This window comes from Orcinus orca, chromosome X (assembly GCF_937001465.1).
Source record: "Orcinus orca chromosome X, mOrcOrc1.1, whole genome shotgun sequence".
NCBI classification, from domain to species: Eukaryota; Metazoa; Chordata; class Mammalia; order Artiodactyla; family Delphinidae; genus Orcinus; species Orcinus orca.
In genome coordinates, this window is record NC_064580.1 from 87,410,387 (window position 1) to 87,554,565 (window position 144,179).

General features: G+C 36.9%; 1 protein-coding gene across 1 annotated transcript; it reads left to right on the forward strand.

Annotated features, from left to right (window-relative positions):
* Nucleotides 1–124,984: 124,984 nt before the first annotated feature.
* On the forward strand, nucleotides 124,985–125,400 carry LOC101290008 (baculoviral IAP repeat-containing protein 5-like). The gene is given in 2 exon segments (XM_049705159.1): nucleotides 124,985–125,124; nucleotides 125,126–125,400. Coding segments are annotated over 2 exon segments (360 nt in total). The 3' UTR covers nucleotides 125,346–125,400.
* Nucleotides 125,401–144,179: the final 18,779 nt, after the last annotated feature.

Sequence of the window (144,179 nt, forward strand, 5' to 3'; positions counted from 1 at the left end):
TTTAGTTTTTGACAGTTTGATTAATATGTGTCTTGGCGTATTTCTCCTTGGATTTATCCTGAATGGGACTCTCTGTGCTTCCTGGGCTTGATTAACTATTTCCTTTCCCATATTAGGCAAGTTTTCAACTATAATCTCTTCAAATATTTTCTCAGTCCCTTTCTTTTTCTCTTCTTCTTCTGGAACCCCTATAATTCGAATGTTAGTGCGTTTAATGTTGTCCCAGAGGTCTCTGAGACTGTCTTCAGTTCTTTTCATTCTTTTTTCTTTATTCTGCTCTGCAGTAGTTATTTCCACTATTTTATCTTCCAGGTCACTTATCCGTTCTTCTGCCTCAGTTATTCTGCTATTGATCCCATCTAGAGTACTTTTAATTTCATTTATTGTGTTGTTCATCGTTGCTTGTTTCATCTTTAGTTCTTTTAGGTCCTTGTTAACTGATTCTTGCAATTTGTCCATTCTATTGTCCATTCTATCTCCAAGATTTCGGATCAACCTTACTATCATTATTCTGAATTCTTTTTCAGGTAGACTGCCTATTTCCTCTTCATTTGTTAGGTCTGGTGGGTTTTTATCTTGCTCCTTCATCTGCTGTGTGTTTTTCTGTCTTTTCATTTTGCTTATCTTACTGTGTTTGGGGTCTCCTTTTTTGCATGCTGAAGGTTCGTAGTTCCTGTTGTTTTTTGTGTCTGTCCCCAGTGGCTAAGGTTGGTTCAGTGGGTTGTGTAGGCTTCCTGGTGGAGGGTACTAGTGCCTGTGTTCTGGTGGATGAGGCTGGATCTTGTCTTTCTGGTGGGCAGGTCCACGTCTGGTGGTGTGTTTTGGGGTGTCTGTAGACTTATTATGATTTTGGGCAGCCTCTCTGCTAATGGGTGGGGTTGTGTTCCTGTCTTGCTAGTTGTTTGGCATAGGATGTCCAGCACTGTAGCTTGCTGGTCATTGAGTGAAGCTGGGTGCTGGCGTTGAGATGGAGATCTCTCGGAGATTTTTGCTGTTTGATATTATGTGCAGCTGGGAGGCCTCTTGTGGACCAGTGTCCTGAAGTTGGCTCTCCCACCTCAGAGGCACAGCACTGACTCCTGGCTGCAGCACCAAGAGCTTTTCATCCACAGGGCTCCTTAATTTGGAATGATTCGTTGTCTATTCAGGTATTCCACAGATGCAGGGTATATCAAGTTGATTGTGGAGCTTTAATCCGCTGCTTCTGAGGCTGCTGGGAGAGATTTCCCTTTCTCTTCTTTGTTCTGACAGTTCCCAGGGGCTCAGCTTTGGATTTGGCCCCACCTGTGCGTGTAGGTCGCCGGAGGGCGTCTTTTCTTTGCTCAGACAGGACGGGGTTAAAGGAGCCGCTGATTCGGAGGCTCTGGCTCACCCAGGCCGGGGGGTAGGGAGGGTCACGGAGTGCGGGGCGGGCCTGCAGCGGCAGAGGCCGGCGAGACGTTGCAGCCTGAGGCGCGTCGTGCGTTCTCCAGGGGGAGCCGTCCCTGGATCCCGGGACCCTGGCAGTGGCGGGCTGCACAGGCTCCCCGGAAGGGCGTGTGGCTAGTGACCTGTGTTCGCACACAGGCCTCCTGGCGGCGGCAGCAGCGGCCTTAGCGTCCCATGTGTCCCATGTCCGTCTCTGGGCTCCGCACTCTTAGCCCTGGCTCGCGCCCGTCCCTGGAGCTCTCTCAAGCAGCGTTCTTAATCCCCTCTCCTCGTGCACCAGGAAACAAAGAGGGACGTAAAAGTCTCTTGCCTCTTCGGCAGGTCCAGACCCCTCCCCGGACTCTCTCCCGGCCAGCCGCGGCGCACCAACGCCCTGCAGGCTGTGTTTACGCCGCCAACCTCAGTCCTTTCCCGGCGCTCCGACAAAAGCCGGAGCCTCAGCTCCCAGCCCCGCCCGCCCCAGCGGGCGAGCAGACAAGCCTCTCGGCTGGTGAGTGCCGGTCGGCCCGATCCTCTGCGCTGGAATCTGTCCGCTTTGCCCTCCGCACCCCTGTTGCTGTGCTCTCCTCCGCAGCTCCCAAGCTCCCCCACTCCGCCTCCCGAAGTCTCCACCCGCGAAGGGGCTTCCTAGTGTGTGGACACTTTTCCTCCTTCACAGCTCTCTCCCGCTGGTGCAGGACCCGTCCCTATCCTTTTGTCTCTGTTTAGTTTTTTCTTTTGCCCTAACCAGGTACGTGGGGGGTTCCTTGCCTTTTGGGAGGTCTGAGGTCTTCTGCCAGCGTTCAGTAGGTGCTCCGTAGGAGTTGTTCCACGCGTAGATGTATTTCTGGTGTATCTGTGGAGAGGAAGGTGATCTCCGCGTCTTACTCTTCCACCATCTTCCAAAACCAGTACTATTATTTTTAATATATTTTGATTTGTTCTGTTGTTGGTTCTGTTTTTTTTTTTCCTTTCTTTTTATTACTGTTGTTTTTTAAAATTATTTTTCTTTGTTCTTTTGGGATATTTTAACATATTTTTTATCTTTTTATATTTCTATTTTTACTTTGCTTTCTGTTGTTCCATGGTTTTCTTCCCCATTTTTAAAAATATCAGTTTTGTCTGTTTGTTTTGTTTTCTTTGCTTTATTCTTCATTGGCACTCTGCTTTGGTTTTGTTATATGTTTTGTGTTTTTATTCACTTTATTTTTAATTGCTTGATTTCGTTTTGGGGTTATTTTGTTTGTCTGGTTGTTTTCTCGTTTTTTGTTTTCTTTGGTGCGTTTTTTATTTGTTTTGTGTGTGGGGGGAGTGTTTCTTTGTTTTTGTTCTTGTTTGTTTGATTTTGCTTTTACCATTTGTCTGGAGTTCTGTTTGCCTTTTTTTTCCCCTTTAATCCCTTTTATTGCCTTGACAAGTGGCTAGCAGGGCCTTGACTCCCTGACCAGAAGTTGGGATTGAGCCTCTGAGGTGGGAACACTGAGTCCAGGACACTCGACCTCCAGATAATTCCTGGACCCGGGGAATATTAAATCATGATGGCACTCATGGAGGCCTCCATCTGAATCCAAGACTAAGCTCCACCCAACTGCCTGCAGGCCCCAGCGCTAGATGTCTCACATCAAACAACAATCAAGACAGGAGCACAAACACACACATCAGCAGACAGGCTGCCTAAAGTTTTAATAAGCTCACAGATACCCCCAAACACACCAAATGATGTGGCCTTGCCCATCAAAGGTAAAAGACTCAGATCCACACTCCAGAATGTAGGCACCAGTCCCTCCCACCAGGAAACCTACACAAGGCATGGGACCAACCTCACTCACTGGGGTCAGACACCAGAAGCCTGAGGAATGATGACATTGCAGCCTGGGAAAAGGAGACCTCAAACACAGTAAGTTAGACAAAATGAGAAGACAGATAAATATCTTGCAGATAAAAGAGCAAGGTAAAAACCTAAAACACAAATACCTGAAGAGGAAATAGACAATCTACTTGAAAAAGAATTCAGAGTAATGATAATAAAGATGATCCAAAATCTCAGAATTAGAATGGAGGCATAGATTGAGAAGATACAAGAAATGTTTAACAAGGACCTAGAAGAACTAAAGAACAAACAAACCATGATGAACAGCACAATAACTGAAATTCAAAAGGAATCAATAGCAGAATAATTGAGGCAGAAGAATGGATAAGTGAGCTGGAAGATAGAATGGTGGAAATAACTGCCACAGAGCAGAATAAAGAATGAAAGGAAATGAGGACAGTCTCAGAGACTTCTGAGACAACATTAAGCACACCAACATTCAAATTATAGGGGTCCCAGAAGAATAAGAGAAAGGGAAAGGGTCTGCGGAAATATTTGAAGATATTATAGTCAAAAAATTCTATAACATGTGAAACGAAATAGTAAATCAAGGCCAGGAAGGGCAGAGAGTTTCATACAGGATAAACCCAAGGAGAAAAAAGCCAAACACATATTAATCAAACTAACAAAAATTAAACACAAAGAAAAAATATTAAAAGCAGGAAGGGAAAAGCAACAAATGACATACAAGGGCACCCCCATAAGGTTAACAGCAGATCTTTCAGCAGAAACTCTGCAGGCCAGAATGTAGTGGCAGGATATATTTAAAGGGATGAAAGGGAAAAGGCTACAACCAATATTACTCTACCAAGCAAGGATCACCTTCAGATACAAAGGAGAAATCCAAAGTTTTACAGCCAAGCAAAGGTTAAGAGAATTCAGCACCACAAAACATGCTTTACAGAAAATGCTAAAAGAGCTTTTCTAGGCGAAACACAAGAGATGGAAAAGACCTACAAAAAAAAATCCAAACAATTAAGAATATGGTAATAGTAACATACATAGTGATAATTACCTTAAATGTAAATGGACTAAATGCTCCAACCAAAAACCACAGAATGTCTGAAAGAATACAAAAACAAGACCTGTATATATGCTGTCTACAAGAGACCCATTTCAGACTTAGGGACACATATACACTGAAAGTGAGGGGATGGAAAAAGATATTCCATGCAAATGGAAATCAAAAGAAAGCTAGAGTAGCAATACTCACATCAGACAAAATAGACTTTAAAATAAAGACTGTTATAAGAGACAAAGAAAGACACTACATAATAAATAAGGATCAATCCAAGAAGAAGATATAACAATTGTAAATATTTATGCACCCAACATTGGAGCACCTCAATACACAAGGCAAATGCTAACAACAATAAAAGGGGAAATTGACAGTAACACAATAATAGAGGGGACTTTAACATCCCACTTACACCAATGGAAAGATCATCCAGACAGAAATTAATAAGGAAACACAAGCCTTAAATGACACATTAAACCGGATGGACTTAATTGATATCTTCTGAACATTCCATCAAAAATCAGCAGAATACACTTTCTTCTCAAGTGCACATGGAACATTCTCCAGGATAGATCACATCTTGGGTCACAAATAAGGCTTCGGTAAATTTAAGAAAATTGAAAAGTTATCAAGCACTTTTTCTGATGACAACACTATGAGATTAGATATCAATTACAGGGGAAAAAAACTGAAAAACACAAACACATGGAGGCTAAACAATATGCTACTAAATAACCAAAAGAACACTGAAGAAATCAAAGAGGAAACTTAAAAAATACCTAGAAATAAATGACAATGAAAACATGATGACCCAAAACCTATGGGATGCAACAAAGGCAGTTGTAAGAAGGAAGATCATAGCAATAAAATACTACCTCAAGAAACAAGAAGGGATTTCCCTGGTGGTGCAGTGGTTAAGAATCCACCTGCCAATGCAGAGGACACAGGTTCAAACCCTGGTCCAGGAAGATACCACATGCCACAGAGCAACTAAACCTGTGTGTCACAAATACTGAACCTGTGCTATAGATCCTGCAAGCCAAAACTACTGAGCCCACACACCACAACTACTGAAGCCCATGTGCCTAAAGCCTGTGCTCCACAACAAAGAAGCTACCACAATGAGAAGCCCGCACACCACAATGAAGAGTAGTCCCTGCTCACCACAACTAGAGAAAGCCCACATGCAGCAACGAAGAACCAGCTCAGCCAAAATAATAATAATAATAATAGTTTTTAAAAAACAAACAGGGAAAACCACAAATAAACAACCTAAACTTACACCTAAAGCAACTAGAGAAAGAAGAACCAAAAAAACCAAATTTAGCAGAAGGAAAGAAATCATAAAGGTCAGATCAGAAATAAATGAAAAAGAAATGAAGAAAACAATAACAAAGATCAATAAAACTGAAAGTTGGTTCTTTGAGAAAATAAACAAAACTGATAAACCATTAGCCAGACTCATCAAGAAAAACAGGGAGAAGACTAAAATCAACAGAATTAGAAATGAAAAAAAGAGAAGTAACTGACACTGCAGAAATACAAAGGATTGTGAGAGATTACCACAAGCAACTATATGCCAATAAAATGTACAACCTGGAAGAAATGGACAACTTCTTAGAAAAGTACAGCCTTCTGAGACTGAACCAGGAAGAAATATAAAAAATGAACAGACCAACCACAAGCACTGAAATTGAAACTGTGATTTAAAATCTTCCAACAAACAAAAACCCAGGGCCAGATGGCTTAACAGGCGAATTCTATCAAACATTTAGAGAAGAGATAATACCCATCCTTCTGAAATCCTTCAAAAAATTTCAGAGAGAAGAACACCCCCAAACTTATTCTATAAGGGCACAATCACTCTGATACCAAAGTCAGGCAAAGATATCAAAAAAAGAGAAAATTACAGGCCAATAATACTGAATAACATAGATGCAAAAATCCTCAACAAAATAGTAGCAAACACACATTAAAAGGATCATACACCATGATAATGTGGGATTTACCCCAGGGATGCATGGATTCTTCCATATCCACAACTCAATCAGTGTGATACACCACATTAACAAACTGAAGAATAAAAACCATATGATCACCTCAGTAGATGCAGAAAATCTTTGAGAAAATTCAACACCCCTTTATGATAAAAATTCCCCAGAAAGTGGGCATAGAGGGAACCTACCTCAACATAATAAAGATCATATATGACAAACCCATAGCAAACATTATTCTCAATAGTGAATAACTGAATGCATTTCCTCTAAGATCAGGAACATGACAAGGGTGCACATTCTCGCCATTATTATTCAACATAGTTTTGGAAGTTTTAGCCATGGCAATCATAGAAGAAAATGAAATAAAAGGAATCCAAATTGGCAAAAAAGAATTAAAACTATTACTGTTTGCAGACGATATGATACTATACATAGAAAACCCTAAAGATACCACCAGCAAACTACTAGAGCTCATCAATGAATTTGGTAAAGTTGAAGTATACAAAATTAATACACAGAAATCTCTGCATTCCTATACACTAACAACAAAAAATCAGAAAGTAAAGAAACAATACCATTTACCACTGCATAAAAAGAATAAAATACCTAGGAATAAACCTACCTAAGGAGGCAAAATACCTGCATGCAGAAAACTATAAGACACTGATGAAGGAAATCAAACATAATGCAAACAGATGGCGACATATACCATGTTCATGGATTGGAAGAATCAACATTGTGAAAATAACTATACTACCCAAAGCAATCTACAGATTAAATGCAATCCCTATCAAATTACCAATAGCAATTTTCACAGAACTAGAAGTAAAAATTTCACAATTTGTATGGAAGCAAGAAAGACCCTGGGGCTTCCCTGGTGGCGCAGTTGTTGAGAGTCCGCCTGCCAATGCAGGGGACACGGGTTCGTGCCCCAGTTTGGGAAGATCCCACATGCCATGGAGCGGCTGGGCCCATGAGTCATGGCCGCTGAGCCTGCGCATCTGGAGCCTGTGCTCCACAACAGTGAGAGGCCTGTGTACAGCAAAAAAAAAAAAAAAAAAAAAAAAAGACCCTGAATAGCCAAAGCAATCTTGAGAAAGAAAAACGGAGCTGGAGAAATTAGGCTCCAAAGCTATAGTACTGGCACAAAAACAGAAATACAGATCAGTGGAACAGGATAGAAAGCCCAGAGATAAACCCATGCACGTATGGTCACCTTATCTTTGAAAAAGGAGGCAAGAATATACAATGGAGAAAAGACAGCCTCTTCAATAAGTGGTGCTGGGAACACTGGACAGCTATATGTAAAAGAGTGAAATTAGAACACTTCCTAACACCATACACAAAAATAAACTCAAAATGTATTAAAGACCTAAATGTAAGGCCAGACAATATAAAACTCTTAGAAGAAAACATAGGCAGGACACTCTTTGTTATAAATTGCGGTAAGATATTTTTCTGATCCACCTTCTAGAGTAATGAAAACACAAACAAAAATAAACAAATGGGACCTAATTAAACTTAAAAGCTTTTGCACAGCAAAGGAAACCATAAACAAGACAAAAAGAAAACCCTTGGAAGGGGAGAAAATATTTGCAAACAAAGCAATGGACAGCGGATTAATCTCCAAAATATACAAACAGCTCATGCAGCTCAATATTTAAAAAAACCAAACAACCCAATCAAAAAATGGGTGGAAGACCTAAATAGACGTTTCTCCAAAGACATACAGATGGCCAACAAACACATGAAAAGTTACTCCACATCACTAATTATTAGATAAATGCAAGTCAAAACCACAATGAGGGGAATTTCCCTGGTGGCACAGTGGTTAAGAAACTGCCTGCTAATGCAGTGAACTCAGGTTCAAGCCCTGGTCCAGGAACATCCCACATGTCACTGAGCAACTAACCCATGCCCCACAACTATTGAGCCTGCACTCTAGAGCCCATGAACCACAGCTACTGACCTTGTGCACCACAACTACTTTAGCCTGTACACCTAGAGCCCATGCTCTACAACAAGAGAATCCCCACAATGAGAAGCCTGGCACTGCAACAAAGAGTAGCCCCTGCTCACCTCATCTAGAGAAACCCCACACACAGAACTGAAGATCCAACACAGTCAAACTTAAATAAACAAATAAATAAATTTATTTAAAAACACTATGAGGTATCAACTCTCACCAGTCATAATGGCCATGATCAAAAATTCTACAAACAATAAATGCTGGAGGGGATGTGGAGAAAAGGGAACCCTCTTGCACTATTGGTGGGAATGTAAATTGATACAGCCACTGTGGAGAACAGTATAGAGGTTCCATAAGTTACTAAAAATAGAGCTACCATATGACCCAGATATTTGCACAGCAATCCCACTACTGGGCTTATACCCTTAGAAAACCATAATTCAAAAAGACACATGTACCACAATGTTCATTGCAGCACTATTTACAACAGCCAGGACATGGAAACAACATAAATGTCCATTGACAGATGAGTGGATAAAGAAGATGTGGTACATATATACAATGGAATACTACTCAACCATAAAAAAAATCAAAATTGAGTCATTTGTAATGATGTGGATGAACCTAGAGTCTGTCACACAGAGTGAAGTCAGAAGGAGAAAAACAATATCGTATATTAATGCATATATATGGAATCTAGAAAAATGGTACTGATTAACCTATTTGCAGAGTGGGAAAAGAGACTCAGATGTTGAGAACAGACTTGTGGACACAGTAGGGGAAGGAGAGGGTGGGACGAATTGAGAGATTAGCATTAACATAAATACACTACCATGTGTAAAATTGATACCTAGTGGGAAGATTCTGTAAAGCATAGGGAGCTCAGCTTAATGCTCTGTGATGACATAGGGGGTGGGACGTTTAGTGGTGGGAGGGAGACTCAGGTTGGAGGGGATATATGTATACATATAGCTGATTCATTTTGTTGTACAGCAGAAACTAACACATTGTAAAGCAATTATACTCCAATTAAAAATGAATAATAAAATATGATAGACAATTTAGACTATGTTACTGAACTCACCAATTCACAATTATTCTCCACCATTGCTTAATTTCTGAAAAATATCACAACAAATGTGTGGACTTGGAATTAGTTCTACTCTGGAGTTAACCATAGTTCTGGTACCACTAGTCAATGTAATATCAAAAGTTAGTTCTGGTACCATTAGTCAATGTAACATCAAAAGTTGAAGCCGATTGCTCTCATCTTACTTCAGATGAAATATCATTGTTTTAGCACACATTGTTCTGCTATTTTGGGTACAAATTTTTAGTGCTATTAGAAAAATTTGTGTTCTTAAGGCTATTTTTTTCTGACAAAATTAATACAACTGTTATCCCCACATTCTGCTGCTATTTCCCATACCTGAAAGCTGGCTATAAGGCATGATCATTGTTCTTTTGAATCGTGCTAAAACATGTAATAGTGTCCATGATTTTCATAAATCCAACTCCCAGGGAAGTAGTCTGGCCTCACCTGACCTCTTTTCTCTTTTACTTTTACTCCTTAATTCAAATGATCTGCCAATATCTTTCAGTACAATCTTAATCAGAAGTGTTCCTAATGTCACTACTACACTGTTAAATAAAGCCAGTAGATCTATTCAGAGACATTACCAAAATGATGTTTCAACAATTTTGATTCACCCTCTTAAATCATTATAGATCAAAATTTGCCTCAATCTTCTCCAGACCTGGTATCCAGATGGTATACATACACCTTGGGATCATTCCCAAGATGAAAATCATTTCAACTCTTGGTAAATAAGGAATCATTTGCTTAAATATCTGGTGTAGCAGACAGTCTTTGCCTGATTGGCTTTTCACTGTACCTTAATTAATCATGTCCACCCACCCCTCCCCTCCTCGATTTGAAATACATATACCATCCCCTCTTCCCTTTCTCCTTTCTTCAGTCTGGAAAGAAATTAAAGTATCATCAGTTTTCCCTTTCACCCATATCCCACCTGCATATGTACCATTTAAAATTGTGTTCTTTTTCTCCAATCTCTTCCCTGCAGCAATGTACTCCAACTCTAGCTTCTTCTGTCTCCTATTTAAGTACAAACATAGCACAATGCCAAGATTATTCCTGGAGGAAGGAGACTACTCCCATCCTCTCCATTCTCCCCATTCTCATTCCCAATCTCTCTCTCTCTCTCTCTCTCTCTCTCTCTCTCACTTCCTCATTTTTTTTTTTTTTTTTTTTTTTTTTTTTTTTTTTTTTTTTGCGGTACACGGACCTCTCACTGTTGTGGCCTCTCCCGTTGTGGAACACAGGCTCCGGACGCGCAGGCTCAGCAGCCATGGCTCACGGGCCCAGCCGCTCCACGGCATGTGGGATCTTCTCGGACAGAGGCACGAACACATGTCCCCTGTATCGGCAGGCAGACTCTCAACCACTGCGCCACCAGGGGAGCCCTCTTTATCTCTAACAGATCCAACGCTTGAATTTGAGTCTACAAATAGTCATCTATTTTATCCAGGGTCTCAATCCATTTGAGATTCTCTTTTATTTTTTCTAGGAATTTTCTTTATATTTCCACTCAACTTTTAGTTATTTTTTTTTCTTATTAGTCATCCATTTTATACACATCACTGTATACATGTTAATCCCAATCTCCCAATTCATCACACCACAAACCCCAGCCCCCGCCACTTTCCCCCCTTGGTGTCCATACGTTTTTTCTCTACTTCTGTGTCTCAATTTCTGCTCTGAAAACAGGTTCATCTGTACCATTTTCTAGGTTCCACTTATATGCGTTAATATATGATATTTGTTTTTCTCTTTGACTTACTTCACTCTGTATGACAGTCTCTAGATGCATCCACGTCTCTACAAATAACCAAATTTCTTTCCTTTTTAGGGCTAATATTCCATTATATATATATGTACCATATCTTCTTTAACCATTCATCTGTCGATGGGCATTTAGGTTACTTCCATGACCCGGCTATTTTAAATAGTGCTGCAATGAATATTGGGGTGCATGTGTCTTTTTGAATTATGGTTTTCTCTGGGTATATGCCCAGTAGTGGGATTGCTGGGTCATATGGTAATTCTATTTTTAGTTATTTAAGGAACATCCATACTATTCTCCATAGTGGCTGTATCAATTTACATTCCCACCAACAGTGCAAAATGGTTCCCTTTCCTCCACACCCTATCCAGCATTTCTCTGTAGAATTTCTGATGATGCCCATTCTAACTGTTGTGAGGTGATACCTCATTGTACTTTTGATATGCATTTCTCTAATAATTAGTGATGTTGAGCAGCTTATCATATACTTCTTTTCCATCTGTATATCTTCTTTGGAGAAATGTCCATTTAGGTCTTCTGCCCATTTTTGGATTGGGTTGTTTGTTTTTTTTTAATATTGAGCTGCATGAGCTGTTTATATATTTTGGAGATTAATCCTTTGTCTGATGATACATTTGCAAATATTTTCTCCCACTCTGAGAGTTGTCTTTTTGTCTTGTTTATGGTTTCCTTTGCTGTGCAAAAGCTTTGAAGTTTCATTAGGTCTCATTTGTTTATTTTTGTTTTTATTTCCATTACTCTAGGAGGTGGATCAAAAAAGATCTTGCTGTGATTTATGTCAAAGAGTGTTCTTCCCATGTTTTCCTCTAAGAATTTTATAGTGTCCAGTCTTACATTTAGGTCTTTAATCCATTTTGAGTTTATTTTTGTGTATGGTGTTAGGGAGTGTTCTAATTGCATTCTTTACATGTAGCTGTCCAATTATCCAGCACCACTTATTGAAGAGAATTTCTTTTCTCCATTGTATATCATTGCCTCCTTTGTCATAGATTAGTTGATCATAGGTGCGTGGGTTTATCTCTGGGCTTTCTATCCTGTTCCATTGAACTATATTTCTGTTTTTGTGCCAGTACCATATTGTATTGATTACTGTAGCTTTGTATTATAGTCTGAAATCAGGGAGCCTGATTCCTCCAGCTCCGTTTTTCTTTCTCAAAATTGCTTTGGTTATTTGGGGTCTTTTGTGTCTCCATACAAATTTTAGGAATTTTTGTTCTAGTTCTGTAAAAAATGCCGTTTGTAATTTGGTAGGTATTCCAATAAATCTGTAGATTGCTTTGGGTAGTATAGTCATTTTCACAATGTTGATTCTTCCAATACAAGAACATGGTATACCTCTCTATCTGTTGGCATCATCTTTAATTTCTTTCAACAGTGTCTTATAGTTTTCTGCAAACAGGTCTTGTGTCTCCCTAGGTAGGTTTATTCCTAGATATTTTATTCTTTTTGTTGCAATGGTAAATGGGAGTGTTTCCTTAATTTCTCTTTCAGACTTTTCATCATTAGTGTATAGGAATGCAAGAGGTTTCTGTGCATTAATTTTGTATCTTGCAACTTTACCAAATTCATTGACTAGCTCTAGTAATTTTCTGGTGGCATCTTTAGGATTCTCTGTGTATAGTATCATGACATCCGCAAATAGTGACAGTTTTACTTCTTCTTTTCCAATTTGTATTCCTTTGTTTCTTTTTCTTCTCTGATTGACGTGGCTAGGACTTCCAAAGTATGTTGAATAATACTGGAGGGAGTGGACATCCTTGTCTTGTTCCTGATCTTAGAGCAAATGCCTTCAGTTTTTCACCATTGAGAATGATGTTTGCTGTGGGTTTGTCATATATGGCCTTTATTATGTTGACGTAGTTTCCCTCTATGCCCACTTTCTGGAGAGTTTTTATCATAACTTGGTGTTGAATTTTGTCAAAATCTTTTTCTGCATCTATTGAAATGATCATATGGTTTTTCTTCTTCAATTTGTTAATATGGTGTATCACATTGATTGATTTACATATATTGAAGACTGCTTGCAGCCCTGGGTTAAATCCCACTTCATCATGGTGTATGATGCTTTTAATGTATTGTTGGATTCTGTTTGCTAGTATTTTGTTGAGGATTTTTGCATCTATATTCATCAGTGATATTGGTCTGTAATTTTCGTTTTTTGTAGTATTTTTGTTTGTTTTGGGTATCAAGGTGATTGTGGCCTCATAGCATGAGTTTGGGAGTTTTCCTTCCTCTGAAAATTTTTGGAAGAGTTTGAGAAGGATGGGTGTTAGCTCTTCTCTAAATGTTTGATAGAATTCACCTGTGAAGCCATCTGGTCCTGGACTTTTGTTTGTTGGAAGAATTTAAATCACAGTTTCAATTTCATTACTTGTGATTGGTCTGTTAATATTTGCTCTTTCTTCCTGGTTCAGTCTTGGAAGCTTATACCTTTCTAAGAACTTGTCCATTTCTTCCAGGTTGTACATTTTATTTGCATAGATTTGCTTGTAGTAATCTCTTAGGATGCTTTGTATTTCTGTGGTGTCTGTTGTAACTTGTCCTTTTCATTTCTAATTTTATTGATTTTAGTCCTCTCCCTTTTTTCTTGTTGAGTCGGGTTAATTGTTTATCAATTTTGTTTATCTTATCAAAGAACAAGCTTTTAGTTTTATTGAGCTTTGCTATTGTTTTCTTTGTTTCTATTTCATTTATTTCTGCTCTTATCATTATGATTTCTTTCCTTCTGCTAACTTTTTTTTTTGTTCTACTTTATCTAGTTCCTTTAGGTGTAAAGTTAGATTGTTTATTTGAGATTTTCATTTTTTCTTGAGGTAGGCTTGTATAGCTGTGAACTTCCCTCTTAGAACTGTTTTTGCTGCATCCCATAGGTTTTGGATCGTTGTGTTTTCATTGTCATTTTCCTCTAGGTATTTTCTGATTTCCTCTTTGATTTCTTCAGTAATTTCCTGGTTATCTAGTAGCGTATTGTTTAGCCTTCATGTGTTTGTGTTTTTTATGTTTTTTTCCTGTGTAATTGATTTCTAATCTCATAGTGTTGTGGTCAGAAAAGATGCTTGATATGATTTCAATTTTCTTAAATTTACTGAGGCTTGATTTGTGACCCAAGATGTGATCTATCCTGGAGAATGTTCTGTGCACACTTGAGAAGAAAGTGTAATCTGCTGTTTTTGGATGGAATATCCTATAATTATCAGTTAAATCTATCTGGTGTATTGTGTCATTTAAAGTTTGTGTATCCTTCTTAATTTTCTGTTTGGATGATCTGTCCATTGGTGTACGTGAGCTGTTAAAATCTCCCGCTATTATTGTGTTACACTTGATTTCCACTTCTACAGCTATTAGCAGTTGCCTTATGTATTGAGGTGCTCCTATGTTGGGTGCGTATATATTTATAATTGTTATATATTCTTCTTGGATTGATCCCTTGATCATTATGTAGTGTCCTTCCTTGTCTCTTGTGACATTCTTTCTTTTAAAGTCTATTTTATCTGATATGAGTATTGCTACTCCATCTTTCTTTTGATTTCCAATTACATGGAATATCTTTTTCCATCCTTTCACTTTCAGTCTGTATGTGTCCCTAGGTCTGAAGTGGGTCACTTGTAGACAGCATATAGATTAGTCTTGTTTTTGTATCCATTCAGCAAGCCTGTGTCTTTTGCTTGGAGCATTTAATCCATTCACGTTTAAGGTAATTATCGATATGTATGTTCCTATTACCATTTTCTTAATTGTTTTGGGTTTGTTTTAGTCGGTCCTTTTCTTCTCTTGTGTTTCCCACTTAGAGAAGTTCCTTTAGCATTCGTTGTAGAGCTGGTTTCGTGGTGCTGAATTCTCTTAGCTATTGCTTGTCTGTAAAGCTTTTGATTTCTCCATCGAATCTGAATGAGATCCTTGCTGGGTAGAGTAATCTTGGTTGTAGTTTTTTCCCTTTCATCACTTCAAGTATATCATGCCACTCCCTTCTGGCTTGTAGAGTTTCTGTTGATAAATCAGCTGTTAACCTTATGGAAGTTCCCTTGTATGTTATTTTTCCCTTGCTGCTTTCAATAAGTTTTCTTTGTCTTTAATTTTTGCCAATTTGATTACTATGTGTTTCAGTGTGTTTTTCTTTGGATTTACCCTGTATGGGACTCTCTGCACTTCCTGGACTTGGATGGCTATTTCTTTTCCCATGTTAGGGAAGTTTTCGACTATAATCTCTTCAAATATTTTCTCGGGTCCTTTCTCTCTCTCTTCTCCTTCTGGGACCCCTATAATGCGAATGTTGTTGCATTTAATGTTGTCCCAGAGGTCTCTTAGGCAGTCTTCATTTCTTTTCATTCTTTTTTCTTTATTCTGTTCCACAGCAGTGATTTCCACCATTCTGTCTTCCAGGTCACTTATCCGTTCTTCTGCCTCAGATATTCTGCTATTGATTCCTTCTAGTGTAGTTTTCATTTCAGTTATTGTATTGTTCATTTCTGTTTGTTTGTTCTTTAATTCTTCTAGATCTTTGTTAAAAATTTCTTGCATCTTCTCGATCTTTTCCTCCATTCTTTTTCCGATGCCCTGGATCATCTTCATATCATTATTCTGAATTATTTTTCTGGAAAATTGCCTATCTCCATTTCATTTAGTTGTTTTTCTGGGGTTTTATCTTGTTCTTTCATCTGGTACATACCCCTCTGCCTTTTCACCTTGTCTATCTTTCTGTGAGTGTGGTTTTTGTTCCACAGGCTGCAGGATTGTAGTTCTTCTTGCTTCTGCTCTCTGCCCTCTGGTGGATGCGGCTATCTAAGAGGCTTGTGTAAGTTTCATGATGGGAGGGACTGGTGGTGGGTAGAGCTGGCTGTTGCTCTGGTGGGCAGAGCTCAGTAAAACTTTAATGCACTTTGCTGATGGGTCCGGCTGCGTTCCGTCTCTCTTGGTTGTTTGGCCTGAGGCGATCCAACACTGGAGCCTACCCAGGCTCTTTGGTGGGGCTAATGGTGAACTCTAGTAGGGCTCACACCAAGGAGTATTTCCCAGAACTTCTGCTGCCTGTGTCCTTGTTCCTTCATGAGCCACAGCTGCCCCCTGCCTCTGCAGGAGACCCTCCAACACTAGTAGGTAGTTCTGGTTCAGTGTCCTATGGGGTTACTGTTCCTTCCCCTGTGTCCCAGTGCACACATTACATTTTTGTGTCCCGTCCAAGAGTGGAGTCTCTGTTTCCCCCAGTCCTGCCAAAGGCCTGCAATCAAATCCTGCTAGCCTTCAAAGTCTGATTCTCTAGGAATTCCTCCTCCCATTGCTGGACCCCCAGGTTGGGAAGACTGATGGTTGGCTCAGGTCCTTCACTCCAGTGTGTGGACTTCTGTGGTATAAGTGATCTCCAGTTTCTGAGTCACCCACCCGTTAGTTATGGGATTTGATTTTATTGTGATAGTGTCCCACCTACCATCTCATTATGGCTTCTTTGCATATGCAGTATCTTTTTTGGTGAGTTCCAGTGTCTTCCTGTTGGTGATTGTTCAACAGTTAGTTGTGATTCCAGTGTTCTCAGAAGAGGGAGTGAGAGCATGTCCTTCTAGTCTGCCAACTTGAACCAATCCCTAGACTCTCTTTTCTCCTCTAACAAACACACTACAAGTATTAGAAATATGCACCACCATCTCAACAACATCCATTAACTAAGAATTTCATCATCTTCCCTAGGTATTTGCCTGAGAATACTTACCATAATCAAGCTTCTATTACATATAAACAAACTGAGATACAGCTCAAAGTGACAATTATGATATGTACAAAATTTATATCTATGATCTATTCTTTTGGAAGTCTTCCTTACCATTTACTTTTTTAAACAAATGTTTTTGGGGGAATAATTTTAGATTTACAGAAATGTGGCAAAGATATTACAGAGGATTCCCATTTATTCTTCACCCATTTTCTCCTGTTGTTGGCATCGTATATAATGATGCTCCTTTTGTCACAACTAAGGAAATAACTTTGGTACATTACCACTAACCAAGTTTGAGACTTTATTCAGATTTCAGTTGTTTTTCCTTAAAGTCTTTTTTCCATTTGAGGATCCCATATGACATTTAATAATCATGTCTCTTTAGTTTTCATTGGTCAGTGACAGTTTCTCCATCTTTGCTTGCATTTCTTTATTACCTTGACAATTTTGAGGAGTACTTGTCTGTTGTTTTGTAGTATGTCCAACTGTTTGTGTTTTTCTAATATTTTTCTCATGGTAAGACTGAGGTTATGTGTTTGGGGGGAAGACTACAGAGGAGAAGTCCCATTGTCATCCCATCACATAAAGGATACATATTATCACCATGTCTTATCACTGATTATGTTAGTCTTTTTTTTTAACATCTTTACTGGAGTGTAATTGCTTTACAATAGTGTGTTAGTTTCTGCTTTATAACAAAGTGAACCAGCTATACATATACATATATCCCCACATCTCCTCCCTCTTGCGCCTCCCTCCCATCTTCCCTATCCAAACCCTCTAGATGGTCACAAAGCATGGAGCTGATCTCCCTGTGCTATGCAACTTCTTCCCACTAGCTATCTGTTTTACATTTGGTAGTATATATATGTCTATGCCACTCTCTCACTTTGTCCCAGCTTACCCTTACCCTCACCATGTCCTCAAGTCCATTCTCTGCATCTGCACCTTTATTCCTGTCCTGCCCATAGGTTCTTCCAAATTTTTTTTTTTTAGATTCCATATATATGTGTTAGCATATGGTATTTGTTTTTCTCTTTCTGACTTACTTCACTCTGTATGACAGACTCTAAGTCCATCCACCTCACTACAAATAACTCAATTTCGTTTCTTTTTATGGCTGAGTAATATTCCATTGTATATATGTGCCACATCTTCTTTATCCATTCATCTGTCAGTGGACACTTAAGTTGCTTCCATGTCCTGGCTATTATAAATAGAGCTGCAATGAACACTGTGGTACATGACTGCTTTTGAATTATGATTTTCTCAGGGTATGTGCCCAATAATGGGATTTCTGGGTGATATGGTAGTTCTATTTTTAGTTTTTTAAGGAACCTCCATACTGTTCTCCATAGTGGCTGTATCAACTTACATTCCCACTATAGCGCAAGAGAGTTCCCTTTTCTCCATACCCTCTCCAGCATTTATTGTTTATAGATTGTTTGATGATGGCCATTCTGGCTGGTGTGAGATGATACCCCATGGTGGTTTTGATTTGCATTTCTCTAATGATTAGTGATGTTGAGCATGATGATGTTAATCTTGATCACCTGACTTAGGTAGTGTGTGTCAGATTTCTCTGTATAAAATTACTCCCCTCAGCCATTTTCTATACACTATTCTTTGGAAGTGAGTCACTAAGTCAAGCCTGCATTCAGAGTGGGAGAATTAAGCTCCACCTTCTGGAAGTCAAGTTATCTACGTAAATTATTCATGAGAGATTTGTCTGTTCTCATTTATTTATTTATTTAATAATTTATTTAATCAGTTTGGACTCATGTATATTTATTTTATACTTAGCATTATAATCCAATATTATGTTGTTTACTTCTTTGAACAAATTATTTCAGCTTTGGCCATTAAGAGATCTTTCAAGTTTGTGCCTGTGCATTTTGGTTTTTTGAGCACTTCCTTTATTTATGGCACTATAAGGTGTACCAGGCTCATCTTACATATCTTACGCCCTCCCCCATAGGATTAGCTATTTCTTCAAAGAGCGCTGTCTACTTTTACTAGAGAATAGTATTGAAAACCAAGATCCTGCCTACCATTACTTTGCCTCTTTCTTCAGATAACCCCTATCCTACTAGGCTTATCCAACTCCTCATAAACCCAGTACTTTCATTTTGCTTCAACATTAGCCTCATCTCTCTCAACTCGGTTCAAAAAAATGTACCATTTCCACTCTTAGCTTTAATATTCTCATAATTAATTGGAACACTGCTTTGCCTAAAATGAGTAATGAAAGGCCTTGAAAGGAAAGCAAGAAAGACTAGAAATAAAAAGCAACATGCTCTTGGTTTAAAGCACAATTTATAACCAAAGAAAAGGATCTGAGGTAAATTAAACAAAAATCCTTTATGGAAGAATTTTGATTACTTCATAACACATCACCTCTCACAAGGTATATGCAACAGAAACAAGTTAAGCCTGAGGACTCAAATAACACAGACTCATATGAGCCAAAGTATTCAAATGATATAGATATGAAAACTGATAGCAGAAAATTTTTAGAGAAATATTTTCAAAAGAGAAAAATTTTCAAAAGAGAAATATTTTCAAAATATCCTTGTCAAACCTTTTTTTACCTCCTAAAAATATGGATATTTTTAAAGACCATATGGTCAGTAATTTGTTAGTTAAAATAAGGCATAACTGAGGTGTCACTGTCACAGATACTGAGCATGAATTAATGGTTATCCTGAACTCCTTCAAGAGGTGGTGTCTAATGAACAAGACTATAAAATTATGATCACTATAGATTTAATAGAAGAGAATCAAAAACTCATCAGAATACTTCCTTAAAAATAACTTTCTTAAGAAAGACTATTTGACTGTGAATGTTATATCCCTTTATGGAAAATTCAAGCTTTCTCTGTGCAATTCAACATCCTAGGTTTTGAAACAAAGGAAGAACTTTTAGGGGAAGAAATGTTCTCTTCTTTGAAAATATTTTTCTTAGACAATTGCTGTATGGGTGTTAACAAATATTTACTAACTTCCACATTGTATAAAAGCCAAAATGAGTTTTTATTTGTGCCAAGTATCTTGATAAATCCCATGAATTTAACTTTACTTGTTTTAACCATAAAAAGGAAAAATGAAAAGGAAGACAGATATGTTCTTAGCTCAGCTCCAGATTGGCACAATCAGTACTTTTTGGTTAAAGAAGCCATGAAGGCACAGTTTAAAGTTATTTAACAACAAAATAGAATTTTTTTCCCTTTAGTCTTCCTGTAGATGAAGCAAACTTGAACCAAAATGTGTTTTTGTTTGAAACCTTGTGTTTCAGGCTAAGAAATAAAGCTGACAATGTATCCCCCTGCTAGGAACCAGAGAAGAAATTAGACACTTTTTTTTTTTTTTTTTTTTTTTGCAGTACGCGGGCCTCTCACTGTTGTGGCCTCTCCCGTTATGGAGCACAGGCTCCAGACGCGCAGGCTCAGCAGCCATGGCTCACGGGCCAAGCCACTCCGTGGCATGTGGGATCCTCCTGGACCAGTGCACAAACCCGTGTCCCCTGCATCGGCAGGCAGTCTCTCAACCACTGCACCGCCAGGGAAGCCTGAGAAATTAGACACTTTTAGAAAGATAAATGGAAAGGAACTTTTAAAAACTCTTATCTGTCTTTGTTATATCCTTTCCTTGAACTAAATAAAGTTAGATTTAACATGGGTTCCTCATTTCTTCTTTGAAACTACGTGATGAATAAGAGATACATAAAACACAGCATGTGTTTCAAATGGCATGCTGTAAACTAATTCAAGCCAAAAAGATTGAGACAAAAGAATAATCATACTTTCATTGAAGCCTTCTCTCTGGAAGACTGACCAAAATTATGAATAGTGTATTCTTTGCGGGGGGGAATCACTTTCATGCTTTGGTACTAATAGTGACTAACTAAAATTGCATAGGAGGATATAACATGAAGAAAACAGCCATGTAGGAGAAGGAAGAAGAATTGAACTTAGTGAGGCAGGAAAGCAAGCAAAGAGGGAAAAACAAACTGAGTCTCAGAAACAATATTTTCTGCCACAGGATGAAGAATGGACCCAAAGAAATGATGACTTCATGAATCGGGGAAATGACAGTGAGAGGCAATCCCATTTGCAACTGGGTACATACTGACAGATAAACTGGAAAGAGGATCCAAGAGATAACAATATGGTTTATCCTTAATTTTGGTAGCTTGAAAATGAGGTGAACATCTTTGTTGAGGTTATAAAAAATGAAGAGAAAAACATCTGACAGCTTCAAGTATGAAATCTCTCTACATAACTGCTCATATTATACATGTCCAGATAAATACCCAATAATATGTTGCATATAATAAATTCTACCAGTATTGATATTCCAATTTTATACTTTTTTTTTAAATTTTTTGGTGTCTTTTAGAGTTCTTAATATAACACTTCCCTAGAAATAACACACACACTGTTCAGATATTATAAGGCCTTCTAATAGGAATAGAAAAGCTATCAGTTAAATAAGACACTATACTAAGGAAATGTCAGACTGGGCAATGTTTATTCATTTCAGGAACACCTACATACATGCTTGCGTTTTCTTCTATTGCTTTTCTCAATCTCCTCCCTTACACATACCACAAGTGTCTGGGAATTCATTTTCTTCCACCTTGAATCCAAAGGTACTTTCTCTAAATGCTGATTTTGAATAGACAACTAATACATATTATATCCAAATGCAAAGATGTATTCATTGGTAGACACATCACCCATCTGAAAATAACTTGAACGAATCCAAACTAACTCCTTATAATTCTGTAGAATTACTTGTCTATATGAGGTAAGGTTAAGTTTTTTAAAGTCTTTATTTTGACAAAAATTTTAAAAGTGTTTACTTTAAATTGGGGGACACGTGTATAATCAGAGCTTCTCAAATGCTCCATAATGTTTATAAACTTATCTATGTAATGATTATATGTAAACATGAACAGATATTACAGCCAATGTTCAATGATTGATTAATGGCTAATGTTAGTTAAAGAGACTGGATAATATGCAATGTAATATGAAACTCATAAAATAAATCTTTACCTTTGATGTAAAAATCAGTCCAGTTGGACCAATTATGAAAAGTATAACCATAAAAATACACCAGAGAAGTTTATTCTGTTGGTTCAGTTTCAGTTAATGTAAGAGAACCATTCAACTATTTTTATTAATAGAATCTAACCTTGACTGAATATTACCTATGATGTTTTCTGTATAAAATAGTGTATTTGTAATATATATCTACCTCACTTGCTACACACACACACACACACACACACACACACACACACACACACACATACAGAAAGTGGGGTGTTATAATAAAAAATATACTCAAAAGGAAAAATACTTATTTTTCATTTCCTAGTCCCTTGAGGTGTAAGATTAGGATGTTTATTTGAGATCTTTCTTTTTTTATTAATATAACTCTTTATTGCTATAAAATTCCCTCTTAGAAAGGCTTTTGATGACTCATACACATTGGTATGCTATGTTTCCATTTGCATTTGTCTGAAGATGCTGTTGATTTCCCTTTTGACTTTTTTTGAGCTGTTGGTTGTTCAGGAGAGTGTTATTTAATTTCCACACATTTGTGAATTTTCCAATTTTTCTCCTGTTATAGATTTCTAGTTTCATTCCATTGTGGTTGGCAAAGATATTTGATTTGATTTTAATCTTGTTTAGTGGCTAACATGTGATCTATCCTGGAGACTATTCCTTATGCACTTGAGACGAATGTGCATTCTGCTGCTATTGGGTAGAATGTTCTGTATATGTTTGTTATGTTTATTCGGTCTACAGTGCTGTTCAAATCTTTTGTTTCCTTATTACTCTTCTGTCTGGATGATTGATAAATGTGGTTTATTGAAGTCCCCAACTATTATTGCATTGCTATTTTTCCCTTCAGTTCTGTTAATAATTGCTTTATATATTTAGGTTTTATGACACTGGGTGCATATATTATATATTTATGTGTTATATCCTCTTGACAAATTGACCTCTTTACCATTGTATATGACCTTCTTTGTCTGTTGTGATGACTTTTGATGCAATGCCTATTTTGTCTGATATAAGTATAGCTACCCCTGTTCTATTCTGATTATTATTGCATGGACTGTCTTTTGTCACTATTCATTTTCAGCTTGTGTGCATCTTTAATGCTAATGTGAGTCTCTTGTAGGCATCATTTAGTTGGCTCTTGTATTTTATCCATCCAGCCACTCTGTCTTTTGATTGGAGAATTTAACCCATTTACACTTAAAGTAATTACTGATAGGTAAGGATTTTACCATTGCCATTTTGGCAATTGCTTTCTGGCTGTTTTATAGTTCCTTTTTCTTTTCTTCCTCTCTTGCTGTCTTAATATCTGATTTAATGATTTTTTTATCAATGGGCTTTGATTTCTTCCTCTTTTAGCTTTTCTACTACAGGTTTCTTTCTTTGCAATTACCATGAAGCTTACATAAAACTTCTTATAGTTATAACTCTTACTTGTAAAATGGGAGTCTGGACTAGTTGATTTGACTAATATTTTTAATATTTCTGTTTTTTTCCTAATGCATATGTGATTATTAATAGTTAATTTTCAGTTCATTAGATGAGTTGTTGAATAGAGGACTCCAGTTAACAAACCAATACAGGAAGTTTTGGGATGGTGAGGGAAAAGTTACCTAAGTCTCAGAGGTACCTTAATGCAACATACCTAAAATGGAACTCACTATCTTCTCCCTGCCCATGATTACCTCTTTCCAGTTTATTCCTCCACATAATTTTTGGAGTATCTTTGTACAAAGAAAAAATAATCATGTCACTCCCCTTGAATGTTTAAATGTAAATGGTTCACCATATCTGTCAGGACAAATTCCAAACAAGTTAGCATAGACTATGAAGTCTTACATTTTCAAGTTCCTAACTACCTCTCCAGCCAGAACATAACTCCCATCATTTTCTTACAGCCTCTATCAAAATCTTTTTTAATTAACCTTATAAACATACTCCTCTCTCTCTTTCTCACTCTCATTCTCACTCTCTGCCTCTTCCATGCTTTTGTGTAACTTGTAGCAGATCTAAAGTGAATTAAGCCTAATTAAGACAGAATCCTATAAGGGAAGCTGCTTATCTGATTTTGTCCAATCCAAGCAACCAAGTCCTCAATAAGTAGGGTCTACCCAGTGTAGGCATATTGATTTGAAAGTATCTATAAAGGTATTTCAACATAGAACTTTAACATTTTTAATATGTTTGGGTAATAAAAATACTTACTGAAAATATTAATTCACTATCTATAATAAAAAATAAAAACAATTTACTCTGAATGGACAAATACCAATATCCATAAAGGGTTTGGACATCACCTTCAGTTTTCCTCACCAAGGAAGAGCTAATAATCCTTATAATGGCTTAAAGTGGTTATTGGACTACTTTAGTCTAGTCTGGTTTCTATTTTGTGCGTGTGTCTAACATTAATCTCATCCCATGTAATTTGTTTTCTGTTATACCTCCTTCTTGCTGCAATTTCTAATTACAAAATCAGAAATTTCTTGTCATTTCCTTAAGGTCTATGAATACTAAATATTTATCCATTAATTTCACCCAAAGTCTTTGACTCCTTCCAGTATGACCTGCAACTTTGCAGTTGATTTCAGCAACTCTCTGGCTCTTTGATCTAAAGGCTGTGTGTCTGCCTTCTCATGAGCATCTAGAGTCTGTCGGACATGTTGACATCTCACATGTATGGTGACAGGAAGGACATTCTAAACTTCCTTTGCAATCTGAATTGAGCCTTGAAGAATAGGTAAGACTAAAAGGGATGAGGAAGATGAAAAAGGACATTCTAAGAAGGGGAAGTAGTAAAAGAATTCACGGAGGCAGGGATGTCCCTGACAGATTAATAAGGCAATAAGGAGGCAGATCTGAATGAATAGAGGGTGCATATTCAGGAAATGTGGCATGAAAGCTCCCCATGCCACGAAGATTCTATCCTTGCCTTTTTATCAAACTCTTACTAGCTGATACTTTTTGTTAGAATCATTTTCTCATCCAGCAAATTGAGTTAGGTATTTTCTAATGCACTGTCTTTACATCTTTTACTTCCCTAACAAATAATCTATCATATCTGATAACATTTTTTAACTATTCATTGCATGTATCAGAATCACCTAGAGCTGGGTCAACAAATGACTGTTCAAAGACCAAACCCAACCCTACTCCCTGTTTTATAAATAAAGTTTTATTGGAGCACAGCCACAGTCATCTTTTTGTATATTGTCTATGGCTACTTTAGTGCTCTAACAGCAGAGCTGAGTTGTTGCAACAGGGACCTGTGGTCCACCTGTGGCCTAAAATATGTACAATATGGCCTTTAACAGAAAAAGTTCACAGATCACTGAACTAGAGGGCTTGTTAAAACTCAGATAGCTGGACCTCACTCCTAGAGTTTTTGATTTAGTAAGATAAGAGTGGAGCCCAATGATATGCACTTCTAATAAGTTCCCAGGTGATACTGGTGTCTATGCTGTTGGTTTGGGACCATAGCCTGAGAACTGCTGCTCTAGACCAATGGATCTCATCCTTGGCTAAATATTAGAATCATCTGCAGAGCTCTTAAAAATTGATAGGTCAGCCCACCTAGATCAATTAAATCAGAATCGCTAGGGTGAAACTCAGATTTAAGTACATTTTTAACTCCCCAGGTGATTCCAATATGTGGCTTAGACTGAGAACTCTTTTCCTGTAAGCTCTGGGAAGGTATGTTCTCTGCCTTAGAGTTAGGCAAGTGCCTGGCATGCTGTAAGTGCTAAAGTAAGTGATTCATAGATGAACTAACATTTTTTCAGTTAAATAAAATTAAGGATAGAACTGAAGATTGGATGGGGCAATCCACAATTCCATTGAATTGGGTAACTCAGTGCTTTGTAACTTCAAGAATCTCTAAACATCATGAATCAACTTCCTGTACTTTCATTCTCCTCAGGAATGAAGCCACATTTAAAGAGAAATATGACAGGCAGACCACCAGGCTGCCACACAGCTCAGCAGATTTAAGAAGAGGTGAGGAAGGACACAAATGACGCAGTCATTTTTAAGCAGCAAACTGGAATTTGGCCAGTTCCCCAAGATACTAATTCCAACAAAAGAGTACGTTTTTCATTCATGATGGGTATACCATTTCTCTCAAAGCCAAAAATGAGAAGACTATTGTGAATGTGGATCCTTTTACGTGAAGAGAATAGCAGGGGATAGAAAGAGGAGGTCAGATGATAATAAAAAGCAACTGCTCATGGGGAAGGGGAGCATGAGTTCTCCTAATTGGTCTAACTGTTTACATGGTAAGAAGGAAAAAAAAGTTAATAATCTCTTTTAAATTGCTCTCAGAAGAAAAATACATCGGCTAAATTTTCCCCAGTATAGAAAAGCTAATAGCAAATGGGACATTCCCTTCAAAACTGAAGTTAGAAAGCACTTAGCTGATCTCCCTGTGCTATGTGGCTGCTTCCCACTAGCTATCTGTTTTACGTTTGGTAGTGTATATATGTCCATGCCACTCTCTCACTTTGTCACAGCTTACCCTTCCCCCTCCCCATATCCTCAATTCCATTCTCTAGTAGGTCTGTGTCTTTATTCCTGTCTTACCCCTAGGTTCTTCATGACAATTTTTTTTCTTAAATTCCATATATATGTGTTAGCATGTGGTATTTGTCTTTCTTTTTGTGACCACCTAGAGGGGTGGGATAGGGAGGGTGGGAGGGAGGGAGATGCAAGAGGGAAGAGATATGGGAACATATGTATATGTATAACTGATTCACTTTGTTATAAAACAGAAACTAACATACCATTGTAAAGCAATTATACTCCAATAAAGATGTAAAATAAAAATGAAGTTAGAAAAATGATACCATTTCACTTCCCTTCTCGCAATTCACTATCTCTGTGCATTAAATGGCTCTGCCTTTGAAAACACTATTGCAGTAACAAGTTCAGCTGAGCAGCCAGCAGAGTAAGAAGGCAGAGGGAAAGGGGTAGAGGGTAGAAGCCAAGACACATGCAGCCCATTCTCTGAAGTTTGTGAGAGAAGATGGGAGAAAGGCCAAGAAACTCAAAGGAAAATAATTAAATAAATATCAGACAAAGAGACACACAAGGTTGAAAATGAAAGAAATTGATCAGATGGGGAGGAAAAAGATATCAGTAAGTGAGACAGAATAGAGGAGTGTAAGACCAAGGTAAGAAAACAGGAAGGGAATAACAAAAGCAAAAGAATGCTGGAGAGAGAGAGAAAGAATATGATCGATAAATACACACACACACACACACACACACACACACACACACACATATATATACATATATACAGATAGGGATATTTATATAGATAAACATTTGTATCCTTTATTTTCCTCAGAGTAATAACAACAACAAAAAGCAGGCTTCTTTCAATGAGACAATGTCCCAAACCCCGAGAAATATTTGCCCCATGCTCTGAATCAGAGATTTAGGAGCCAGATAAATAAGCTAGCCAGCCCTGAGCCTCAAATCACTGATTGCTATAGATACCTCAGGTTTCAACACCTGAGTGAAATGACTCACTATTGAGATAACCCCCAAACCCAAAGTAAATGAGAGCATCCTTTCGTGTATCTTGCAACATTTTCTGATGAGTCTCTATAATCATATTATGTTAGACAATGGGGTAAATTTGGAGATGCTATGCCTGATCACCTTGCATGAAATACTGACTTGATATTTACAGTGAGTTTGCTTACTTAGGCTTAAAAACACACATCTAGGAACTCTATGTTGTGCTCTTATCTCAACATACTAAATTTCCACTGCAAAAAGAAATCTTCCAGAGGCTGAAATCACACTAGCTAGTGGCAAAATTTAGTAGTTAGGGTCTCATACAGGAACCAGAATGTGGCTTTACATGTAGCTATATGCTATTTTGTAAGAGAACTTATAAACATGTAACCAACATAGCAAGATAAAGTGGAAATAAAACCGTGATGAGGACAAAGGAAAATAATTGCAGGAAAAGTAAGATGAAATGAGGGGTGAAACAAAATGCATATTGTGAAGCAGGGTATACTTGCTGGAAGGAAACAATAAATTTGGCTCCTAATGAATTAGCAGCCAACATTAAAGGGAAACATGGCCATCTACACAATTTGCATTGTCCTTGAGATTATTTTAAGCTATTCAGAAAAATCACCACGTTTTATGTTATCAAGAGAAGAATTTATCTATTGATTCTCATAAGGAGGATGCTCTGAAATGCGGTAAACAGAAACCTACATAGCAACCTTACATGAAATACAACAGCCAGTTTCAAAGGTTAGTTTCTTATAAGATTCCTTATGCAAATTTTTCAAGTCTTTATACTTTCTGATGATTAGCAGGAATGAAACTATGGAGCAATTTTATTCTGCTGTTTTAAGTGAAGAGGTGCATGCTAAGACACTTACACAGGCACCCACCTTAATAGAAGAAGGCAACCCTAACTTTGTCAGGAAGCATGCCAAGAGGGTACAAAGGGCAAGTCAAATGTTCTGCTCCATAAAAGTTTTGGTGTTGCCCTAAGAGACAAATGGAAAACTAAAACTATAATAATTTTAGCTTGGAAAAAATTTAAGTATGTGTAACAAAATACCCACCTCAACTCTAAAACATATCTTATTATGGCACCTGCAGCACATATGTTTACCAAATCTCATTCCTAGGGCATGTGATCCTCTTTCTGGGGTATGCAAAAACCTCTTCCTAGCTGCCTAGAAGTTTGGCAGGACTATATGATTGGCACTCATCAATGAAATGTGATTGTGTCACTTATGTGTTGAAGGAGTAAAAAGTCCCAGGACAATTCCACACTCTCTTTCTTCTATTAGGATGCTAGGGAGAAGACCTTATATTGGGATCATGGAATCACAAAATCGCTAGACTGTTGAGCCACTGCATGAAAGAGAGCCACCCTTGAAAAATTACCCAGACCGCCAGCAGATTTCAACCAAGTGAAAAATAAACTTTTGTTGTGTTAACTTCCTGGGATTTGTTACTGCAGCATAAGCTTAATCTATCATAACTAATACAGCATCCATATAAATTGTATTTCCCATATGAACTCCCAGATAAACTGGTTACAAAACATACTTCTAATTCACTGAAGAAGTTGACCTACTCTTTAGGATCCTTAACGATGTCAGTAAATGTTGGGTAAAACCTACCATAAAAAATCATAGTTTTGCTTTTGGAGTATTCTGTGAATTCCTTCTTTCTATCAGTAAATAGGACAGCATCCAGTAAAGCCACTGTATCAGTCAGGGTCCTGGCAAGAAATAGCATATAATCAAATGGGATAGTTGAGGATAACTTAATAAAGGAACTTGTTTAAAGTGTTAACAGGGTTAAAGTAAAATAATAGGGTAAAGAAAACCTACATATTCTCATTAGTATTCCAGGCTAGCAAGAATGCAGATACATCACCACTGCTAGATTTAAAGGGGTAAAGGGGATAATATGGTTCCCAGAATTCAGATAGATCAGGAGCTTGAGCCTTTGGGAAAGAAATGAAACCACAACCAACTTATAGCCTGATCTCTCTTTTCTCCAACCTTCTGATCTTATATAAATGAATCTCATTGGCTATATCCCATAAGAAACCAGAGCAGAAGTGAGACTGTTAGTACAGTCCACTGAGGCCTATTATCCAGTGTGCAAAGAGGGTGGAGATTGGAGGAGGGTGGATCTGCAGGGAAAAATGGAGTATATCCAGGATAGCTACTCAAAGCTATGCCATCTTCACATTGGATAATTTTTATCTTTCTGTTCTCTATAGGGGAAGAATAGTAAGTGATATTAAACCATCTTGCACAGTCTTATTTTATCCCTACTGGATATTATCTTAATGATCATAATGCCATTCCTATCAAATTCCAAGATAGTACTAAGGTAAGGTTCTGTGCAAATACCAATATTTAAGAGTTTATATTGAGCTCATGCTTTTAACCCACAGCCTATTCCTCTGTGCAAAGTCAATTTTATGTAATACTTAATGTGATTCTACTAAAAGTGATAATTAGAAGAAAATTGCAGTGTGGAAAAAAACAGTTAGGAGTCTATCACAATATGTCAAACAAAATATTCTGAGGTCCTGAGGAAAGCTGAAGAGGAATTGGAAAAGAGAGACAAATAAGAGAAGCAATCTGAAGGTTGAATGTATAGACTTACAGGAATTGATTGTGGAGAATTAAGACATTTTTTAAAAATAAAGAAAATGAAATGCTTCTAATTTAGGAGAATGAGCCGAAAAAGCTGTGCTAGTTCTGGTCAGGCATTTTGTAGACAATTTGAATGGACCCAATGTTTGAAGACCCAGTTTATCCACAATGGTAAACTGAGACCAGCCAACTTCTAGAGCATCACTGCTATGAGGTTAGGAAATAAGACCAATCCCTCCTTCACTACTCCTCAATGTTTCCTTGACAGGAAATTTACCCTCGAACCAGAGATGTGTAAGATCTTCATCAAACCATATCTATACCTCTGCTTCTAACTTAGATTCATGTCATATCTGCTGCCAAGTTCTATAGCAGAAAATAATAATTCAGGGTGCATTCTCTAACAGAGTCTTAGCTGCTTTCTGCTGCAATTACAAATCATTTGACATGACATTATTGTTGCAAAGCATTTGGCAAACATTATTTAAATCTCATAATGCTCTTGTAGGTAGCCTTCTAGTAAAAAAGAAACATTCATAGAGGCCTGGCCCCAGGCAAAACTAAGAATTGGACAAAAATTATGTCCCTTCTCTGCCAGGCACTGAGCGCCTACAAACAACTCCCACACAGAGCATGTTTTCCTACCACAGAGGCCCTTCCTGGACCTAGAAGGTGACCATCCTATGCTCTCAAATTCCTTTTACTGACATCTAAAAGTCTAACTCCTGAGGGTGGTAGTGTAGTATTCATTTGTATTCATTTACAAAAATAAACAAACTCTAACTTGTTACCAAAGAATATAATAACTTAAGCCTAAAGTGTTACAGTAAATGGCAGAGGATTTCATGCACTGTGATAGAACAGTGGACAAGATCTTTTTTTTGGTAAAGAAGTTTGTTTTGTTTTATTTTTCCCCAAGTCCACACTATCAAAGATTAGTTTGGGGTACACGTGCTTCAAATATATAGCATTATTATAACAGTCAAGAATACAAATGCAAGGCTCTGAACAATATGGATAATGCCATCCAGATTGAGTACTTTGGTCAAAACTTCCTAACTGGAAAAGAAATGGAGAACTGACCTATGTGTGCCAATCCACTGTGGCCATCCTGAATGATTCATCCTTTGAACAAGAAGGGACATGCTAATGTCTTATTGTCTCACACACCCTTAACCTGCTCCTCTTATAATATGCATCACTTGACAACACTACCATTCATATAGACCCCTAAACCAGAAACCTGGGGCTTGTTCTAGGCACTTCCTTCTTTCTCATACTTCATATACAAAAGAGTCACCAATCAAGTCTTGTTAAATCTATCTACAAAATTTAGAATGAAAATTTTCAACTCTCCTTTGTTTTCCTTGTATTCTCTTAGTTCATGATATTGTCACCTATCCTCTGAAGCACTGAAATAGTCTCTAGTCTTTGCCTCTTCCAGTTGTTCCTCTGTTGCCAGAGTAGGTTTTTAAATATGAATCTGCTAGTTACTAATAATTTTATAATAATTCAGACTTCAATTTCCTTATGAAGTTTACCCCAATTCTTCAGGCAAAGTTAACCTTCTCCTTTCTCTGTGTCCATCTGTCTATTGTAGCCATTAATATATCACGCTGTTATGCATCTAATTCCATATATATTTCTCCATTAAACTTGAAGTGTAGGGATCATGTCTTCTTCATCTCTTTACATCCGTAGTTGTAACAAGACAGAGAATTTGTTTGCTACACATTTGCTGAAACATTTATTATTTATAATCATTCCTTAAGGTTAAGGCCTGGAAGGTCTCAGCTGAAAATGAAACATTACTTTTGAAGACAAATTACCCATTCGGCTATTAATTGTTTAAAACATCTCAGTAGCCCCATCACAGAACAAGATTCCAAAATGTTGGATCCAAGGGCATGTAGGTAATGAAAAGTAATCTGGAAACATCTAGAGCATTGAACTGATGTGTGCTAAAGAAGGTCAGCACACATAGCTTTCAGGGAACCAGAAGCCTTTTCAAGACCAGGTACACAAGAACTTGGGAAAATATGGAAATAGTGCAGAAAATCGTCAAAGGGGAACTCAAGTCAAACTGCACCAACTTCCCTATTGTGCTCAGGGCTTGTCTTGAATATGGCTAGGTGCTACTTTTCTTTCCTCAAAAAGGATCTAATTACCTTTATTCTTCATCCCCGTTAATGTTAAATGACCCTACATTCTGTGCTATTTTATCACACTGGCACTGGATAAAAGGTTTATTATCATCATAATTCATTAATTGATTTATTTATTCATTTATTATTTCACCTATAATGTCATTTATTTCTAGAAAAAAAGGCTAAGTTAACTCCGTCTCACCACTTAAGCAACTGGAACTAGGCTGTTGTATTGGAGAAATAAGAGAAATTCTCTTATTAGAGAAATAAGACCTTCTTGCTTGCAGTAGCTTAGAGCTGTCCCCTAATCTGTTCTCATATTGCTCCAAGCTATGGTTTGACTGACAAAACACCAAGGGCACGATGCTGGATGGTTGCATATGCCCCAGCATATGAAATTCATAACTTTATGAGGGAAAATAAGATATATCATATATATGACATATTTATGATATATATTACATTATATAATGTAATATTATATACATATGTATATATACATATGTACATATATTACATACATACATATGTAATATATAATGTATAATTACACCATAAATTACATTATATATCATATATAATGTAATTAAGATATATGTATATCATATATATATTTCATTTTTATATACAGATATCATATGAGAGTCACAAACCCATTAGGCATGACAGTGCAATGTGGTAAGACTTTATCACAGTTTTTCAATAAATGAGCCTTGGGATTTTTAACATCTTGAGGATATACATGAATGATTACTGGGACAGCATCAAATGTTGGTAGCTGGAATCCACTCCAAAAGTGAAGACTGCATCAAGGAGTTAATGACGTGGCTAACAGTTATTCTTAGAGCATGTATTCCTTCTAAAGTACAGAGGACAAACTTACTTCTTTGGTGGTGCTGATTCCTCATTGATGTGTTTTTGGCTATGACTCTGAAAAAAATGGGTACATGGACTCATTTCTGATTTCTCTGCACAAAACCTTAAGAGTCCCCCAGACGTAAGAAGGTAAGAATCCCCTAGATTCCTGGGGAATGATGCCCAAACCTGAACCTCAGCTGTATACACAAGATTAGCACTAAAAGAGCCATGAGCCACACAGTTCTTTCTGCTGTGTTGGAACTCACAAAGCAAATGATGTTGAAAGAAGATGGAGGAGGTTGAGAAGGAAGTAGAGAAACAGAGGCGGCAGTGGTGCAGATAAAAATTTCTGCCCAGAGGCAATGGCCTTACATTTACAATACTTAACAAATCTTCAGTCATGTAAACTTTCAGACAAAAATGTAAACAGGCAAACAAACAAAATTACCAAAACATTAGTTCCTAACTATCCTGTTTAGCTGTTAAAGTATAGAAAATCATCCCGTTGGCATTTGGTTTGTTTCCAGCTCTTGGTATGAATAAACAAAACTGTATTCCCTTAATGTTTGTCAATTATGTGCCAAGTAAAATGATGTATTGAGTTACATTTCAGTGTTAATGTACTAGAATTTTTCATATTTTGGATATCTAATTATATTTGCTCCTGATGGTGATGTAAAGTTTAAGTACTAAGGATTGAAAAGGCGGCTCTAATGTTTATATATTTACTTTATTAAAAAGCAATATATTACACAGACGGTCTTCAGCTGTGGGCTTACCTTGTAAATGTGGTTTCCAAACAAATTCATTATATTTTGCCTCCTATACTAGATTTTTGAAAGTACGATTTATTGACACTTTTTAAAGTGAACATGAAGGTTATATTAACAAGAATGACAGAGCCCAACTTAAAAAAAAATGGATCCTCAATATTTATTAAATTAAGTGTCTGGTCATCTCTGTGACCTACAAAGTATATTGGGCATGGCACATCAAGAAGTTTTTTATTGAGCCCCACATTCAGGCACTGTGTACAGAAGGAAGTTGGGTGGGAATTAGACAAGGTTCCTTCTTTCAAGAAGTTTACATTACAATATAGGAGTTACATACAAATATTTATTATCCATTGCTGTAATGAAAGTATGTAAATGGCACAGTGATGCCATAAAAAGAGTACAATTAATTCTGCTGGAGTGATGGAGAAGGCTTCATCAAAAGGAAAACTTTAACTGGATCTTAAAGCATGAGCATTTTACTAAGTGGTAGACAAAGGAAGGGTGATTACTCCAGGGAATAATATATGCAAAATCTCAGAAACAAGAACCAGCATAGCACCTTAGGGACACTGCGAGTACTATTTTAAAGCTGTGTCATACAATGAAAAGTGTTGATGGGAGGCTGAGAAAAGCAATGAAAAATGAGGTTAGAGAAGGATTTAAGGATTAGACCATGATGAGGTTTGTTTGGACTTCATGCTCTAGTAAGTGAAATAAGTGATGGTGAACCTTTGAATGACTTTAATCACAAGAAGACTATCATTATACCTTATTTATAAAAACTCACCCTAATAGCAGTGTGGCTAATGGAATAAAGGGGAATTGAAGGCAAAAAGATACATTGTGAGACAAACACAAGAGTTTGCACAGGAGGTGATGACAGCCTGAACTAAAACTGTAGCACTGAGGATGGAGAAAAGGAAATCAAACATAGCAGAAGAAAGTCAGGGGAGATAATGTCCAGCATCTTCCATCCTAGGGAGAAAATGAAGAGATAAAATCAACAGAACTAATTTCTCAGTAACTACTTTAGAGAAACTAAGTATTGAGATTGACAGGTATGATGTGTTGGACTTAAGAGTCAGAATGCCTGGCTTTTAGTCCCAGCTCTGCTATTAACCAGTTATGTTACCTTGCAGGAGTCATTTCTCTCTCTCTCTCTCTCTGTATCCCAATTGCTCATCCTTGAAATGTAAGGAGTTGCTTTATGCCCTGTGATATCCTTTCCATCTCTGTCATTCTAGGGCTCTGTGGATGATTTTGAGACAAGGAGGCAGGCAGTTTCTACCTTAGGTAACTCCCTAATTACTTAGGTAAATCCCTTTCTAAGGAGGACAGTAAATCAAATCCCTGGGGTAGAAGGTGGGATGGAAGATCCTTGTATCACTTAAGAAGAATCTTACATAAACATGAGTGTAGTCATCTCTCATTATCTAGGCACTTATTATTCATTTTCCATGTTATCCGTGACCTCCACTTCTCCTCCTTCTGACTGCCTGGCTTTTAGGCATGTCTTTGTTCATTAACATTGCCAATATAGGCTGAGAAGGGAAGGAGGGAAGCAGAAGTACAGCATTTTGCTACTTATTAGCAACTCTGTCTTTTTCATTTCAAGTGGATTTAAGAGAAAGAAGATTGAAGATATAAGCTAAAAACAAATTGTTATGGTTATCAGTGTATTTCAGTTATACAGTTTAGCCCTATTCCTGCAGATAACTGACAGTTTAATATCATAAGTTACTTGCAAAAAATGAAAACAAATGGTGTGAAAGTAAACTTTAAAATTATAGCAGATAGAAAGCAAAATACAAGCTCATTTAAAGAGCAATTTTACTTCTTGGTGTGAAAGCAGTATTATAGCATTGTTCCCTCCAGGACATTCTCCAGAGTCTGGTCCTAGTTACATTAAAATTATTTGGACAATAAATGTCTTCCCCATTTCTTTTAGAATACTGTCCAATAGTGCCCAGAAGGAAATGCTGACTTCTCTTGCAGAAGGACAGGTAGGTGGGAGAAATGGGAGTTTCTGTTCTCCTCAGGACATGAACAAATTTCCCCTTGGAAAGCCCGAATGGACTTACTATATAAAGCAAAAGAATGTCTATATGTTATTTACCCAGATACTATATTCTATAGATATAAATTAAAATCAGGCAGACTGAGGAGCAGCTGATTAAATCTCCACAATCAACTTGATGTACCCTGCATCGGTGGAATACTTGAATAGACAATGAATCATCCCAAATTGAGGAGGTGGACTTTGAGAGCAAGATATATTATTTTTTCCCCTTTTCCCCTTTTTGTGAGTGTGTATGTGAATGCTTCTGTGTGAGATTTTGTCTGTATAGCTTTGCTTTCAGCATTTGTCCTAGGGTTCTGTCCGTCCGTTTTTTTCTTTGTTTGTTTGTTTTGTTTTTTGGGGGTTTTTTAATTAATTTTTTTTTCTGGGGACGAGGGGAAGATGGTGGAAGAATAAGACGTGGAGATAACCTTCCTCCCCACAGATACACCAGAAATACATCTACAGGTGGAACAACTCCTACAGAAAACCTACTGAACGCTGGCAGAAGACCTCAGACCTCCCAAAAGGCAAGAAACTCCCCACGTACATGGGTAGGGCAAAAGAAAAAAGAATAAACAGAGACAAAAGAAGAGGGATGGGACCTGCACCAGTGGGAGGGAGCTGTGAAGGAGAAAAGGTTTCCACACACTAGGAAGCCCCTTCACGGGCAGAGACTGTGGGTGGCGGAGGGGGAAAGCTTCGAAGCCGCGGAGGAGAGCACAGCAACAGCGGCATGGAGGGCAAAGCAGAGAGATTCCCGCACAGAGGATCGGTGCCAACCCGCACTCACCAGCCTGAGAGGCTTGTCTGCTCACCCGCCGGGATGGGCGGGGCTGGGAGTTGAGGCTCGGGCTTCGGTCAGAGCACCAGGAGAGGACTGGGGTTGGCGGCGTGAACACAGCCTGCAGGGTGTTAGCGCACCACGGTTAGCCAGAAGGGAGTTCGGGGAAACGTCTGGACTGGCCGAAGAGGCAAGAGACTTTTTCTTCCCTCTTTGTATCCTGGTGCGCAAGGAGAGGGGATTAAGAGCACTGCGTAAAGGAGCTCCAGAGACAGGCATGAGCCGTGGCTAAAAGCACGGGCATGAGACACTAAGGCTGCTGCTGCCACCACCAAGAAGCCTGTGTGCGAGCACAGGTCACTATCCACACCCCCTTTCTGGGGAGACTGTGCAGCCAGCCACTGCCAGGGTCCCAGGACCCAGGGACAACTTCCCTGGGAGAACGCACGGCGCGCCTCCTGGTGCAACGTCACACCGGCCTCTGCCGCTGCAGGCTCACCCCACACTCTGTACCCCTCCCTCCCCCCGGGCTGAGTGAGCCAGAGTCCCCGAAGCAGCTGCTCCTTTAACCCCGGCCTGTCTGAACGAAGAACAGAGGCCCTCTGACGACCTACATGCAGAGGCGGGGCCAAATCCAAAGCTGAGCCCTGGGAGCTGTGAGAACAAAGAAGAGAAAGGAAAATCTCTCCCAGCAGCCTCAGAAGCAGCAGATTAAAGCTCCACAATCAACTTGATGTACCCTGCATCTGTGGAATACATGAATAGACAACGAATCATCACAAATTGAGGAGGTAGACTTTGAGAGCAAGATTTATGATTTTTTCCCCTTTTCCTATTTTTGTGAGTGTGTATGTGTATGCTTCTGTGTGAGATTTTGTCTGTATAGCTATGCTTCCACCATTAGTCCTAGGGTTCGATCTGTCCATTTTGTTTTTTTTTTCTTTTTCTTAAAAAAATTTTTTTTCTTAATAATTATTTTTTATTTTAATACCTATATAATTTTATCTTCTTTCTTTCTTTATTTCTTTCTTTCCTTCCTTCCTTACTTCCTTCTTTCCTTCTTTCCTCCTTCCCTCCTTCCCTCCCTCCTTTCATTCTTTCTTTCTCTCTCTCTCTCTTTCTTTCTCTCTTTCTCTTTCTTTCTTTCTTTCTTTCTTTCTTTCTTTCTTTCTTTCTTTCTTTCTTTCTTTCTACATTTTCTCCCTTTTATTCTGAGCCATGTGGATGACAGGCTCTTGGTGCTCCAGACAGGAGTCAGTGCTGTGCCTCTGAGGTGGGACAGCCAATTTCAGGACACTGGTCCACAAGAGACCTCCCAGCTCCACATAATATCAAATGATGAAAACCTCCCAGAGATCTCCATCTCAACACCAGCACCCAGCTTCACTCAACGACCAGCAAGCTACAGTGCTGGACACCCTATGCCAAACAACTAGCAAGACAGGAACACAAAGCCACCCATTATCAGAGAGGCTTCCTAAAATCATAATAAGCCCACAGACACCCCAAAACACACCAGCAGATGTGGACATGCCCACCAAAAAGCCAGGATACAGCCTCAGCCATGAGAACACAGGTACTAGTCCCCTCCACCAGGAAACAACACAAGCCGCTGAACCAACTTTAGCCACTGGGGAAAGACACCAAAAACAATGGGAATTACGAACGTGCAGCCTGCAAAAAGGAGACCCAAACACAGTAAGATAAGCAAAATGAGAAGACAGAAAAACACACAGCAGATGAAGGAGCAAGATAAAAACTGACCAGACGTAACAAATCAAGAGGAAATAGGCAGTCTACCTGGAAAAGAATTCAGAATAATGATAGTAAAGATTATCACAAATCTTATAAATAGAATGGACAAAATGCAAGAAACATTTAACAAGGACCTAGAAGAACTAAAGATGAAACAAGCAATGATGAACAATACAATAAATGAAATTAAAAATACTCTAGATGGGATCAATAGCAGAATAACTGAGGCAGAAGAACGGAGAAGTGACCTAGAAGATAAAAGATTGGGAATAACTACTGCAGACCAGAATAAAGAAAAAAGAATGAAAGAACTGAGGACAGTCTCAGAGACCTCTGGGACAACATTAAACGCACCAACATTCGAATTATAGGGGTTCCAGAAGAAGAAGAGAAAAAGAAAGGGACTGAGAAAATATTTGAAGAGATTACAGTAGAAAAATTCCCTAATATGGGAAAGGAAATAGTTAATCAAGTCCAGGAAGCACAGAGAGTCCCATACAGGATAAATCCAAGGAGAAATATGCCAAGACACATATTAATCAAACTGTCAAAAATTAAATACAAAGAAAACATATTAAAAGCAGCAAGAGAAAAACAACAAATAACACACAAGGGAATCGCCATAAGGTTAACAGCTGATCTCTGAGCAGAAACTCTCCAAGCCAGAAGTGACTGGCAAGACATATTTAAAGTGATGAAGGAGAAAAACCTGCAACCAAGATTATTCTACACAGCAAGGATCTCATTTAGATTTGATGGAGAAATTAAAACCTTTACAGACAAGCAAAAGCTGAGAGAGTTCAGTACCACCAAACCAGCTTTACCACAAATGCTAAAGGAACTTCTCTAGGCAAGAAACACAAGAAAAGGAAAAGACATACAATAACGAACCCAAAACAATTAAGAAAATGGGAATAGGAGCATACATATCAATAATTACCTTAAATGTAAATGGAATAAATGCTCCCACCAAGAGACACAGATTGGCTGAATGGATACAAAAACAAGATCCATATATATGCTGTCTACAAGAGATCCACTTCAGACCTAGAGACACATATAGACTGAAAGTAAGGGGAAGGAAAAAGATATTCCATGCAAATGGAAACCAAAAGAAAGCTGGAGTAGCAATTCTCGTATCAGACAAAATAGACTTTAAAATAAAGACTATTACAAGAGACAAAGAAGGACACTACATAATGATCAAGGGATCGATCCAAGAAGAAGATATAACAATTGTAAATATTTATGCACCCAACATAGGAGCACCTCAATACATAAGGAAAATATTAACAACCATAAAAGGGGAAATCGACAGTAAAACATTCATAGCAGGGGACTTTAACATCCCACTTTCACCAATGGACAGATCACCCAAAATGAAAATAAAAAAGGAAACACAAGCTTTAAATGATACATTAATCAAGATGGACTAATTGATATTTATAGGACATTCCATCCAAAAACAACAGAATACACATTTTTCTCAAGTGCTCATGGAACATTCTCCAGGAGAGATCATACCTTGGGTCACAAATTAAGCCTTGGTAAATTTAAGAAAATTGAAATTGTATCAAGTATCTTCTCCAGCCACAACACTATGAGACCAGATATCAATTACAGGAAAAGATCTGTAAAAAATACAAATACATGGAAGCTAAACAATACACTACTGAATAACGAAGTGATCACTGAAGAAATCGAAGAGGAAATTAAAAAATACCTAGAAACAAATAACAATGGAGACATGACGACCCAAACCTATGGGATGCAGCAAAAGCAGTTCTAAGAGGGAAGTTTAAAGCAATACAATCCTACCTTAAGAAACAGGAAACATCTCGAATAAACAACCTAACCTTGCACCTAAAGTAATTAGAGAAAGAAAAACAAAAAAATCCCAAAATTAACAGAAGGAAAGAAATCATAAAAATCAGATCAGAAATAAATGAAAACGAAATGAAGAAACGATAGCAATGATCAATAAAACTAAAAGCTGGTTCTTTGAGAAGATAAACAAAATTGATAAGTCATTAGCCAGACTTACCAAGAAAAAAGGGAGAAGACTGAAATCAATAGAATTAGAAATAAAAAAGGAGAAGTAACAACTGACACTGCAGGAATACAAAAGATCATGAAAGATTACTACAAGCAACTCTATGCCAATATAATGGACAACCTGGAAGAAATGGACAAATTCTTAGAAATGCACAACCTGCAAAGAATGTATCAGGAAGAAATAGAAAATATGAACAGACCAGTCACAAGCACTGAAATTGAAACTGTGATTAAAAATCTTGCAAAAAACAAAAGCCCAGGACCAGATGGCTTCACAGGCAAATTCTATCAAACATTCAGAGAAGAGCTGACACATATCCTCCTCAAACTCTTCAAAATATAGCAGAGGGAAGAGCACTCCCAAACTCATTATATGAGGCCACCATCACTTTGATACCAAAACCAGACAACGATGTCACAAAGATAGAACACTACAGGTCAATATCACTGATGAACATAGATGCAAAAACCCTCAAAAAATACTAGCAAAGAGAATCCAATAGCACTTTAAAAGGATCATACACCATGATCAAGTGGGGTTTATTCCAGGAATGCAAGGATTCTTCAATATACGAAAATCAATCAATGTGATACACCATATTAACAAATTGAAAGAGAAAAAACATACAATCATCTCAATACATGCAGAGAAAGCTTTTGACAAAATTCAACACCCATTTATGATAAAAAACCTTGCAGAAATTAGGCATAGAGGGAACTTTCCTCAACATAATAAAGGACATATATGACAAACCCACAGCTAACATTGTCCTCAATTGTGAAAAACTGAAAGAATTTCCACTAAGGTCAGGAACAAGACAAGTTTGCCCATTCTCACTATTCTTATTCAACATAGTTTTGGAAGTTTTAGCCACAGAAATCAGAGAAGAAAAGGAAATAAAAGGAATCCAAATCAGAAGAGAAGAAGTAAAGCTGTCACTGTTTGCAGATGACATGATATTATACACAGAGAATCCTAAAGATGCTACCAGAAAACTACTAGAGCTACTCAATGAATTTGGTAAAGTAGCAGGATACAAAATTAATGCACAGAAATCTCTGGCATTCCTATACACTAATGATGAAAAATCTGAAAGTGAAATCAAGAAAACACTCCTTTTTACCATTGCAACAGAAAGAATAAAATATCTAGGAATAAACCTACCTAAGGAGACAAAAGACCTGTATGCAGAAAATTATAAGACACTGATGAAAGAAATTAAAGATGATACAAATAGATGGAGAGATATACCATGTTCTTGGATAGGAAGAATCAATATTGTGAAAATGACTCTACTACGCAAAGCAATCTACAGATTCAATGCAATCCCTATCAAACTACCACTGGCATTTTTCACAGAACTAGAACAAAAAATTTCAAATTTGTATGGAAACACAAAAGACCCCGAATAGCCAAAGCAATCTTGAGAATGAAAAACGCAGCTGGAGGAATCAGGCTCCCTGACTTCAGACTATACTACAAAGCTACAGTAAACAAGACAGTATTGTACTGGCACAAAAACAGAAAGATAGATCAATGGAACAGGATAGAAAGCCCAGAGACCAACCCACGCACTTATGATCACCTTATCTTTGATAAAGGAGGCAGGAATATACAATGGAGAACGGACAGCCTCTTCAACAAGTGGTGCTGAGAAAACTGGACAGGTACATGTAAAAGTGTGAGATTGGATCACTCCCTAACACCATACACAAAAATAAGCTCAAAATGGATTAAAGACCTAAATGTAAGGCCAGAAATTTTCAAACTCTTAGAGGAAAACATAGGCAGGACACTCTATGACATAAATCACAGTAAGATCCTTTTTGACGCACCTCCTAGAGAAATGGAAATAAAAACAAAAATAAACAAATGGGACCTAATGAAACTTCAAAGCTTTTGCACAGCAAAGGAAACCATAAATAAGACCAAAGGACAACCCACAGAATGGGAGAAAATATTTGGAAATGAAGCAACTAACCAAGGATTAATCTCCAAAATTTATAAGCAGCTCATGCAGCTCAATAACAAAAAGCAAACAACCCAATCCAAAAATGGGCAGAAGACCTAAACAGACATTTCTCCAAAGAAGATATACAGATTGCCAACAAACACATGAAAGAATGTTCAACATCATTAATCATTAGAGAAATGCAAATCAAAACTACAATGAGATACCAGTCAGAATGGCCATCATCAAAAAATCTAGAAACAATAAATGCTGGAGAGAGTGTGGAGAAAAGGGAACACTCTTGCACTGCTGGTAGGAATGTGATTTGGTACAGCCACATGGAGAACAGTATGGATGTTCCTTAAAAACTACAAATAGAACTACCATATGACCCAGCAGTCCCACTACTGGGCATATACCCTGAGAATACCATAATTCAAAAATAGTTGTGTACCAAAATGTTCATTGCAGCTCTATTTACTATAGCCCAGAGATGGAAACAACCTAAGTGTCCATCATCGGATGAATGGATAAAGAAGATGTGACACATATATACAATGGAATTTTACTCAGCCATGAAAAAAAGAAAATTGAGCTCTTTTTAATGAGGTGGATGGACCTAGAGTCTGTCATACAGAGTGAATTAAGTCAGAAAGAGAAAGACAAATACCGTATGATAACACATATATATGGAATTTAAGAAGAAAAAAGAAAAAATGTCATGAAGAACCTGGGGATAGGACGGGAATGGAGATGTCGACCTGCTGGGGAATGGACCTGGGGATATGGGGAGGGGGAGGGGTAAGCTGTGACACGGTGGGAGGGTGGCATGGACATATATACACTACCAAGCATGGAATAGATTGCTAGTGGGAAGCAGCCGCATAGCACAGGGAGATCATCTCGGTGCTCTGTGACCACCTAGAGGGGTGGGATGGGGGGGAGGGAGATGCAAGAGGGAAGAGATGTGGGAACATATGTATATGTATAACTGATTCACTTTGTTGTGAATCAGAAACTGGCACACCATTGTAAAGCAATTATACTCCAATAAAGATGTAGAAAAAGAAAAAGAAATAAAAAGCAGGCATGCTGACCTAGCACTCCAAAGTAAGCAGAAAAATAAATAAAAATCTATGTGGGGAATCTGAATTTGGGAAACTCAACCATCATATCTCATATATGGAGATCTAGCCAAGAGGGCAGTTTTATGAGGTATGAGGCTTTGCCACGTATAAATACATTATCTGTTATACATTTTGTTAATCAGTACCAAATGCCAAAGTATTCTTGTATCTTTATTTACCCCTTATCTTTATCAATCTAGGAACATTGGTACCAATACTTTCAGTAGAAGGGGAACTCTCTCACATGCTTTAAAAAATAAGGGTTAAGCCCCAAAGTGATTTGGACACTCCAGAGAATATAAGATCAACACAAAATTCTCCAGTCTTTAAAATGCCATTTGTGTGAAGAACAAAATTTATATCTGACGTTTTACAGTCTCCAGACCATTTTCTTATACATTATTTCCTTTAACATTTCAGCAGCCTTGTACCTTGAGGTATCCTATTTTATAGATGTGAAAAATGAGGGTTGGGGAAATTCATTAACTAAGTCACACAGTTGATTAATAGCAAAATTTGGATTTGAACTTGGATCCTAGGATGCCAGGTCCAGTTCCTACATCTCAGTTACCATGTTGATTATAAATTTGTTCAGTAAGAGTAAGTCTTCATCTAAACTAGTTATGGAGCAGCAAGATGGGTAATTTGACAAGTGAGTATTCTAGATTCAAGGAAGCTTAACTAAAATGCTCAGAAAATGGGGTCTTCTGGTTATTGAAATCCTTTTTTATTTCAACATTTTTTGTTTACAATCTTTATAGTGTGTATTCATCCATTTTTATGACATAGTAAATAAGGAATATGGAAAATAATTGAATCTTACTGCCTTACATAGTAATCTAAAAAATATCTGTTGATTGACAACCTGCAGAGTCTCAAAACCAGAATTCTAGTCATTAACTGTGATTTTTCATGAGTGTAAGTAAAAATATAGGGTTCTAAACTAAATTTATACTGACTTCAAGACACACCAAAGAAGTTATTAGAATAAATCACTGATGAGAGCTTATTGTCTTGTTGCTGCTTTTTCCCTAAAGTCAAATTCAAGAAGAAAAAATTCTGTTAGATATCTTGATGGATTGAATGTTTACTTCAATACATAAATATCTTTCAGTGTAAGTTGTTCTCCCTTTCGACACATCTAGAACAAAGCTAAGAGTCACCAGACTAAACAAAATGTAAATGAATTGGGAATCATGGGTCAAGTGAAAATCACTCCCCTTTCTTGGAATCCTCTATGAGGATCCTGGAGGAAGTGGGTGAAGGTTTTATTTATTCTGTAGAAGAAAATCACAGAAGTGTGTAACTTCTGTGTGCAACATCAAAATGGTCATCAAATCTACATTATGGATAGAAAGGAGTTAGAAGGGATACTGTTGTGAGAGGGCAACACTACAGCCATCCTTGTGCTCTAATGCAGAAATCAATTGACTGCTTTATGAAGTGGAATCAAGGTTCCTGGGGAACTCAAGATGGACTACATTAAATATATTACAGTGCACCCAAAATGACAAATTCAACAAGAAATATAGGGATCTGTACTGATAAAGAAGTTTATTTGAATATATATTTTTTCTTCCAGTGAAGGAGATTTAGAATACTGGAACATAATTTTGATTAACATCTTTCTAAGGTCTTTTTAGCACTCTCTTCTCTCAAAGGGTATGAAGAACAAATCTTCAAAGCTCTCCCTGATGGGATTTTGCTTAGAACCAAACACATCTCAATTATTTTCTCATTAACACAAGGGAGAAGCAAGACTGTCACCACCTCTTCTTTGCCTGTGGTCCCTAATAACCTTAAATAATATTTCAGAACCAATCTATTTCATTATTTTATTATTTTTCAGTGAAATTCTTTTCTCTAACAGAGCTCAAATGTGTCTTTAATAATATATTATTTAATATAATAGCTAAATTTTGACATCTCATCTATGTGTTTTATATATGATAGTGATTTGAATGTAATATAATAAAGCTTAGAATTAATCTAAGTGCATGTCAATACTCAATAAAAGAAGTTAACAAAAGTTTTCTTAATTAGCATAGGCATTAATCTTTATTTTTATCTAGTATGTTAAATCAACTGAAGAATAATTACTCTGAAGTCTAGACCAAATGATTCCCATTTAGTTTCCCAGCTTCTTCATATAATATGAATTGATGAACTTTTGGACAGCGTCATGCTATAGCTAAACTCAATGATTCATTCTTAATTTCTTTCAATTATCTCTATAAAAACAATTTGTATTTCAGAAGATATCCCTAACACAAGCAATCTGCAATGAATGATAGTTATTTTAAAATATTTATTTTCATGGGAACTAGAAAATATCCCAAATTGATTTCTTTGAATTCTTCAATGATCAGATTAAAACTGAAGAGTTAAATTTCATCCAGTTTTATTTTGCATTTTATTGTACATGTATGAGAGGGTTTAATTCAATTGAGATAACAGTCACATCCCAGAGAATGCTGTTGTCCCCATGGTGTGGGAGTAAAATTTCCAAAAATAAATCTTGAGTGGCTGGGAAACAGATGCTCTCTATGGGTAATCTAATTCAGCCATAGAAGTAAGACTGGAACTGGGTGTGCCAGGGCCCAAAAGAAGTTCAAATAAAAATTCAAGTTAAAAAACAATTTAATATGTTCCATCTTATCTGATAGCCCCTTATTAAGGATCTATGGACTTTTGAGTTGAGCTAGCTGCTCTGTAGGAAAAAGGAAAGAAGACAGGGCTTTTGGTAAAGTTTATAAGACTAAGAAAGTAAGAATGTGTTAATGTCTACATGATGTTAAAACTGGCAGGGCTATGGCACAGAAATAACATAAAAAGTGAATGTGGATACACTGGTCCTATGAAGCAGGAATAATGTCAACAGGAGAAAGCATAAACTATTAGGAACATCCAACACTATGTTTAATAATAATGGTGAGAGTGGGCACCCTTGTCTTGTTCCTGATCTTAGAGGAAAAGGTTTCAGTTTTTCACCATTGAAAACAATGTTGGCTGTGAGTTTGTCATATATGGCCTTTATTATGTTGAGGTATTTTCCCTCTATACCCCCTTTCTGGAGAGTATTTATCAAAAATCGGTGTTCAATTTTGTCAAAATATTTTTCTACATCTACTGACATAATCATATGATTTTTATCCTTCATTTTCTTAATATAGTGTACCACACTGATTGATTAGCATATATTGAAGAATGCTTCCATTCCTGGGACAAACCCCAACTTATCATGGTGTATGATCCTTTTAATGTGTTGTTGGATTATGTTTGCTAGCATTTTGTTAAGGATTTTGGCATCCATAATCATCAGTGATACTGGCCTGTTGTATTCTTTTTTTTGTGACATCTTTTCGGAAGTTTTAGCCATGGCAATCAGAGAAGAAAAAGAAATGAAAGGAATACAAATCAGAAAAGAAGAAGTAAAACTGTCACTGTTTGCAATGACATACTATACACAGAGAATCCTAAAGATGTTACTAGAAAACTACAAGGGCTAATCAATGAATTTGGTAAAGTTGCAGGATACAAAATTAGTGCACAGAAATCTCTTGCATTCCTATACACTAACAATGAAAAATCTGAAAGTGAAATCAAGAAAACACTCACATTGACCATTGCAACAAAAAGAATAAAATACCTAGGAATAAACCTACCTAAGGAGACAAAAGACCTGTAAGCAGAAAACTATAAGACACTGATGAAAGAAGTTAAAGACGATAAAAACAGATGGAGACATATGCCATGTTCTTGAATTGGAAGAATCAGCATTGTGAAAATGATTACACTACCCAAAGCAATCTACAGGTTCAATGCAATCCCTATAAACAACCAACAGCATTTTTCACAGAACTAGAGCAAAAAAATTCACAATTTGTATGGAAACACAAAAGACCCCAAACAGCCAAAGCAAACTTGAGAATAAAATATGGAGCTGGAGGAATCAGGCTCTCTGACTTCAGACTATAAAACAAAGCTACAGTTATCAGGAGAGTATGGTACTGGCACCAAAACAGAAATATAGATCAATGGAACAGGATAGAAAGCCCAGAGATAAACTCACACAAATATGGTCACCTTATCTTTGACAAAGGAGGCAAGAATATACAGTGGAGAAAAGACAGCCTCTTCAACAAGTGCTACTGGGAAAACTGGACAGCTACATGTAAAAGAATGAAATTATAACACTACTTAACACCATACAGAAAAATAAATTCAAAATGGATTAAAGGCCAAAATGTAAGGTCAGACACCATAAATCTCTTAGAGGAAAACATAAGCAGAACGCTCTATGACACAAAGGATCACAGCAAGATTCTTTTTGACCCACCTCCAAGAGAAATTGACATAAAAACAAAGATAAACAAGTTGAAACAAATGAAACTTAAAAGTTTTGCACAGCAAAGGAAACCATAAACAAGACGAAAAACCAACCCTCAAAATAGGAGAAAGTATTTGCAAATGAAGCAAGTGACAAAGGATTAATCTCCAAAATATACAAGCAGCTCATGCAGCTCAATATCAAAAAAACAAACAACCCAATCCAAAAATGGGCAGAAGACCTAAATTGACATTTCTCCAAAGAAGATATACAGACTGCCAAAAAACATATGAAAGGCTGCTCAACATCACTAACCATTAGAGAAATGCAAATAAAAACTACAATTAGGTATCACCTCACACCAGTCAGAATGGCCAACATCAAAAACTCTACAAATAATAAATGCTAAAGAGAGTGTGGAGAAAAGGGAACCCTCTTGCCATGTTGGTGGGAATGTAAGTTGATACAGCCACTACAGATAACAGTATGGAGATTCCTTAAAAAACTATAAATAGAACTACCATACAACCCAGCAATCCCACTATTGGGCATATACCCTGAGAAAATCATAATTCAAAAAGAGACATGCACCACAATATTCATTGCAGCTCTATTTACAATAGCCAGGACATGGAAGCAACCTAAGTGTCCATCAGCAGATGAATGCTGGCACATATATACAATGGAATATTACTCAGCCATCAAAAGAAACAAAATTGAGTTATTTGTAGTGAGGTGGATGAACCTAGAGTCTGTCATACAGAGTGAAGTAAGTAAGAAAGAAAAAAACAAATACCGTATGCTAACACATATATATGGAATCTAAAAAAAAAATGGTTCTTAAGAACCTAGGGCCAGGACAGGAATAAAGACACAAATGTAGAGAATGAACTTGAGGACATGGGGAGGGGGAAGGGTAAGCTGGGACGAAGTGAGAAAGTGGCATATACATATATACACTACTAAATGTAAAATAGATAGCTAGTGGGAAGCAGCCACATAGCACAGGGAGATCAGCTCGGTGCTTTGTGACCACCTAGAGGAGAGGAATAGGGAGGGTGGGAGGGAAAAACAAGAGGGAGGGTATATGGGGATATAGGTTTACATATTCTGATTCACTTTGTTATACAGAGGAAACTAACACAACATTATAAAGCCATTATACACCAATAAGGATGTAAATAAATAAAAATATTAGGAACAAGTTTAAAGATAAAAAAAGAGAACCACAGATCCAGGATAGAAGAGATGTCATACAATGGAATATTACTCAGCCATCAAAAGAAACGAAATTGAGCTATTTGTAATGAGGTGGATAGACCTAGAGTCTGTCATACAGAGTGAAGTAAGTCAGAAAGAGAAAGACAAATACCATATGCTAACACATATATATGGAATTTAAGAAAAAAAATGTCATGAAGAACCTAGGGGTAAGACAGGAATAAAGACACAGACCTACTAGAGAATGGACTTGAAGATATGGGGAGGGGGAAGGGTAAGCTGTGACAAAGTGAGAGAGTGGCATGGACATATATACACTACCAAACGTAAAATAGATAGCCAGTGGGAAGCAGCCGCATAGCACAGGGAGATCAGTTCGGTGCTTTGTGACCACCTAGAAGGGTGGGATAGGGAGGGTGGGAGGGAGGGAGACACAAGAGGGAAGAGATATGGGAACATATGTATATGTATAACTGATTCACTTTGTTGTAAAGCAGAAACTAACACACCATTGTAAAGCAATTATACCCCAATAAAGATGTTAAAAATAAAAAAATTATGTAATTGAGGATATCTATTCAGTTAATAAACATTTCTTCATTATCTAATATGTGTAAGTCATGGAATATGCAAAATGGATAATATAAATCTACATCTTAAGGATGTTAAAGTATAAGAAAATATAACCTAGTCAATGTTCAAATTCCTGTAAAACTGTAAAATTTACTATAGTTTTCCTGGTCTCTACAGAAAAATGTATAGAAAGACTTTTATTATAATAATCGTTCCGCAAGTCAGCCTTATTGCAATGTCTATATACTGCTGATGGTAACTCCACAGTGCCATGTATCAAGATGCTGAACAGGTCCCCAGGGATTTGATATAGATAGATAGATAGATAGATAGATAGATAGATGATAGATAATAGGTAGATACATAAACAGATACATAGATAGATATCTTGTTTCCAAGAGAGAGAAAAGAAAGAGAGAGACAGAGACAGAGAGAAATTTATTATAAGGAATTGGCTTAAGTGATGATGGAGGCTGAGAAGTCCTAAGATCTGTTGTCAGCAAGCTGGTAATCCAGGGAGCCAATAGTATATATTGCAGTCCAAAATCTAGAAGGCTTGAGATCCAAGAAAAGCTGATGTTTCAGGGAATGTTCAAAGGCAGGAAAAGTCCAATGTCCCAGGCCAAATAGTCAGGCAAGGAGGAGTTCCCTCTTTCTTAAACTTTTTGTTCTATTCAGGTTTTCAATTGATTGGATGGGGTCCATTCACATTATGGAAGGCAATCTGCTTTACTCAGTCTACTGATTCAAATGTTAATCTCATTCAAAAATGCTCACAGACACACCCCGAATAGCGTTTGACCAAATGCCTGGGCACCCTGTATCCCAGTGAAGTTGACACATACAATTAACCACTATACTAATGAAAGACCAAAATATGATTCAAAGGTAGAAGTCCAGACTTGGAAAAACCTAATAATATTGTGGGTTTTGGCTTCTTTGTGCAGGTTGCAGTTTTTATTTTTTTAATTTTATAATAACTTTATTTTTTTAATTGGAGTATAATTGCTTTACAATGTTGTGTTAGTTTCTGTTGTACAGTGAAGTGAATCAGCTATATGTATACAGGTACCCCTCCCTCTTGGACCTCCCTCCCATCCCCCCATCCCGCCCATCTAGGTCAACACAGAGCACTGAGCTGAGCCCCCTGTGCTATACCTCAGGTTCCCACTAGCTAACCTAATCTCTCAATTCCTCCCACCTTCCCCTTATCCCCCTCCCCGTGTCCACATATCCATTCTGTACATCTGCATCTCTATTCCTGCCCTGAAATAGGTGCATCTGTACTATTTTTCTATATTCCACATATATGCATTAATAAACGATATTTGTATTTCTCCTTCTGACTTACTTCACTCTGTATGACAGAATCTAGGTCCATCCACATCTCTACAAATGACCCAATTCCCGTCCTCTTTATGGCTGAGTAATATTCTACTGTACCACATCTTCTTTATCCATTCATCTTTTGATGGACATTTAGGCTGTTTCCATGACCTGGCTATTGTAAATAGTGCTGCAATGAACATTGGGGTACATGTCGTATTGAATTATGGTATTCTCAGGGTATATACCCAGTAGTCAGATTGCTGGGTCATAATGTAGTTCTATTTTTAGTTTCTTAAGGAAACTCCATACTGTTCTCCACAGTAGCTGTATCAATTTACATTCCCACCAACAGTGTAAGAGGGTGCCCTTTTCTCCACAGCCTCTCCAGCATTTATTGTTTGTAGATTTTTTGATGATGGCCACTCTGACTGGTGTAAGGTGATACTGCATTGTAACTTTGATTCCCATTTCTCTAATAGTTAATGATGTTGAGCACCTTTTCATGTGCCTCTTGGCCATCTGTATGCCTTCTTTGGAGAAATGTCTATTTAGGCTTTCTGCCCATTTTTGGAATGGGTTGTTTGTTTTTTTGATATTGAGCTGCATGAGCTGTTTATATATTTTGGGGATTAACCCTTTGTCCATTGCTTCATTTGCAAATATTTTCTCCCATTGTGAGGGTTGTCTTTTTGTTTTGTTTATGGTTTCCTTTGCTCTGCAAAAGCTTTCAAGTTTAATTAGATCTCATTTGTTTATTTTTGTGTTTATTTTCGTTACTCTTGGAGGTGGGTCAAAAAAGATCTTGCTGTGATTTATGTCAAAGTGTGATCTTCCTATGTTTTCCTCTAAGAGATTTGTAGTGTTCATTCTTACATTTAGGTGTTTAATCCATCTTGATTTTATTTTTGTGTATGGTATTAGGTAGTGCTCTAATTTCATTCTTTTACATGTGGCTGTCCAGTTTTCCCAGCACCACTTATTGAAGAGGCTTTCTTTTCTCCACTGTATATTCTTGCCTCCTTTGTCAAAGATAAGGTGACTGTAGGTGTGTGGGTTTATCTCTGTGCTTTCTGAATTTTATTTTTTTTTTATACAGCAGGTTCTTATTAGTTATCTATTTTATATATATTAGTGATTATCTCTGTGCTTTCTATCCTGTACCATTGATCTATATTTCTGTTTTTATGCCAGTACCATACTTTTTTTAACATCTTTATTGGAGTATAATTGCTTACAAAGTTGTGTTAGTTTCTGCTGTATAACAAAGTGAACCAGCTATATGTATACATATAGCCCCATATCCCCTCCCTCTTGTATCTCGCTCCCACTCTCCTTATCCCAACCCTCTAGGTGGTCAAAAGCACTGAGCTGATCTCCCCATGTGATGCAGCTGCTTCCCACTAGCTATCTATTTTACATTTAGTAGTGTATATATGTCAATGCTACTCTCTCATTTCGTCCCAACTTACCCTTCCCTCTCACTGTGTCCTCAAGTCCATTCTCTACATCTGCATCTTTATTCCTGCCCCTAGGTTCTTCAGAACCATTTTTTCTTTGTGTTTTTTTTTAAGATTCCATATATATATGTTAGCATATGGTATTTGTTTGTCTCTTTCTGACTTACTTCACTCTGTATGACAGACTCTACGTCCATCCACCTCTCTATAAATAACTCACTTTCGTTTCTTTTTATGGCTGAGTAATATTCCATTGTATATATGTGCCACATCTTCTTTATCCATTCCTCTGTCAATGGACACAGATTGCTTCCATGGCTTGGCTATTGTAAATAGTGTTGCAATGAACATTAGGGTGCATGTGTCTTTTTGAATTATGGTTTTATCAGGATATATGCCCAGTAGTGGGATTGCTGCATCATATGGTAGTTCTATTTTCAGTTTTTTAAGGAAACTCCATACTGTTCTGAATAGTGGCTGTATCCATTTACATTCCCAACAACAGTGCAAGAGGGTTCCCTTTTCTCCACACCCTCTCCCACATTTATTGTTTGCAGATTTTTTAATGATACTGTCTTGATGACTGTAGCTTTGTAGTATAGTCTGAAGTCTGGAAGCCTGATTCCTCCAGCTCTGTTTTTCTTTCTCAAGATGGCTTTGGCTCTTCGGGGTCTTTTGTGTTTCCCTACAAATTGTAACATTTTTTGTTCTAGTTCTGTGAAAAATGCCATTGGTAATTTGATAGAGATTGCATTGAATCCATAGATTGCTTTGGGTAGTATACACATTGTCACAGTATTGATTCTTCCAGTCCAAGAACATGGTATATCTCTGTGTCTGCTTGTGTCATCTTTGATTTCTTTCATCAGTGTTTTATAATTTTCTGTGTACAGATCTTTTGCCTCCTTAGGTAGGTTTATTCCTAGGTATTTTATTATTTTTGTTACAATGTTAAATGAGATTGTTTCTTTAATTTCTCCTTCTCATCTTTTGTTGTTAGTGTATAGGAATGCAAGAGATTTCTGTGTATTAGTTTTATATCTTGCAACTTTACCAAATTCATTGATTAGCTTTAATAGTTTTCTGGTAGCATCTTTAGGATTTTCTTTGTATAGTATCATCTTATCTGCAAACAGTGACAGTTGTACTTCTTTTTTTACACTTTGGATTGCTTTTATTTATTTTTCTTCTCTGATTGCCATGGCTAGGACTTCCAAAACTATGTTGAATAATAGTGGCAAGAGTGGGCACCCTTGTCTTTTTCCTGATCTTAGAGGAAATGCTTTCAGTTTTTCACCGTTGAGAATGATGTTTGCTGTGGCTTTGTCGTATATGGTCTTTTTTATGTTAAGGTAGGTTCCCTCTATGCCTACTTTCTGGAGCATTTTTATTATAAATGGATGTTGAATTTTGTCAAAATCTTCTTCTGTATCTATTGAGATGATCATATGGATTTTATTCTTTAATTTGTTAATATGGTGTATCACATTGATTGATTTTAATATATTGAAGAATCCTTGCATCCCTGGGATAAATCCCACTTGATCATAGTGTATGAGCCTTTTAATGTGTTGTTGGATTCTGTTTGTTAGTATTTTGTTGACGGTTTTTGTGTCTATCTGTGATATTGTTCTATAATTTTCTCCTTTCGTGATATCTTTGTCTGGTATTGGTATCACTGTGGTGGTGGCTAAACCAAATTGATAAACCTTTAACCAGACTCATCAAGAAAAAAAGGGAGAGGACTCAAATCAATAAAATTAGAAATGGAAAATGAGATATTACAACTGACACTGTAAAATACAAAGGATCATAAGAGACTACTACAAGCAACTGTATGCCAATAAAATGGACAATGTGGAGGTGATGGACAAATTCTTGGAAATGTACCACCTTCCAAGATTGAACCAGGGGGAAGTAGAAAATATAAACAGACCAATCACAAGTAATGAAATTGAAACTGTAATTAAAAATCTTCCAACAGACAAAAGTCCAGGACCAGATGGCTTCACAGGCCAATTCTATCAAACATTTAGAGAAGAGCTAACACCTATCCTTCTCAAACTCTTCCAAAAAATTGCAGAGGGTGGAACACTCCCAAAACTAACAATTTGTATTGATTGTTACAAGACTTACATAAAATAATACTTAAAGAAGGAAATGAAGAGTAATTGATTATTACAATCACTGTTAAGAATTCTACTATTTCACACTCTACAGAGTTTTAGGAATGTCAGTATAATCCTAAATCAAAGGTGACTGGACATGTCACTAGGGACATAATTACTGATCTTATTTCAGTGAGTTGGCCCAATGAGTTGGCACAGTAGATTATACCTTTTTGATCCATTTTATCCTTGAAAAGTAGTTTTTCTTTCTCTTAGTAAATAATTAGTAAACTACAAGTAGGGTAGGGATGGGCCTATTAAATAATTCATGGGGAAATAGGGAGGGTGGGAGGGAGATGCAAGAGGGAGGGGATATGGGGATATAAGTATACGTATAGCTGATTCACTTTGCCATACAGCAGAAACTAACACACCATTGTACAGCAATTATACTCCAATAAAGATGTTTAAAAAATGCAAAAATTTTCTGTCCCCCTATGACTGTCTGAGAGCAAACAAAATCCCCAACATATTACTATTTTTGCCATTCTTCAGAAACCTGTGACCTTGCTTCACTGCTGAAATAGAGAGGAAAACTCACACCCTAGTATTTTCCCAGGAGATGTTAATAGAGGTGGGCATGAAAACACGTTGACTTTATTTTTCCTTTTCCTCTTCAGTGAAATGATCTGTTAATAAAAAATAAAATAAAAAGCCAAGAACCACAGCTGAGCCAATACAAGCCAGAAAATGCCAAGCTAGAAAAGGCTCCCTATGTATTTGTAATTCTACCAAGCAATATGCTTACCATTTATGGAAAATCACAAAGCAACTGAAGAGAAACACACCCTAGTGATATATTGTTCTATGTAATTGGTTCGTGAAGATTTTTGCAAGTTTTATCCAAGAGGCTAGAAAATGCTGTTATGCCTTATTGCCTATTATCTAACTCTGTTTTATGATGACATATTCTTCCCTTCTGAATGCCTTAGTTTTGCAACTGGTGAAACAATTTTTTTTAAAAAGCCTTTTTGTTAAAAAATATTTTCTTTACCACTATTCTGATTCCTCATTCGGTATCATTACTCCACAAAACAAATGATTATATTCCATAGTAAATCAGATAAAGGAATACAAATGGGTGAAACCTGCTAACTTATTTTTCTCCCTTAATGATGCTACTGAGGCTAATACAGTTGCTTCCCTACAGATGATGAAAGTGGAGTAAATAGATAAATATGTGCAGTAGACACAAATTGCAAATATTACAGGTTTACCAGGACTTGAATGAGTGGTGAGTTACTGTATGCAGCACATCTCTAGTTATGATGGATGGCATTGCATACAATAAAGCTCTGTGGCAAATTTTAAATGGAGAGTTAGGAAAGAAACTAACCACTTCTAGACCCTTAATTATAACCCTGTGTAAGAACATACTGCACAATTAGTCTTCTTTTTTTTCGAGGAGGCTTACCTTTAAACTGTAAAATGTAACATCTGTGGATTTTGCCCTTCAAGTTGGCAAATATTTTTAAATGGCAACATCTAGTGTCTGTAAAGGTGCCAAGAAAAAAAGGCACTCTTATTCATAGCTGGAAGGGAATGTAAATTACAAGGAGGGAATTTTATAATCTTATGACATGTATCAAAAGCCTTAATAATGTATATAGTCTTTGTCACAGCAATTTCTCTTCTAGGAATGTGTCTTAAATAAATATTATAGAAGTGCAAAAATGGGAAAAGATTAACTAAAAAACTGTTCACTAGAGTATTTGATAATACCGAAAATTTACAACCAACTACTTGTGCAATTAAAAGGGGATCAATTAAATAAATTATTGTGGATCCATATGAAAAAATAAGGCCACAAAATGCATTGTAAAAGCTTATTTAAAGATGAGATATTCCCACGATATATTAAATGAAAAAAAGGCAAGTTACTAAAGAATATGATTCCACTTTTATAAATGTATATAAAAATGTTAACAGTAGTTCCTCTCAGTGATGAACTTGAGAGTAATTTTTATTTACTGTTCTTTTATCTCTGTTTGCTATAATTATCATTCATTATTTTAAAGTGAGAACAAAAAGTTATTTTAAAAAGAGGAGGTCTAAAAAAAAGAGGTCTAGATTTTTGTTGAGGGACTGGTTCACAGGGAGAAAAGAAAATATAGTCCTTATAACTAGATTTCCTGGTTATTTTCTATAAATGTTAGCAAGATGAAATAACCTAATCAAAGGTTGACCAGAATTTTGTGAACGAACTTTCAATGAAACAATAAATCACAGCCACCAAATATTTGAATTTTCAGTAGTTTGAGATTATTCCAAGATGACACTACCCCACCTGAAAACATCAGTATATTTAACAAAACATGGATTATATAATATTGCTAGTTAACTTTAAATGAAACAAATAACTAGTATGAAATCAAAGGAAGATATTAACTAGAATTTGAGCAAAGGATAAGAGTAGGGATGAAATGAAAGATTTTTACCCCTTCTTCTTGGGCTAGGCTTCTTATCTAATCTCAAATATTTCTTATTCACAATCAAATAATGCACCATCATAAATTTTTCTACTATTTTCTGGCATTTTTTATTTTGACCCTAAACTGAATCCTAAAGCCTATTTTGTGGAATAAATCAAACTGTCAATTCCCTGCTGGAATATGCAGGCTGGGTCAGCGAGCAGCCTTCTTATTGACACCCTTGTTCTCATAGAGATCTCAAGCTGAGCTGTATTATTCTGATCAGTAGGACAGCTTGGAGATTTCTAAACCAGGGAAAAGTATTTGAGAATAAGCTAGTGGTGCTAATCCTTTTGAATCAGCATCCCTACTTTGAGTTAAAATAAGTTTTCCTTTCAAAACCAGACTGTTATCAAACACCAATAAATATGTGGCTTATTCTTTGTATAACTTAAAGGGAAGAGCCTGATATCCAAGCTATGTATATCAGTCAAGTTAAGCTAGGTTATGCTGTGGTAGTGGTAACAAGAAAACACTGAAATGTAAATAACTTAAAATGTGTGTTTCTTGCTCATGCTATATTTCCCTCCTGGGTTGCTGGAGGTGGAGGTGGTGGTGGAAGAGTGCTTTTCTCATTGTAGTTACTCAGAGATCACTCAGTGAATCCAGCTGACAGAGTAGCTATCACCTTGAACATTTCCTGTCACAGAGGCAGAGGGAAAGAAACCTAGGAAACATCTCATTCAGGCAAGTAAATTTTCTGGCCCTCTCAACTTGAAATGAAGTATGCCACTTTTGCTCACAACACACTGCCCAAAACTAATTACATCGTTCCAAAAAACCATGAGGGAGCCACAAAGTACAATCCTACAATGGCCCCAGAAAGTGAAGGGAGAAAGAACTTTTTGAGAACCATTTTCAGAAAAACACCAATGACTACCATACTAAGGTTTCCTTTCAATCATTTCAATTTCAATCTGTCAAAACTGTTTGTGTATGTGTGCATATGTATGTGACAGGAGGAAGTTTTATACAAATGTACATAATTTATCAAACTCCCCTATCTGTAATTTTACTTTTCTACCTTTTCATCGTCCTTTAAAAATTGCTCATTTGATAATTGTCTTTCAACAAATATTTTTGTTGTGCAGTAATAACTTCATGAAGAATACTCATTATAAACTGCCATGCTCAATAAGAACATACATATAAAAAATTACCTTAAATGTAAATGAATTAAATACTCCAAAGAAAAGACATAGGCTAGGTGAATGGAAACAAAAATAAGACCCATATATATGCTGTCTACAAGACACCCACTTCAGATCTAGGGATACATAAAGACTGAAAGTGAGGGGATGGAAAGAGGTATTCCATGCAAATGGAAACCAAAAGAAAGCTGGAGTAGCAATACTCCTATCAGACAAAACAGACTTTAAAATAAAGACTGTTATAAGAGACAAAGAAGGACACTACATAATGATCAAGGGATCAAGCCAAGAAGAAGATATAACAATTGTAAACATATATGCACCCAATGTAGGAACACTCCAATATAAAGACAAATACTAAGAGCCATAAAAGGAGAAATCAACAGTAACACAATAATAGAGGAGGATTTTAACACCCCACTTTCATCAATGGATAGATTAACGAGACAGAACATTAATGAGGAAACACCAGCCTTAAATGTCACATTAGACCAGATACACATAATTGATATTTACAGAGCATTCCATCCAAAAGCAGTAGAATACACATTCTTCTCAAGTGTACATGGAACATTCTCCAGGATTGATCACATGCTGGGTCACAAAGGAAGCCTCAGTAAAATTTAAAATGTTGAAATCACATTAAGCATCTTTTCTGACTACAACACTATGAGATTAGAAATCAACCACAAGAAAAAGAAACTGTAAAAAACACAAATACTTGGAGGTTAAATAATGTGCTACTAAACAACCAATGGATCACTGAGGAAATCACACAGGAAATAAAAAAATACCTAGAGAAAAATGAAAGTACAATGATCCAAAACTTATGGGACATAACAAAAGCAGTTCTAAGAGGGAAGTTTATAGCAATAAAATCTTACCTCAGAAAACAAGAAAAATCACAAACACCCTCACCTTACACCTAAAGCATTTAGAGAAAGAAGAACAAACAAAACCCAAAGTAAATAGAAAGAAAAAAATCATAGCAATCAGAGTAGAAATAAATGAAATAGAGACAAATAAAACAGGAGCAAAGATGAATGAAACCAAAAGCTGTTTCTTTGAGAAGATAGCAAAATTGATAAACCTTTAGTGAGACTCGTCAAGAAAAGAAGGGAGAGGACTCAAATCAATAAAATTAGAAATGAAAAAGGAGAAGTTACAATGGACACCACAGAAATGAAAAGGATCATAAGAGATTACAACAAGCAACATTTTGGCAATAAAATGGACAACCTGGAAGAAATGGACAAATTCTTAGAAAGGCATAACCTTCCAAGACTGAAGCAGAAAGAAATAGAAAATATGAACAGACGAATCACAAGTACTGAAATTGAAACTGTGATTCAAAAACTCCCAGCAAACAAAAGTCCAGGACCAGATGGCTTCACGGGCAAATTCTATCAAATATTTAGAGAAGAGTTAACACCTATCCTTCTGAAATTATTCCAAAAAATTGCAAAGGAAGGAATACTCCCAAACTCATTCTGTGAGGCCACCATTACCCTGATGCCAAAACCAGACAAAGATACCACAAAAAAGAAAATTAAAAGCCAAAATCACTGATGAACATAGATGCAAAAATCAAAAAACTAGAAATCTGAATCCAACAATACATTAAAAGGATCATACACCAATATCAAGTGGGATTTATCCCAGGGATTCAAGGATTTTTCAAACTCTGCATATCAATCAGTGTGATACACCACATCAACAAATTAAAGAATAAAAACCATATGAGCATCTCAGTAGATGCAGAAAAAGTTTTTGACAAAATTCAACACCCATTTATGATAAAAACCCTCCAGAGCGTAAGCAAAGAGGGGACATACCTTAATACGTTAAGGGTCATGCATGACAAACCTACAGCTAACATACTCAATGGTGAAAAGCTGAAAGCATTTTCTCTAAGATCAGGAACAAGACAAGGATGCCCACTCTCATTGCTTTTATTCAACATAGTCTTGGAAGTACTAGCCAGGGCAATCTGAGTATAAAAAGAAATAAAAGGAAGCCAGATTGGAAAAGAAGAAGTAAAACTGTCACTGTTTGCAGATAAGATGATACCAGAAATCTACTAGAGTTAATCAATGGATTTGGTAAAGTTGAAGGATATAAAATTAATACAAAGAAAACTGTTGCACTTCTATACCCTAACAATGAAATATCAGAAAAAGAAATTAAAGAAGCAATCCCATTTACCATTGCATCAAAAAGAATAAAATACCTAGGAATAAATCTACCTAAGAAAACAAAAGACCTGTACTTTGTAAACTTTCAGATGTTAATGAAAGAAATCGAAGATAACACAAACAGATGGAAAGATATACCATGTTCTTGGAATGGAAGAGTAAATATTGTGAAAATGACTATTCTGTCCAAGGCAATCTACAGATGCAATGCAATCCCTATCAAATTACCAATGATATTTTTCACAAAACTGGAACAAAAAAATCTTAAAATTTGTATGGAGACACAAAAGACCCCAAATAGCAAAAACAATCTTGAGAAAGTAAAAAGAATCAAGAGGAATCAAGCTCCCTGACTTCAGACTATAATACAAAGCTACAAAAATCAATACAATATGGTACTGGCACAAAAACAGAAATATAGATCAATGGAACAGGATAGAAAACCCAGAAATGAACCCATTCACCTATGGTCAATTAATCTATGACAAATAAGGCAAGACTATACAATGGAGGAAAGACAGTCTCTTCAATAAATGGCACTGGGAAAACTGGACAGCTACATGTAAAGGAATGTAAAACATTCTTTTACATTCTTTAAAAGAATGCAAAAACACCATACATAAAAATAAATTCCAAAGGGATTAAGGATCTAAATGTAAAACCAGATATTATAAAACTCTTAGAGAAAAACAGACAGAACACATTTTGACATAAATCACAACAATGTCTTTTTCAAGCTGTCTCCTAGAGTAATGGAAATAAAAACAAAACAAACAAACAAAAAAAAAACAAATGGGACCTAATTAAACTCAAAAGCTTTTGAACAGCAAAGGAAACCATAAACAAAGCAAAAATACAACACAGAGAATGGGAGAAAATATTTGCAAATGATGCTACTGACAACGGATTAATCTCCAAAATGTACAAACAGCTCATGCAGCTCAATACCAGAAAAGAAAAATCAAAAAATGGGCAGAAGACCTAAATAGACATTTCTCCAAAGAAGACATAAAGATGGCCAAGAGGCACATGAAAAGATGCTCAACATTGCTAATTATTAGAGAAAAGCAAATCAAATCTACAGTGAGGTATCACCTCACACCAGTCAGAATGGCCATCATCAAAAAATCTACAAACAATAAGTACTGGAAAGGGTGTGGAGAAAAGGGAACCCTCTTGCACTGTTGGTGGGAATGTAAATTGATACAGCCACTATGGAGAACAGTATGGAGGTTCCTTAAGAAACTAAAAATACAGCTACCATATGATCCAGCAATCCTACTCCTGGGCATATATCCAGAGAAAAACATGGTTTGAAAAGATACATGCACCCCAATGTTCATTGAATCACTGTTTAGAATAGCCAGTACATGGAAGCAACTTAAATGTCCATCGACAGACGAATAGATAAAGAAGTGATACATATATGCAATGGAATATTACTCAGCCATTAAAAAGAATGAGATAATGCCATTTGCAGCAACATGGCTGGACCTGGAGATTACCATACTAAGTGAAGTAAGTCAGACAGAGAAAGACAAATATCATATGATATCGCTTATATGAAGAATCTAAAAAAAAAGATACAAATGAACTTATTTACAAAACAGAAACAGACTTAGAGAATGAACTTATGGTTACCAGGGGGAAGGGTGGGGGAGGGATGGCTTGGGATTTGGGGATTGAAATGTACACACTACTATATTTAAAATAGATAACCAACAAGGACCTAATGTATAGCACAGGGAACTCTACTCAATATTCTGTAATAACCTGAATGTGACTAGAATTTGAAAAAGAGTAGATACATGTATATGTAAAAAAAATTTTTAAATTAAAATAAAGGAATAAATAGGGAAAATACCAAAAGCTGGAAAGGAATTAGAAACTGGATCACTCACATGTTGCTGGTGGGTATAAAAAATGGTCCAGCCTCTCTAGAAAACAGCAAAACAGTTTCTTACAAAACTGAATATACCATTCAGCTCAGCTATTGCACTCTTAAGCATTTATCCCAGAGAAATAAAAACATGCATTCACCCCAAAAATAAAAAAAAATAAACTGCCATGCTCTAAATTCCCTTAGGTTAGAAAATTTGAATGGAAGATTGGTAGGTGGCTGAGCAAAGCTTTAAAATGACTTGAAGTCCTAGATAAAAACTCACAAATTCACTTCATAGGCCCACACCATAATTAAGGACTGCTGCCACATATCAATGAACAGAAATGGGATACTAGACAGGATACCAACATAAGTTGTCAATACCTGTGAACAAGTCAAGGATCTAGGTACTGAAACTGAAGTGCAAGCATTGAGCTTAGATACAAGGAATAAGATCCCAGTTGGGGTAAAATCAGGCACTAGATGAGAACAGTCACTGTGCTGCTGAAGTGTGGAAGAACCTGACCAGCCTTCCCTAGTTCCTCCTCATTAGAAACAGAATTATTGGTCCCAGACTAGGGCAAAGCCATTCCTGATGGTTGAGACTAAATGGCCATGGAACTGAAAGGATGTGGAGGTAAAGCACCAAGCAGATGACCTCCAACAGGAGTAGCAAAATAAATATTTAACACAAACAAGGAAAATAATAACAAATGTGTGAAACTGGCTGATATTAGGAAAATAGGTGCCCAGAGTCTTGTACTACAACCAAGTATAACATCTGCCTACTTATATTGCCTTTCAAAATACCATGTAGACCAAGCAAAACCTGTCCATAGCTAGAATACTACCACCAGTTTACAACTACTGGCCTGCTAACTCTAGTCTTGCCTCTCTGCCCTATTTTATATTTTCAGTTTCAGGTTATTTGCCCCCATAATCTCCAGAAACTATACTTGGACCACATTCCTCTAGACTTCTTGCATCATCCATAGCCTTGGAAATAACATGAGTTTTGGACATCCTGCATATTTTTTCTCTATAATTATATCCTTGTCCTTTCCTGTTCATCTAGCTTCTGACCAAATTTTATCCTTACCATTCATTTTCTACATATCTTGAGCTTGGCTTGTTGCTTTGATTCTGATTCAGTCTTTTTCTGATTCCTGACTACAGTCTATTTCCTAAAATTTTGTCTAAAACTAAACTCCGGTTCTAGCTCCTTGAATGGCATCCATAAATCTGCTGCAGCAACATGATAGAACATTTGTTGGATACCTACATTGTGCCAAGATTGACACTTAACAGTGTGAATTAGGTGTTTGAATGCAAACTATGAATTCACTCTCTTCCAAAGCCTAGATTTCTTCTCCTACTCACTCCATTCCAAAGGACTGGCATACCCTTGACTTTTTTTTTTTTTTTTCTTTTTTTCAGTACGCGGGCCTCTCAATGTCGTGGCCTCTCCCGCTGCGGAGCACAGGCTCCGGATGCGCAGGCTCAGCGGCCATGGCTCACGGGCCCAGCCGTTCCACGGCATGTGGGATCCTCCCGGACCGGGGCACGAACCCACGTCCCCTGCATCGGCAGGCAGACTCTCAACCACTGCGCCACCAGGGAAGCCCCCCTTGACTTTTAAATGACCTCTTAGCTATAGCAGATTTTTCTTTCTTTTGAAGACATAGTAATCGGTGAATGTTAGCTTGAGCAGATTAACAGAGGTGTGAATTAACATGATACTTCTTCAAAGTCACCTCCTATAAACAGCATCATAACCTAGTAGTCATACCGAAATTCCCAAAATTAGTAAGCATGATAGCTAAAGAGAGGAGATATACTTCCTCAGATTCATCCATACCAAAGGCAACTGTAATTCTTTTTCTTCCCAATAAAATTAAATGCAAAAAAAATTTATGAAAAAAAATAGATACTAATTCTAAGATCCTGCAAAATCTCACCAGATTTCAGTCCTGAAGAAAACAAGGTCCATGTAGGAATTGCTGCCGAAATTTCTTGACAACTCTCTGTTCAAGCTGTTTTGTGAAATATTTCTCTTGCCAACAGGAACAATAGAAAGTGCAGGTGTGCATTAGTCATTGAGGTCTAGCAGAAAACCAGCCCCCACCCACAGTTTCCAGGTGCAGAAGGAATCAGGGCATGACTTGTGAGATGTGACCATTAGAGCACTGAACTAAAGCACCTGGAAAATTCCTTTTAAGAGATGCCAGAGCTTGATGTGTAAGAGGACTAATGGCAGTGTTGATCTGTGGGTGTGGCTAAAAAGACAATAGGGGGATTAACAATCCCTTTTACACTGGACAAGCTGGAAAACTGTTCATTGACTAGTGGCAGCAACTGCTATTTGTCACTCTTTGTCTTGGATTCCTAGCCAGTTCAAAGCCCTGGCTCAGCTGCTTTCCCATTCAAAGGGTTTGACCTGGGGGACAGAATACTTGTCAGCTTTTAATTAGTGCTCTGCAAGTCTTAGTGCCACAGTCTTAATCATTGCTTTACAGGACATTCACCTGTTTCTTTTTTGGACCTTTCCCTTGTTGAATATACTGGGAACTCTTGCCTATTTTAGCTGTTGTGTGATCTAATTCTGGCCCTTTAAACCTATAGTATCCACCTAAAAACCATGTTCCCTAATGATGGACTACAAATACCTACTTAATTGGTTGCAATAATTTTGGAAATCTTTCCCCCCCCCCAATACTCATTCTGATCTGCTGCCCATTCATCCTGTTTCTCTCAAGCTTTGGATCTTGCCTTGACCTACTTTTGATCTCTAAATTTGACATTTAGACTTTATAGGTTTGGCATTATAACTTCAGTTTTCCCTGGTGGACTGTCCCTTCAGTTCTGTGCTATCTTCAGTTGGTGCTTCTGCTTCAGATTTAATCCTAGAAACCCTGAAACTAATTCTTGCCTTTTGATTAGCACCATAATCCTCAGTTCCTCGGAGAGTTCAGTTCCTTTGAAAGGTAGAAGTCATGGACACATCTGTCATGTATTCTCCTGCCTCCTTATCTAAACTTCTTCCCATCACTTACTTCCTTGAAAAAGAACTCAGGCTTTGATGTCAAAGTTACCAGAAAATTTGAATACTAGTTCTACCTTTGAATAATTACATTGTCTTAGACAAGTTACTTCCAGCATTCTGAGTCTCAAATTCTATAAAATGAGGACTTTATTCCCTCTTATCAAGATCGCATGACAGTTTGAAATATTTGCAAAGCATCTAGTAGATTATAGTCAATAAATAAATGTTACTTCTCTTTTCTGAGTTAATCCCCTAGTAGTCTTTAAGATTCAGGCCTCTAGAGTATGACCCCTCTATCCCACCCACAGTTTACAAAAGTATAATTGTAACAACATGGGGAATCAGGATTTTTTTAAAGATCAAGTAGAAATATTCAGAACAGACGTAAGTACACAGAACAAAAAAATATTGGTATTGTGAATGATCTTGGATTTCATCTTTGTGCTATTACTATTAGAAAACACATACACACACAAATATATTGACAACCTAAATAATCAGTTTTTATACACTGCCCATTTGAATAGTAGTCAGTCCTGAAGCATGAATAATCTGGACAGTGTAAACAAAAATAAGTAAGAGAACATGGTTGGAATGAAATTCTACAAGGGAAGAACAGCAAAAGCTGATAGTAGGCAATTACCCCAAAAGGAAATCTTGATACAAAATGTGTCTGGATGAGCTGAGAGGGAGGCTCCTCTCACTGAGTAAGTTTCCTTTATTTCTAAAATATATTCAGACCAAAGCTTTTATGCTAGGGACAGGTAATAGGGAGGAACTGAACCCAAAATCTTAAGTGCATTAAGAACTACCAAAATGCAGCCATGTAAGTAAGCACAGGGACAAAAAAGGCACTAAACCATTCTGAACACCTCTTACCACCTTATGTGACATATGACCCATAGATAATTCCAGGTTCTTCAAGGAGCATTCTACAAAATACTTTAGAGGAAGAAATGATAATGAGCAGCCTCATTTCCCTATGTAATCATGATGGGACTGTCAGTCACAGTGACCTGCAACCCTGACCACAAAGATGGTCATGTGAACAAAGTTTAGCCAATTATAGTACCAAATTTTCAGAGATGATTGGGCTATGGTTGGACATATGACACATATTGTGACAATCAGAGTCTTTTCGTAATATATGTATATATGTATATGTATGTGTGTATATATATATATATATATATATTAGAGACAATAGGAGAGAAAGGTTTTCTCTTCTGTTTGGATTATCAAACATGACAGTAGCCTTAGAGCCACCTTTCCCACTGTATAGAAAAAGCCTGAATAAAAAAAAAATAAGACCAGTATACAAAGAGAAATTTATTTTAAAGATAGAAAAAGAGACCAACCCCTGACAACATCTTATGAGCCCCTTCTTCCAGATGGGCCTCAAGCCAGAATCCACTCTTGGACATCACAGTTATATGAGTCAAGAAAATCCTTTTGGCTTAAGCTAGTTTTTTGTTACAACCAAAAGATTATTCACTAAATTTCAACTCCCTCTCCTACAATAGTAAGACAATGTCATTTGTTTTTAAGAAAGAATAAAAACACTGTTCAAGACTCTAATCTGGAATCATGGCAGCTACTACTACCAAATTGCTTATGATAATAGAAGCATTTGCACATACATAAATATACTGAAATCTTAAAATTTTATACTTGAGAAGTAAAATAAAACATTGATTACAAATCCATGGAATGTTCAATGTTCAGCAAGAATAATTTTTGCACATGCATAAAAATAAGTATATAATGGAACCTTATTCATGTGACTATTTAATCAGAGATTTTCCATTGTAAATCAAGATAGATAATGTTAGAGAGTTTGGGGGTACTGTATTTTATGTAATTTTAAATTAATTGTAACTCTTTGGTAACATTTAGCTGGATGTAGCAGGAAGACATATCTGTCTTTTGCATAACACGTATTTGGTGAGACTGCATCAAAAATAAACTCATAATAAGCCATATCACCCCCAACTACTCTCTGTCTATGTATTAAATAGATATTCCTCACAATATGAGAATCTTTCATATTTTATGCATTTAAAATGTGGCCACTTAATAATAACATGACATTTGCTCCTAACTATGACAGAGTTAGTAGTAGTAAAATAACCATCCCATTAAAAAAAAAAGCTAGAAAAGCTAGACAACATATAAAAAATAATCTGTCTGAAGGTTTCAAAGACTTTCCAAGGTAGGCAAGGTTGGAGGTGGCCAAGTTCCCAGAGAGAAGAGAAACTCACTGAGGTGAGACCATTATTCTGTATTCCTGGGATCATTTGTCAATTCTTATGCTGCACAGAGCTAGAATCTAAGTTGACCAGAGAGCAGTTGAAGTGCTGAGTGAAGTTATCATCTGCATAATGGATTTGGGTAGGCAAATTTGGAGTTCAATACCCTCAAAAGATGAGGAGCTTTGGGATCTCTAGAGAGAAAGGCCCTAGGAGAGACAAAAAAACAGATGTAGACCTCACTATATAGTGTTTGAAATCAGGCCTTAATTCAGCTCAGCTCAGGAATGGATTAAGATAATCAGCTTCTACTCTGGCTACTTGTCAAAAGATAAAGTGTATTCTCTCTGGAAGAATATCACATTATAGAGAACCTCTATAGTTTTTCACATATAATGTCTAATATTCAATCAAAAATGAATTTACCAGAAGAGTGAAAGCAGCTAAACAGAAGACTAGTGCACTAGGAGATAAATTAATAAGAAATACCCATGCTGAATTGTGCTTAAAATAAAGAATTAAAAATATAGAAATTTATAAGAAACATATAGGATATGATAAAAAGGCCACAAATATTGCCAAATATAGTCATCTTAGAGAAGGAAGATGAAAAGAAGTGGACAGATGTAATATTTAAAGAAGTAATGATCAAGAATTTTCTGAAATTGATTGAAGGCATCAAACCAATGAGTTAAGGAATGCTTCAAACACCAAGCAGAAAAAAATACCAAGAAATTCACATTTAATCCTATCAGAGTAAAATTATTGAAAATCAAAGGAAAAGAAAAAATTAAGCAGGTACAGAAGAAAAAATAATTACTATCAAATGAATAAGTCTGACAACCAACTTCTCAAAAGAGTGATGGAAGCCAGAAGACAATGGAATAATATCTTTAAAGTGCTAAATGAAAATAACAGCCAATCTAGAAATCTATAACCAGAAAAAAAAAATAGCCTTGAAAACTGAAGGCAAAATGAAAGCATTTCTAGACAAATAAAACAGATTTTATAACCAATATGCTCACACCAAAAAAATCCCAAAGAGGTTTCTTTGGGCAAAAGGAAATGATCACAGATGGGTACACAGAAGTTCAAGAAGGAACAAAAAAATAACTAAAAGGTTAAATGTATGGATAAATCCGAATCAATATTAGCTATACGAAATAATACTACTACTTAATTGTGGAGTTTAAAATCTATGTATATGGGAAAGGAAATAATCAACTCCAGGAGGCACAGAGAGTCCATACAGGATAAATCCAAGAAGAAACAAGGCAAGACACATTAATCAAACTATCAAAAATTAAATACAAAGAAAAAATATTATAAGCAGCAAGGGAAAAGCAACAAATAACATACAAGGGAATCCCCATAAGGTTAACAGCTGATTTTTCAGCAGAAACTGTAAGCCAGAAGGGAGTGGCAGGACGTATTTAAAGTGATGAAAGGGAAAAACCTACAACAAGATTACTCTACCCAGCAAGGATATCATTCACATTCAATGGAGAAATTAAAACTTTTACAGACAAGCAAAAGCTAAGAAAATTCAGCACTACCAAACCAGCTTTGCAACAAATGCTAAAGGAATTTCCCTAGGCAGGAAACACAAAAGAAGGAAAAGACCTACAATAACAAATGCAAAACAATTAAGAAAACGGTAATAAGAACATACATACTGATAATAACCTTAAAGGTAAACAGATTAAATGCTCCAACGAAGATGCAGACTGGCTGAATGTATACAAAAACAAGACTGTATATATGCTGTCTACAAGAGACCCACTTCAGATGTAGGGACACATACAGACTGAAAGAGAGGGGATGGAAAAAGATATTCCATGCAAATAGAAATCAAAAGAAAGCTGGAATAGCAATTCTCATACCAGACAAAATAGACTGTAAAATAAACACTATTACAAGAAACAAAGATGGACACTACATAATGATTAAGGGATCAATCCAAGAAGAATATAAAACAAATGTAAATATTTATGCACCCAACATAGGACCACCTCAATACCTAAGCCAAATGATAAAGCCATAAAAGGGGAAATTGACAGTAACACAATCATAGTAGGGGACTTTAAAACCCCACTTAAACCAATGGACAGATTATCCAAGATGAAAATGAATAAGGAAACACAGGCTTCAAATGACACATTAAACAAGATGGACTTAAATGATATTTATAGGACATTTCATCCAAAAACAACAGAATACACTTTCTTCTCAAGTGTTCATGCAATATTCTACAGGATAGATCATGTCTTGGGTCACAAATCAAGGCTTGGTAAATTTAAGAAAATTGAAATCATATCAAGTATGCTTTCCAATCACAACACTATGAGACAAGACATCAATTACAGGAAAAAAACTGTAAAAAATACAAACACATAGATGCTAAACAATGCACTACTAAATAACCAAGAGATCACTGAAGAAACCAAAGAGGAAATTTAAAAATACCTATAAACAAATGACAGTGAAGAAGTGAGGACCCCAAACCTATGGGATGCAGCAAAAGCAGTTCTAAGAGGGAAGTTTACAGCAATACAATTCTACCTCAAGAAACAAGGAAAATCTCAAATAAACAGCTTAACCTTACACATAAAGCAAATAGAGAAAGAAGAGCAATGAAACAAAAAAACAACCCAAAGTTAGCAGAAGGAAAGAAATCATAAAGATCACAGCAGAAATAAATGAAAAACAATGAAGTAAATGATAGCAAAGATCAATAAAACTAAAAGCTGGTTGTTTGAGAAGATAAACAAAATTGATAAACCATTAGCCAGACTCATCAAGTAAAAAAGAGAGAAGACTCAAATCAACAGAATTAGATATGAAAAAGGAAAACTAACAACTGACACTGCAGAAATAAAAAGGATCATGAGAGATTACTACAAGAAACTGTATGCCAAAAAAAATGGACAACCTGGAAGAAATGGACAAATTCTTAGAAAAGCACGACCATTGGAGACTGAACCAGGAAGAAATAGAAAATACAAACAGACCAATCACAAGCACTGAAACTGAGACTGTGATTTAAAATCTTCCTAAAAACAAGAGCCCAGGACCAGATGGCTTCACAGGTGAATTCTATCAAACATTTAGAGAACAACTAACACCTATCTTTCTCAAACTCTTCCAAAATATAGCAGAGGGAGGAGAACTCCCAAATTCATTCTATGTGGCTACCACCACCCTTATATCAAAACCAGACAAAGATGTCACAAAGAAAGAAAACTAGAAACCAATGACACTGATGAACACAGATGCAAAAATCCTCAACAAAATACTAGCAAACAGAATCCAACAGCACAGTAAAAGGATCATACACCATGATCAAGTGGGGTTTATCTGAGGAATGCAAGGATTCTTCAATATGTGCAAGTCAATCAATGTGATACACCATATTAACAAACGGAAGGACAAAAGCCATATGATAACCTCAATAGACTCAGAAAAAGCTTTTGAAAAAATTCAACACCCATTTATGATAAAAACCCTCCAGAAAGTAGGCATAGAGGGAATTTACCTCAACATAATAAAGACCATATTTGACAAACCCACAGCCTACATCATTTTCAATGGTGAAAAACTGAAACCACTTGCACTAAGATCAGGAACAAGACAAGGTTGCCCACTCTCACCACTATTATGAACATAGTATTGGAAGCTTTAGTCACAGCAATCAGAGAAGAAAAAGAAACAAAAAAGCAATACAAATCAGAAAAGAAGAAATAAAGTTCTCACTGTTTGCAGATGACATGATACTGTACATAGAGAATACTAAACATGCTACCAGAAAACTACTAGAGCTAATCAATGAATTTGGTAACATAGCAGGATACAAAATTAATGCACAGAAATCTCCTGCATTCCTATACACTAACAATGAAATCAGAAAAAGAAACTAAGGAAACAATCCCATTCACCATTGCAACAAAAAGTATAAAATACCTCAGAATAAACCTACCTAAGGAGGTAAAAGATCTAATCAAAAAACTATAAGACACTGATCAAAGAAATCAAAGACGACACAAACAGATGGAGAGATATACCATGTCTTAGGATTGGAAGAATCAACATTATGAAAGTGACTATACTACCCAAAGCAATCTACAGATTGAATGCAATCCCTATGAAACTACCAATGGTATTTTTCACAGAACTACAACAAAATATTTCACAATTTGTATGGAAACACAAAAGAACCCAAAGAGACCACAAAATTTTGAGAAACAAATACAGAGCTGGGTAATCAGCCTCCTTTACTTCAGACTATACAACAAAGCTATAGTAATCAAGACAGTGTGGTACTTGCACAGAAACAGAAGTATAGATCAATGGAACAGGATTGAAAGCCCAGAGATAAACCCACACACATGTGGTCACCTTATCTTTGATAAAGGAGACAAGAATATACACTGGAGAAGACAGCCTCTTCAATAAGTGGTTATGGGAAAACTGGACAGCTACATGTAAAAGAAAGTAATTAGAACACTCCCTAACACCATACACAAAAATAAGTTCAAAATGGATTAAAGACCTAAATGTAAGGCCAGACACTATAAAACTCTTAGAGAAAAACATAGGCAGGACACTCTATGACATAAATCACAGCAAGATCCTTTTTACCCACCTCCTAGAGAAATGGAAATAAAAACAAAAAATAAACAAGTGGGACCTAATGAAACTTCAAAGCTTTTGCACAGCAAAGGAAATCATAATCAAGGTGAAAAGACAATCCTCAGAATGGGAAAAAACATTTGCAAATGAAGCAACTGAAAAAGAATTAATCTCCAAAATATATGAGTAGCTCATGCAGCTCAATATCAAGAAAACAAAAAACCCAAGCCAAAAATGGGCAGAAGACCTTAACAGACATTTCTCCCAAGAAGATATACAGATTGCCAACAAACACAGGAAAGGATGCTCAACATCACTAATCATTAGAGAAAAACAAATCAAAACTACAATGTGGTACCATCTTACTCCAGTCAGAATGGCCATCATCAAAAAATCTACAAACAGGGCTTGCCTGGTGGAGCAGTGGTGGAGTCCGCCTCCCGATGCAGGGGACACGGGTTCATGCCCCGGTCTGGGAAGATCCCACATGCCATGGAGCGGCGGCTAGGCCCGTGAGCCAAGGCCACTGAGCCTGCATGTCCAGAGCCTGTGCTCCACAACAGGAGAGGCCACAACAGTGAGAGGCCCGCGTACCGCAAAAAAAAAAAAATCTACAAACAATAAATGCTGGAGAGGGTGTGGAGAAAAGGGAACCCTCTTGCACTGTTGGTGGGAATATAAATTGACACAGCCACTATGGAGAACACTATGGAGGTTCCTTAAAAAACTAATAATAGAACTACCATACAACCCAGCAATCTCACTACTGGACCTATACGTGAGAAAACCATAATTCAAAAGGAGTCATGTACCAAAATGTTCATTGCAGCTTTATTTACAATAGCCAGGACATGGAAGCAACCTAAGTGTCCATTGACAGATGAATGGATAAAGAAGATGTGGCACATATAAACAATGGAATATTACTCAGCCATAAAAAGAAATGAAATTGAGTTTTTTGTAATGAGGTGATTGGACCTAGAGTGTTTCATACAGAGTGAAGTAAATCAGAAAGAGGAAAATAAATACTGTATGCTAACACATATATATGAAAACTAAAAAAAAAAATGGTTCTGAAGAACCTAGGGGCAGGACAGGAATAAAGACACAGATGTAGATAATGGACTTGAGGATATGGGGAGGGGGAAGGGTTGGCTGGAATGAAGTGAGAGAGTGGCATGGACATATATACACTACCAAATGTAAAGTAAATTGCTAGTGGGAAGAAGCTGCATAGCACAGGGAGATCAGCTCTGTGCTTTGTGACTATATAGAGGTGTGGGATAGGGAGGGTGGGAGGGAGACACAAGAGGGAGGGGTTATGGGGATATATGTATACGTATAACTGATTCACTTTGTTATACAGCAGAAACTAACGCACCATTCTAAAGCAATTATGCTCTAATAAAGGTGTTTAAAAAATAAAAATAAATAAAATCTACATATAATTAAAATAAATGATTACAATAAAAAATGTGGAAGCATTAGTAGAATTCTTATTATAAATATTTAAAGTATAAATTCCTATGATTGAGAAGTGCTCAAATACTAAATTATATTAGTGTCTATACAATGTATGATGTAATCTCTAGTGTAACTACTAAAGAATGGTGAAAGGGTACAAAAATAGCAAGCGGTTAGAGGGTGAAGTGGAATAATAAAAATATTTGATTCAAAATAAGGCAAAATGAATGGGAAATGATAATAGAAAATGTTGAATAAATATGAAACAAATGGCAAGATTATAACTTAAACGAAAATATATCAATAATTATATTAATATTTCATAGGACTAGACACTCTAATAAAAGTACAGTGGAGAAATCCTGCTGCTTATTATGGGAAGTCATTAGCATTTATAAGAATGGTCCACTGAAGCTATAGGAGACCTCAAAGATGGATCTAGGGTATATGAAGTAGAGCATCAACATTTGCTACATTATTAAGTTTACTCTTTGTTATGTGTATCCATTTATACATGAAATAAATATATATGTGCAGCAAAGACATGAACAAGAATGTTCATAACAGCAATATACATGAGACAAAATCTGGAAACAACCCAAATATCCATAAATAGTAGAGTGGATAAATGAAATTGTCATTGTCATACAGTGAAATATTATATGAGTATAAATTATAGCTACACCCAATAATACAGTTAAAGCTCTCAGATTTTATTCAGCTAAAAAAAACAGATACAAAAAAAGCATATAATGTATGACTCAGTTATATGAATTTCAAAAAAGGGGCAAAACTAGTAAATTGGAATATAAGTCAGAATATCAATTTGGGGAGTAGCGACTGAGAGGCAATGCCAGCTGGAATACTGATAATGAATTATTTTTATCTCAGTAGTGGTTTTGTGAGTGTGTTCATTTTGTTAAGAATTCACTGCTCTTGCTTTACACTAATGATTTGTGAGTTTTCCAGTATGTGTATTATACTTTAATATAAAGTTTTTTAAAACAAGAATCATTCACATAGGAAGGGTAATATATGGAAGGACATTTCAATCATTCCTTTATTGTTTCAATAGTTATTTATGGAGCACCTATTATAAACCAATTACCATTATAGCATTAAGAAAAAATTATAAATACTGATTCTGGCAGTTTTTATTTTAGTGACCTTAGGAAACAAGTTCTTTGACCCTTTTCTTCTGTTAAAAACAAGCAGGTTATGCCTAAACAGTTCTAGGGTCTTTTCCCATTTTAAGATGCTATAAGTAAGTAATATGATCAACAGTCTCCAATGGTAGTTTCATTACACCATTCATTAGCAATAGGCCAAATGTGTCTTTGTTCATCACTACAAAGACATTCTGCTCTTTGCCCTTTTTCATGGAAATAGAAAAAGAGTCATTTCCAGTATCGTTATTCTTATTTCTAAAAAAATGACAAAATAACTGCTCTTTTTTACCCTGAGCATCATTGACTCTGGCTTGTCACTGTTTTCATACTGCAGACAGACAACGGGTCTTCAAAGATATGTTCCCTGGGATGAATACACTCAAAACATGTTATTCTTTTCTCTTTGTGCAACTAAGAAACAAATAAATGGATTTAACTCTAACTTTGTTTGGGATTTAGCCTCTAGACTAAGACCAAGAGCTATTAATTTTAGTCTAAAATAAAAATTTGTTATTTGGCTGTGAATTTCAAAGGTGAGAAAAATGGAACTACCTCTATAAATGACAGCTCTAACGTTTTCATGAGTGATCTTGTATCTCATCTGCAGTCAGATCAAGCATAATATCATGTGCTTTATATATTCAAATTAATGGTTCTATTAAAGAGGAGACTTCTACAGGTCTGTGGTGCCAGACCTCCACACAGGGAAAATAGTTGACTGCTTGCATTGGCTAGCCACCAAGGAGAAGGTGTAGGAGTAGAAGGCAATGTCAATGACTTTGTAGTACATTAGGAAAAGATGCCCCGTGTGCCTGGCCCTTAGACTGGCCCTGCCCAGGGTGGAGGGGTGTTACAGCTTCATTAGGGTGAAGCTAAAGAACAAGTTCTGAGCCTGGATCTCTCTGCCCTGGGGCATCACCAAAAGGAAACCTTCCTTCAGCAGCACCCAGCTCTTCCACACAGAGTCCACACACAGGATGGGGAGATAGATCTCCCCCTGGAACAAGACCAGGTCAATCACAGGCCATATATAATTTGAGGTTCCCTAAAAACCTTTACCTCAGTCCCACAATACCACAATTTGTAAAGAAACCCATTAATCAATCTAGAGAACAAATCTGAGGTCAAATTCAAGACATTGGCTCACACTAATAAAAAGCAACCCAATTGCAGCAGCCAAGTAATGAAGCCATGATAGGAGTCCACAGATCTAGATTAGGCAAGAGGATTCAAGCAGAATCAAAGTATCAGCATACAGGTAAAATTAACATAATTATCAAGAGCACAGGTGTTCCTGTTCTGGAATACATTCCAGAGTGAGAGGTCAGACTATCCTCAAGAACCTAGTGAGATTTACTTAACAGAGTAAGTGGACTTTGAAAGCAAATCAGAGGAGAGGATAATAAATTAGGAAATGTCAGCCTTTGTGGCTTTTTCCCTACTTAAATTACCTTTCTTGGTGGAGCAGATAAGATTGGGCAAATGTATGCTACTTCCTGTTGTGACATAATTCTTCATAGATACCTTGTGCTTCTGCACTTCTAGTGAGCATAGACACTAACTGCCTTTGTTCCATACTATCTTTACAAAGATGTTTGTATAGTTTATAGTCTTAAAAGATATTGCTAGTGTCCGCCTCTGGAACAAAGACAAGATATATTTACTGTTGTTTTTTAAAGAGTTGGGTTCCCTAAGCCCAGGATTCCTCTCCTGCAACCTACCCACTCCATGTGCAAATATCACCTAGCCCTCTTTATATTGCCCTATGGGAACTGGGGATCAGGAAACCAATGCAAGGAAATGTTGGTACTCTGTCCTTTGTCTCTGACCCAGCAACTCTGTGTCTTTTAATAGCATACATGAAACTGTAGCACCCTGCAAGTAGGGTAAAATCTCCAACACTCACAGTTCTTGACAATACCTAAGGAAACGCTTTATAGGTGCCTGTAGCTGGGATCCATTTCACCCTTCTAGGCAATAATAATAATAAATAACAGTAAAAGTAATAATAAAAGAAGTTAACATATTCTTAACATTTATTATATGGCTAATTGGTGACTATGTTTTTGGAATTGGCAGTTGTTAAATGGATGTCCTCAGATGGTAAGGTGATTTATCTGATTGATTCCACTAGTGAACAAGACAAGATAGAATCTTATAAACAATAGAAGAGAGGTTTGAATTAACTGCTTTTGGTGGTTTAGATAAGAATAACAACTATCAATAACTGAATAATTACTAAGTGCCAGATCCTGAACTGATTGATCATATTTTTGGTCATAGCTCATTTGATCTTCACAGCAAGATCTCATGAGGTAGGTACTACCATTGTTCCCATTTTAAATTTGTAGAAACTGGAACTTAGTTAAATGGCCAGTCCAAGGTCTTAAATTTACTAAGCGGCAAAGATCTGACAAATGTCGATTTTATCAAGGCGGATGTAACTTACTTATTAGCCATTAATACTGGTGTTCAAAGAATAGACTACTTTGATTTTGACTAACATTTGTTTGTTGCTACAGTTAAATTTTTTATCTGAGGCAAGTTCCTCACTTTTCTTGCTGTAATTCCATCCTTGGACATAATTACCATTTAAAAAATACTTGTTTACTGAATAAATAAATATATAAAGGGCCTTGACACATTAGTTGCACTGGCTGACTCAGTATAGAATGGCTGCTGAATGAATGAATGAAGGGAGGGAAGAAGGAAAGAATAAACATTTACTGAGTGTCAGGCATTGAGATAGGTACTTTTTTTACTTTGATCAGTTAGCCACTTACCAAAACAACCCACCATACTGGTACATTTTTTAAAAGAAGGAGACATTCTTTTTAACACCGTGAGTGATAAGTCAAGTTGATATCATGTACACCCTAATATGATATGAATGAAAAAAGTCATGTCACCTCTGCAGTATTCTTCCCCAAAATCTATAAATCTAGTCCAATCATGAGAAGTCATCATCCAAATTCCAAATTGACAATTTTACAATCTACCTTGCTCAGTATTCTTCAAAAATATCAAAGTTATGAAAAACAAGGAAAGACCCCCAAAATGCCATAGACTAGAGGAAACTAATGAGACATGATGTCTAAATAAAATTTGAAATCCTGGACTGCATCCTGAACAGAAAAAGAACATTGGTGGGAAGACTGGTGAAATCCAAATAAAATGTAGAACTTATCTAGTAATAATGTATCAATGTTAATTTCTTAGTTTTGATAAATTCACCATGGTTCTATAAGGTTTTAACATGAAGGGAAGTTGGGTAAAAGATATACAAGTACTTTCTCAACTATTTTTACCACTTTTGTGTAAATAAAATTATTTCAAAAGTTAAAAGTTAAAATAAGGAAGGGGAAGGGCAAAAGAGGATCACTTTGCTAACAATTAGGGATTTTCTGGAGAAAAACATAAAGGTTTCTAAGAGAGCTGGAAGAGTATATAAAACAGCACAAACACATCACAAGTCTGTCTAGGGCTATAATGTTTCCAGTCTATAAACTTCTTCTAAAAGAGTTTTTTAAAGGCTGCTAGGCCTGCTAGAGTCTCTTTTCCCAGCTCTATAACTGTCTTCATCATGCTTCTTCCTGCAATGTTTTAGTTAAAGACAAAATCAAATGAAAAAGCACACAACAAAGTACAATTCTAACAAACTTCCCCTTCCAACCCACTTGTGATGAATATTATGTTCCCTAGCCTATGAATGTTCATGCTGGCTTTCTGAGTTCTGAGAAACATTAGATCTCCCTGAGAATGCTAAAGGTAATTGTAAGAAAAAGACTCTCTCGATGAAGTGTCTTTTGCTGCATTTAAGACACTTTGGAAAGTCAAGTTGTTGTAAGAGGTAATGTTGTGAAGAAAAATAAGATTGTCCTGTAGCTGATATGCCACAGTAGCTGCATGGCCATCTGGTTTGGTTTTGAATCATCCTTAGTGATTCGCAGGAAAACAAAATAATGAAATCACCACATAGCTTTAAATTCCAAATCCATGTCAGCTTTGCCAAGTGCTGCCCCACATGTAGAAGGGAACAGCATGCAGGCAGACTGGCTCCAGCCTGACTCAAGCTGTAACATATTTACCTGTGCCTATTATTGATAGTTCCCTTACCAAGCTTGTTTTGCTAAATCAGCTTGCAACATTTAATATTGCTTATTTCTTTCATGGCACAGGTCCTCTGAACAGGAAATTCTTACATAAGCAGCTGCCAAGACAGCATCAATTATTCTCATCTTGGGGACTTATTAACCAGGGACCAAACCTTCTAAAAACAAGTCCTAAAGTCTCAGCTACCTGCAGGTTTCTGGGTGACTGGAATGGCTTCCCATGGTTTCCTCTTCACCTCTGATGTCCTAAGAATGAATACCAAGTATCAGCTCGGAATTTCCAAAGTGATGGGTTTTCAGTCTCCTCTATTTTTGAAAGGGCAGAGAGCAGCCCAACTTTTCAAACTTCTGTCTTTTGCATGGAGAGGCACTAGTATGGAAACACAAAAGACCCAGAATAGCCAAAGCAATCTTGAGAAATAAAAATGGAGCTGGAGGTATCAAGTTCCCTGACTTCAGACTATACTGCAAATCTACAGTAATCAAGACAGTATGGTACTGGCACAAAAACAGAAATATAGATCAATGGAACAGGATAGAAAGCCCAGAGATAATCCCACACACATATGGTCACCTTATTTTTGATAAAGGAGGCAAGAATATACAATGGAGAAAAGACAGCCTCTTCAACAAGTGGCACTGGGAACACTGGACAGCTACATGTAAAAGAATGAAATTAGAACACTCCCTAAAACCATACAAAAAAAAAATCAAAATGGATGAAAGACCTAAATGTAAGGCCAGCCACTGTCAAACTCTTAGAGGAAAACATAGGCAGAACATTCTATGACATAAATCACAGCAAGATCCTTTTTGACCCACCTCCTAGAGAAATGGAAATGAAAACAAACAAGCAAAAAAAAACAAACAACAAACGGGATCTAATGAAACTTAAAAGCTTTTGCACAGCAAAGGAAATCATAAACAAGACCAAAAGACAACCCTCAGAATGGGAGAAAATATTTTCAAATGAAGCAACTGACAAAGGATTAACCTCCAAAATTTAAAAGCAGCTCATGCAGCTCCATATCAACAAAACAAACAATCCAATCCAAAAATGGGCAGAAGATCTAAATAGACATTTCTCCAAAGAAGATATACAGACTGCCAACAAACACATGAAAGAATGCTCAACATCACTAATCATTAAAGAAATGCAAATCAAAACTACAATGAGGTATCACCTCACACCAGTCAGAATGGCCATCATCAAAAAATCTATGAACTATAAATGCTGAAGAGGGTGTGGAGAAAAGGGAACCTCTTGTCGTGTTGGTGGGAATGTAAATTGATACAGCCACTATGGAGAACAATATGGAGGTTCCTTATAAAACCAAAAATAGAACTACCATAGGACCCAGAAATCCCACTACTGGGCCTATACCCTGAGAAAACCATAATTCAAAAAGAGTCATGTACCACAATGTTCATTGCAGCTCTATTTACAATAGCCAGGACATGGAAGCAACCTAAGTGTCCATTGACAGATGAACAGATATAAAAGATGTGGCACATATATACAACGGAATATTACTCAGCAATAAAAAGAAACAAAATTGAGTTATTCGTAGTGTGGTGGATGGACATAGAGTTTGTCATACAGAGTGAAGTAAGTCAGAAAGAGACAGACAAATACTGTATGCTAACACATATATACAGAATTTTAAAAAAACAAAATGGTTCTGAAGAACCTATGGGCAGGACGGGAATAAAGATGCAGATGTAGAGAATGGACTTGAGGACATGGGGAGGGGGAAGGGTAAGCTGGGGCAAAGTGAGAGAGTGGCATGGACTTATCTATACTACCAATTGTAAAATAGATAGCTAGTGGGAAGCAGCCACATAGCACAGGGAGATCAGCTTGGTGCTTTGTGACCACCTAAGAGGGGTGGGTTAGGGAATGTGGGAGGGAGACGCAAGAGGGAGGAGATATGGGGTATATGTATATGTATAGCTGATTCACTATGTTATAAAGCAGAAACTAACACACCATTTAACAGCAATTATAATCCAATAAAGATGTTTAAAAAGAAACGCCTTGGGCTTCCCTGGTGGCGCAGTGGTTGAGAGTCCGCTTGCCGATGCAGGGGACACGGGTTTGTGCCCCGGTCCGGGAAGATCCCACATGCCACGGAACGGCTGGGCCCGTGAGCCATGGCCGCTGAGCCTGCGCATCCAGAGCCTGTGCTCCGCAACGGGAGAGGCCGCAACAGTGAGAGGCCCACGTACCGCAAAAAAAAAAAAAAACCAAAAAAAACAACAACAAAAAAAACCCTTCAGAGACGACAATGCTTCATAGAAATCCATGAAGCCCAGACTTTAACTTACTGTAAAATTAACTCAAAAATAATTTAGAAAAGCCTAAATAGGTGTTACCAAATAACTTGAGCTTTATAATCAGACAGACCCAAGTTTTTGTCCTGGTTTGACACTCACCAGCTGTGTGATCATAGACAAGTCAGTTAACATTTCTGAGCTTGTTTCCTCAATAGGGATAATTACTGTTAAGTACATCATGATGTTTGCTGTAAAGAACAAATGAAATAATTCTTGTAAAGTACTTGGCATGCTGTCTGGCATCCAGTCCAGCTCATTGAATGATTTCTTATTATTAACTTTTTAATTATTATTCACATTATAATAATTATTTTCATTATTGAATCAACCTCAAAAATAGACTCTAGCTATTGTAGCACAAATTAAATACAATGAGCAATTCCCAAGTGAAAGGTACTTTTCAGTAGAGACTAGACCATGGAGAAGAACAAACAAAGAAAAGAAATATGATGAACCATTGTAATATTATACTTCACAGCAACAGATTTGAATTCACATCCTGGTTTAACCATCTATTTATCAGCAGTGTGACCTTGAACAAATTATTTAACCTCTCTGAACTTCAGTTTTCTCACCTGAAAAATGAAAATAATAATATTCTTTCACACGGTTTGTAAGATAATATTGTATATGTAAGCCATTTGGCATAAAGCCCAATAGAGCATAGGCATATAGTAAATGTTAGCTCCCTATGCTTCTCTACATTGTATCACCAGCCCAATCAAGTCTTTTTCATTCTCCCTTTCTCTTCTCACCTCCAGATATTACAGCAGCATTAGGAATCTCACACTTCAAGGTTTCAGTTTATATATTCAATGGAGAAGCTTATATATATATATATATATATATATATATATATATATATATATATATATATATATATACACACACACACACACATATACACTTTATTACAGGGGGTTGACTATTTTCAGAAGGTTCAAATTGGTAAATTATATTTCAGGAGGATCATACAAACCTAGTCCAATCACTAAAAGAGCTAGAGGTTAAAAGGTAAGTTTAAATTTATATATATAATTCTCCGAGACAAATTTGGTTGTGATCTGGCCTCATTAACTAAAGAGAATTAGGATTAGTCAGTGCTTGGATTGAAGACCACAGTAAACCATAAAGATTTATTGAGTTGGAAGGCAGCAACTTTCTCTTTGAGTCCCTCTGAGAATGTGAGCTAAGCTAACATTCTAGCATGGTTCTAGTGATATTATTTAAGCCCAGAGCTCACCTACAAGTCATAGAAGTATATTGACTCAGTAAAGTTGGTGACACTGGAAGACAGTAGAATAACAAATACTAATTCCAGTACTCTAACAGGAAATGGTTATTGCTCCCATTACTGCTTCTCTGTTTTTTTTTTTTCCTTCCTTGGTTTCTCATAGCTGAGTTCAATGGTGACTTGAATTGCAAATCCTAACTATTCCCAGCTCCTGAGCCAATTCAAACTGAAGGAAGTATCAGCAAATTCAGTCTCACCATTCAGTTTAGTTTGGGTTTAGATCAGCCTCCCTGAGATCTAGTGGCTCAGTAAAGATTGCCAAAACTTCTGCATTTTCTCCTAAGTCGTTTTGCTACAAAGGACAATAAAATTCAGTAGTAGATAGAAGCTATATGCATGGATTCTGGAGTTAGACTGCCTGAGTTCAAATCCTGTCAATTTTTGGTTTTGTGACTTTGGGCAAATTATTTCACTTGCATAGTCTCCAGTTTCATCTATAAAATATGCATAATGATAGTATCTAACTCATAAACTTCTTTAGAGGATTAAAGGTGAGAAGACTTGTAAAGTTCTTAGTGCTTATCACATCATAAGTACTTTAAGTTCATGTTTCAAATAAAAGAAAAAAAGCGTGAGACCCATTTCCTCAAGGAAATGTTTCCCCTTCTCCTTTTTTGATTTGTAGCTCTTCTTTACACCTTTCCCTTCATCCCCAACCCCATGTTGATCTGGTTCAATAACTTCTGCCTAAGCTTCTACCTCAGTCACTACTCTGAATCCCTACTCAGTTAGCCAACCTAGTATCTCAATCCTCTTCCAGGTATGGGCAGACCTGGAAAGAAATATGAGATGATGAGCACTGAGCTACCTAACATCTGACCCTTCCATAGCTATGTTCCACCAGAATAACCAAGTCCCCCAATACGTATAGATTTTCCAAATTGTGACTAAGATAGAAAGTCTGTCTCTGGAACATTGTGCCTAATTCACCTAGCTGGACCTCTGTAGCCTGCTACCTCTTCCTCCCCTACCTGCCCCTGGATACCAGGAACAAACAAGATGCCAAGTCTGAGGATACAAAGCAGTGTCTAAATTTAAAAATCTCATCATTGCTATGGTACAATTTCAAAAAAAAAAGGGCAAAAATCTGTTACCCAAATGGATAATCCTGTCTTATTTGAGTAGGGCTCCTGGATGATTGAACAACACCAAAAGGCAAATTGTCATTTTATTCCAGACAGACTACAAAAGTAGAAAGCACCACTCAAGGACTTGAAAAGATATTACACATATGAAAAATGAATAAAATATTCTCATTTGATGAAGAGAAATTAAGAATAGGAAACAAAGGACTTTGCTGAGTCTACAGTCTGAATAAGGATGTTGCAATAAATTTAAATGTCTTATATAAATTGTGCATTTTTATTTGTAGAGCCTTTTCTTTCCCAGGATCTCAAAGAACTTTGCAAACATTAATTAGCCAACAGTATCTCATTGTGGTATGACTATTACCAATGCCACCTAAATGATGGAACAAGAACAGAGGAGGTTAAGAAACTTGCCCAAAGCCACATGGGGCAAACTCTGAACAAAAACCATTTGTTGTTTTTGTGTTTGTAATAATGAACAAATTAAAAGTGCAATAATTTTCTTTGTAATTCAGAAAGAAATCTCTCTGTTAACAGTCATCCCTAACTATAAGAAAGAAGTCTTTTTAACTTCCCTTAATGTGTATACTTTTTTTCAGATAGTACCTAATTATGGTAAATTGCTTCATCCTCTAATTGTTACTGCAAGGCAACTAAACATTGTTATGTTGACTACGAAAGAGTGGATTGTTAATGGCCTTAATCATCAGATAATCTGGTAATATAATCAATGTAACTGAGAGATACCTTGTGGGGAAAAAAAGGCAAATCAAATAAGAAACATAGACTTATAAGGGAGTGCTCAATGCTACTGTTTCATGTTTAGTCTGAGAAATAAAAATTCTCATTTCACGAAGAAGCAGGAGATGTTAATGTTGTTTTGTATGCCTAATTGCAAAAACCCCACGTGCCTTGCTGTGTAATGTTGGACTTTCATCACACCAACTTTGAATATCCTCTCCACAGGATATGAAACACCAACATTTTCTCAGCAGATATTTCACCAGAGGAGATCATTTTCTGCTTCTAACCTGAAAACCTTAAAGGTGGAGGGGCAGGGCGGGGGTGTTCCAAACCTCACCAGCTCATGATCTAAAAGAATGAGAGAAAAAGTGAGTTTTAGTTGTTCTTGTCATTTTTGTTGCTTCTGTGGAAAATGGAAGAATTAATTCCCATTAATAGAGATAAGAGTGTGGGAGATGTTGGACTCTAGGAAAATAATAACTAGAACAAAGACCATCAAGCTTTTCTTAAAAATAAATTGAATACAAATATAAGACTCTCAGTAGTTCATGATGAGAATTAATTCTACTATAATTAATTGAAGACAAATATCTACTTGATGTATTAAAAATGAAACAAGAACCCACATATGCACATTTACATGCACACACACACACACACGCACACACACAACACTCAAACACAAAAAAAGCAGATATGTGCCCTTTCAAAGAAAATAGGTTACTTCTTGTTTTATTTCTAGTATTCATCAATCAAGTAAGAACTAGGCAAATCTTTTGCAATTTTTAAAAAAATAGCAAATTTGAACTCATGCTAGGTAAATCATATTACATTTAGGTTCTGTTTAATGTTTTAGCTTCTTTTTCTTCTTTCAGCTTAGAAAAACACAAAACATAACTGGAAAATGTTTCTCTATGATCTGTATTTAAAATAATATTAACATTTGATTTGTGCATTCTACATTATTACATGAAAATATTTGTTTGTTTTGAAATAATCGGTAGTTCTTAATCAATTAATCCTTTCAAAATACTTTAAATCTATTAGAGTGGCTGTCAAGCTTTATTTTATTGTCAAGAAAACTAAGTCTCACAGAACTTGACTCAGTAATTAACAGTGTAGGAAGCAACACATTCCTGATCTATGGTAAATCATTCAAATTATAAATATAGACTTTATTCTTAAATCATAACATGTTTAATCTCATTCATTTATATCTGTACTAACAAGGCATTTTAACATATTCATTTATAAATGATACGATTGTAAAATTATTTAATTGGTTAAATACTTTGGTATTAGATACACATTTTTCAAACAACAAAAAGTAAAAATGTCTTCCTCCTAATTTGTTCTCTCTTATCTCCAGTTCACATGCCCCCCAGATGGAATCACTATTATCATTTTTGTTTGCTTGTTTTTCTTTCAAGTGTTTATTATACATTCACAGGCCATTAGAAATCCATATAAATTTTCTCTCTAACTCTTCTACACTAATGGTAGATTATCATTCTACACTTTATTATTTCTTTACTTAGTAATATTTCTTGGAAATGTTTGCATATTAGTACCTAAAAAGCTTCTTACTCCTTTAGAAAAAAGTCACAGGACAATATCAGCAAGATGGCAGAATAAGGCATTCCAGCACTTGTCTCTCCACAGACAAAAACAATTTAAAAAACCTCCATCAGTTAAAACGACTTCATGAGGGCTCTGGAATCCAGGTGAAAAGTTATAGCACCATGGTGGAGCACAGAAATGAGAAAAAACAAATTGAAAAGAGTAAGAAGAATACTTTCACTTGACCCAAGTCACCCATTATTTCAAGCTGGTACAGAATAGCAGCATGAAATATTTCCTCAGCCCACAAGCTCTCCCATGGTGGAAACAGAGAGCAAAGTGAGCATCTGACTTCCCCAACTTTTCAGGACACTACATGAGAGGTCTGCTTATGTCATGCCCCACCTCGTCCACTGAGGGAATTGTCATGGCTAGATCTCCTGGAGGTAGCTAAGAACAAAGAATAGAGACAGAGGCCATCAACAATCAGTGCACAGACTTCAACAGCCAGCCCACACACCTCAACAGTATTCCCAGTAAGTAGCCAGCACATGCATGATCTCTTACTGGGTTAACGGGTGAAAGGCTTTCCCTACCAAAGCCATTGTGTAAAGTCTGGAAGAGGTTAATTATTCTTCAAATGCATAGATATCAATGCCATCTACAGGCATCATGAAGAATTACAGAAACATACAAATAAAGGAAAAACAGCAACAACAAAAAAGCTCCAATAATGAACTTTAAAAGAATGGAGATCTATAAACTACTTGACAAAAATTCAAAATAATTATCTAAAAGAGGCTCAGTGAGCTACAAGAGAAACACAGAAAACTAAGTGATATCAAGGGAAGAATACATGAACAAAATAAGAAGTTTAACAACAAAACAGAAACCATATAAAAGAATCAAACTCTGGAGCCTAAGAATACAATGACTCAACTGAAAATTCACTAGAGAGTTTTACATCAGACTTGATCAAGCAAAGAAAGAATTAGCAGATTTGAAAGCAGGTCATTTGAAACTATCCAGTAAGAGGAACAACAAGAAAAAAAAGTGATTAAAAAAGTAAGAAAGCCAATGATACTTATGGGACACCATCCAGAAAACTAAATTTTACTTAATACTCTGTAATGGCCTATATGGGAAAAGAATCTGAAAAAGAGTGGATGTATGTATAACAGATTCACTATGCTGTACATCTGCAACTAACACAACATCGTAAATCAACTATATGTCAATAAAGATTAAAACAAAAACCACAATGATAATAACAAAATTTTTAAAAAAACTAAATTACACATGATAGGAATCCCAGAAGGGAAGGGAAAGAGCATGAGGCAGAAAGTTTATTCAAAGAAATAATGGCTGAAAAATTTTCAAACCTAGTGAGAAGATGAATACCCAGATTCATAAAGCCAAAAATGTCCCAAATAGGTTGAATCAAAAAGGGTCTACACCAAGACATATTTTAATTCAATTGGAGCAACTCAAAGATAAAAAAAGAATTCTTAAAGCAGCAAGAGAAAGGTGACTTGTCATATACAAGGAAGTAATCATATGACTGTCAGTGGGTTTCTCAGCAGAAATCTTGCAAGACAGAGAGGTATGATACATTTTAAATGCTTTAAAGAACACTGAAAACCAAGAATTATATACCAAGCAAAACTGTTTTTTAAAAGGAAAGAGACATGAAAACTTTCCTAGACAGATACTGAGGGAGTTCATAACCACTACACTGGCCTTAAAAGAAGTCCTGAAAGAAGATCTTAAAGTAAAAATGAAAAGATGTTAAAGAGCAACACAAAAGCATAGGAAAGTATAAACCTCACTGTTAAAGGTAAATATAAAGAAAAATACACAACAATGTAATAATTTAATGGTACTGCACAAATCAATTTTAATTTTAGTTTAAAAGTTAAAAAACAAAAGTATTAAGAATAATTATAACAACAAAATATGTTAATAGATAGACATAAGAAAAAGTAAATTCTGATATCAATAAGTTAAAGTGGGAGGAGAAGGGAACAAAATACAGAGTTTTGTATATGACTGAAACTGTTATCAGCTTAAAATAGACTATTATAAAAAGCTTTATGCAAGTGTCATGGTAACCTCAAAGAAAAACTACAGTAAATATAAAAAAAAGATAAATAAAAAGAATCCAAGTATATCACTACAAAGCATCATCAAGTAACAAACAAAGGCAGCAAACGAGGAGAGAGGAACAAAAGAACTATAAAACAGAGAGTACAATTAACAAATTTTCAATAGTAAATTCTTTTTTAATTTTTTATTTATTTTTCATGTATTTTTAAATTGACGTCTAGTTGATGTACAATATTATATAGTAAATTCTTGTACAATATTCTACAGTACAGGAAAAGATCTGTAAAAAATACAAACACATGGAGGCTAAACAATACACTCAATAATAACGAAGTGATCACTGAAGAAATCAAAGAGGAAATTAAAAAATACCTAGAAACAAATGACAATGGAGAAAAGATGACCAAAAACCTATGGGATGCAGCAAAAGCAGTTCTAAGAGGGAAGTTTATAGCAATACAATCCTACCTTAAGAAACAGGAAACATCTTGAATAAACAACCTAACCTTGCACCTAAAGCAATTAGAGAAAGAAGAACAAAAAATACCCAAAGTTAGCAGAAGGAAAGAAATCATAAAAATCAGATCAGAAATAAAAGAAAAAGAAATGAAGGAAACGATAGCAAAGATCAATAAAACCAAAAGATGGTTCTTTGGGAAGATAAACAAAATTGATAAAGCATTAGCCAGACTCATCAAGAAAAAAAGGGAGAAGACTCAAATCAATAGAATTAAAAGTGAAAAAGCAGAAGTAACAACTGACACTGCAGAAACACAAAAGATCATGAGAGATTACTACAAGCAACTCTATGCCAATAAAATGGACAACATGGAAGAAATGGACAATTCTTAGAAATGCACAACTGCCAAGACTGAATCAGGAAGAAACAGAAAATATGAACAGACCAATCACAAGCACTGAAATTGAAACTGTGATTAAAAATCTTCCAACAAACAAAAGCTCAGGACCAGATGGCTTCACAGGTGAATTCTACCAAACATAGAGAAGAGCTAACACCTATCGTTCTCAAACTCTTCTAAAATACAGCAGAAGGAGGAACACTCTCAAACTCATTCTACGAGGCCACAATCACCCTGATACCAAAACCAGACAAGGATGTCACAAAGAAAGAAAACTACAGGTCAATATCACTGATGAACATAGATGCAAAAATCCTCAACAAAATACTAGCAAACAGAATCTAACAGCACATTAAACAGATCATACACCATGATCAAGTGAGGTTTATTCCAGGAATGCAAGGATTCTTCAATATACGCAAATCTATCAATGTGATAAACCATATTAACAAATTGAAGGAGAAAAACCATATGATCATCTCCATAGATGCAGAGAAAGCTTTTGACAAAATTCAACACCCATTTATGATAAAAAACCCTACAGAAAGTAGGCATAGAGGGAACTTTCCTCAACATAATAAAGGCCATATATGACAAACCCACAGCCAACATCATCCTCAATGGTGAAAAACTGTAAGCATTTCCACTAAGATCAGGAATAAGAAAAGGTTGCCCACTCTCACCACTCTTATTCAACATAGTTTTGGAAGTTTTAGCCACAGCAATCAGAGAAAAAAAGGAAATAAAAGGAATCCAAATCAGAAAAGAAAAAGTAAAGCTGTCACTGTTTTCAGATGACATGATACTATACATAGAGAATCCTAAGGATGCTACCAGAAAACTACTAGAGCTAATCAATGAATTTGGTAAAGTAGCAGGATACAAAATTAATGCACAGAAATCTCTGGCATTCCTATACACTAATGATGAAAAATCTGAAAGTGAAATCAAGAAAACACTCCCATTTACCACTGTAACAAAAGGAATAAAATATCTAGGAATAAACCAACCTAAGGAGACAAAAGACCTGTATGCAGATTATAAGACACTGATGAAACAAATTAAAGATGATACAAATAGATGGAGAGTTATACCATGTTCTTGGATTGGAAGAATCAACATTGTGAAAGTGACTCTACTACACAGAGCAATCTACAGATTCAATGCAATCCCTATCAAACTATCACTGGCATATTTCACAGAACTAGAACAAAAAAATTTCAAATTTGTATGGAAACACAAAAGACCCCGAATAGCCAAAGCAATCTTGAGAATGAAAAACGCAGCTGGAGGAATCAGGCTCCCTGACTTCAGACTATACTACAAAGCTACAGTAAACAAGACAGTATTGTACTGGCACAAAAACAGAAAGATAGATCAATGGAACAGGATAGAAAGCCCAGAGATAAACCCACGCACATATGGTCACATTATCTTTGATAAAGGAGGCAGGAATGTACAGAAGAGAAAGGACAGCCTCTTCAATAAGTGGTGCTGAGAAAACTGGACAGGTACATGTAAAAGTATGAAATTAGATCACTCCCTAACACCATACACAAAAATAAGCTCAAAATGGATTAAATACCTAAATGTAAGGCCAGAAACTATCAAGTTCTTAGAGGAAAACATAGGCAGGACACTCTATGACATAAATCACAGCAAGATCCTTTTTGACCCACCTCCCAGAGAAATGGAAATAAAAACAAAAATAAACAAATGGGACCTAATGAAACTTCAAAGCTTTTGCACAGCAAAGGAAACCATAACAAAACCAAATGACAACCCTCAGAATGGGAGAAAATATTTGCAAATGAAGCAACTGACAAAGGATTAATCTCCAAAATTTATAAGCAACTCATGCAGCTTAATAACAAATAAACAAGCAACCCTATCCAAAAATGGGCAGAAGACCTAAATAGACATTTCTCCAAAGAAGATATACAGACTGCCAACAAACACATGAAAGAATGCTCAACATCACTAATCATTAGAGAAATGCAAATCAAAACTACAATGAGATATCATCTCACACCAGTCAGAATGGCCATCATCAAAAAATCTAGAAACAATAAATGCTGGAGAGGGTGTGGAGCAAAGGGAACACTTCTGCACTGCTGGTGGGAATGTGAATTGGTTCAGCCACTATGGAGAACAGTATGGAGGTTCCTTTAAAAACTACAAATAGAACTACCATATGACCCAGCAGTCCCACTACTGGGCATATACCCTGAGAAAACCATAATTCAAAAAGAGTCATGTACCAAAAATTTCATTGCAGCTCTATTTACAATAGCCCGGAGATGGAGACAACCTAAGTGCCCACCATCGGATGAATGGATAAAGAAGATGTGGCACATATATACCATGGAATATTATTCTGCCATAAAGAGAAACGAAATTGAGCTATTTGTAATGAGGTGGATAGACCTAGAATCTGTCATACAGAGTGAAGTAAGTCAGAAAGAGAAAGAAAAATACCGTATGCTAACACATATATATGGAATTTAAGGAAAAAATGTCATGAAGAACCTAGGGGTAAGACAGGAATAAAGACACAGACCTACTGGAGAACAGCCTTGAGGATATGGGGAGGGGGAAGGGGGAGCTGTGACAAAGCGAAAGAGAGGCATGGACATATATACACTACCAAACGTAAGGTAGATAGCTAGTGGGAAGCAGCCGCATAGCGCAGGGATATCACCTCAGTGCTTTGTGACAGCCTAGAGAGGTGGGATAGGGAGGGTGGGAGGGAGAGAGACGCAAGAGGGAAGAGATATGGGAACATATGTATATGTATAACTGATTCACTTTGTTATAAAGCAGAAACTAACACACCATTGTAAAGCAATTATACCCCAATAAAGATGTTAAAAAAAATACTACCAATAGAACTACCATATGACCCAGCAATCCCACTACTGGGCATATACCCTGAGAAAACCAAAATTCAAAAAGAGTCATGTACCAAAATGTTCTTTGCAGCCCTATTTATGATAGCCTGGATATGGAAACAACCTACGTGTCCATCATCGGATGAATGCATAAAGAAGATGTGGCACATATATACAATGGAATATTTCTCAGCCATAATAAGAAATGAAATTGAGCTATTTGTAATGAGGTGGATAGACCTAGAGTCTGTCATACAGAGTGAAGTCAGAAAGAGAAAGACAAATACCGTATGCTAACACATATATGTGGAATTTAAGGAAAAAAATGTCATGAAAAAACTAGGGGTAAGACAGGAATAAAGACAAAGACCTACTAGAGAATGGACTTGAGGATATGGGGAGGGGGAATGGTAAGCTGTGACAAAGTGAGAGAGAGGCATGGACATATATACACTACAAAACGTAAGGTGGATAGCTAGTGGGAAGCAGCTGCATAGCACAGGGAAATCAGCTCCGTGCTTTTTGATCACCTGGAGGGGTGGGATAGGGAAGGTGGGAGGGCGGGAGACACAAGAGGGAAGATATATGGGAACATATGTATATATATAACTGATTCATTTTGTTGTAAAGCAGAAACTAACACGCCATTGTAAAGCAATTATACTCCAATAAAGATGTTAAAAATATATTTATATTGTATAGTAAATTCTGACTTATCAATATTTACTGTGAATGAAAATGTGTTAAACTCACCAATCAAAAGAGTGGCTGAATGAATTTTTACAAAAAATAAGATCCAACTGTATGCTACCTACAAGGGATTCAAATTTCTTGAAAGAGATTTACTTGAGATTTAAGAACACACATAGGCTGAAAGTGAAGGGATGGAAAAATATACACCATGTAAATGGTAAACAAGAGAGCAGGAGTAGCTACACCTATACCAGACAAATACACTTTAGGTCAAAAAGTGTCATGAGAGACAAAGTAGGACATTACATAATGATAAAAGGTTCAGTTCAACAATAAGATATAATAATTGCAAATACATATGTACCTCACATCAGAGCACCTAAAAATATAAAGAAAGCATCAAAAGTACTGAAGAGAAAAAGAGACAGCAGTACAATTATAGTAGGGGACTTCAATGCCAATTTCAATAATGAATAGATTATATAGTCAGAAAATCAATAAGGAAACAGCAGGCTTCAACAACACTATAGACCTAATGGGCTTGAGAGACATGTACAAAATATTCCACCCATGCAAGATAATTCACATTTTTCTCTATGCACACAAAACATTTTAGAGGAGAGACCACATACTAGTCCCAGAACAAGTCTTAACAAATTTTAAATTAGTGAAATTATTCCAAGTACCTTTTCCAACCACAATGGAATGAAACTTTCCATTAACTAAAGGAAAACGGAAAAAAATCATAAGTGCATGGAATTAAACAACAAACTCTTGCACAAACAATGCAAAAAGAAAAAATCAAAAGGGAACTCAGAAAACACCTTGAGATAAACAAAAGTGAAATTAGAACATAGCAAAAACTACTGGATTCAACAAAAGCAGTTCTAAGAGGGAAGTTTATAGTAATAAACATATTTAAAAAGAATGGTGAAAAGCTGAAAGCTTTTCCTCTAAGAATAGGAGCAAGACAAGGATGCCCACTCTCCCCACTTTTATTCAACATAGTCTTGGAAGTCCTATCCAGAGTATTAGAAAAGAAAAAGAAATAAAAACATCCATATTGAAAAAAAGAAGTAAAACTGTCACCATTTGCAGATGGCATGATATTACATATAGAAAGCCCTAAAGATAACAACCAAAAATTCTTAGAACTAATAAAAAAATTCAGTAAATTTGCAGGATACAAAATCAATATTCAAAAATCTGTTGTGTTTTTATACAATCATAATGAACTATCAGAAAGAGAAGTTAAGAAAACAATCCCATTTACAATTATATCAATAAGAATAAAATACTGAGGAAAAAATTTAACTGATGTGAGAGAACTGTACACTGAAAACTATATAACATTGATTAAAGAAATTGAAAAATACAGAAATAGATGGAAAGATATTCCATGCTTATGGATTGGAAAAATTAATATTGTTTAAATGTCCATACTACTCAAAGCAATCTATAGGTCCAGTGCATTTCCTACCAAAATTCCAATGGCATTTTTCACAGAAATAGAACAAACAATTCTAAAATATATATGGAACCACAAAAGACCCTGAATAGCCAAAGTAATCTTGGGAAAGAAGAACAAAGCTGGAAGTATTACACATCCTGACTTCAAACTATATTACAAAGCTATAGTAATCAAAACAGTATGGTGTTTGTTTAAAAACAGACACATAGATCAATGGAACAGGGTGGAGAGCCCAGAAATAAACTCACACATATACAGTCAACTAATTTATGATAAAGGAGCCAAGCATATACAATGGAGAAAGGACAGTCTCTTCAATAAATGGTGTTAGAAAAACTGGACAGCCACATGTAAAAGACTGAAACTGGCCCACTATATTATGCCATACACAAAAGTTAGCTCAAAATGGATTAAAAACTTGAATGTAAAACCTGAAACTACAAAATTCCTAGTAGAAAACGTAAGCAGTAAACTTCTTAATATTGGTCTTGGTAATTTTTTTGATCTGAATGTAAAAATAATGGCAACAAAAGCAAAAATAAACAAATAGGACTACATCACACTAAAAAAGCTTCTCCATAGCAAAGGAGACCATCAACAAAATCAAAAGGCAGGAAATGGGCAAAGACAAGAATAAACATTTCTCAAAAGAAGACATACAAATGACAAACAGGTATATGAAAAGGTGTTTAACATCACTAATAATTAGGAAAATGAAAACCAAAACCACAATGAGATATCACCTCACACCTGTTAGGATGGCTATTATCAAAACAAAACAAAAACGAAAACAAAAGATAACAAGTGTTGACAATGATATGGAGAAAAGGAGTCCTATCTACATTGTTGGTGAGAATGTAAATTGGTGCAACCACTATGGAAAATAATGAAGTTGTTCCTCAAAACTGAAAATTAGAATTTCTACATAATCCAGCAATCCCACTTCTGTGTATACATTCCAAAAGAATTTTAAGCAGGGTCTCAAGGGATTATTTACACTCCCTTGTCCATTGCAGCATTATTCACAGTAGCCAACAGGTGGAAACAACCTACATGTCCATAGACAGATGAATAGATACAGAAAATGTTGTATATACTTACAATGAACTATTATTCAGCCTTCAAAAAGAAGTAAATCTTGATATATGCAACAACATGGATGAACTTGGAGGACATTGTGCCAAGTGAAATAAGCCAGACACAGAAGAACAAATACTACATGGCAACACTTATATGGAGAATCTTAAATATTCAAACGCATATAAACAGAAAGTAGAATGGTGGTTGAAATGGTCGGGGGAGGGAGAAATGGGAGGTATTAGTCAAAGGGTACAAATTTTTGCTTATATATGGTAAATAAGTCCTAGATATCTATTATACATCATAGAACCAGTAGTTAACAATACTGTATTGTATACTTAAAATTTTCCTATGAGGGTAAAGTTTATAAGTGTTCTTATCACACACAAAAATATTTAAAGTAAAAAAGAAAAAAAATATCCTCTGCTCTGTGAAAGACAATGTCAAGTGAATGAGAAGACAAGCCACAGACTTGGAGAAAATATTTACAAAAGACACATTTGATAAAAGACAATTATAGAAAACATACAAAGAACACTTAAAATTCAACAATAAGGAAACAAACAACTCAATTTAAAAATGGACTAAAGGCCTTAACAGAAACTTCATCAAGCAAGATATACAGATGGCAAACAAGCATATGAAAAGATACTCCACATCATATGTCATCAAGAAAATGCAAATTTAAACAGTGACATACCACTAGAAACCTACTAGAATGGTCAAAATCCAGAACACTCACAACACCAAACACTGGTGAGGACATGGAGCAATAGGAATTATCATTCATTTCTGGTGGGAGTACAAAATTGTACAGCCACTTTGGAAGACAGTTTGGCTTTTTCTTACAAAACAAAACATACTTTTGCCATATAATCCAAAAATCATGCTCCTTAGTGTTTACTCAATGGAATTGAAGACTTATGTTAAAAAAAAACTGCACATGAATGTTTATAGCAGATTTATTCATAATTGCCCAAACTTGGAAGCAACTAAGATGTCCTTCAGTAGGTGAATGTATACATAAACCGTGGTACATCCAGACAGTGGAATATTATTCAATGCTAAAAAGAAGTGAGCTATCAAGTGAAAAGATATAGAGGACCCTTAAATGCATATTACTAAATGAAAGAAGGCAATCTAAAAGAGGCTACGTACTGTATGATTCCAATTCTATGATATCCTGGAAAAGGCAAAACAATGGAGATAGTAAAAAGATCTGTGGTTTCCAGGATTTATGGGGTAAGAGGAGAATAAATGGAGCACAGAAGTTTTCTACGGCAGTGAAAATGCTCTGTATGATACTATAATGATGGGTACATATCATTATACATTTGCAAGCCCATAGAATGTATAACACCAAAAGTGAACTTTAATGTAAACTATGAACTTTGGATGATTATAATCTGTCAATGTAGGTTCATCAGTTGTAACAAATGTACCACTGTGGTGAGGGATGTTGATAATGGAGGAAGCTATGCATGTGTAGGGGCAGATGGTATATGGGAAATTTTTGTACCTTCCTATTAATTTTGTTATGAACTTAAACCTGCTCTAAAAAGTGTCTTTACATAAATACATATGAAGGTTAAAGGAAACTTTTTGAGGTGATTAATATGTTTATAGCATAGATTGCAGTGATGAGTTCATGGGATTATGCTTATCTCCAAACTTAAGTTGTATATATTAAGTATGTACACCTTTATATGTTAATCATACCTCAATAAAGTACTTTAAATAAAATTACAGTTTCATAGTATTCCATTATATCAATAAATCATATTTCATTAAACTAGTCCCCTACCAATGGAAGTTTAGATTTTGTCCAATCATTTCCTATTATAAACACTGCCACAATGAGTAATAAGGCATATGTGTCATTTTGCACATGTGACAATATACTTGTAGAATAAGTTCATAGAAGAGATATTACTAGGCTAAAGAATAAATATATTGTGATTTTGATAGATTGTCTTTCATAAGTGTTGAACCAATTATGTTCCACCAGTAATAAACAACTTTGTCTATTTCTCCACAGTCATACCAACAGAGTGCTAGCCAATTTTTTTTAATATCTGCCAATCAAAAAGATGAAAATGGTATCTCATAATTCTCTAATTATGAATAAGATTAAGCGTCTTTTCCTGTTTAAGAGCTCTTTCAATGAAATGTCTATCTGTATCATTTTACATTTTAATTGGGTTTTTTGGTATTTTCTTTTCTTTTTTTAATTTTTGAATTTTATTTTCTTTATCTTTTTATACAGCAGGTTCTTATTAGTCATCAATTTTATACACATCAGTGTATGCATATCAATCTCAATCGCCCAATTCAGCCCCCCACCATCCCCACCCCACCGTGGTTTCCCCCCCTTGGTGTCCATACGTTTCTTCTCTACATCTCTGTCTCAACTTCTACCCTGCAAACCGGTTCATCTGTACCGTTTTTCTAGGTTCCACATACATGCGTTAATATATGATATTTGTTTTTCTCTTTCTGACTTACTTCACTCTGTATGACAGTCTCTAGATTCAGCCACATCTCAACAAATGACCCAGTTTTGTTCCTTATTATGGCTGAATAATATTCCATTGAATATATGTACCATATCTTCATTATCCTTTCATCTGTCGATGGGCATTTAGGATGCTTCCATGACCTGGCTATTACAAATAGTGCTGCAATGAACATTGGGGTGCATGTGTCTTTTTGAATTATGGTTTTCTCTGGGTATATGCCCAGTAGTGGGAGTGCTGGATCATATGGTAATTCTATTCTTAGTTTTTTAAGGAACGTCCATACTGTTCTCCATAGTGGCTGTATCAAATTACATTCCCACCAACAGTGCAAAATAGTTCCCTTTTCTCCACACACTCTCCAGCATTTGTTGTTTGTAGATTTTCTGATGATGCCCATTCTAACTGGTGTGAGGTGATACCTCATCGTACTTTTGATTTGCATTTCTCTAATAATTAGTGATGGTGAACAGCTTTTCATGTGCTTCTTGGCCATCTGCATATCTTCTTTGGAGAAATGTCTATTTAAGTCTTCTGCCCATTTTTTGATTGGGTTGTTTGTTTTTCTAATATTGAGCTGCATGAGCTGTTTATATATTTTGGAGATTAATCCTTTGTCCATTGATTCATTTGCAAATATTTGCTCCCATTCTGAGGGGTGTCTTTTCATCTTGTTTATGGTTTCCTTTACCGTGCAAAAGCCTTGAAGTTTCATTAGGTCCCATTTGTTTATTTTTGTTTTTATTTCCATTACTCTAAGAGGTGAATCAAAGAAATCTTTCTGTGATTTATATCAAAGAGTGTTCTTCCTATGTTTTCTCTGAGTTTTATAGTGTCTGGTCTTTCAGTTAGGTCTTTAATCCATTTTGAGTATATTTTTGTGTATGGTGTTAGGGAGTGTTCTAATTGCATTCTTTTACATGTAGCTGTCCAGGTTTCCCAGCACCACTTATTGAAGAGACTGTCTTTTCTCCATTGCATATCCTTGCCTCCTTTGTCATAGATTAGTTGACCGTAGGTGTGTGGGTTTATCTCTGGGCTTTCTACCTTTTTTCCATTGATCTATATTTCTGTTTTTGTGCCAGTACCATACTGTCTTGATGACTGTAGCTTTACAGTATAATCTGAAGTCAGGGAATCTGATTTCTCCAGCTCCATATTTTTGCCTCAAGACTGCTTTTGCTATTTGGCGTCTTTTGTGTCTCCATACAAATTTTAGGGTTTTTTGTTCTAATTCCATAAAAAATGCCATTGGTAATTTGATAGGGATTGCATTGATTATGTAGATTGCTTTGGGTAGTATAGTCATTTTAACAGTATTGATTCTTCCAATTCAAGAACATGGTATATAACTCCATGTGTTGGCATCATCTTTAATTTCTTTCATCAGTGTCATAATTTTCAGCATACAGATCTTTTGTCTCCCTAGGTAGGTTTATTCTAGGTATTTTATTCTTTTTGTTGCAGTAGTAAATGGGAGTGTTTCCTTAATTTCCCTTTCACATTTTTCATCATTAATGTATAGGAATGCAAGAGATTTCTGTGCATTAATTTTGTATCCTGCAACTTTACCAAATTCATTGATTAGCTCTGGTAGTTTTCTGGTGGCATCCTTAGGATTCTCTATGTATAGTATCATGTCATCTGCAAACAGTGACAGTTTTACTTCTTCTTTTCCAATCTGTATTACTTTTAATTTTTTTTTCTTCTCCAATTGCCATGGCTAGGACTTCGAAAACTATGTTGAATAGTACTGGTAAAAGTGGACATCCTTGTCTTGTTCCTGATCTTAGAGGAAATGCTTTCAGTTTTTCACCATTGAGAATGATGTTTGCTGTGGGTTTGTCATATATGGTCTTTATTAAGTTGGGGTAGGTTCCCTATATGCCCACTTTCTGGAAAGTTTTTTTCATGAATAAGTGTTGAAGTTTTTCAAAAGCTTTGTCTGCATGTATTGAGATGATCATATGGTTTTTATTCTTCAATTTGTTAATATGGTATATCAAATTGATTGATTTACATATATTAAAGAATCCTTGCATCACTGGGATAAATCCCACTTGATCAAGGTTTATGATACACTTGATGTGTTGTTGGATTCTGTTTGCTAGTATTTTGTTGAGGACTTTTGCATCTATATTCATCAGTGATATTGGTCTGTAATTTTCTTTTTTTGTAATATCTTTGTCTTGTTTTGGTATCAGGGTGTTGGTGACCTCATAGAATGAGTTTGGGAGTGTTCCTTCCTCAGCAATTTTTTAGAAGAGTTTGAGAAGGATGGGTGTTATCTCTTCTCTAAATGTTTGACAGAATTCTCCTTGAAGCCATCTCGTCCTGGACTTTTGTTTGTTGCAAGTTTTTTAATCACAGTTTCAATTTCATTACTTGTGATTAGTCTGTTCATATTTTCTATTTATTCCTGGTTCAGCCTTGAAAGGTTATACCTTTCTAAGAATTTGTCCATTTATTCCAGGTGGTCCATTTTATTGGCATAGAGTTGCTTGTAGTAGTCTCTTAGGATGATTTTTAATTCTGCAGTGCCTGTTGTAACTTCTTTTTCATTTCTAATTTTATTGATTTGTGTTCTCTCCCTCTTTTTCTTGATGAGTCTGGCTAATGGTTTATTAATTTTGTTTATCTTCTGAAAGAACCATCTTTTAGTTTTATTGATCTTTGCTATTGTTTTCTTTGTTTCTATTTCATTTATTTATCCTCTGATCCTCTGATCTATTTCATTTATTTATCCTCTGTTTCTATTTCATTTATTTATCCTCTGATCCTCTGATCTTTCTGAGTTTTTTCCTTCTGCTAACTTTGGGTTTTGTTTATTCTTTTTTCTCTAGTTCCTTTAGGTGTAACGTTAGGTTGTTTATTTGAGGTTTTCCTTTTTTGTTGAGGTACGCTTGTATAGCTATAAACTTACCTTTTAGAACTGCTTTTGCTGCATCCCACAGGTTTTGGATCATCGTGTTTTCATTGTCATTTGTCTCTAGGTGTTTGTTGATTTCCTCTTTGATTTCTTCAGTGATCTCTTGGTTATTTAGTAACATATAGTTTAGCCTCCATGTGTTTGTGTTTTTTACGTTTTTTCCCTGTAATTCATTTCTAATCTCATAGTGCTGTGGTCAGAAAGATGCTTGATATGATTTCAATTTTCTTACATTTACTGTGGATTGATTTGTGACCCAAGATATGATCTATCCTGGAGAAAGTTCCATGTGCACTTGAGAAGAAAGTGTAATCTGCTGTTTTTGGATGGAATGTCCTATAAATATCAACTAAATTTATCTGGCATATTGTGTCATTTAAAGCTTCTGTTTCCTTATTTATTTTCATTTTGGATGATCTGTTCATTGGTGTAAGTGAGGAGTTAAAGTCCCCCACTATTATTGTGTTCCTGTTGATTTCCTCTTTTTTTTTTCTTTTTTTGTTGATCGGGGTAGGAGTTTCTTAATTAATTTATTTATTTTTGCTGTGTTAGGTCTTCGTTTCTGTGCGAGGGCTTTCTCTTGTTGTGGCAAGCAGGGGCCACTCTTCATCGTGGTGCGCTGGCCTCTCACTGTCATGGCCTTTCTTGTTGCGGAGCACAGGCTCCAGACGCACAGGCTCAGTAGTTGTGGCTCACGGGCCTAGTTGCTCTGTGGCATGTGGGATCCTCTCAGACCAGGGCTCGAACCCGTGTCCCCTGCATTAGCAGGCAGATTCTCAACCACTGTGCCATCAGGGAAGCCCCTATTTCCTCTTTTATAGCTGTTAGCAGTTGCCTTACGTATTGAGGTGCACCTAAGTTGGGTGCATATATATTGATAATTGTTATATCTTCTTCTTGGATTCATCCCTTGATCATTATGTAGTGTCCTTCCTTGTCTCTTGTAACATTCTTTATTTTAAAGTTTATTTTATCTGATATGAGTATAGCTACCCCAGCTTTCTCTTGATTTCCATTTGCATGGAATATCTTTTTCCATCCCCTGACTCTCAGTCTGTAAATGTCCCTAGGCCTGAAGTGGGTCTCTTGTAGACAGCATATATATGGGTCTTGATTTTGTATCCATTCAGCAAGCCAGTGTCTTTTGGTTGGAGCATTTAATCCATTCACATTTAAGGTAATTATCAATATGTATGTTTCTATGACCATTTTCTTAATTGTTTTGGGTTTGTTTTTATAGGTCCTTTTCTTCTCTTTTGTTTCCCACTTAGAGAAGTTCCTTTAGCATTTGCTGTAGAGCCAGTTTGGTGGTGTTGAATTCACTTAGCTTTCGCTTGTCTGTAAAGCTTTTGATTTCTCCATCAAATCTGAATGTGATCCTTGCCAGGTAGAGTAATCTTGGCTGTAGGTTCTTCCCTTTCATCACTTTAATTATATCATGCCAATCCCTTCTGGCTTGTAGAGTTTCTCCTGAGAAATCAGCTGTTAACCTTACGGGAGTTCCCTAGTATGTTATTTGTCATTTTTCCCTTGCTGCTTTCAGTAATTTTTCTTTGTCTTTAATTTTTGCCAGTTTGATTACTATGTGTCTTGGCATTTTTCTCCTTGGGTTTATCCTGTATGGGACTCACTGCACTTCCTGGACTTGCGTGGCTATTTCCTTTCCCATATTAGGGAAGTTTTCAACTATAATCTCTTCAAATATTTTCTGAGGTCCTTTCTCTCTCTCTTCTCCTTCTGGGACCCCTTTAATGTGAATGTTGTTGCATTTAATGTTGTCCCAGAGGTCTCTTAGGCTGTCTTTATTTCTTTTCAAGCTTTTTTCTTTATTCTGTTCCACAGCAGTGAATTCCACCATTCTGTTTTCCAGGTCACTTATCCGTTCTTCTGCCTCACTTATTGTGCTATTGATTCCTTCTAGGGTAGTTTTCATTTCAGTTATTGTATTGTTCATTTCTGTTTGTTTGTTCTTTAATTCCTCTAGGTCTTTGTTAAACATTTCTTGCATCTTCTCAATCTTTGCCTCCATTATTTTTCCAAGTTCCTTGATCATCTTCACTATCATCATGCTCAATTCTTTTTCTGTAAGGTTGCCTATCTCCACTTCATTTGGTTGTTTTTCTGGGGGTTTATCTTGTTCCTTCATCTGGTACATAGCCCTCTCCCTTTTCGTCTTGACTATCTTTCTGTAAATGTGGTTTTTGTTCCACAGGCTGCAGGATTGTAGTTCTTCTTGCTTCTCCTGTCTGCCCTCTGGTGGATGAGGTTATCTAAGAGGTTTCTGCAAGTTTCCTGATGGGAGGGACTGGTGGTTGGTAGAGATGATTGTTGCTCTGCTGGGCAGAGCTCAGTAAAACTTTAATCCACTGGACTGCTGATGGGTGGGGCTGGCTTCCCTCCCTGTTTGTTGTTTGACCTGAGGCAACCCAACACTGGAGCCTTCCTGGGTTCTTTGGTGGGGTTAATGGCGGACTCTGGGAGGGCTCATGCCAAGGAGTGCTTCCCAGAACTTCTGCTGCCAGTGTCCTTGTCCCCACAGTGAGCCACAGCCACTGCCCACTTCTGCAGGAGACCCTCCAACACTAGCAGGTAGGTCTGGTTCAGTCTCCCCTGGGGTCACTGCTCTTCCCCTTTGTCCTGATGTGCACACTACTTTGTGTTTGCCCTCCAACAGTGGAGTCTCTGTTTCCCCCAATCCTGTCAAAGTCCTGCAATCAAATCCCACTAGCCTTCAATGTCTGATTCTCTAGGAATTCCTCCTCCCATTGCCGGACCCTCAGGTTGGGAACCTGATATGGGGCTCAGAACCTTCACTACAGTGAGTGGACTTCTGTGGTATAAGTGTTCTCCAGTCTGTGAGTCACCCACTCAGCAGTTATGGGATTTGATTTTACTGTGATTGTACCCCTCCTACTATCTCACTGTGGCTTCTCCTTTTTCTTTGGATGTGGGATATCATTTTTGTTGAGTTCCAGTGTCTTCCTGTCAATGATTGTCCAGCAGCTAGTTGTGATTCTGGTGTTCTTGCAAGAGAGAGTGAGAGCATGTCCTTCTACTCTGCCATCTTGGTTCCTAAATCTTCGGTATTTTCTTATTGAATGGTAGAAACTCTTTGAACACTAGGAAGAATCACCCATCATGGATATAAAATGCAAATAGATTTTTAAAAGTTTGTTACTAATCTTTAAGTTTTTGTTTTGGTGATTTTGCCATAAATTTTTGTTTTGTTTTGTTCTTAAGAAATCAATGTTATCAATATTTTCTTCTTTGGCTCTGCATTGTACATCTTGGTTAGAAAAGCCTTTATTACACCCAGGTTAAAATAGAATTCTTCTCTATGTTATCAATAACTTGGGGGGTTTATTTTGGTACACAAGTGCTGGCTTGATGCTGAGGCAGCACAGAGAGAGGTCTGCACTAGTGGATGCTGGGTTTCCTGTGATTGCCTCAGCACACACCCCCACCCAAGCTGAGAAAAACCCTGTCCCTGCTCCCTCCATGCCACAGCACAGCAGTGGATCTGGGGTGGCCACGACTGGGAAGAAACCTCTACAGGTAACTGTTACACCTAAATTCATAGAGGCAGAGAAAGTTAAGCAAAATTAGAAGGCAGAGGAATTGGTCTCCATTGAAAGAGCAAGAGAAACCCCAGAAAAAATAAACAAACAGAAATAAACAATTTACCAGATAAAGAATTCAAGGCACTGTAATAAAAATGTTAACTACATTAGGGAGGAAAATAGATGTAGATAGTGAAAAATTTAACAAGGAAACAGAAAATATAAAAAGACCCAATCAGTAATGAAGAATTCAATAGCTGAAATAAAAAACACACTAGAAGGAATGAATAGCAGACTAAGTGATACAGAAGAATGCATAAATGATCTCGATGATAGAACAATGGAAATGACCCAATCAAAACAGCAAAAAGAAAAACAAAGTTTAAAAAATTAAAACAGGTTATGAGATCTCTGGAGTAACATTAAGTATACCAATATTCATATTATACAGGTCCCAGAAGGAGAAGAGGGAGAGAAGGAGATTGAAAATATATTTGAGGACATTATAGCTGAAAACTTCCCAAACCTGAAGAAGGAAACAGATATCCAGGTACAGGAAGTACAGAGGTATCTCAAAAAAGATGAACCCAAACAGACCCACACCAAGACATCATAATTAAAATAGAAAAAGTTATAAAGAGAGAATTCTAAAGGCAGCATCAGAAAAACAAAGAGTTATATAAAAGGGAATCCCTAGAAGGCTGTTAGTTGACTTCTCTGCAGAAATGTTGCAGGACAGAAAGGAGTGGCATGATATATTCAAAGTGCTGAAAGGGAAAAACCTGCAAACTAGGATACTCTACCCAGCAAGATTATCACTTAGAAGAGAAGGAGAGATAATGAGACTTACAGAGAAGCAAAAACTAAAAGAGTTCATCAGTAGTAAACCTACAGTAAAAGAAATATTAAAGTGTCTTCTCTAAGTGGAAAAGAAGACTCTATAGGAAGGGAAAATCACACTAGGAAAGGCAAATATACAGTAAGGATTGAGGATCAACCACTTAAATAAGCCAGTGCAAAGATTAAAAGACAAAAACTATAACTACAATAAACAGTTGAAAGATAAACATGAAGATGTAAAATATGACATCAAAAATGCAGAGGAGGGGAGTAAAAAATACAGACATTTTATAATATTTTGAAACTTAAATGAATATCAGTTTAAGTAGATATAGGCCAACATATATGAACCCCATGGTAACCACAAATCAAAACTCTACAGTAGATATGCAAAAACTAAAAAGAAAGAAACACAAGCATAGTACTAAAGAAAATTATCAAATGACAAAGGAAGAAACAAAAAGAAGAAATGAACAGAGAAAAACTAAAAAGGCAACCTGAAAACAAGTAACAAAATGGCAATAAGTACATGCTTACCAGTAATTACTTTAAATACCAATGGACTGAATGTTCCAGTCAAAAGACATAGAGTGGCTGATTGGATTAAAAAAAAAAAAAAAGACACTTCTATATGCTGCCTATAAGAGGCTCACTTCAGAGATAAAGACACACAGATTGAAAGTGAGGAGATGAAAAAAGATATTTCATACAAACTCAAATGAAAATAAAGTGGGGGGGTATCAATATTCATATCAGAAAGAATAGACTTTAAAAGAAAGGTTATAATAAAAGACAAATAAGGGCATTATATAATGGGATCAATAAGAGAAGAGGATATTACACTTGCTAACATATATGCACCCAATGGAGGGGCACCTAAATATATAAAACAAATATTAGCAGATATAAAGGGAGAAATTGATAATAATACAATAATATTTGGAGAGTTTAACATCCCACTTACATCAATGGACATATGACCCAGACATAAAATCAATAAGGCACAGCAATCTTAAATGACACAGCAATCCAGTTGGACCTAATAGATATCTACAGGACATTCCATCCAAAAACAGCAGAATATACATTCTTTTCAAGTACACATAGATCACTCTCCAGGATAGATCACATGCTAGACCACAAAACAAGTTTCAACAAATTTAAGAGGCTAGAACTACAAATAGAACTAAATAAATCTAAAAAAACAACTACCATATGATCCAGCAATTTCACTCTGAGTATATATATGGACAAAGCAAAAACATTAATTCAAAAACATATACACACCGCAATGTTCATAGCAGTAGTATTTTCAATAGCCAAGATATGGAAGCCACCAAAGTGTCCATCCACAGATGAATGGATAGGGAAATTGTACTCTGTGCATGTGTATGTGAGTGTGTGTATGTGTGTGTGCATACGCACAGTGGAATATTAGCCATAAAAAAGAATGAAATTCTGCCATTTGCAGCCATGTGGATGGACCTGGAGAATATTAGTTAAGGGAAATAAGTCAGATAGTGAAAGACAAATAACTTATATCACTTATGTATGGAATCTAAATAATAAAACAAATGAATGTATATAGCAAAACAGAAACAGATTCACAGATATAGAAAACAAACTAGTGGTTAACATTGGGGAGTGGGAAGGAGGGAGGGGCAAGATAGGGATATGGGATTAAGAGGTACCAACTACTATGTATAAAATAGATAAGCAACAATAATATATATTGAGCAGCATAAAGAATTATAGCCATTATCTTATAATAACTTTTAATGGAGTATAATTTACAAAAATACTGAATCACCATGCTGCTGCACACCTTAAATTAATGTAATATTGTAAATAAATTATACTTCAATAAAAAAGCTCTAAAGCTAAAATGAAATTTTATAATCACCATGTTTATAACTTTATATCCACTTTATTAATGTATGTAAAAATTAATCAAAGTTGTAAATTAGGAGACCTTCAAGATGGCAGAGGAGTAAGATGTGGAGATCACCTCTTTAGACATCAGAAATATATCTACATGTGGAAAAACTCCTACAGAAGACCTACTGAATGCTGGCAGAAGACCTCAGACTTCCCAAAAAGCAAGAAACTCCCCACATAACTGGGTAGTGCAAAAGATAAAACAGAAACAAAAGAATAGGGATGGGACCTGTACCACGGGGAGGGAGCTGTGAAGGAGGAAATCTTTCCACACACTAGGAAGACCCTTCACTGGTTGGGACAGGGGGTGGGGGGTTGAAACATCGGAGTCACGAAGGAGAGCACAGCAACGGGGGTGCAGAGAGCAAAGTGGAGAGATTCCCACACAGAGGATCACTGATGACCAGCACTCACCAGCCTGAGAGGCTTGTCTGCTAACCCAATGGGGGGTTGGGTCCTGGGAGCTGAGGCTTCCTCTTCGGAGGTCAGATCCCAGGGAAAGGACTGGGGTTGGCTGTGTGAACATAGCCTGAAGGAGGCTAGTGCACCACAGCTAGTCAAGAAGGAGTCTGGGAAAAACTCTGGACCTGCCTAAGAGGCAAGAGACCATTTTTTCAGGGTGCTCGAGGAGAGGGGATTCAGAGCACTGCCTAAACGAGCTCCAGAGAAGGTAGTGAGCCGCAGCTATCAGCGCAGACACCAGAGATGGGCATGAAAAGCCAAGGCTGCTGCTGCAGCCACCAAGAAACCTGTGTGCAAGCACGGCTCACTATCCACACCTCCCCTCCCTGGAGCCTGTGCAGCCGGCTACTGCCAGAGTCCCATGATCCACGGACAACTTCCCTGGGAGAACACACAGCATGCCTCAGGCTGTTGCAATGTCGCTCTGGCCTGTGCTGCCACTGCAGGCTCACCCCACACATCCATACCCATCCCTCCCCTGGGGCTGAGTGAGCCAGAGCCGCCTAATCAGCTGCTCCATTAACCCCATCCTCTCTGGGTGGGAACAGACTGCCCCAGTGACCTACATGCAAAGGCAGGGCCAATCCAAAGCTGAACCCCAGGAGCTGTGTGAACAAAGAGAAAGGGAAATTTCTCCCAGCAGCCTCAGGACCAGTAGATTAAATCTCACAATCAACTTGATGTACCCTTACATCTCGTGAATACCTGAAGAGACAAAGAATCATCCCAAAACTGAGGCGGTGGACTTTGGGAGCAACTCTACACATGGGGTTTGCTATATGTGACTGACTGGTTTCTGGTTTTATATTTATCTTAGTTTAGTATTTAGAGTTTTTATCATTGGTACATTTGTTTATTGATTTGGTTGCACTCTTCCTTTTTTAAATTTACATATATATTTTTTTCCTTTTTCTCTTTTTGTAGGTGTGTATGTGTATGCTTCTTTCTGTGATTTTGTCTGTATAGCTTTCCTTTTACCATGTGACCTAGAGTTCTGTCTGTCCTTTTATTTTTTTATTTCTTTTTAGTATAGCTTTTAGCACTTGCTATCATTGGTGGATTTCTTTTTTGGCCTAGCTGCTCTCTCCTCTCTTTTGATTTTCTTTTTTTTAATTACTTTTTAATTTTAATATTTTTTTAATTTTTAAAATTTTTTTAAAAATTATTTTGCTGTATGCGGGCCTCTCACTGCTGTGGCCTCTCCTGTTGCAGAGCACAGGCTCCGGACGCGCAAGCTCAGCAGCCATGGCTCACAGGCCCAGCTGCTCCGCGGCATGTGGGATCTTCCCAGACCGGGGCACAAACCCACGTCCCCTGCATCGGCAGGTGGACTCTCAACCACTGCGCCACCAGGGAAGCCCTAATTTTTTATTTTAATAACTTTATTTATTTTTATTTTTTTCTTTCATTCTTTCTTTTTTTCTCCCTTTTATTCCAAGCCATGTCACTGACAGGGTCTTGGTGCTCTGGCCGGGTGTCAGGCCTATGCCTCTGAGGTGGGAGAGCCAGTTCAGGACATTGGTCCACCAGAGACCTGCTGGCTCCATGTAATATCAAAGGGTGAAAACCACCCAGAGATCTCCATCTCGATGTTAAGATGGAGCTCCACTCAACGACCAGCAAGCTAACGTGCTGGACACCTTATGCCAAACAACTAGCAAGACGAACACAACCTCACCCATGAGAGAGAGGCTGCCTAAAATCATAATAAGGTCACAGACACACCAAAACACACCACCGGAAGTGGTCCTGCCCACCAGAAAGACAAGATCCTGCCTCATCAACCAGAGCACAGGCACTAGTCCCCTCTACCAGGAAGCCTACACAACCCACTGAACCAAACTTAGCGACTGGGGGCAGACACCAAAAACCATAGGAACAACAAGCCTGCAGCCTGCGAAGAGGAGACCCAAACACAGTAAGTTAAGGAAAATGACAAGACAGAGAAATACACAGCAGATGAAGGAGCAAGGTAAAAACCGACCACACCAAACAAATAAAGAGGAAATAGGCAGTCTACCTGAAAAAGAATTCAGAGTAATGATAGTAACAGTGACTCAAAGTGTTGGAAATAGAATGGAGAAAATACAACAAACATTTAACAAGGAACTAGAAGAAATGAAGAGCAAACAAACAATGATGAACAACATAATAAATGAAATTAAAAATTTGCTTGAAGGAATCTATAGCAGAATAACTGAGGCAGAAGAACGGATAAGTGACCTGGAAGATAAATAGTGGAAATAACTAGTACAGAGCAGAATAAAGAAAAAGGAATGAAAAGAATTAAGGAAAGTCTTACAGACCTCTAGGACAATATTAAACACACCAACATTCAAATTATAGGGGTGCCAGAAGAAGAAGAGAAAAAGAAATGGACAGAGAAAATATTTGAAGACATTATAGTTGAAAACTTCCCTAATAAGGGAAAAGATAGTCAATCAAGTCCAGAAAGCACAGAGAGTCCCATACAGGAATAAATCCAAGGAGAAACACAGCAAAACACATATTGATCAAACTATCAAAAATTAAATACAAAGAAAAATTATTAAAAGCAGCACGGGAAAAAAAACAAATAATATGCAAAGGAATCCCCACAAGTTTAACAGCTGATCATGCAGCAGAAACTGTGCAGTCCAGAAGGGAGTGTCAAGACATATTTAAAGTGATGAAAGGGAAGAATCTACAACCAAGTCTACTCTACCGAGAAAGGATTTCATTCAGATTCAACAGAGTAATTAAAACTTTTACGGACAAGCAAAAGCTAAGAGAATTCAGCACCATCAAACCAGCTTTAAAACAAAGGCTAAAGCAAATTCTCTAGGCAAGAAACACAAGAGAAGGAAAAGACCTACCAATAACAAACCCAAAACAATTAAGAAAAGGTAATAGGAACATACATATTCATAATTATCTTAAATGTAAATGGATTAAATGCCCCCACCAATAAACATAGACTGGCTGAATGGATACAAAAACAAGACCATATTTATGCCATCTACAAGAGACCCACTTCAGACCGGGGACACATACAGACTGAAAGTGATGGGATGGAATAAGTTATTCCATGCAAATGGAAATCAAAAGAAAGCTGGAGTAGCAATTCTCATGTCAGACAAAGTAGACTTTAAAATAAAGACTATTACAAGAGACAAAGAAGGACACTACATAATGATCAAGGGATCAATCCAAGAAGAAGATATAACAGTTGTAAATATATATGCACCCAACATAGAAGCACCTCAATACGTAAGTCAAATGTTAACAGTCATAAAAGGGGAAATCGACAGTAACACATTCATACTACGGGACTTTAACACCCCACTTTCACCAATGGACAGATCATCAAAAATGAAAATAAATAAGGAAACACAAGCTTTAAATGATGCATTAAACAAGATGGACATAATTGATATTTATAGGACATTCCATCCAAAAACAACAGAATACATTTTCGTCTCAAGTGCTCATGGAACAATCTACAGGATAGATCATATTTTGGGTCACCAGTCATGTTTTGGTAAACTTAAGAAAATTGAAATAGTATCAAGTATCTTTTCCGACCACAATGCTATGAGACTAGATATCAATTACAGGAAAAAAAAAAACTGTAAAAACTACAAACACATGGAGGCTAAACAATACACTACTTAATATCCAAGAGATCACTGAAGAAATCAAAGAGGAAATCAAAAAATGCCTAGAAACAAATGACAATGAAAACATGATGAACCAAAACGTATGGGATGCAGCCAAAGCATTTCTAAGACGGAAGTTTATAGCAGTACAATCTTACCTCAAGAAAAAAGAAATATCTCAAATAAACAACCTAAGCTTACACCTAAAGTAATTAGAGAAAAAAAAAAAAAACCTCCAACGTTAACAGAAGGAAAGGAATCATAAAGATCAGATCAGAAATAAATGAAAAAGAAATGAAGGAAATGATAGAAAAGATCAATAAAACTAAAAGCTGGTTCTTTGAGAAGATAAAGAAAATTGATCAACAATTAGCCAGACTCATCAAAAAACAAGGGAGAAGACTCAAATCAAAAGAATTAGAAATGAAAAAGGAGAAGTAACAAGTGACCTTGCAGAAATACAAAGGATCATGAGCGATTACTACAAACAACTATATGCCAATAAAATGGACAACCTGGAAGAAATGGACAAATTCTTAGAAATGCACAACCTTCTGAGACTGAATCAGGAAGAAATAGAAAATATAAACCGACCAATCACAGGCACTGAAATTGAGACTGTGAACAAAAATATTCCAACAAACAAAAACCCAGGACCAGATGGTTTCACAGACGAATTCTGTCAAATATTTAGAGAAGAGCTAACACCTATCTTTCTCAAACTCTTCCAAAATACAGCAGAGGGAGCAAGACTCCCAAATTCATCCTATGAGGCCACCATCACCTTGATACCATAACAAGACAAAGATGTCACTAGAAAAGAAAACTACAAGCCAGTATCACTGATTAACATAGATGCAAAAATCCTCAACAAAATACTGGCAAACAGAATCCAACAGCACATTAAAGGATCATACACCATGATCAAGTGGAGTTTACCCCAGGAATGCAAGGATTCTTTAATATACACAAGTCAAATAATGTGATAAACCATATTAACAAATTGAAGGAGAAAATCCATATGATCATCTCAATAGATGAAGAAAAATCTTTGGACAAAATTCAACACCCATTTAGGATAAAAACCCTCCAGAAAGTATGCATAGAGGGAACTTACCTCAACATAATAAAGGTGATATATGACAAACCCACAGCCAACATAATTCTCAATGGTGAAAAACAGAAACCATTTCCTCTAAGGTCAGGAACAAGATGAGGTTGTCCACTCTCAGCACTATTACTCAATATTGTTTTGGAAGTTTTAGCCACAGCAATCAGAGAAGAAAAGGAAATAAAAGGAATCCAAATCAGAAAAGAAGAAGTAAAGCTGTTACTGTTTGCAGGTGACATGATACTATACATAGAGAATCCTAAAGATGGTACCAGAAAACTACTAGAGCTAATCAATGAATTTGTTAAAGTAGCAGGATACAAAACTAAGGTACAGAAATCTCTTGCATTCCTATACACTAATGATGAAAAATCTGAAAGAGAGTTTAGGGAAACACTCCCATTTACCATTGCAACAAAAGGAATAAAATACCTAGGAATACACCTACCTAAGGAGACAAAATACCTGTATGTACAAAACTATAATACACTGATGAAAGAAATTAAAGGTGATACAAACAGATGGAGAGATATTCCATGTTCTTGGATTGGAAGAATCAACATTGTGAAAAAGACTATACTACCAAATGCAATCTATAGATTCAGTGCAATCCCTATCAAACTACCAATGGCATTTTTCGCAGAACTAGAACAAAATATTTCACAATTTGTATGGAAACACAAAAGACCCTGAAGAGTCCACACAATCTTGAAAAACAAAAACAGAGCTGAGGGAATCAGGCTTCCTGATTTAATATACTACAAAGCTACAGTAATCAAGACAGTATGGTACTGGCACAATAACAGCAATATAGATCAAAGAAAGAGGAATAGAAATACCAGAGATAAACCCACAAACATATGGTCACCTTATTTTTAAGAACGGAGACAAGAATATACAATGGAGAAAAGACAGCTCCTCCAGTAAGTGGTGCTGGGAAAAGTGGGCAGCTACATGTTAAATCATGAAATTAGAACACTCTCTAACACCATACACCAAAATAAACTCAATATGGATTAAAGACCTAAATGTAAGGCCAGAAACTATCAAACTCTTAGAGGAAAACATAAGCAGAACACTCTATGACATAAATCACAGCAAGATCCTTTTTGACCCACCTCCTAGAGAATTGGAGATAAAAACAAAAATAAACAAATGGGACCTAATGAAACTTCAAAGCTTTTGTACAGCAAAGGAAACCATAAACAAGACCAAAAGACAACCCTCAGAATGGGAGAAAATATTTGCCAACGAAGCTACTAACTAAGGATTAATCTCCAAACTTTACAAGCAGCTCATGCAGCTCAATATCAAAAAAACAAACAACCCAATCCAAAAATGAGCAGAAGACTTAAATAGACATTTCTCCAAAGAACATATACAGGTTGCCAACAAACACAGGAAAGTATGCTCTACATCACTAATCAGAGAAATGAAAACCAAAACTACAATGAGGTATCACCTCACTGTGGTCAGAATGGCCATCATCAAAAAATCTACAAAGAATAAATGATGGAGAGGGTGTGGAGAAAAGGGAACACTCTTGCACTGTTGGTGGGAATGTAAATTGATACAGTCACTGCAGAGAACAGTATGGAGGTTCCTTAAAAAACTAAAAATAGAACTACCATACAACCCAGCAATCCCACTACTGGGCATATACCCTGAGAAAACCATAATTCAAAAAGAGCCATGTACCACAATGTTCATTGCAGCTCTATTTACAATAGCCAGGATATGGAAAAAACCTAAGTGCCCATCAACAGATGAATGGATAAAGAAGATGTGGCACATATATACAATGGAATATTACTCAGCCATAAAAAGAAATGAAATTGAGTTATTTGTAATGAGGTGGATGGACCTAGTGACTGTCATACAGAGTGAAGTAAGTCAGAAGGAGAAAAATAAATACTGTATGCTAACACATATATATGGAAGCTAAAGAAAAAAAAAGTTCTGAAGAACCTAGAGGCAGGACAGGAATAAAAGTGCAGATGTAGAGAATGGACTTGAGGACACGGGAAGGGGGAAGGGCAAGCTGGGATGAAATGAGGGAGTGACATGGACACATATACACTACCAAATGTAAAATCGATAGCTAGTGGGAAGCAGCTGCATGGCACGGGGCGATCAGCTCTGTGCTTTGTGACCACTTAAAGGGATTGTATAGGTAGTGTCAGAGGGAGACTCAAGAGGGAGGAGATATGGGGATATATGTATATGTATAGCTGATTCACTTTTTTATAAGGCAGAAACTAATGCACCATTGTAAAGCAATTATACTCCAATAAAGTTGTTAAAATAATTGTAAATTAAAAAAATAATCATATGAAATCAAAATTCAATCATTCCTTCAAAGGATAAGTTTAGGGTATTAAAAAAGAAAAAAGTTTGTGGAGATGGGATAGCAAAACAAAATTTTAAAGGATAAATTATGAGGAAGTGCCATAGATGGATAGTTTATATACAGAACTAGTTAAACAAATTGATTACAAAGAGCTGTTACTAACATTTCCATACTGCATTGGGTGGAGGTGTCAATGTGGTCCCTTAGGGATCCACTCTGAGTTCAAAACAATTCAATATTTTCATTTACTACTTAGAGAATAGAAGGGAGAACATGCTAATATAATTTGCAGGTGTTTGTGCACTTTGCAGGATAGGTATAAAAATAGAGTACAAGGGCTTCCCTGGTGGCGCAGTGGTTGAGAATCTGCCTGCCAATGCAGGGGACACAGGTTCGTGCCCTGGTCTGGGAAGATCCCACATGCCACGGAGCAACTGGGCTCGTGAGCCACAATTACTGACCCTGCGCATCTGGAGCCTGGGCTCTGCAATAAGAGAGGCCACAATAGTGAGAGGCCTGCGCACTGCGATGAAGAGTGGTCACCACTTGCCACAACTAGAGAAAGCCCTCGCACAGAAACGAAGACCCAACACAGCTATAAATAAATAAATAAATAAATAAATAAAAATAGAGTACAAGCAGGACAAATTTGTAAATGGGCAGAAATCAATAAAATGAGATTCAATAAAGCATTCATAAATATAATGTATTTCACAAAGAAAAAATTAATCAAATGCACCAATGTAAAACAGACTCACAAGAGAGTCTAAGGGTTATAGTAGAAAATGAAATGAATGTGTATCAGCAACATGACTGTCAAACCTCAAAGGCCAGTGCTGATCAAGTTACAAAAATGAATCTTTTTCTTAGTGGGGAAAAAAAGAAGAAAGGTTATGCTAATCTATATAAGTACTATATGCTATATATATATATATATATATATATGCTAATCTATATAAGTACATCCAGGGTGTCAACCTAAAGGATTGATAGATAGGTAGGGTACAGAGAGGTGACTGGAAAGTTAAAAGAATTCATGTAGAAAAAAATAAGACTGGCATAAAACAAAGATAAATGGAGAAGAATAATCAAAGGAAGTAAAGTAGATCTAGTTGAGCAAAGCAGAAGCCAAGGAATGGACATGCAGGAAAAGGTGAAGGAGGGAAAGGGAGGGAAGAAGAAGCCAGAGAAAGGGAATGGAGGGGGGAGAGGAATAAAGAGAAGGAGGCAAGGATGCAGGACTTTCTAAAGGGATGAAGGAGTACAACAGGAGAATATCATCAAAAGAAGTTTGTCTCATGAATTCACTTCACAAAGGAATTATGCAGAGAATTGGTGGTGTTTCCAAGTAATATTTTAATTGGAGTGTTTCCAAGGGATGCACTTTCAATAATTTAGATCCTTAGTTGAAATGATCTTCAGATCAGCAAAGAAATTGGATTTTAGAGAACATATTAGTATAAAAGGATCAGGTTCTCATAAGAAATTTGTGGGCCAAATAACAGCTAAGAGAGTGAAAGAAAGCACTTTCAATTTAAAAAAAATTAAAAATTAAAAATTCCAAAGCAATGCAAACTATCCAAGAGCATATTCATAAAAGGAACACAGTCATGTATTTTCCTTCATAGAATAACTCTGTAATTTATATAATTTTAGAAGTAAAATATCACCATAAGACAATTTGAAAATTATTGGGAAATACTTTTATAACTAAAATCACTTATAATTTCATCATCATCAATACTTTGATTTATGTACTTGACTCTTCTGCACAATATAGACCTTTTAAAAATTAGTATAATTTTGCACAAGCAGTTGTGTATCTTCATTTTTATTACCTATATTATTAATATGTTCCTGAAAAGTGAATATTCTTTGAAAACATGACTACTAATAGCTGCATTGTATTCAACTTTTGGACATATATAAATATCTCCCTATTGTTGAATACTTAATTATCCAACTTTGTATCATTATAAATAATGCTGCTGTGGACGTTTTGTCTACATAGTTTGATATTTTGTTATCACGCATTCTCAAGAAGTTGTTTTTCTTTGTTCTTTTTTGCATTACACGGGCCTCTCACTTTTGTGGCCTCTCCCGTTGTGGAGCACAAGGTACGGCCACGCAGGCTCAGTGGCCATGGCTCACGGGCCCAGCTGCTCTGCGGCATGTGGGATCTTCCCAGACCGGGGCACAAACCCGTGTCCCCTGCATTGGCAGGCGGACTCTCAACCACTGTGCCACCAGGGAAGCCCCTCAAGAAGTTTTAATGTGAACGTTTTATGGCTTCATGCATGCTCTGTGTTATCTGTGCCTATGTGTATACACATACACAGGAAGAGAGACTGCTTTTCAGAAAGGTTGCCTGCACTTCTCCCAACAATTGGTGAAAATACTCATCTCACTTTATCCCTACCAGTATTACATAAGAAATATTACTGAAGTTATATTTCTTTAATTACTATATTTGATATTAATTTTTTATGAGCTATCATGTGTTTTGTCAACTTGGTGTCATTCTTGTTACACTCTTGTTAGTTAATTAAAAATTAAGAACATTAATTTTGGTCATTTCCATTAGAAATATTTTCCTAACTGGTTTTCTGATTGTACTATTGTTTTTGTGCTTTTGTTGTGTAGAAAATACAATGTATACATAAATATATTGACTTTTTACTTGGTGATTTCTTTATGGCTTTTATGCCTTGAAAGTTCTTCCCCAACTAGTTATCAATTAAATTTTCACATATGTTTTATTCTAGCCATTTATGATTTGAATTATGTATAAGTAATGAATTAATCTACAGTTTATTTTAGTATATGACATGAATTGAGGCTTTTTTTCAAAATAATTAGCTTAATTTCTCAACATTTCAAAATAATATATTTCTTATCCCATTTGTTTGTTATGATCCTATGTCATATATCAAAAGTTTTAATAAATTGTGTTTATTTCAAGGGTTTGGAATGAAAGGTAAACTGACACTGAATAGCCAGTGAATGCAGGATAAAGGACACTTCTACAAGAAATGGAGAGAGGAATAAGGACAATGCAGCAAGCAAAGGCAAACAGATACAATGACTAGAGATGAGCAACAGGACAGCTGAGAAATGTGATGGGTTCCCATTGCTTTATAAGAAACTGTGTACAGTTACATAGAGGAGAAAAGGAAGAAAGCACATGAAAAAACTTACATGTGTAAGGTTGGGATGGGGCATGAAGGAAAAACAAAGAGAAAGAGAAAAACAGACCTCACTGTATATGGAACCTGTCCATCTGGAAAATAATAGGTAGGAGATGAAATAGTTCTCATAAGGAGGGAAGTAACAGAATTTGAAGCAGGTCAAAGACACAGAAAGAGAGGTATAAGAAGGCAAAAGAATGTGGTAAACAAAATGACAGATATAGGCTAAAAGTCAAGCTCATAAACAAAAATAAAATGTAGAATCAGGGAAGTTTTATACAAAGAATCATCAAAGAGGGAAAATATTCATAAAGCAAAAATAGATGGACTCATGAGGTCATTAAAAAAATTAAGCAGCAGCAAGAAATGGTACAGGACAAGGCTGAGGAAGAGTCTTGTGGAATGTTCTAGTAACAAACAGGGAGTTAAAATACTGGGGCAGCAAGAAAGATCTCTACCCAAAAGAACAGCATATAGATGAGGACACAGCAATACCTGGTCTTTGAAAGTGTTAAATTGTCATCATGAAATATTTTTAGAGTTTTCAGCTAACTGTTATATATAAAAATGTAGTCGTTATAGCTTTAAAATATTTCATAGAGTCTTGTTAAAAGGAAGGGAATTTAAAAGGTAAAATAATCATGGTCTTGAGGACTAAGACCCTCGGAGGATGAGGGTGACGGGGAATGGAAACTCCAATGCCTAAAAATTAATTAGAGAACCAGGAGAAAAAGTAGCTAAAAAGATAAAGCCTATTACTTATTCATCCTTCATTAATTCAACAAATATAATTTCCAGGGCTTACCACATTAAGTAGAGGAGGGAGATATAAAATAAATACCAGAGACAGGAGAAAATGGCGGAAGAGTAAGACGTGGGTATCACCTTCCTCCCCACAGATACACCAGAAATACATCTACACGTGGGAAAACTTCTACAGAACACCCACTGAACGCTGGCAGAAGACCTCAGATCTTTCAAAAGGCAAGAAACTCCCCACGTACCTGGGTAGGGCAAAAGAAAACAGAATAAACAGAGACAAAAGAATAGGGACGGGACCTGCACCAGTGGGAGGGACCTGTGAAGGAGGAAACGTTTCCACACACTAGGAAGCCCTTCGTGGGTGGAGACTGCGGGTGGCAGAGGGGGGAAGCTTTGGAGCCGCGGTGGAGAGCACAGCAACAGGGGTGTGGAGGGCAAAGCGGAGATATTCCCGCACAGAAGATCGGTGCTGACCGGCACTCACCAGCCCGAGAGGCTTGTCTGCTTACCCGCCGGGGCGGGCGGGGGCTGGGAGCTGAGGCTCGGGCTTCCCTCGGATCCCAGGTAGAAGACTGGGGTTGGCGTCGTGAACACAGTCTGAATGGGCTAGTGTGCCACAGCTAGCCAGGAGGGAGTCCGGGGAAAAGACTGGAGCTGCCAAAGAGACAAAAGACATTTTCTTGCCTCTTTGTTTCCTGGTGCACCAGGAGAAGGGATTAAGAGGGCTGCTTAAAGGAGCTCCAGAGACGGGCGTGAGCCGCGGCTATCAGCGCAGGGCCCAGAGACAGGAATGAGATGCTAAGGCTGCTGCTGCAGCCACCAAGAAGCCTGTGTGTGAGCACAGGTCACTATCCCCACCTCCTCTCCTGGGACCCTGTGCAGCCCACCACTGCCAGGGTCACGGGATCCAGGGACAACTTCCCCAGGAGAACGCATGGCGTGCCTCACGCTAGTGCAACGTCACGCTGGCCTCTGCTGCCGCAGGCTCCCACTGCATCCATACCCCTCCTTCCCCCCGGGCTGAGTGAGCCAGAGCCCCCGAATCAGCTGCTCCTTTAACCCCGTCCTGTCTAAGCGAAGAACACAAGCCCTCATGGGACTTACACGCAGAGGCGGGGCCAAATCCAAAGCTGAACCCCGGGATCTGTGCGAACAAAGAAGAGAAAGGGAAATCTCTCCCAGCAGCCTCAGAAGCAGTGGATTAAATCTCCACAATCAACTTGATGTACCCTGAATCTGTGGAATACCTGAATAGACAACGAATCATCCCAAATTGAGGAGGTGGACTTTGGGAGCAAGATATATTATTTTTTCCCCTTTTCCTATTTTTGTGAGTGTCTATGTGTACGCTTCTGTGTGAGATTTTGTTTGTATAGCTTTTCTTTCACCATTTCTCCTAGAGTTCTTTCTGTCCATTTTTTTTTTTTTTACTTTTTAAACTTATTTTCTTAATAATTACTTTTTATATTTTATTTGAATAACTTTATTTTATCTTACTTTATTTTATTTTATCCTCTTTCTTTCTTTCTATTTTTTCTCACTTTTATTCTGAGCCATGTGGAGGATACTCTCTTGGTGCTCCAGCCAGGCATCAGGGCTGTGCTACTGAGGTGGGAGAGCCAACTTCAGGACACTGGTCCACAAGAGACCTCCCAGTTCCATGTAATATCAAACAGTGAAAATCTCCCAGAAATCTCCATCTCAACACCAACACCCAGCTTCACTCAACGACCAGCAAGCTACAGTGCTGGACACCCTATGCCAAACAACTAGCAAGACAGGAACACAGCCCCATACATTAGCAGAGAGGTTGCCTAAAATGTTAATACGGCCACAGACACTCCAAAACACACCACCAGACGTGGACCTACCCACCAGAAAGACAAGATCCAGCCTCATCCACCAGAACACAGGCACTAGTCCCCTCCACCAGGAAGACTACACAACCCACTGAACCAACTTTAGCCACTGGGGACAGACACCAAAAACAACAGGAACAACAAACCTGCAGCCTGTGAAAAGGAGACCCCAAGCACAGTAAGATAAGCAAAATGAGAAGACAGAAAAACACACAGCAGATGAAGGAGCAAGGTAAAAACCCACAAGACTTAACAAATGAAGAGTAAATAGGCAATGTACCTGAAAAAGAATTCAGAATAATGATAGTAAAGATGATCCAAAATCTTGGAAATAGAATAGAGAAAGTGCAGGAAACATTTAACAAGAACCTAGAAGAACTAAAGAGGAAACAAGCAATGATGAACAACACAATAAATGAAATTAAAAATACTCTAGAAGGGATCAGTAGCAGAATAACTAAGGCAGAAGAATGGATAAGTGACCTGGAAGATAAAAGAGTGGAAATAAATACTGCAGAGAAGAATAAAGAAAAAGAATGAAAAGAACTGAGGAGGGTCTCAGACACCTCTGGGACAACATTTGAATTATAGGGGTCCCAGAAGAAGAAGAGAAAAAGAAAGAGACTGAGAAAATATTTGAAGAGATTATAGTTGAAAACTTCCCTAATATGGGAAGGAAATAGTAAATCCAATCCAGGAAGCATACTGGACTGGAGTCCCATACAGGATAAATCCAAGGAGAAACACGCAAAGACACATATTAATCAAATTATCAAAAATTAAATACAAAGATCAATAAAACTAAAAGCTGGCTCTTTGAGAAGATAAACAAAATTGATAAACCATTAGCTAGACTCATCAAGAAAAAAAGGGAGAAGATTCATATCAATAGAATTAGAAATGAAAAAGTAGAAGTAACAACTGACACTGCAGAAATACAAAAGATCATGAGAGATTACTACAAGCAACTCTATGCCAATAAAAGGGACAACCTGGAAGAAATGGACAAATTCTTAGAAATGCACAACTGCCAAGAATGAATCAGGAAGAAACAGAAAATATGAACAGACCAATCACAAGCACTGAAATTGAGACTGTGATTAAAAATCTTCCAACAAACAAAAGCCCAGGGCCAGATGGCTTCACAGGTGAATTCTACCAAACACTTAGAGAAGACCTAACGGCTACCCTTCTCAAACTCTTCCAAAATATTGCAGAGGGAGGAACACTCCCAAACTCATTCTACAAGGCCACCATCACCCTGCTACCAAAACCAGACAAAGATGTCACAAAGAAAGAAAACTACAGGCCAATATCACTGATGAACATAGATGCAAAAATCCTCAACAAGATACCAGCAAACAGTAAATTAAAAGGATCATACACCATCATCAAGTGGGGTTTATTCCAAGAACGCAAGGATTCTTCAATATATGCAAATCAATCAACGTGATACATCATATTAACAAGCTGAAGGAGAAAAACCGTATGATCATCTCAATAGATGCAGAGAAAGCTTTTGACAAAGTTCAACACCGATTTAGGATAAAAACCCTGCAGAAAGTAGGCATAGAGGGAACTTTCCTCAACATAATAAAGACCATATATGACAAACCCACAGCCAAGATCGTCCTCAATGGTGAAAAACTGAAACCATTCCCACTAAGATCAGGAACAAGACAAAGTTGCCTACTCTCACCACTCTTATTCAACGTAGCTTTGGAGGTTTTAGCCAGAGCAATCAGAGAAGAAAAGAAATAAAAAGAATCCAAATCAGGAAAGAAGAAGAAAAGCTTTCACTCTTTGCAGATGACATACTCTACATAGAGAATACTAAAGATGCTACCAGAAAACTACTAGAGCTAATCAATGAATTTGGTAAAGTAGCAGGATACAAAATTAGTGCACAGTAATCTCTCGCATTCTTATACACTAGTGATGAAAAATCTGAAAATGAAATTAAGAATACACTCCCATTTACCATTGCAACAGAAAGAATAAAATATCTAGGAATAAACCTACCTCAGGAGACAAAAGACCTGTATGCAGAAAATTATGACAGTGATGAAAGAAATTAAAGTTGATACAAATAGATGGAGAGATATACCTTGTTCTTGGATTGGAAGAATCAACATTGTGAAAATGACTCTACTACCCAAAGCAATCTACAGATTCAGTGCAATACCTATCAAATTACCAATGGCATTTTTCACAGAACCAGAACAAAAAATTTCACAATTTGTATGGAAACACAAAAGACCCCGAATAGCCAAAGCCATCTTGAGAACGAAAAGTGAAGCTGGAGGAATCAGGCTCCCTGACTTCAGACTATACTACAAACTACAATAATCAAGACAGTATAGTACTGGCACAAAAACATAAATATAGGTCAATGGAACAGGATAGAAAGCCGAGATATAAACCCACACCCATATGGTCGCCTTATCTTTGATAAAGGAGGCAAGAATATACAGTGGAGAAAAGACAGTCTCTTCAATAAGTGGTGCTGGTAAAACTGGACAGGTACATTTAAAAGTATGAAATTAGAACACTCCCTAACACCATACACAAAAAGAAACTCAAAATGGATTAAAGACCTAAATGTAAGGCCAGACACTATCAAACTCTTAGAGGAAAACATAGGCAGAACACTCTATGACATAAATCACAGCAAGATCCTTTTTGACCCACCTCCTAGAGAAATGGAAATAAAAACAAAAATAAACAAATGGGACCTAATGAAACTTCAAAGCTTTTGCTCAGCAAAGGAAACCATAAACAAGACCAAAAGACAACCCTCAGAATGGGAGAAAATATTTGCAAATGAAGCAACTGACAAAGGACTACTCTCCAAAATTTACAAGCAGCTCATGCAGCTCAATAACAAAAAAACAAACAACCGAATCCAAAAATGGTCAGAAGATCTAAATAGACATTTCTCCAAAGAAGATATACAGATTGGCAACAAATGCATGAAAGAATGCTCAACATCATTAATCATTAGAGAAATGCAAGTCAAAACTGCAATGAGATGACATCTCACACCGGTCAGAATGGCTATCATCAAAAAATCTAGAAACTATAAATGCTGGAGAGGGTGTGGAGAAAAGGGAACCCTCTTGCACTGTTGGTGGGAATGTAAGTTGGTACAGCCACTATGGAGAACAATATGGGTGTTCCTTAAAAAACTACAAATCGAACTACCATACGACCCAGCAATCCCACTACTGGGCATATACCCTGAGAAAACCATAATTCAAAAAGACTCATGTACCACAATGTTCATTGCAGCTCTATTTACAATAGCCCAGAGATGGAAACAACCTAAGTGCCCATCATCGGATGAATGGATAAAGAAGATGTGGCACATATATACAATGGAATATTACTCAGCCATAAAAAGAAACTAAATTGAGTTATTTGTGGTGAGGTGGATGGACCTAGAGTCTGTCATACAGAGTGAAGTATGTCAGAAAGAGAAAAACTAGTACTGTATGCTAACACATATATATGGAATCTAAGATTAAAAAAAAAAAAAGGTCATGAAGACCCTAGGGGTAAGATGGGAATAAAGACACCGACCTACTAGAGCATGGGCTTGAGGATATGGGGAGGGGGAAGGGTAAGCTGTCACAAAGTGAGAGAGTGTCATGGACATATATACACTACCAAACATAAAATAGATAGCTAGTGGGAAGTAGCCGCATAGCACAGGGAGATCAGCTAGGTGGTTTGTGACCACCTAGAGGGGTGGGATAGGGAGGGTGGGTGGGAGGGAGATGCAAGAGGGAAGAGATATGGGAATATATGTATATGTATAACTGATTCACTTTGTTATAAAGCAGAAACTAACACACCATTGTAAAGCAATTATACTCCAATAAAGATGTTAAAAGAAAAATAAAATAAATAAATACCAGTCTCTGCCCTCAAAGATGTCCCACCTAGTGTAGAAAGCAAAATAGTATATAAGACATTCCAATGCTATGGGATATTGCTATATTCAATTATGCACAATCTTCTATAGAAGCAAAGAAGAGGAAATGCCTAAATTTGTGGGGTGGGGGATGAGGAAGAGTTCAGGAGGAGAGCATAATCGGAGACCATTTTACAGAGAAGGTGACCTTTGAGCTGAATCTTAAAGACTACTTAGATAACAATCAGCTAGTCCAGGGAAGAAAGCATGGAGATGTGAAGATGTATATTTGGATTATAGAAAGCAATTAAGTGTGACTGGATCATAGGATATGTACAACGATTTAGTAGAAAATGAGGCCTGAAGGAGAGACAGAAACCATGTCTTCAAACCATGCCAAAGACAATGAGGAGCCATCAAAGATCTATAAGCAAGAGGGTGAAATGATCAGATTTACCTTTTGCTAAAGCCATGATGGTTTCAACGGGGAGGAAGAAAGTTTGGAGGAAGGGAATTATAATAGGAAGCTTTTGCAATGGTCCAAGTAAGAGATTATAAAGACATGGATTAGGAAAATGACGACAAAATTGGATAGAAACGATTGCATCGGAAACAGCAAAAAGTAGAATTAGTAAATCTTGGTAATTTGTTGGCTATGAAATGTGAGAGAGTGGGAGGATTCAGAGATAATACCAAATGCCCCGCGACAGCCTTCAACCATCAGATTTGAATGGTGGCATTGCTTGGCTGTGGCGGCATGGGTGCCCCCTCATTACCCCCGGCCTGGCAGCTCTACCTCAAGGACCACTGCATCTCCACATTTAGGAACTGGCCCTTCTTGGAAGGCTGCACCTGTACCCCGGAGCGGATGGCCATGGCTGGCTTCATCCACTGACCCTGAGAACAAGCCTGACTTGGCTCAGTGTTTCTTCTGCTTCAAGGAGTTGGAAGGCTGGGAGCCAGATGACGACTCTATTGAAGAACATAAAAAGCATTCATCTGGTTGTGCTTTCCTTTCTGTCAAGAAGCAGTTTGAAGAATTAACCCTCAGCGAATTTTTGAAACTGGATAAAGAAAGAGCCAAGAACAAAATTGCAAAGGAAACCAACAATAAGTAGGAAGAATTTGAAGAAACTGCAAAGAAAGTCCGCTGTGCAATTGAGCAGCTGGCTGCCTCGGGACTACTCCACTGTCACTGCCCCACAGCGACACAGACACATCATTTCCAAGGCACAGCCCTCAGCATTACCAGCTTTTCTCTGGGGCCTCTTAACTGTGCCTTAGGAAAGGAGAACATAAACATTTTGAAATTAGAATATTTAAACTGTATTTTTCTTGAAGGTGGTGCCAGGGGCTACTTTTGTTGTACAGCTAGTGCTAAGTACAGTGACTGAGTCTCTCTTTAAAAAAAAAAAGTGAGAGAGAGAGAGAAAGAATGTTAAGGTTTCTGGTTTGCACTAGGTGAATGAGACTGGGAACGCTGAAAGAGGTTCAGGTTTGTAGAAGACTGTGAACTTGACTAGGGATAGGATGAGTTTAAATGATCTCCAGAATATATGGTGGAAACATAGAAAGAGCTGGAGATATATGCTCAGAGCTCAGTAAAGTGACCTGAGTTAGATAAATTTAGGACTAGAATAAGAAAGGAAAAAGGTGGGTCGATTCAAGCATTTTAAGTGACAAGACCTGAATTATGGGAAAGAGGACAGCAAAATAAATGTGTCAGGGAAACAATGCAAATTTAGTACACAGTATTTATAGAACACGAACAGACTATGTTTGTAGAAATTCTTGTTCTGTAAGGTATCAAAGAGTAAATATGTACACTATAAGAGTCCTTATTTTAAAAGAAGCTTTAACAAAAAATGAAATAAAAGATGCCAATGTGTTTTTGCAATGTTGAATACAAAGTGCTAAGTATTTTTCTAATAAACTGCTCTTAAATCCACCTATCCCTGCTCCATAAACAGTTATTTTCACCATCTGCCAGCAGCAGTCCCTCCCCTTATAAATCTTTCTTCATTTATTTTTCTCATGCTCAAAAATTGCAGAACAAGTGAGAGAGGGCGGAGCATAACTGCTATGAGCTATTAGAATGAGTGACAGAGCCCAAAAATGGAAACATAAATTTTGACAAACTCCCTCAGCAACTATATACTCCTAAGGGTGTCAGGGACATATCAAGCATGCTTCATCTAGGACTCTTTTCTTCTCCTTTTTCAGAAATTGACCAAGTTCTGATACAAATATGAAAGCATTGGAAATGCAGTAAAAAAGTAGCAAAGATGTGGCACCTTTCAGGATTTGCCTGAAAGAGAAATAGACTGGAGCAGCGGTCTCCAAACTTTTTGGCACCAGGGACCGGTTTTGTGGAAGAAAATTTTTCACACACCAGTGGGGGGATAGTTTCAGGATGATTCAATCACATTACATTTATTGTGTACTTTATTTCTATTATTATTACATTGTAATATATAATGAAATAATTATACAACTCACCATAATGCAGAATCAGTGGGAGCCCTGAACTTGTTTTCAATTGCCAGTCACTGACAAGGTTTTTGTTGTTGTTGTTGTTTATAAATTTATTTTTGGCTGCATTGGGTGTTCATTGCTGCATATGGGCTTTCTCTAGTTGTGGTGAGCAAGGGCTACTCTTCGTTGCAGTGCACGGGCTTCTCATTGTGGTGGCTTCTCTTGGTGTGGAGCACAGGCTCTAGGTGCATGGGCTTCAGTAGTTGTGGCTCGCAGGCTCCAGAGCACAGGCTCAGTAGTTATATCACACAGGCTTAGTTGTTCCGTGGCATGTGGTATCTTCCCAGACCAGGGCTCAAACCCATGTCCCCTGCATTGGCAGGCAGATTCTTAACAACTACACCACTAGGGAAGCCTGACAGGGTTTTGATATGAGTCTGCAAGCAATTTATTTATTATGGTCTCTGTGCAGTCAAACCTCTCTGCTAATGATAACCTGTATTTGCAGCCACTCCCCAGCACTAACATCACCCCCTCAGCTCCACCTCATATCATCAGGCATTAGATTCTCATAAGGAGCATGCAAACTAGATCCCTCACATGCACAGTTCACAGTAGTGTTCACACTCTTATGATGATCTAATGCTGCCACTGATCTGACAGGAGGTGGAGTTCAGAAGGTAATGTGAACAATGGGGAGCGGCTGTAAATACAGATGAAGCCTCACTCGCTCACCTGTTGCTCACTTCCTGCTATGCAGCCCAGTTCCTAACAGGCCACTGACCGGTACCAGTCCATGGCCTGGGGGTTGGAGACCCCTGAACTAGAGAATTGACTTGCATGATTCCCCTTACACAGTAAGTCAAATTCAAGGTCACAGGTTTAGAGAGTTAAGGATTAGCTGTAGGGCAATTGTAGTTTTTCACATGCCATAGAAGATCCCATGATTTGAACACCTCTACTCCCCACAATTTCGCTTTATTTTCACCAAATTGTGGCCCCACTAAATTAACACTGCTGTGACACTAAAAGAGCTGATGTAAAATTTAAAAGATTTTAAACCTAAGAAAATCAACCACACATTTACCCAGATTTGAATTGTATTTTCTCTCTGATTCCCAAACTATAATTCTTTGTTCCTTTCCTTTCAGGATATTCATTTTGGTGTTGAATTCAGCAGCCTATACACTAAATTGTAAATGCTACAATGAAGAGTCACCCTCAACAAAGATTGAAGATAAAATCATATGCATTCCCCATTTTTTCTCTCCTGTTTAAGAAAGTATCTCAAATACAAAAGCAAAACCTGATAAAAATATGACAGGGAGATATTTCCTATGTTATTCAAATTACTGAGAATTTTAATTAGAAAAGTTACAAGTCCCCAGTATATAAATGGTTAACAACAACAAAAAAAATGAGGCAGTCTCATAAGAGAAAATGTAACTAACAAACAAATATACGGGAATATGTTCAATCTTGGAAACAATCAGAAAAGTTTAACAAAGCTATAATGAGGTAATATTTTTACCAATTTAATTTAGATTTTCTTCCATAGTTTTCTGGCATGGTCTTGGTGAAATTAGTCAATTATTCCAGTCTTTTTGGAAATCAGTTTGGCAGGATTTTTCAAGAAAAATTTAAATGTTTATATCATTTCACCCAGTAATTTAACTGCCAGGAATTTATGCTGAGGAAATAATTCAACAAGTTACAAAAACTGTATGCAGTGAGATTTTCTTTACAACACTGTTTATAATAGCAAAAAAAAATTAGTAACGACCTAAATGACCCATGATAGACTAGCTAAATCATGATGAACAACCTTAAAGGAATATTGTGCAGCCACTAGAAATTATCAGTATGAATAACATATAACTACATGACAAACCATTTATGATATATTACACAAAGAACAGAGCACATGAGTATCTTCATTATGTTTACAATTTTACAAAATTAAGTGTGTATGTAAAGAGCACATTAAAACTTGAAACATTACGTAGTGCTATTGGAAGTGATATTTTTATTCCTATGATCTCGTTTTCATAATATTGTTTCTGCACTGATACATTTTTTTTAAAGTACTCTTCCACTTGCTGCCCCCTCGTTTCCACAGTTCAACAGGCACTTGGTTTCTGATCACCCCTGGGATTGTCATATGGACTCCAGTCAACTCACTGCAGTACAGAGGCCACCTCTGGAAAATCTGGCTGCTTAGAAAGCCCAGGCCCAGCTTCCGACTTAGGCTTCTTTTATTTCCTTCCCCAGCTTCCCTGCCAATGGCTCAACCTCCCCTTGGTTTGCCTTTCAAGCAGCTATAGTCATTTGGGAAAACACACGTGAAATGGATTTACTTTCTAGGGTTGAAAATTTAATATATTTGATGTGATAAATATGACTCCTTTATTACAATTAAAGCGAGAGAGGGAAGGAGAGAATAACAAAAGTGGAAATGAGATTCTGAAGTATCCAGGGTGAAACATTTTTAAGTAAACCGCACTAGATCTTGAGCCTTTCAAAGGTCGATTCCTCAGACAATTTATTTCAGAATATTTGGCTTCTGAGATAATTGGTCTTCTTAACCCTTACTGTGGGACACTGCTATGACTCTCCCAAGATTGCCAACGTCACCCATCTGGATTCATAGCATGGACAGGTGTTTTCTGTCTGGACCAAATTACTGTAAGTGTTATATTTGTGGCCTAAATTGCTCAATGTCAGTTTAAATTCAACAGATCTTTGCCCTGTGACCTTTAGTAGGTCTTATTCCAATTCTGATAGAGATGGGAATAACACAGTAGAGAAGGTGCTTGCCCTATGCTGAATGATGTGTATTGAGATTTGCAAACAAACAAACAAAAAAAGACCCTATGATATGAGCTAGAGAGGGAGAGAGAGGAGGGGGAGGGAGAGGGAGAGAGAGACCAATGAAGGACCTATTCTAATAAATTAGATATTTTTGTACAAGTTGTAAACAACCTGTGCTGATTTGTATAACCCTCTTCTTTTGGATTTCCTACATTTTTCATATGCCAAGAGGCTCAAAACATAAAAGTGGTCTTGGCCTCTCTCAATATCCTGCTTCTGACTTGCTCCTGTTTGGTTTCCTTTCACCACAGCTCAACTCCTGAAAGGCAACACAGATGTTAATTTCAACCTGATTTGGTCTAGATACAAATGATGAAGATGGAAAAACACACATTCTGATTTTTCCCCAAGTCCTATGTCGCCTAAAGATAACCCTGGACCCAGAAGCCCCCAAGATATAGATACAAAACACCTGCCATCTGCTCTCAGTTATCTTGTGCTTTCTTTACTTGAGTACCTCAGCACAGCCAATCACCTGCAGCATGGTGTTCACTGAGGTTCTTAATGCTGATTTTGTGGCCCTGTGCCAGTTAAGAAAATGCCTTCTGAATCCTCACAGAAAGAAATTTTCTTCAGCCTGATCTTCATGTTGGGTATATTTTTATCATATTCTAAGTCATTGAAAAATGAAGGATGAATTTCATAAACTGACTACTAACCTTCTAGTTCCTCAACCATGTTGGATATGAAAAAATTTACTTAAGTTTCTAAGTACAATGAATCAGTGGCAGCCTGGCAAATCACCCAAATGTCTATAGACTCTGTTACCAAGCCTTCCCCTAGAGCTGCAGGGTTAATTCAGAAATAGAAGAGCCCCACCCTGTCAGAAATCAGCAGGCAGGCTACAATGAGGAAAATAAATGTTTGAAGGACCAGCCTGCCTGGATTTTATTCTCAGCTGCAGCATCTCTTAACTGTGCATTTCTCTTCCCTATGACAGTGAGATCTCGCCATATAGCATTTAGAGAGCATCAGATAAAAGATGTTATTTAAGGGAAGTTAGTATTACTATTAGAGCTACTGTTGTGTCTTTCCCAGCATCAGTATCTGAGGAGAAAGATGCTTTAGTCACAAAAAGGAGAAGAAAGATAATTGCATATAGCCCCGCTGAAGCTGCTTAGAGAGGGTGAGAGACAGATAGAAAAAGACAAGATTTCTTATTACTAAAGGTAAGTGCTTAGAGTAGTGGATGCCAATGTTTTGAAATATGTGGATCTCTTTTAAACTTAAAAAATTCTCTTTCTCTCTCAATTTCTTTCAGTCTCTCTTTCACACTCACACACACATACACACACACTCACAAACACACACACAAACATGAGAGTCATATATTTAGGATATGTTCGTTGAGAAAAGGCTCAACAACAAAAACCTACAATAAATTCAGCAACACTTATAAATAAGCTTATATTTTATTCATCATAGCAACATCTACATACATTTATATATATATATATATATATATATATATATATACTTTACATCTTTATTGGAGTATAATTGTTTTACAATGGTGTGTTGGTTTCTCCTTTATAACAAAGTGAATCAGTTATACATAAACATATGTTCCCATATCTCTTCCTTCTTGCGTCTCCCTCCCTCACACCCTCCCTATCCCACCCCGCCAGGCGGTCACAAAGCACCCACCTGATCTCCCTGTGCTATGCGGCTGCTTCCCACTAGCTATCTACCTTACGTTTGGTAGTGTATATATGTCCATGTCTCTCTCTCGCGTTGTCACAGCTTACCCTTCCCCCTCCCCATATCCTCAAGTCCATTCTCTAATAGGTCTGTGTCTTTATTCCTGTCTTACCCCAAGGTTCTTCAAGACATGTTTTTCCTTAAATTCCATATATATGTGTTAACATACAGTATTTGTCTTTCTCTTTCTGACTTATTTCACCCTGTATGACAGACTCTAGGTCCATCCACCTCATTAAAAAGAGCTCAATTTCGTTTCTTTTTATGGCTGAGTAATATTCCATTGTATATATGTACCATATCTTCTTTATCCATTCATCCCGTGATGGACACTTACGTTGCTTCCATCTCCTGGCTATTGTAAATAGAGCTGCAATGAACATTTTGGTACATAGCTCTCTTTGATTTATGGTTTTTTCAGGGTATATGTCCAGTAATGGGATTGCAGGGTCATATGGTAGTTCTATTTGTAGTTTTTGAAGAAACCTCCATACTGTTCCCCATAGTGGCTGTACCAATTCACATTCCCACCAACAGTGCAAGAGTGTTCCCTTTTATCCACACCCTCTCCAGCATTTATTCTTTCTAGATTGTTTGATGATGGCCATTCTGACTGGTGTGAGATGATATCTCATTGTAGTTTTGATTTGCATTTCTCTAATGATTAATGACGTTGAGCATTCATTCATATGCTTGTTGTCAGTTTGTATATCTTCTTTGGAGAAATGTCTATTTAAGTCTTCTGCCCATTTTTGGATTGGGTTGTTTGTTTATTTGTTATTGAGCTGTATGAGCTGCTTATAAATTTTGGAGATTAATCCTTTGTCAGTTGCTTCATTTGCAAATACTTTCTCCCATTCTGAGGGTTGTATTTTGGTCTTTTTTATGGTTTCCTTTGCTGTGCAAAAGCTTTGAAGTTTCATTAGGTCCTATTTGTGTGTTTTTGTTTTTATTTCCATTTCTCTTGGAGGTGGGTCAAAAAGGATCTTGCTGTGATTTATGTCATAGAGTGTTCTGCCTATGTTTTCCTCTAAGAGTTTGATAGTTTCTGGCCTTATATTTAGGTCTATAATCCATTTTGAGCTTATTTTTGTGTATGGTGTTAGGGAGTGATCTAATTTCATACTTTTACATGTACCTGTCCAGTTTTCCCAGAACCACATATTGAAGAGGCTGTCCTTTCTCCACTGTACATTCCTGCCTCCTTTATCAACAATAAGGTGACCATATGTGCATGGGTTTATCTCTGGACTTTCTATCCTGTTCCATTAATCTATCTTATTGTTTTTGTGCCAGTACCATACTGTCTTGATTACTGTAGCTTTGTAGTATAGTCCAAAGTCAGGAAGCCTGATTACTCCAGCTCCGTTTTTCGTTCTCAAGATCGCTTTGGCTAATCAGGGTCTTTTGTGCTCCATAGAAATTGTGAAATGTTTTGCTCTATTTCTGTGAAAAATGCCAGTTGTAGTTTGATAGGGGTTGCATTAAATCTGTAGGTTGCTTTGGGTAGTGGAGTCATTTTCACAATGTTGATTCTTCCAATCCAAGAACAAGGTATATTGCTCCATCTATTTGTATCATCTTTAATTTCTTTCATCAGTATCTTATAATTTTCTACATACAGGTCTTTTGTCTCCTTAGGTAGGTTTATTCCTAGATATTTTATTCTTTTTTTTGCAGTGGTAAATGGGAGTGTTTTCTTGATTTCACTTTCAGACTTTTCATCATTAGTGTATCGGAATGCCAGAGATTTCTGTGAATTAATTTTGTATCCTGCTGCTTTACCAAATTCATTGATTAGCTCTAGTAATTTTCTGGTGGCATCTTTAGGATTCTCTATGTATAGTATTATGTCACCTGCAAACAATGACAGCTTTACTTCCTCTTTTCCAATTTGGATTCCTTTTATTTCCTTCTCTTCTCTGATTGCTGTGGCTAAAGCTTCCAAAACTATGTTGAATAAGAGTGCTGAGAGTGGGCAACCTTGTTTTGTTTCTGATCTTAGTGGAAATGCTTTGAGTTTTTCACCATTGAGGACGATGTTGGCTGTGGGCTTGTCATGTATGGCCTTTATTATGTTGAGGAAAGTTTCCTCTATGCCTACTTTCTGCAGGTTTTTTATCATAAATGCGTGTTGAATTTGGTCAAAAGCTTTCTCTGAATCTATTGAGAGGAACATATGGTTTTTCTCCTTCAATTTGTTAATATGGTTTATCACATTGATTGATTTCCATATATTGAAGAATCTTGCATTCCTGGATTAAACCCCACTTGATGATGGTGTATGATCCTTTTAATGTGCTGTTGGATTCTGTTTGCTAGTATTTTGTTGAGGATTTTTGCATCTATGTTCATCAGTGATATTGGCCTGTAGTTTTCTTTCCTTCTGACATACTTGTCTGGTTTTGGTATCAAGGTGATGGTGGCCTCGTAGAATGAGTTTGGGAGTGTTCCTCCCTCTGCTATATTTTGAAAGAGTTTGAGAAGCATAGGTGTTAGCTCTTCTCTGAATGTTTGATAGAATTTGCCTGTGAAGCCATCTGGTCCTGGGCTTTTGTTTGTTGGAAGATTTTTAATCACAGTTTCAATTTCAGTGCTTGTGATTGGTCTGTTCATATTTTCTATTTCTTCCTGATTCAGTCTTGGCAGGTTGTGCATTTCTAAGAATTTGTCCATTTCTTCCAGGTTGTCCATTTTATTGGTATAGAGTTGCTTGTAGTAATCTCTCATGATCTTTTGTATTTCTGCAGTGTCAGTTGTTACTTTTCCTTTTTCATTTCTAATTCTATTGATTTGATTCTTCTCCCTTCTTTCCTTGATGAGTCTGGCTAGTGCTTTATCAATTTTATCTTCTCAAAGAACTAACTTTTAGTTTTATTGATTTTTGCTACCGTTTCCTTCATTTCTTTTTCATTTATTTCTGATCTGATTTATATGATTTCTTTCCTTCTGCTAACTATGGGAATTTTTGTTCTTCTTTCTCTAATTGCTTTAGGTGCAAGTTTAGGTTGTTTATTCGAGATGTTTCTTGTTTCTTAAGGTAGGATTGTATTGCTATAGACTTCCCTCTTAGAACTGCATTTGCTGCATCCCATAGATTTTTGGTCGTCATGTCTCCATTGTCATTTGTTTCTAGGTATTTTTTTAATTTCCTCTTTGATTTCAGCAGTGATCACTCCGTTATTAAGTAGTGTATTGTTTAGCTTCCATGTGTTTGTATTTTTTACATATCTTTTCCTGTAATTGATACCTAGTCTCATAGTGTTGTGGTCAGAAAAGATACTTGATACAATTTTAACTTTCTTAAATTTACCAAGCTTGATTTGTGACCCAAGATATGATCTATCCTGGAGAATGTTCCATGGGCACTTGAGAAAAAAGTGTACTCTGTTGTTTTTGGATGGAATGTCCTATAAATATCAATTAAGTCCATCTTGTTTAATATATCATTTAAAGCTTGTGTTTCCTTATTTATTTTCATTTTGGATAATCTGTCCATTGGTGAAAGTGGGGTGTTAAAGTCCCATACTATGATTGTGTTACTGTCGATTTCCCCTTTTATGGCTGTTAGTATTTGCCTTGTGTATTGAAGTACTCTTATGTTGGTTGCATAAATATTTACAATTGTTATATCTTCTTCTTGAATCGATCCCTTGATCATTATGTAGTGTCCTTCTTTGTCTCTTCTAATAGTCTTTATTTTAATGTCTATTTTGCCTGATATTAGAATTGCTATTCCAGCTTTCTTTTGGTTTCCATTTGCATGGAATATCTTTTCCTTCCCCTTACTTTCAGTCTGTATGTGTCTCTAGGTCTGCGGTGGATGTCTTGTAGATAGCATATATATGGGTCTTGTTTTTGTATCCATTCAGCCAATTTGTGTCTTTTGTTGGGAGCATTTAGTCCATTTACATTTAAGGTAATTATCGATATGTATGTTCCTATTCCCATTTCCTTAATTGTTTTTGGTTCGTTATTGTAAGTCTTTTCCTTCTCTTGTGTTTCTTGCCCAGAGAAGTTCCTTTAGCATTTGTTGTAAAGCTGGTTTGGTGGTGCTGAACTCTCTCTGCTTTTGCTTGTAAAGTTTTTAATTTCTCCATTAAATCTGAATGAGATCCTTGCTGGGTAGACTAATCTTTGTTGCAGATTTTTCTCCTTCATCACTTTAAATATGTCCTGCCTGTCCTTCTGGCTTGCACAGTTTCTGCTGAAAGATCAGCGGTTAACCTTATGGGGATTCCCTTGTGTGTTATTTGTTGTTTTTCCCTTGCTGCTTTTAATATGCTTTCTTTGTATTTAATGTTTGACAGTTTGATTAATATGTGTCTTGGCGTATTTCTCCTTGGATTTATCCTGTAAGGGAATCTCTGTGCTTCCTGGACTTGATTAACTATTTCCTTTCCCATATTAGGGAAGTTTTCAACTATAATCTCTTCAAATATTTTCGCAGTCCCTTTCTTTTTCTCTTCTTCTTCTGGGACCCCTATAATTCGAATGTTGGAGCATTTAATGTTGTACCAGAGGTCTCTGAGACTGTCCTCAATTCTTTTCATTCTTTTTTCTTTATTCTGCTCTGCAGTAGTTATTTCCACTATTTTATCTTCCAGGTCACTTATCCGTTCTTCTGCCTCAGTTATTCTGCTATTGATCCCTTCTAGAGTACTTTTAATTTCATTCACTGTGTTGTTCATCGTTGTTTGTTTCAGCTTTAGTTCTTCTAGGTCCTTGTTAAATGTTTCTTGCATTTTGTCTATTCTATTTCCAAGATTTTGGATCATCTTTACTATAATTATTCTGAATTCTTTTTCAGGTAGACTGCCTATTTCCTCTTCATTTGTTAGGTCTGGTGGGGTTTTACTTTTCTCCTTCATCTGCTGTGTGTTTTTCTGTCTTTTCATTTTGCTTATCTTACTGTGTTTGGGGTCTCCTTTTTGCAGCCTGCAGGTTCGTAGTTCCCGTTGTTCTTGGTGTCTGTCCCCAGTGGCTAAGTTTGGTTTAGTGGGTTGTGTAGGCTTCCTGGTGGAGGGGACTAGTGCCTGTGTTCTGGTGGATGAGGCTGCATCTTGTCTTTCTGGTGGGCAGGTGCACGTCTGGTGGTGTGTTTTGGGGTGTCTGTGGACTTATTATGATTTTAGGCAGTCTCTCTGCTAATCGGTGGGGTTGTGTTCCTGTCTTGCTAGTTCTTTGGCATCAGGTGTCCAGCATTGTAGCTTGCTGGTTATTGAGTGAAGTTGGGTGCTGGTGTTGAGATGTAGATCTCTGGGAGATTTTCGCCGTTTGTTATTATGTGGACCTGGGAGGTCTCTTGTGGACCAGTGTCCTGAAGTTGGCTCTGCCACCTCAGAGGCACAGCACTGACTCCTGTCTGGAGCACCAATAGCCTTTCATCCACACAATAACGTGGCTGCAGTTGGAGGCCTCAGTTTCTTGCCACATGGATCTCTCCTTAGGGCTGCTTGAGTGTCCTCATGACATGGCAGCTGGCTTACCCCAGGATGACATGGCAGCTAGCTTACTCCAAAATTTTTGGAGCAGCTGCTAGATGCCTGACCCTGTTTGGCATTCAGCAGTGACCAAGACAGGAAGAGTCCAGCTTTCATGAAACATGTAGTGGGGAGGAGAGATGGATGCACCTTGGGTGAGGGATTTCATCTTGCTGGGCCTCTGTTTTCTCATTCGGCCCGCCGTCCCCACGACTGTCGCGACCTCGGCTGCCGGGGCCCCTCCAGAGCCGGTAGCCTCAGTGAGGCCGCCCTCCCCTCGGGCTCTGGGACAGTTCAGAGACGGCGGAGGGAAGAGACCCTGAGCTTCGGGAGTTCATGTACATACATTTGTGAAACATTAGTACATGGATATCCAAAGTACATTATTTATTTATTTTACAAGCAATGTTTGTTGGGCATATGTATTCTTACATTTCTTGCTATAACTCCATGCCACCCCAAGTCAAGAACCATTGATTTAGAGTATATTGTTTAAAGTCCCAGGCAACCAAAAGTTGTGGGGCAAGCTCCTGGGAGCCACATACCCACATTCTAGTAGATAGTAATCCAGGGCCTAGCCGCACTAGGGTTTCATATATTGTATAGTTCTCTTTTAAATACAAAATAAATAAAATTTATTCACCATCGATGATTACTTAAAAGAGCACAAGCCAAACAACAGGAGACCCACTGCTATCTTTCTTGAGTAAAAGCTTCAGCTAGGCCTTTGTGCCTTTCATAACAATATAAAGTGTACTTTTTAACGATTTCTCTATTATGACTCAGACTAAATCTGGTGACATTCTTGTAAGAAACCATCTAGTGTTTCCAATATCATCTTGTTTAATTCATGCAGCTGTAACTGTATACTCTCTTTATGCCCCTGAGAAGAAGAAGGTATTAGGAAAAGCAATTAGGGCCTTAGCTTTTTCTCTAAATCATATCCTGAGAACTTAAACAACCCACCTTGCATTTTCACTGTTTCATTGCACAGCTCCAATTTTAACATGATTTCCTGTAGTGGACCTCCAGAAGAATTGTAGCAGACTCCAAGCATTTGGGACACTGGGTATTGCCCCATAGGCCAGACAAATCCACAGGTAGACAAGGAAAACAATGGTAAAAACCACAAAAGCATAGTCTGGTAGTTCTTGAGCTTCTTTTCAGAGATTGTAATGCTCTCTATGCCAACTATTCTTTATTTATTGTTTATCAATCAACATATGCGTTCATTTTACAAACACATTAAAGAGCTTTCAAACAAATGCAAAACACAGGAAAATGACACAAACAGATGAGATAGCAAGAGGGACATCTTCATCATAGAGTTCTGTGTTGGAAGGCTTTGCTAAAGTGATGGGATGCAAAGGAGTATTTGAAGCTTTGTCCTATGAAAATTTCAGCTTTTTATATTTCAACTGCAATTGCAATCCCACCCCCTAAAAAATCACATCCTCTATGGCATGTACTGAAGAAGGTTTTAATTTTTTTTTGCTCATATTTTTAACTGTAAAAGGTCTGGCTAGGAAGTGAAAAGAAAGTATGTTGGCATCTAATGGCAGCTCAGGGAGTGAAGTATCTTGAGCAGGAGTATACCTAGATGGAAAAGAAAAGCAAAATGTTGAGAAAGATAAGCTGGTGAGATGGGTGCAGTCCTTTACCTGTCCTCCCAAACAGATTGCTACTTGTACACATCTGCTCTGATTCAAGTCCTGACTTTGACTTTTAAAATCACTTGACTGCCTTAAAGTCAGAAAGAGAAAAACAAATATCATATATTAATGCTTATATGTGGAATCAGAAAAAAATTGGTATAGATGATCTTATTTGCAAAGCAGAAATAGAGACACAGACATAGAGAACAAATGTATGGATACCAAGGGGGAAGATGGGGGTGGGAGGAATTGGGAGATTGGGATTGACATATATACACTATTGATACTATATATAAAATAGATAACTAATGAACCTACTGTATAGCACAGGGAACTCTACTCAGTGTTCTGTGGTGACCTAAATGGGAAGGAAATCCAAAAATGAGGGGATATATGTATACGCATAGCTGATTCACTTTGCTGTACAGCAGAAACTAGCCCATCATTGTAAAGCAGCTATACTCCAAAAATTTTTTTAAATACATTATCATCCTCTCTTAACAGCAGCTTGCAAATAATGGGCTAGGTGGTGGACACTCCCTAAGGTAACCCCCCCCACCGCCCCCATGTGTAATCCCTTGTGCAATCCCCTCCATTTGAGTGCGCAGTAAAAACCTGCAAACTGCTTCTAACCAATAAAATATGACAAAGGTGATGAGATGTCACGCCCTCCTGTGATCTGTTATATAATAGGGCAAAGGTGAAGGGATTTTTCAGATGTAATTTCAGATGTAATTAGATGTCTAATTGACTTTTAATTAATCAAAGGGAGATTATCCTAGTTGGAACTGAACCCTTTAAAAGAGAGGTTAGGCCTTCCCTTATATGGGAGGTTCCAAGCAGCGGAGATTCTCTCTCTATTACAGCCTTTGAAGAAGCAAGCTGCCATGAATTCCACAGCCTCAGGGTACTAGATTCCATCAACTACCTGAATGAACTTAGAAGCCTAGTTAAACTTCAAGATGAGAATGCAGTCTGGCCGACCTTGACTGCAGCGTTGTGAGACCCTGAACAAAGGATACAGCTAAACTCTGCCCAGCCTCCTGACACATCAACATGGTGAAATAATGAATGTGTGATGTTTTAATGGGCTAAGTTTGAAACTCTTTTATGCTGCAATAGAACAGTAATACAGGAGAACACATTTATTTTCCTCAGTTGTCTAAGGAAGTCCTAGGAGGAAATGTAGACCCAATGACAAATGTGATCAAGTGGAAAGAGTAGTAAATGAGGCATGAAGGCCCGGTTCAAATCCTGGCTCAGCTTGATCTGGAGCAAGATACTCAACCCCTTTGAGCTTGTAAGGTCATCTGCCAAATGGAATTGATGTAACCTGCCTAACTTTTCTCGCAAGGTTCTGAGGGAGGACTTTGAAAACTGCAAAATGCTGAGCTCATATTATATGGCACTTACCATGTTCCAAGTAGTATTCTAATTTTCCTGTGTGTATTAAATCATGTAATCCTCAAACAACCCTATAAAGTAGATACATTTTATGATCATTATCTCCATTTGATAGATGAAAGAAATGAGATACATAGAGGTGAAAAATCTTGCCCAAGATCACACAACTGTTAGTAAGAACAAGCCTTTAAACCCAGGCAGTGTTGTTCCAGGTTCTTTCCTCTTAATTATTGCACTGTGTTGCCTCTTGTAGCTTTAATAAGTGCAGGAAATCCACTCCTTCTGAAGCAAGCTGAGCCTTGATGCCAACATATTCTGAAAGAGATTCAAGATCCTCAGATGAGAGTTATCCCTATAAGCCTCTGCTTTGATGCATTCTTCCAGATTTGTTATCTTGGTTTTTCTAACACAACCACATATATTTTTTTCAAAAGAAATTCACCAGGAAGCAACAATCCTCTTTCTCTTCCATAAAGCGCATTGGCACCATCCACAGTGCTCAGTCCCACTTTTTCATACACACCACCACCTCCTTCTACTGTTTCCCATTATTACTTAGCTGAGACCACATGAACATCCGCTTACAACAAACACACTTAATTTATCTTCAAATACAGATTTGCATAAAAACCAAGCATAAAGGGAACAGAAACATTTTTTACTGAATTGCTTTTAGGTATACTGCATGATTTCCATTATGTATACTGCCTGCTTTTGCAAATCTCTAGGCATGTAGGATCAATTCTTAATTTATCAGAAGAACACCAGAGCTAGAGAAAGCCTTGCTTAAAGGATCATATGGTACAATCCCATAATTTGGGAAGATTATCTTTTTACCTTTAAATCTTGCTGAACTTAAAAAAAAATCTTACCTCCTTTAAAGGAACATTATATTTCTTAAGCTAGTATTTAAAAGTTCTTCTTGAAGCAAACTGAAATCTCCTCTGCATCAATTTAAGCAAAGCAAGGTTCTATTCAAGCTTCAGAAACAGCTAAAAAGACTTTCTAAACCATTCCCTGATACCCCTAGATTAAATTAGCACCTTAACCCTTCAGCATTCTAGGTACACATACTTTTATTATGCTGCTTATATAATAATGCTGGTGTTTATTTATACATCTGCCACCACCCCAACAGAGAGTCCTTGAGGGCAGGAGCAACGTTCTACTTATCTTTGTATACCTCACACCTGGCAGAGTGACTAGCACATGTTAGAAAGTTGAAAGAAAAATTTGAATTAATGAATGACTAAATGAAGTAAATTTCATACTGTTCCATCTGTGAGCAAAGAACTGAGCAGCTTCCTATTCATAAAACCTTTCTTACAAAGACCAATATTAGCTCTCTCCTTTTGTCTATTGCTCATTAAGCAAACTCAAATTCTTTCCTGTCCATAGGACATATTTTTCCAATCTGTAAGCCAAAGTTTCCTTGACTCTCTCCGTATCTATTTCAGTGGAATGATCAAGATCAGAATCATAGTGCTATATACATCAATAACTGTTTAAATGCACTTCCCATTTATATAATCAAGATCATAATCATTGTGTTATACATACTGATAACTGTATTTAAATGTACTTCCCTTTATGCAATTAGATTCCTTCCAAAAAGTTGGCTGTGAATTGAGTTATCACAAATCCATTTCTATATAAAATTCACCAGGGCAGCTTATTATTTGGAGAGTATCCAAATAATTTTAAAATTTAAAAAAGTTTTTTTTTTAATATGAGTAATCTTCCTCTAGTTATATTTCCCGAAGAGGCAGTACAGTGTAGTGGGATTCACATTCGATTTGAAATGAAAAGAACTGAGTTTAAAACCGGATCTTTCTGTATTCCCTCAGGCATTTCACTTACATTTTGGGGGTCTGTTTTCTCTTCTGTTAAATGGGGATTATACTAATAAATAACTCACAGGAGCATTTTAGGACGAAATACACTTATGATGTTTGTGAAAGGGCTGTATTCACTGTTAAACAAATATTTATGATAATTATAAGTAATAATAATAAATTTTATATGCAGTTTCCTTAAAGTTAGATTCCTCAATCTAATAGAAGAATCATTTTGTACATTTAACATATGTTGATTTATTTTTACCACGGCACAGTACTGCTTGTTCATATTTAGTGCGAAATCAACTATAACTCTCAGAACTTTATCTGTGATTCTTGGGACTATCCAGTCTTTTTCAACTCTGTATTAATGAATTTGAGTTTTCATATCCTTGTGATAGCTCATCCTTTTATTTTTTTCCCTAGTGAGATAATTTTTCTCTAATTCATCAAGGTAATTTTCAGTATTTCTTTCTGGCATCTATCAAAACACTCAGTAACAGGCACCCTAGAAATATTTAGATAAGCCAACATTCTGCATATTCTTCCTCTATCCAGGAAGTAGATGGCTATGAGGGCTGTCTCTATAGTAGTGCCAAAGATACATGAATTGAGTGTACCTGAAACAGTATTTGTGTAGCTCTATTTTGGCAGACGGAAGAGGGAGACATCTTTCTCTGCTAGTGAACATAGCACAACCTTCTCAGACACACATAGAGGGACCAAAGAAGCACCCAGGCATCTTTCAATAAGTGAGCCTTATTGGTAAATGAGCTTTTATCTGACTTTCATAAGCAGATGCTAAAAGGACCCACAATTGGAAAGCATACCAAGCCCTGGAATAATTCAAGAAAGAAGCTCAATGAACTACTTAGAGAAGGGTAGTGATCTGAGCTACAACGATTTATATATTATATAAAATGGGCTGTGCATTGCAAAAAGGACAAAAATAATGGCTTTGGGGTTCATGGTCAGGGACTGCTAAATAATAGCCCAGGATTTTAGCAGTGGGCTTAAAGTGAAATGGATGGGTAAGCTTAGTTTTAAATAAATAAATGAGTGTCTATATTTAGTAGGCACTGCATCTAGGACTAGAGAGGGAGGGGAAAAGTTAACGTTTAAGAAGAGTCCAGGGCTTCCCTGGTGGCGCAGTTGTTGAGAGTCCGCCTGCCGATGCAGGGGACACGGGTTCGTGCCCCGGTCCGGGAAGATCCCACATGCCGTGGAGCGGCTGGACCCATGAGCCATGGCCGCTGAGCCTGCGCGTCCGGAGCCTGTGCTCCGCAACGGGAGAGGCCATGGAAGTGAGAGGCCCACGTACTGCAAAAAAAAAAAAAAAAAAAAAAAAAAAAAAATGAAGAGTCCAAATAGCTTGAGGTAAAGCTAAAAAATATTGGTGAGGAAAAGGGAAGGAAAAAGAAACATCAAGTCTTAATCAGTACATAATGGGTTCCATTTCGCCAGGATGTTGGTCTGCTCCCCCCTAGAAGAGTCTGCACAGAACTAACACTTGTTAAATGTGTGACTTAACATTGAAAGAAAAAGGCATTCCAGAAAACCGGAGCTCCTAGAGCCCAAAACAGCACTCAGACTTAAAAATAACAAGTGTTCAATAAAAATTCCTAAATATGAGATTGAATATCAAAGATCCTAAGGTACAGAGATGTATTTGAGTATTGAGAACCCAAGTATAAAAAACAGAAAGTTAGAAACCATAAAATTGTGTCTAGGAATTGAATCAAAAGTAATTGTTTCAAGACACTGTACTGGGCAAAATGGTAGTGGTGGTAATAAATAGATGAATAGGGCACACCCTTTGTCTTCAAATAGCCAAAAATCTATTTGGAACATTCATATAAAAATATCTAACTTTCAAAGGGAAAAAGAGTATTGAAGATTCACTCTACTGTGTATTGAAACATACTCCCAAGCTATAATAATTTTTAAAATGTGGGTCTGATGTAAAAGCAAACAGACATGTCAATGAAAAGAAAAAGCAGAACATAAGTGTTTTGTTTTTGCTTTTATTTTTGTTTTTTTGGATATATACCCAGGAGTGGAATTGCTGGGTCATATGGTAGTTCTATTTATTAGGTTTTTGAGAAACCTCCATACTGTTTTCCACAGTGGCTGCACCAATTTACATTCCCACCAACTGTGTGTGAGGGGTTGCTTTTCTCCACATCCTTTCCAACAATTGTTATTTGTATTCTTTTTAATAATAACTATTCTGCAGGTGTGAGATGATATCTCATTGTGGTTTTGATTTGCATTTCTCTAATAATTAGCAATATTGAGCATCTTTTCATGTGCCTGTTGGCCATCTGCATTTCCTCTTTGGAAAAATGTCTATTCAGTTCTTCTGCCTATTTTTTAATCAGGTTGTTTGTTTGTTCTGATGTTGAGCTTTATGAGCTTTTTATATATTTTGGATGTTAACCCCTTATCAGTGATATCATTTGCAAATATTTTCTCCCATTCAGTAGGTTGTCTTTTTTGTTTTGTTGATGGTTTCCTTTGCTGTG